We start from the raw sequence: 144,179 nt of genomic DNA on the forward strand, positions 1-144,179 counted from the left end.
CTGAACTGTGAACCCAAACTCCACATGAGGCCTGGGTAGGGTTCCCAGACCTCCTACTGCTTAGCTCTGACACTCTAGCCACAGATCAGCTGGCTATCAGGGGAACCTAACAAGAGGGAGAGTAAGAGGAAGACTCAGGCAATATTATTGGCATCACACAGGAAGTTACATCATCATACCAGTGATGTTCAGTTGACACTCTGGTATTTGGGAAAAAACTCTATGGTAGAAGCTTTCGTTATCATAGGGTTTCCCCCCAAGTACCAGAATGTCATAACAATGTTGCAGCATGCTGAAGTCCCTTCCTGTCTGACATCAGCGACATCAGCCGTGTGAGAGCTACCCCTGCTGGTGAGTTCCCTGCCCAGGGCCTCCAGCCTGCAGCCTTTCCAGGTCCTGAGGGGAGGGAGAGGCCATCTGCAGAGTTCTTCCACCCCAACCCCCCCAATCTAGCACCCATTGTATTCCTGAATGCAATGGGCTTGGCCCCTAGTATAAAAGGTATAATGCTCTTTAGGCTTGCACAGGTGCTGGTGTAATTTAATTTTGTAGCACTGGAAAAAATAGCTCACCTCAGATCTCAGTGCATGTTATTTAACGTGAGATATTAACCTGAGCATTAATTGTATTCCATTGATACCTTTACATGGATGAATAAGAGGTCCCTCTCCCCTATTTACAATCTTCTGGTAAACTTTCTGATTGTTCAGTGAATGGGAAGAAGTAGAACTTGGGAAAGTGCCCCACCCACCCCATGCTGCCAGAGTGATGTAATCATGAAAGTGCCATACAAGGACTGGGTGGGACACAGCTGCCATCCATCACCTTCTTTGGACCATTGACTGGCATGTTTTCATTTTTTTAAGCCAGGTTTTAGGCCTTTTCAGTTCAGGGATATAAGGGAAAATGTTTAATCTATGCAGTAGAAAATTCCTATTTCTTCTTCCCTTTGGTGTAGCTTAACTTTCAAGATGTGTACTTTTTAAAGATGTGTACTGTCTCCTTGCAACTTATTTGTATTGTGTATTGGGAGTTTTAATCATTGTGCAACATTTAGAAGGCAGTGTAAGTTTGTTTCTTTGGATGCTCATCTGTATTTGATATTTTCACTTTTGTACTGTTGGTTGTTTTAAATTCAAAACAAGTCTGGGGGGGGGGACAGATCCTGAGTGCCAAGATCAACCCTTCCTGTGTAAAAAGGTACCAAGGAAGCATACTGGAAGCCCAGATCCCTAATCCCAGGTTTTTAGGGGCAGCACACACTTGGGGAATCCATTCTCTGTATTACTACTTCACATATTACAAATCTGGTATTTGGCTTGGATGCTGTGGAGACTTGGGGAGGGGGAAGGGGCTTGTCATGTCTAAAATATCTGAATAAAAGTGACTGGGTTATAAGTAATTAATTTTTGATTAGTCTAGTTTTTAGTACGACGAGTGGGTGTTAGGATTCAGTAACAGTCTTCATGGTCACAAAAATAATGGAGACTAGTCTTTTGCCACAGCTAGGGTCAAACTATGATGGTCACCTGAGGCCATCAACATCACTCGAGAGGAGAATTTAGCTGTTTAAAAATTGCCACAAAAGCCTGATCCTGATTGGTGTGGCAACAGGCAAGCTTATTTTCTCCCTTTCAAATGCTGAAACAGCTGGCTAGGGTCTTCACAGCTATTCTTAAATGTCTCAATTCTCCTCTAAGTCAACGTGTTTAGGAAGTTCATCCCATTTAATGGTAGTCTGCATGGGGCTTTTTACCCACTCCCAGATTGACTAAATCCCTGCAGTCGACATTGAATTGGATTCCCATTATGATTTTGGGCACTTTAAATTTTCCCTCTGCAACATGCATGATTAATTCATGGTTACCCACATTTCCCTCACGATATCCTGGAGTGAATATAAGCCTCAGTATTTCAATAACTGTCATGAGTATATGTGCAGATTTTTGCTTTTTTTCAAATTAACTCACTGTTACATGCCTTGGAGCAAAACAATCTTCCGTGATAGGCCAGGGCATCAGTTCAAAGACTCCCAGGTTCCTGGTTGCAAGGCTTGTCTTAAAGGGACTGTGCTCCCTAACTTCTCTCAGCAGAGATTTGCCTCTTGGATTTATTCCCCCTCCCCCCACTGTCTCCAATCCTCTCTCCCCTCCCTTCAAGAAAAGAAAGAGGCTCCTGCTGCAATTGGCAGCCCTCCCTGTTCTGAACTTCCCCAATCAAATGCAGAACACTTTCTGTTTCAATTGGGGGGAGGGGGGATTGAGGAAGACCCGAGTCCAAATCAATCTGAATTCAGCAGGATTCACAACACTAAAAACAAAGTAAGTACAGAATCAGCCTTAGACTGGTTTAATTAGGATTTGTTTCTGAGTAAAAATTGGACTTCGATATAGTCCTGCTCATGCTTCCCCAACAGTAAGTTTCAGGGAGATAAATGAATTCCCACTGAAATCAATAGGAGATAAACATACATAGAAAAGGAATCCAAATCTTTATTCATCTGACTGTGAGCCCTTGATAGTTCTGCTAACTAAGGTCAAATGTTACAAACTAGAGTAGATGAATACCATTTTTTAATTTCTCTGTCAAGGATTCATGACTGGGGAGGAGGTCAAGCAAGAACTCTTTCCATTGGAAATTCTTCTTGAACTTTAATTGAACAGATACGGAAGCCATGTACCCTCGGAGCACCAAAGTCCATGGGGTGTATTATCTTCTTCCCTCTTTCTGGATTCAGCTTGGCTGTGGTCTGAAAAGAGCCCTGAGCCAATCCTGGCATGAGCAAAGGGGTCATTTAAGGAAAGAGGAATCACACTGTTCCATCATGCATGAGCCTCTTGGTTGCAAGCAGCCTGATCATGAGACCCTGATGGGAGAAGATTCCTCTTCACTTCCGGCTACACAAGGTCTGAGGTTCAAGCATTCAAGATTTTGTTACCTTTGAAATTAATGAGAAGAGTCCTAGCTATTGAGGGGAGGGTGTTCATTTGATGGATTTGACTGACCTCTTGTGGCCAATATAGTTAAGTCACCTATAAATAATAGGTAACACAGGGCAATTTCACTCTCAAGATTTAAGTTATCATTCACTATCTGCCAACCTTTAAATGGGACCCAGGGATCTCCCAAAATTGAAGCTCATCTCCAGAATACAGAGATCAGTTCCCTTGGAAAAAATGACTGCTTTGGAGTGTGGATTCTGGGCATTGTTCCCCACTGAGGCCCCTGTCCTCCATCCCCAAATCTCCAGGAGTTTTCCTGTCTGGATCTGACACCAGCAACGCTATCCTCCCCTTCCCCAGGGGTGGCTCAGAGAAGATCTACCTGGTATTTATGATCTAGAATGTATAGCTTCTGTAGCGTGGAACAGAAAAGAAAACAGGAGGACTTAAAAGCAGAATAAGTACATTTAGCTTAAGCTTCATACGTATGAAAATAACAGAAGGGAAACTTTTAAACCAGGGGTCATCAACCCCCGGTCCATGGTGCGGTGTCGGGCCGCAAAGGCCACAGTACCGGGCCGCCGGCAGCCGCGCCTGGATCCCCCCCCCGCCCGCAGCGAGAAGGAAGGGAAGAGGCAGGCGCAGCCGCAGGTGACGCAAACGTGCATGCGAGCGGTTGCCGCGCATGCACGTTAGCGCCCCCTGGTGGCGAAAACGCACATGCGTGGCCACTGCGTGCATGTGCGCTAGCGCCACCTGGGCTGTTGGCTCTCCCTTCACCCCGGAGGTGGTCCCTGACCTGAGAAAGGTTGGGGATCGCTGTTTTAAACAATAACATCACCACACAAACCAAGCAGAAATCTACGCTTTAGGCTGCAGTCCTCTGAACATGTACAAGGGAGAATTCCCTGCTGAATACAGTGAGACTTTAAGCATGTGTAGAGACCGATCCAACTCAATAGGACTTACTGCCAAGGAAGTTACATGGGATTTATCCTGTGTGTGTGTGTGGAGTCAAAAATAAATGCCCCAGTTTGGAAAAATCACAGAAACTCTTCACATTTTCTTTTCCTGTTGAGCACACACAATATCTCAGAAACATTGTGAAATGACCGTGTAAAGCACTTCTGAGTCCATTGCCCAATGCTAACAGAGGAAATGCAAACAATGACATATTAACAGCATAACCACATAGGAGCTGTTTTTTTGCAAGCCAGACAGAAAAAGGGAGGGATGTGCAAGAGCATGGCAGTATCCCTGTACACTTTAGCTACAAACTCATGGATGCTATGGCATTACTGGACATTCAGGATTAACTGAAAAATTAACTGAAAAACTGAGGACCATTTTTACCATTAAAACCATCTTTCTATAATGTTTCCTATATGCAGGAGAGGAGAGATAGAAGAACACTGTTTTCCTCAATAGCTAAGAAACCAGCTAAATGGGCCCATAACTATGATTGTAAAAATATTACCTGTGGTGAAAGTGAGAAATATTCCCCCCTCCCCAATGCACACATACTCCCATGAAAGTGTTGTTAGGAAGTAAAACTCATAGTAAACAAATTGATCATTTGTAGATTCAGGGCGGATTCTTCATACAACGCACAATTTTGGAATTTACCCTCACAAGATATGATGACTACCAGCCCAATGGATTTTATGAATGATTTTTAAAAAATGCATGGATAGTATTATCAGTGATTTCTACCCATGACAAATAACTGAAATCTCTATGGCTAATGCAGTATGTCACTGAATATTAGATGCTCGGGAGGGGGGGGACAAGTGGGCTTTTCCTTCGTGTACTTCTTAGAAATGTCTGGTCAGCCATTGATGGAAACAAAATGCTAAAGTATATAGAGATCAATGTAATGCCATTTTTACGTTAACTCCTTGAATAGGAAATCTTTACACATATTGATCACAAGGTTATACCCTACCATTCTACTGCCTTTACTCCAGAAAAATTGATTTGCTATAAATGAGAAAGCTATTGAATATGTTTTACATAACACATTTCATTCATACCCTGCCTTTTTCCTCAGTGTGGAACAAAAGTGATTTACACCATTCTCCACACATAATACGGAGCCTCTTGTGGCACAGAGTGGTAAGCAGCAAAAATGCTGTCTGAAGCGATGTCCATGAGGTTGGGAGTTCGATCCCAGCAGCTGGCTCAAGGTTGACTGAGCCTTCCATCCTTCCAAGGTCGGTAAATGAGTCCCCAGCTTACTGGGGGGTAAAACGGTAATGACTGGGGAAGGCACTGGCAAGGCCACCCTGTACTGAAAATGCTGGAGGGCGTCACCCCAAAGGTCAGACATGACTTTACCTTTACTACACATAATGCATAAATGTCCCTAATTCACCACAGCCTCACCTGCAGTTTTTATTCTCTGTTTTCATTACATGGGCTGTTCAAACTGGGGTCAGATATTACCTTTGAAACATCTGTAATGTACATTTTTGTATAGAGTAAACTCTCATTAAGAATTTGGGGGAATTCTGGCAGAGAGACCAGCACATTCAGCCGTTACTTCTAGCCTCAACCAATCCTTAAACATAATTTTATGCTGAATAAGTCTGAACATGATTCACGGAAAGAATAGGGATAGATTTTAAGGCCATATCCCTTTGCTTGGCAAAACAGGGCAATCTAACTCCTTATTCTGATACTTATTCTGACCCATTACTGATACTCTGCATATCATATTTATTAACTGATATCAAACATTTATAAACTTAGCATAGGTTTTATTTTCTGCATTGATTTGGTTAGAGTTTCCAGGAGTAAAGGAGATTGTGAGACACTTAATGCTGAGACACAAATGTTGCAAATGCAAGTACTGCCAATTCTATGGGAAGTGACAGATCCTACTGAGGCCTCAGCTGAGAAAATGACAAACTCATCCTCAAAATCTATCAGCTGATCCAATGTAAAAATCTCCTTATCAGCCCAAACCTTGCACAGAAAGGTTTTCTTCCCAATTTTTAGATCTGAATGGATCAAAATTTAGAAAGTAAAAATGGATCAAATTGTGCCATTATACACCATTGTTTTCTGGTAGTAGAAACTACAGGAGAAATGTGATCCATGCTAGCATAAGGAGACCCTGATGCATTCCACTCGAGAGGGGCACCAGACAAGAGGCCTTCAAAACATAAGATTTTTACTTTTGTATTCTCACAGTTATTGTAATAACTCGTTACAGCGAGCACTCGAAAATCCTAATTATAATTTGGTCCGATTCAAGATCTTTCTAGACTCCTGTAGTAGTTTATTACTTGTAATGCTTCAGACAGCATTGGCCACCAGAGTTCATTTTAAACTTTTCACTGAACTGTATGCAGCCTGGGTTTTTTTCTTTTTCCTTTATAGTACTTGCTAATAATTGGGTTAGTAGAAGAATATCGATATCTATAAAAACAGGACAAGGTAAAAGCCATAATGGCCTGGAACATTCATTAAACAAACAGAAGTGACACAAAAAAACTGTGGGATGCATTACAGACATTTGTGAACAATATTTTAAAAATGTAAAGGCAGAAATCCTGCACCTTTATTAACTCTTACCAGAACAAAAGAGCCTCTTGTGGCGCAGAGTGGTAAGGTAGCTGTCTGAAAGCTTTGCCCATGAGGCTGGGAGTTCAATCCCAGCAGCCGGCTCAAGGTTGACTCAGCCTTCCATCCTTCCGAGGTCGGTGAAATGAGTACCCAGCTTGCTGGGGGGTAAAGATTAATGACTGGGGAAGGCACTGGCAAACCACACCGTATTGAGTCTGCCATGAAAACGCTAGAGGGCATCACCCCAAGGGTCAGACATGACTCGGTGCTCGCACAGGGGATACCTTTACCTTTTACCTTTTTTACCAGACCAAAAAGCCTCCAGAACACCCCAAAATAGGCAGGAACGGGCATTAAACAAACAAGAGTACTGCAAAAAATGGTGACATGAATTGAGAACAATATTTTAGAAATGAAAACGCGGAACTCTTACCCCTTTATTAACCTTTTCCAGTTCAAAATACTTCTTGAATACCCCAGAACGGGCATTAAACAAACAAGAGTATTGCAAAAAACAGTGGGATGCATTACAAACACTTGAGAACAATATTTTAGAAATGAAGGGGTGTTAACTCTCAATTTTTTAACGTGTTCTGGGCCAAAATGCCTCTGGAACACCCTGGAATGGGCTTAAACAAATATTTTGGAACTCTAAATGCAGACATAGTATATGCTTACTTGCAGTACCTCTTTCTGGGTTACCCCCCTACATGCCCAACACGTTTTGTGAAGCTTCACATTCCTGGGAGAGGCACTGTGAATTTGAAGCCTCTAGTTGGCCCAGGGTTTGTTCTGTCCACTTCTGAACCCATGAGCAACAACTACCCAGCACCTCTCCGGAAACCTCTGCTCAGTTTGGAATGGAGCCACTTAACTATGGAATACTTCTTCCCCTTCCCTCCATTCTGGGGGCATTTGGGACTGAAAAGGGTTGATCTGTGCACAATATTTCTGTGTTTTGATTTTTAAAATATTGTAATAGAGTGCTTTGAATGCATCCCACTGTTTTTGTTTTTGTTTTAGGTACTATGGTTTGTTTAATGCTCATTCTAGCCCGTTCTGGGGTATTCTGGAGGTATTTTAGCTCTGAACATGTTGATGTGCACAATATTTGAAGTTCCTAAATTGTATTTTGGCATGCCTTAAATACATCCCACTGCTTTTTGAGGTACTATTATTTGTTTAATGCCTGTTCCAGAGGCATTTTGGCCTGGAAAGGGTTACTCAGGGTGTGGGAGCTCCACTTTTTCATTTCAAAAATATTGTCCTTGTGGATCTGCAATGCATTCCCCTGTTTTTTGTGGTACTTGTTTGTTTAATGCCCGTTCCAGAGGCTTTTTGGCTTGGAAGGGGTTAATCAAGGGGTAAGAGTTCGCTTTTTCATCTCTAAAAAATATTGTTCTGAAGTGTCTGCAATGCATCTCACTGTTTTTTGTGGTAATTTTGTTTAATACCTGTTCCATCTGGGCCATTCTTTTATCCTGTCCCTACAAAAACAGCTACTTGTATGATACCATAAGTCTCATCTGTAGAAATTGCTCTCTGTGTTTCTAATCTATACTTTAAAAAATACAGTAGACATTTGTAAAAGTCAACAGTTTCCTAACTAAACCTTGGACATGATGAACTTTGACCTGAGTATCTACCCTAGACAACCACTTCCCCGATAACTCCTGGTGTCATTGTTCTTCATCCCAGTCAACTCACTGAACTATGTGCCTTTCATTTCTGAAAAATATTTTTTGAATGAATTATGATCTCTTGTCAGAACCCCTTTGGGGGTTGAACGACCCTTTCACAGGGGTTGTGGCAGAGCGAGCAGCTGGGGGGGGGGGCGCTGCCACTGTTGCCACTCCTCCTGAAGGCACCCTCCTATTTATATACAATGGATCTTCATGCCATAGGTCAGTTTCAGTTTAATTTCTGTGAAAGAACACTTGCATCATTTTATGGTTGGGGGTCACTACAACATAAGAAACTGTATTAAAGGGTCGTGGCATTAGGAAGGTTGAGAACCACTAGTCTAAAGCAAGGACTGTTTTTTGTTTTGCACTGCACCCTGTTACAATCTGCAGTACAAATCATGAACAATTATTTTTTTAAATCAGAGTCCAGTGGTACCTTTAAGACCAACAAAGATTTAAAGCTGCCACTGGACTCTGATTTTGTTTTGTCGTGCTACTTCAGACCAACACAGCTACCCACTTGAAATTATTTTTACCGGGCAACAAAGTGATTTATTGCTATGCTATTCGGTCTTAATCAAAGCCATGTAGGGGAAGGGAGTTCTTTGTCCCTGGGGATCACAGTGGCTCCGGAAACCTTGCTTTGAAAATTTCGGTGGGGTAACCGTGTTGGTCTGCAGCAGCACAACAAAGCTGAGTCCAGGGGCACCTTTAAAGCCAACAATATTTTATTGTTCAGCGGATAAGCTTTCCATGCCCTCCCACTTCTTCGGAGATCCGAGAAATTGCCGTCCCTCCGCCTGGCGCTCAGGATTCCCGAGGAAGCGCGCCTTGCACACGGAGGCTTCTACCTCGAATACAACGCCGTGGCTCTTGGGGGGCCTGACTGGGCTCAAAGTGTGCCCTACTTTTGCAAGGCTCTTTCCCGGCCGTGTGTGCGTGGAGGTCTACAAGCAACCTCGAAGAACAGAGCCCAAATCCAAGAGGCCTGGTCTGTTTGCGCTCAGCCTGGGTCCTCGTTCGCCTTCACAGGGTGATCCACAACTGCTACAACCCACAAGCCCCTCCCGGTCTGCCTCGTCCCCAGGGAAGAAGAAGAGGAGGAGGAGGAGCAGGAGGAGGCCTCCCTTTCCCGCCCACCCGGGAGGGGGACCAGGAGCTCCGTTGACGCCGCCCCTCGGTGCGTCTCCGGCCGCCGGAATAAAAGCGCCGCCGCCGGCTCTGGCTCTGTGTCGCTGCACGGGCCGCGCCGCCGCCATGGTGCTGCACCCGGTCATGAGGAAGCTGGCGGACAAGCGCGTGGTGCTGGCCAGCGGCTCTCCGCGCAGGCAGGAGATTCTCACCAATGCGGTGAGAGGGCAGAGAAGGGGGAAGGGGAGGAGAGCGGCCGCAAGGCCCTGTGCCAGGGAGGCGCCGGCCGAGGGACCCGCTTTGCTCTCCGGGCTCTGAGCAAATGTCGGTGGCGTTAAGGCTCCGGCCGGGGGAGGCTGCACCTGTGGAGTTTTTGCTTGCTTTGAATTTTCCCAACTCCGCCGGGGCGGGCGGGGGGAGCGGCCATCTGCTCCTGCCCGGCTGCGTGTGTGCTGCTGCATGTCAAAGCAAAACAAAACTTGGTGTATTTCGCTTTCAACCTAATACACGTTGGGTCAAGTCGGGCTTCCTTTGATTCTGGCCATAGAATAAAATACGTTGGAGGATGTGCAGATTCCGTTGCTTTAAGGGCTGAGTAATCCCAACTGGCATTTATCCGGCAACCAGAGGATTCGAACAAAGTTCGCATCCAGTGAGACTTTTAAAAACCAACCAAGTTTTATTCTAGGTATATCAGCGGCCATGTGTGTGCACCCTTCTTCAGATGCAGTGAAATAGACGTTACCTGTCCATATAGGTAGAAGGTGAGCAGCAAACTAGCATAAGCATAATCAGGGCTGCAGGATGACTTTTGTGGGCCCTAGGCACTTTTGTCTTTGCATCAAGGCTCTGTTAGGACATCAACTGTGGTTTTCTTTTTTGGATGTCCCTGGAATTATTTTAATGCAAATAACTGTGTTTGGTCATTTGTCTGACATACATTGTATTTGCATTCATGTATGGTCAAACCTCATGAGATATTTCTGTATGGAGTTCCCAGTGATTTGTTTGTTTAAACAGTTGGTTATACTATGCACAGGTTACTGAAACCAGAACTAGTAATGGTGGGAGTTACTGTGATAAGGTGGAGAAAAACTGCTTTGGGATCCCCATTAGGGAGACAGCTGGAGTATAAATGAAGCAAAGAAATTAAAATCCTAAACCCAATGGAAAATAAGCACCATGAAATCAGCTATATTTACTACCAAATAAGATCAGGATTGGGCTGCATATAATTCATTTGTTTATATTGGGCAAAATCTTGAAGAAGGGTGCAACTCTGTTTAGAATGGCATTGTTAATGCCTTTAGCAATGATGAGTCCACTGTAAGACTCAGTATTAGTTATTGTATTCTCTTAATTGCAAAATTCATAAGTGATGCTGTTCAGGAGTTCTGCTGTTGGCTGTAAAGATCATCCATCATATGGTCTGTCATTTGTAGAGACGTGTTTACCAACACGGTCTAAACTGCAGTTTCTATCATCCTGAATTAAGTTAGCAAAAATGAGTAGCTTGATAGGTATCTAAGAATCTAAAATCTCTCATTCATATTGTAATAGAATAACCCAACATGGGACTGGGAATGGGTCTCTCCAATAGAATCTTAAGTAGAAAGCCATTACTGAATTTCTCATTTTTCACAGGGCCTCCGATTTGAAGTTGTTCCTTCTTGGTTCAAAGAAACCCTTGAGAAGGCATCTTTTGCAGCTCCTTATGAATATGCTGTTGAAACTGCAAAGCAAAAAGCCCTCGAAGTGGCTAACAGAATGCACCTGGTAAGTCTCCATTGTTGAATTTAGTGCTTCCCAAACTAGGGTCTGGGTCTCAGGCTGATTATTGCATTCATGATGCTTTCCTGCCTAACTTACTATGTTGGGTAACAGCCAGTGAGGTACCAGACCTCTTTGCTGGGTGATCTTGAGTAGTTCACAAACTTTCAGCCTAAACTTCATCACAAGGAAGTTGTGGTAATAAATAGGGTATTCTGCCCAAAGCTCATTGGAGAAAGGATGGAATGCAAACATAATATAAATAGCATGAAGGCTGAAAGCACAGAGGTCAGAATGATGATAATGATAATTGTTGTTAGTCTTTTATTGTATGGTCTTGTGAATCTAACAGCAAAGATTCCCAGTAACGCCAAATCGGCAGGTTTCCAGGTTGGCACTTTCAGGAGGCTTTGCTCCAATGAGTAGAGCTTGTTGCAATGGGGCATGGCAGAAGAGGCAGTTGTGCAAGTATATAGGCCCTTGCCTTCAAGGATTATAGGTGGTAACTAGAAAACAGCATTATGGGAATGTTGGACACCCATTTCCCTATTCTGTGGTCTAATTCAGTGCCTCCTGTACCTGCTGCCCCCCCCCCCGAGATAGGGTACATGCCATGAAGGATCTACTAGTTTATAATCTCATTGGACTTTGAATGTATAATCAGCATTGAGCTACAGCTCAATATGTTTATAACCCAATTATGCTGTTAATTTTTAGGTGTCTACTTAAAATATCATGAACATTTACGAGTGTTATTTGTGAAACTGCCCTGAGACTGAACCTGTAAATCGTCGTCTTATATAAAGCAGTTAATCGGGAGGGGAACAATCAAGTAAAATTCTCTCTTTTTTCCAGAAACATCTTCGAACACCAGATGTTGTTATAGGAGCAGACACTATAGTCGTAAGTTATGATATAAACTGATGGCTGATGACTAACTTGGTGTAGTGGTTAAGAGCTGTAGCCTCTAATCTGGTGAGCCAGGTTTGATTCCCTGTTCCTCCACAGGCAGCCAGCTGGGTGACCTTGTGCAGTACTGATAGTGCTGTTCTCACCAATGCTGGACCATCTAGTTTGCCTTTACATGAACAAGCCTTTATATCAATAATAACTAGAGATGGGCACAAACCATAACGTTCCAGTTCACTTCAGAGTTTACAGTGTTCCCAAACCAACCCCCTGAACTCAAATGACCCAGAAGACCCCAAATGAACTGGCTGGGTTCAAGATAGCTCCCCCCCCCCAATTTTGATCTCACTAGACAAGTGCATACACCCCACTGTGAAGCTGAAAGAGAGCCATTTTGCTCGGGCCTGTCTGCTGCTCATTCGCTCTTGCATTTGACTGCTGTGATCCAGCCACTTTAGGGATCCATTTTGCTCTCCCCCATTTCTAAATTGTTCCCTGAGATGGCTTGTTGACACCTGTGCAGCTGAAATGGCTGCCCACCATTAAAATCTCCATTTTGCTTCCCTCTGTTTGGGGGGGGGGCAAAATAGAGAGTTTGAATGGCCCCAACCCAAACAAAGTTCTGGGAGATGTTCCGGGGAGGTGCCTCCTCTGTACTGGGGCTCAAGGGAGCACAAAGTTGCCAAAATCATGAGGAATTTAAGGTTGTGAACCAGTTAATGCCCACAGCAAATAATTCAGAATCAATGCTTGTTTATTTGTGACTTATCCCTAAACGTATCCAAGAGCAAGCTTTTGAATCTAGACTCTCTCATACATGAATATGTACACATACATGTGCACACAGAAGTTAATAACAGAAAAATAAGTAATTATATAAAGACTATGCCTGGTGGGAATTAGTCAGTAGTAGTACTAGATGGCAGAATTAGTTGCTATCTTTGTAAATTATGTGCTCCTTAACCTGGAATGTATTTTCCGACAGGACATTTCCAAGGAAGAATGGACACATATGAGTAGATAACTTTTAACCCTGCCAATTTTTACTTGGTTGGGGATTAAAATAATTTAAAATTGTGGGGGGAAAGAACTCTGCAGTGAAGTTATCACAAAGCAGTGAAAATTTACCCATTTTTCCTGTCCTACTTGCCCCTACATTGATATAACAAGATAAACATGGGGTTAGGAAATCCATCTAATTCTTCCCACAGAATTCCCAAGGATATTAACAGTTTGGTGTAGTGGTTAGGAGTGCGGACTTCTAATCTGGCATGCCAGGTTCGATTCTGCACTCCCCCATATGGAACCAGCTGGGTGACCTTGGGCTCCCCATGGCACTGATAAAGCTGTTCTGACCAATATCAGGGCTCTCTCAACCTCACCCACCTCACAGGGTGTCTGGTGTGGGGAGAGGAAAGGGAAGGCAACTGTAAGCCACTTTGAGTCTCCTTCAGGAGGAAAAGGCAGCATATATGATGCTAAAGAGATGAAGGAAAAAGCCTTATTTTTAAAAGTAAATATTTAATATTGAAATAACTGATAAACCCTTAATTTACACAATAAGTCTTAGAAGGGAAGCACTGTCAGCATTTCTTTATACACATATTTGGATGGTTAATGATCTAGGAATAAATTGGAATACACATCTCCATATCTTTTTGCTAGGTGTTAGGAGTCCCTAATGTAATACAACATGAAATCAAAATGTCCTGTAGGTAATAAATTATTCAGTAAAAATGAGATTTTATATGTGCATATGTTAAGATTCTGTTCTTGAGAAAGATCTTAATATTCGGTGCTATAGGATTTATCAAATGGGAAAGTCAATATGGTTATACATATGTAATTTTCTGCACATATGTCCACTAGCTGGAGTGAAGCAATTATGACAATGTTGTTTTTGTTCCAGACCATAGAAGAACAGATCTTGGAGAAACCAGTAGATAAGCAAGATGCATATAAGATGCTTTCAAGGTTTACATTTTTAAAAATAATGATTAAAATTCACTGTTTAGATCTAAAAGTCTAATCGTGTTCAATGTACTAGTTTCATTATGCAATTTAGATGTAAACATTATTGCCATTTAGACTCAGTTGTGCCCCTCTGTCAGTAACAATTAGACCAATTGTGCAGCAGCATCCTGCTTTGTATAAAGGTTGTGCCAAGAAGGGTTTGATTTTTAATTGTTTACAAGGTATATTTATACCTATTTCTGTTTCTTTGTCATGGAAATACTAAATTGTTTTAACATTTTATATAACTTTAACGTTTTGTATAACTATAATAATACATAGTCCATTTGGAAGGTATCAGTGTTCTAGCAGTATAGTTGCTCTGCTTTCTTGGAGAAAGAAATGTGCTTTAGTTTTTTATTACTCTAAAAGGAAGATCTACTGTTAGACCAGATGTATGCGATTATCCAACTGAATAGCTTGTTAATGTTGTAGCACCATTCAAAATAGACAAAACATGTTTCTTAAAATTTCATGTATTATATTAAAACTCTATTGATAAAATTGGCATTTATCACAACTTAAATAATTCATTTTCCCTTAATAGGCTAAGTGGGAAGGAACACAGTGTCTTCACAGGTGTTGCTATTGTTCACTGCAGCTGCAAAGGTAATTGTGGGAACAAATCTGCTGTTATTCATCTTAGATTTCTAGTCCATCATTTGAACAAATTAGTCAATCAAAACAAAATAGGAAAAAATATTTTGAATAAGACTAAGATCTAGAAATCCCATGCTCCTCATTCTAGGTGAATAAGACCACCAGCAATTTAGAACAAGGGTAAAATCCCATAGAGCCTCTTGTGGCGCAGAGTGGTAAGGCAGCCGTCTGAAAGCTTTGCCCATGAGGCTGGGAGTTCGATCCCAGCAGCCGGCTCAAGGTTGACTCAGCCTTCCATCCTTCCAAGGTCGGTGAAATGAGTACCCACCTTGCTGGGGGGTAAACGGTAATGACTGGGGAAGGCACTGGCAAACCACCCCATATTGAGTCTGCCATGAAAACGCTAGAGGGCGTCACCCCAAGGGTCAGACATGACTCGGTGCTTGCACAGGGGATACCTTTACCTTTACCTTTTATCAGGAAAAAACTTTTCACAGTCAGAGTAATTCAACAGTGGAATAGGCTGCCTAAGGAGGTGGTGAGTTCCCCCTCAATGGCAGTCTTCAAGCAAAGGTTGGATACACACTTTTCTTGGCTGCTTTAGGATGCTTTGGGCTGATCCTGCATTGAGCAGGGGGTTGGACTAGATGGCCTGTATGGCCCCTTCCAACTCTATGATTCTGTGATTCTATGATTCTAAGCTCTGACCATGAGGCTGGGAGTTCGATCCCAGCAGCCGGATCAAGGTTGACTCACTCTTCCATGCTTCTGAGGTCAGTAAAATGAGTACCCAGCTTGCTGGGGGGTAAACGGTAATGACTGGGGAAGGCACTGGCAAACCACCCCGTATTGAGTCTGCCATGAAAACGCTAGAGGGTGTCACCCTAAGGGTCAGACATGACCCGGTGCTTGCACAGGGGATACCTTTACCTTTAAAATCCCATTAACACAGGTGGAAAGCAACAACTGGGCTTCCCAATTAAACCTTTATGCTCCCTGAATTTACAAGCTCTATGTGGATTCTGGTTGCACAAATCATAGGTAGGGATGTGCACAGGAGAAAAAATGTGCACAGGAGAAATTTTGGATTCAAGGTTTCCTTATTTAGTGCAACTCGAATCAACTAAATCACTGATTCAGTATATCAATTTGAGTTGGGCCTATACAGAAATCTTGAACCGAATCAGCCAAAACAATGGCTGATCTCTGGGAATCTCTGTGGATCAGCTGTTAGGTGGGGTCTTTATATATCTTCTGCAGACCCGCTCCAAGGCTGCAAAGACTGAACTCTGCGGAGCCTGGGAGGGGTCTTCAGGAAACCATTTAAATACCCTGCCAAACAGCTGATCCTCTCCCCACCCCTTCCCAGGCTGCAGAGATTAGTCTGGGAGGGGGGCGCATTTAAGATCTTTCAGTGCCCATATCTTGAACTAGTTGAATCAAGCCCAAATCGATCAGAGCTTTGGTGATTCAGCTGGTTTGAAATGATGGGATGTTTGATTCAAGTACTTTTCAGGGCTATTTGAGCCAAATTGTCCATCCCTAATCAGAAGCCAAGTCTATTTGACTTTCCACAAATTCCAGAAAATTACATTCCCCCACAATATCTGCCTTCCAAATATTTGTTAATGATGAAGACATTCATGATTATGCAAAAGAACACAAAACAATACTATCAGAAATTATTTCTGGCAAGGTCACTTCAACCTTTATTTAACAGCATTACATGAACAGTTGATCCTGACAATTGTAATGGAGAAGAGCATTAAAAACGGAGTGACTGTGGGCAGTTTCCTTGGCAGCTAAAGTTTCCAGGGGCCAAAAGCTGGAGCCACTGAAGGATGCCTGTCAACATGGATTAGAATTCTCACTTTTGTCTGCTGTCAAACACTATCCTGACGGATGTGTCTTCTGGCTGTGTACTATACCAAGTCTTATTATTTAGAAATAGATTTTTTAAAATATCTGGTAAGACACATAATGAGAAATTCCAAATTTAAACTAAAGTGGGCTAGATAAAAGTTCCCACAAACAGAAGGAATTCATCAGCAAGGATTTTTTCCATATTTGCCCCCACTCACAAAAAGCCACTGCTGTGATTCAGCCTGCCCCCATGCCAAATATGTCATGCACCATGGAGAAGCGTAGCAAGGAGAAGAAAAAGAAGACCTGTAGCAAGAGCTTTTGCTCCATTCTCTGAGTTTGCTCTGCGCACACTAGGGTGTCTTTGTTGGGGGTAAATGTGTTTAGTTTCTTCTTGCGGCAGCTGCCAGTGCCACATACCTGGGTTTTGTGGAATTGTTTCGGGATAGAGAAGGCAGAGTAAATATCCACTGGCACAGACACCTTCTATCTGCAAGTGTTTAGCTCACAAATGCAGTGTCCTCAAATAAACCAGATAATAGTGTTTATATTTTTTATCTAGTAACACATCATGAACCCCAGTATCCAAGAAACCAGGAAGCTAGTTTATGTGCCCAGGTGGACTTTGGAATTGTGTTTCTGAAATAGCTATCTGTGCCATGAGATGAACCATTTTTGAAACTGTGGCTTGAAAGCTTATGATTTGATACAGGAAAAGGTGAAAAATCTGCCTGGGTCTGCCTTAGTGCAACTAAAGTAACTTTCTGCATGCTATCCAAATTCTACTTAAGACAATTCTAGGTCTTTTAATCTATTAAAAGCCCTTTGAATGGATTGCACACATTTTTCAGTTTGAAATTATACAGGCTGCTGGAAGAGTAAACTGCAAAATGAAATATGAGCTATAGCTGCATTGTTTGCTTCCATTTGTATACATTTCTGGTTTAAAGAGACTGAACAAGTGCATCAAAACCATCTTAATGAAAATATGGTGCCATTTGGAAATTAATGACATACAGTGTCAATTTGGGAAAAATTTGAATGAAAGAACAAAAGAAAGCGTGACTAGATTGAGCTAAAGTTGTGAATGAGCACAAAATGTCTAGCTGTACTGGGGTATCCAGCATGGTGCTTGTGTGTGACTTGGCACCCACTGAAACCTTTCCTGGCACCTGCAAAGAGTTTTTGATGTGGAACACATCTTCTAGCACAGCCCCTGACATGGATATAACTACGGATGTGACATGGGGGATGAATTGGGGGTAAGGAGTTTGTGTGTGTTTGTGTGTGTCTAAGAGGGACAGGGACCAGGGAGGAGGGGCAAGGGCAGGGGGAAAGGAGTTTGTGTATGTGTGTGTCAGAGAGGGGGAGGAAGGGACCAAGGAGCCCCTGAGCAGGTATGTGTTCCGCATACCTTGTGAGAGTCGGGCTGTCACTGATTTATTAGAAAGTGGGTGAGGCTTTTGCCCAGCAAGACTTTTGATTGGCCATCCAATCTTCGATTGGTTATTTAGATTTTTTTAATCCATTGCTTTGGCATGGCACAAGGATCTTCACAGTATGATTGAAGGTATGGCACAAGGATCTTCACAGTATGATTGAAGGTAATCTGTAGCAGTCATTTTGTGGCTGGCTCTGGCTCTTTCTGCAGCCATTTTGTAAATGTGCATACCATGCTGTCATTATTCCAAAGGTGCCTGCAGGCTCAAATGCGTTGAGGACCCTTGGACTATCCAGTGTCTGCACTGTTCATATGGCACAGAAATCAACGTGGCAACAGTCACCTTCAAATCTAGTCTTACTCTAAATACCATGGAAACAATACGTTAAAAACCTTAATTCAAAGAGACTTAACACTTTCTTTAAAGTTTTTCTCGTTCTATTGCATCTTTCATTCTGTAAGCCAAGTTACATTCTTTATTTTGAGACAAAATCCTCTTCTGCCTCCCTTCCAATCTGAAGATGTTTAAAGTGAAAGTAAAACTCCCACACTTGTACATTTATTTATTTTTATATTTAGTCTTATAGGTGGCCCCTCTTCAAGTTGTCTTGGGGATGGGCCAAACATGCTCATCCCAATCAAATAATATTTTGCTGAGGCGCCGAAATAAACAAAGAGCCCCTTTGCCACAGAGTTCCACTTCTTTTCAATGAATTATTTATCTAGAAAATTTACATGCTACCTCTTCAGAGATCTAAAATCAATAGAGAAAGCTGCGTGTGCAAGAGCTCCATATATTCAACACATCTGGGAGCTCTGGGTCTGAGAGACTTCATAGAATCAAATCTCACTGATTAGGTGATAGTGTATTGGTTTTGATGTATTTTTCTGCCTCCTGTATGCCTTACAGTACTTCATAAATAACAGGTGGGATTCTCAACATTTCTATATCTGAACTTTAATGTATTACAGTTGTAATAACGCATGAAAACTAGTATTTGCCATTTCTACTGTAGCACTCAACTGGACGGGGGGCTTTCCCTTGCTGCTTGCTCTGCAAAGGCCTCTCGCCACGTCGTAGCAAGAGGCCTTTGCGGGCCGAGCAGCTCCTCCAGGGAACGCCGGCCCACCAGCGTGGGCCTTTCCGTGGCCCCTTGCCCAGCCAGTGAGCAGGTGGCATGCCCGCGGGCAGCTCTTTCCCTGGCCCATTTTCAAAATGGGCTTTCCTACTAGTTTATAGATAATGCATCATAAGGAACATTTAAGTGACGTTATAATTTTAAGCAGAATGATACTACCCTTTTAATTACAGCCAGTGGCTTTAATAGAAAGGTGCTATTCTGTTTACAATGGATCTGTTTTGACTGCTTGTTGGACACCCTTCCTGAAGCTGGTTGGAGGGTGGTGCTAGGAAGAGGAGTAGATGTGGGATTACTGCTGTCCGTGGCAGCCACACATCCTCTAACACATAGCTGTGGACTCAGTATGGTGTCAAGCTTCTCTTGGGGTCTAAAGTTAAAGCTTATATCTTCGTGTCAGTTTTTTTTACTAAGATTTGCTTTTCTAGATACTCAACTAGAGACTGATGTGACAGATTTCTACGAAGAGACAAAAGTTAAATTTGCTGAACTCTCTGAGGAACTCTTGTGGGATTACATACACAGTGGGGAGCCAATGTAAGTATGGTAATAGGGTATACATGACTGGATTGAAGTGCTAAATGAAGCTACTAGCGCCCTACCTGTCCTCAGATTGCCTAGCCACAGTCATCTGTGCAACAGTGACCTCCAGACTGGACTTCTGTAACTTGCTCTACATGGGCATACTCTTGTCCTTGACCTGGAAATTGTAGCTTGTGCAAAATGCAGCTGCTAGGGTCCCCACAGGAACAGCTTGAAGGGCCCATATCCAGCCTGTGCTGAGGCTGTGACTGTTGCTGCACTGGAGGCTTTGTGCAGGGCTGCAGGCTGGAGTTTGAGCTGGGGCAAGTTGCCCGACCTCTTCCTGCTCCTACACAGGGGAGCATTTGGCCTGGTGCAACTCTTCTGGCCCAGATTTGTGCTACTGCATGGGAGCCAGGGCAGTGAAGTTGCTAGTGTAGAAATGGTCCCAGAAAGTCAAAGCTCTTTTCATCAGATATCAAGGGAAAGGAATCCATACCAATCCAGTCTCCTGCCCAGTGCAATCCTCAGTCTTGCATGGAACATATACTTTAGGAGGCTGATGTTTGTTCTAACTAACAAAGCAATTAAGTGCAGCAAATATCTGGTAGAAAGGGACATTCTTTTTCATTGGAATCAAAGGCATAGGGCCTCTCTTGTACACATTAAAAAGATCATCCCAGCAACCTCATGCCAGGAAAAGTCACAGCTTTAAAAAAGTTTCTTTTAATAAAAAACTTAGATGGTTCTCAAATGAGGCAAGAAAATATACAGTTAATAAAGGACTACATTGTATGGAAACTCATACATACACTTAAATAGTCTCACACTACTTGAGTTGCTGAATGGGAGTAAAATTCTGTATGAAAGCAGCCAAGGATTTCTTTATTCTCTAAAAATGAATTTGTAATTATCAGGATTTGTATTACTGTTCCTTCTCTATTTGTGTGTAGTGGCACAGTTTAAGGGACATTGTATTTAGAAAAGTTGTATGCTTTCATTTGCATAGCTAGTATAAGGAAGTGTAGTCATTAAATAGACTATTTTGAGTGTAGAAAACCAGGTTGGTGTAGTGGTTAGAGAATTGGACTAGGATGTGGGAGACCCATATTCAAATTCCTACTCTGCCAGTTACAAAAATTCAGCATAATCTGCTTCACAAGGTTGTAGTGAAGACAAAAGGGAAGAGAGGAGAACTATATAAGCAGCCTTGGGTCCCCCACAAAGGAAAGGGTATAAGTGAAGCAAATAAATATTCTGAATAGTGTCTAGTTTAATACCAATTTGGAAATTGGATCCATTAATTTCCTGTCTTAGCATGTACAAGTCCAGAATAATTTTTAAAATGACACTAGTTCTTTGAGTCCAAGAGAGCTTCTGTATATGTATACAACATGTATACTGAGGTATTTAAGTGTTTTGGCTTCTTTTTAATTACTATCTAAATATTTTTCTTACCTTCTTCTTAGGGACAAAGCTGGAGGATATGGGATCCAGGCTCTTGGGGGAATGTTAGTGGAATACGTGCATGGAGATTTCTTGAACGTGGTAGGATTTCCTCTGAATCGCTTCTGCAAAAAGTTAGCAGAATTATATTATCCACCCCCAAAGCACACCATCTACCATATAAAGCACGACTCTATCCCTTCAGTAGAGACCTTTGAGATTCAAAGTGATGGGGAAAGTGACTCTTCAGATAATATGTTGTGCAATGGCGCTAAGAAACAAAGCAGCAGCAGAGTTAACCACCCCTCAGGAAAATGTGTAAATGGCAGCAGTAATTGTAATGTGGTCGTGGACAGTCAGAATGATGTAAAGGAGAATACAACACAATTCCCACCTAAACTCTTGCAACTACTGGATGGTTTCAAGGCATCAAAGGTAACAGTGTTCATGGATTTGAATAAATATTTTTCAGCCAGTGAAATCATATTCTGATACATACAGTTCTTTGTAGCCCAAATACATTCAGATGGTGCAACAAACCTGTTTGTTTACAATAGGCACAAATCCTTCCTACTGCCATGCATGTAGCTCTTCTTCCTCTTTCCTTCCTTCATGTGTGGAGAGAGATCACAAGCTTCCTGTTTTTAGAATCCTCGAATGCTGTTTGCCAGGTTATCCAAATGCAGTCACCTAGGTAAAGTGAAACTTATTTTCCCTACACTGAGCATTAAAATACAGTTTAGAATCCTGATTTGTGGGGGAAAAACAAAACTCCATTTTTTTCAGGCACCCACAGTCATACATTACTGATATTGAAGTATGATCCAAGGCTTTGAAAGATCAAGCAGCCTTTAAATAATTTCTGTATGTGATATTGTAGGAAGTTGGCAGGTTTGTGCCTATCACAAGCAATCAGGTTTGTTCATAAGGTGTAAATGAAACCCTTGGGGAAGTCTCAAAAGTTGTTGCATCTCAAAAGCTGTTGTGCAAGAAAAAAAAAAGTCTGGCTCAATGTCACCTGTACAGTGATCTCTTTTGAGAGGAGGAAGACACTCTTGGTACCCTTGGGGCTCCTTTTCCCACAATGCCTGGGCGCAGGAAATGGATTACACTTTCAGTCTCTGGAGAGAGGAGGAGCCCGCCCTCAGTCTCCTCCTTGCTTCTGCCTGAGGGAGCAGTGGAGCTCCAGAGACTTTTCTTAAAGGAAAAGGACCTTGTTTTTCTCTTCCCATATGTGTATCTTTCTTCGTGCCTTTGCCTTTGTTTAAAAAAACAAACTTTCTTTGTTCTTCTGACCTTGTCTTCCTCAAGGATGTTTGCCTTTTGCCCACCACTTCAATCATGACAGTGTCTGCAGCTGAGTTGCAAGTTATTACAGTGCTCGAAACAATGTAATCCCAAGGACTTAACAGGGGTATTAGTTTCTTATCACACTATATATGCTAACGTCATTCAGTTCTCCTATCTGCATTCCTAGCAATCCCCCGGAAGGGTCATACATCGTCTTCATTTTATTTGATTTCTTATTTGGAATAATGGAATTGAATTGTAGATTGCAATGTAACATTGTAACGTAACGTAAAAAATCCAGTGGCACCTACAGCAGCTCAAGGCTGAAAGGACAACCTGCTCCACCAATCGTCAGCGAAAGGATAGAAAGAAGAAAGAATGTAACATAATGAATATTAAAATGTATTTCTCTGGTCTGGAGACAGGGGACATGACTCTTCACAGCCAGTCACCCCATTTCAAAAAAGAAGATGCTTGATAGGAGATGAAGTGTAATGACCAAGTCTCAGTTAATTACTCAGTAATCCACAATTAAGGATACATCTGTCAATTAAAACCTAATCTTGACATATCTATTTCCTTCATTGTTTTCTCCAGCCTTAAGCCCAAACCAATGATAGCTTTATAAACTTAGGTTGTTATCCCTGAATGGACCTTGAATTTGTTAAACATCTTCATTATGCTGTATACTAATTTACCACTCACACATGAAATATATATATGGCTTGGTAATTCCCATTTCATCGTATCCAAGGAAGCATGCATGTACAAAAAAGCTTATACCTTGAAATACACTTGGTGGCTTTTAAAGGTGTCATTAGACGCAGATGTAGTTCTATACATTAGTTTTCATGTGACTTCTGTATGCATAATTTCTGATCTGTTGTGATCAGCAAGGTATTTAAATGGATGACCTGACATGTAAAGTGGTTTAGTCTCACTGATGTCAGAGGAGCCGAACCAGCTAACAAAGACATTATGAGAGTCACAGTGCCATCCAAAGTTGGGTTATACGCTTAGAAGCCCATTGACTTCAATGGACTTGGAGGGGTATACTTCTGCTTAGGATGGCAGCTAGTGGCTTACCAATCACTTAAATTTTCAAAAAGATAATGAGGTGTTCTGGATTTTCTTTCAGTAATTAATGCCATTTCTTATCTACAGGCATTGTTTGTATCCAGTAAGCTGAAAATATTTGATCTTCTCAAAGAGAAGGGTGCCATGACCCCTGTGGACGTTGCAAACCAAGTGAAAGCTTCTTTGCGTGGCATGGAAAGGCTGCTGGATGCCTGTGCTGCTCTTGGCCTTTTGGAAAAAACTCGTCAAGGTGATCTTTCACTTTGAAGCAGTTGGGAGAGGAGGCCTGGGAAGGTCTTGACATGACACCATAAAACTGTCAGGTTGTTAACTAGAGCAGGGGTAGTCAACCTGTGGTCCTCCAGATGTCCATGGACTACAATTCCCATAAGCCCCTGCCAGCGTTTGCTGGCAGGGGCTCATGGGAATTGTAGTCCATGGACATCTGGAGGACCACAGGTTGACTACCCCTGAACTAGAGTATTGGCTTCCAGAATGGAAGAACAATGCAACCTAAGAAATCTCATTAGTTTAAAATACTCAGAAAGATACATCGCTTAGAAAGTAGCAAGTTATGGCTCAGGAAAAGGGAGAAAATGGAACTGGTGGTGGAAAGTGTCATCAAGTCACAGTTGATTTATGGTGACCCCATGAGGTTCTCAAGGCAGAAGGCATTCAGAGGTGGTTTGCTGGCCTCTACATCACAACCCTATTATTCCATGGAAGACTCCCACCCATTTACCAGCCAGGGCCAACTCCCTTAGCTTCTGAGTCCTTTTTAGTATTGCTGATGTGTTTGACTAACAGTGTATGAATCCTATTTACAAGTAGATACACACAGTATTTTTTAATGCTGTATGTGCAAGCTGGAGAGACAATGTGGTATAGTGGTTAAAGAACAGCAGCTTCTTATCTAGGGAATGGGGTTTGATTCCTCACTCTTCCACATGCAGCCTGCTGGGTGACCTTGGCCAGTTACAGTTCCCTGGGAGCTGTTCTTGCAGAGCAGTTTCTTAGAGCTCTCTCAGCCCCCTTCACAAGGTATGTGTTGTGGGGAGAGGAGGGGAAAGGTGTTTGTAAGATGCTTTGGGACTCTTTTGGGTGGTGAAAAATGGGGTATAAAAAACAGCTCTTCATCAGAGCTCACTGTCTTCAAAAGCATTGAGAAAAACCCTTTGTCTGAACTGGCAAATCATGGAAGCAGTTTTGGGTGGCACTTAAGTTTTCCAACTGCTGCAAGAACTGCTACTGATTACATCTTTCTCCTAGCTCATCCATTGTATGTATCCATACAGATACATACTTGGCAACAGGTGAAATTGCTGTTATAGGGAAATAGATACACGCTTATAGATACACGCTTGTAGGCTGAAAAGTCTTAGACATTTTGGTGCTTTTGGTGAAATACAGACATAGAGTTTCCATTAGTGCACCTGGGTTTTGTGATTTTCTGCTGGGCTCTGTGATGTACAAGACACCAAAGAGCCTTCCTTAACAATATCAACAGTAAATTGTTGCCAACCAGCACTCTGTTCTTGATGTCCCTTCATCTGGATATCAGGTCCCGTATTTTAAGGCTGGTACTAGTGTCCAGAACTGGCTTCCCACAGTGAGGGGCAACCTTAGCAAGAAGAGGCAAAGTGAGGTAGCTGACTCAGGTGGTGAGTTTGGGCTGCCAGGAAAAGTGGCAGAATTGGAGACCAATACTTGATCCATAAACACATCCAATCAGATATACTCTTCCATAAGCTTCATGCAAGTAAGGCTGCACAAGAGTAGTGAAGTGATGCCAATTTTTCCCCAGCCGCCAAAATATCTTGCCCAACACTCCAGTTAGTGTCCCCCTGGCACAGAAGGTACCTAAACTGAGCTTTGAGTACTGTAAAATAGTCTCAAGACTTTATTTCTTAAGAGTATTGCATCTTTCAGTGGGAAGTATATGTAAAAGCTTATTACAAGAAATAAGGATTCTATTAAATTCAGCACATATTTGTGGACTTCAGCCATGTTGTGAAGCTGCACCAATGTCATGCTCTTTAACTGGATGTTTCTAAAATTAAAATACTATTTTTACTTCTAAAGAAATCATTATTCATATTTCATATTTATTTTGTTACCTCAAAAGGATACAGCAATTCAGATTTGGCGAGCTTATATCTGGTGTCAGACAGTGAATCTTCACTTCATGACTTTGTTCTTCACTGTAATGACCGTCTGTGGCCTCTGTATACACATCTGGAATTGGCAGTCAAAGAGGGGACTTCCCAGAACCACTGCACATTTGGGGAGAAAGGAGGTGATTTGTTTCAGGTAGTGGAGATGATTCATTTTTTGCAAGGTGGGGGAGACCTTCAAAAACCACTTTACTTCAAGACTAAAGAAAAATCATTAGCCTGCTTTTGCCATAATCACACAAAATGCAGCAGTATTTATTTGTCATGATAAACCAGGAGCTTATCACCTAGGACTTCTAAGTCTGGGTTGGGACATACCTGGAGATTTTGGGGGTGGAGCCTGGAGAGGCCATGGTTTGGGGAAGGGAGGGACCTCAATCCAGGAGGAACTGACTTCATTCATCTGGAGATCAACTGTAACAGTAGGAGATCCCCAAGTATTACTTGGATGCTGGCAACCATATTACCACCACAGGCTCAGGAATTAGTTTTTAATTAGTACAAGCATGGGTCCTAAAAATCTTGTTTAGCTATAATCATTTGTGTACACTGATTTAGGATGCAGTCTTACAGTGCTAAGCAGTGCTGCACCCTTCTAAGTCCACTGAACTGAACTGGTTAAAGGGATAATTCTGCTTTGGATGTCACGACATGGATCGAATTGAACACTTTCCCAAGAACAACAAAATAATTCTGCATAGAAAACTGACATTCCAAGATGAAAAGTGGGCTTATGCCCTTCTTTCTCCATCTGGTAGTTGCTGTGGAGAGTTTGTTTTGTTTTGTTGCAAGGAGAAGCAACTTTTCTGTATACCTTGAGAATCTCTTGAATGAGGAAACTCCTGCAAATAAACTTGGTGCCATTAGGATAAGAATAATCCTGAGGATGGGATGGATTAAAAATACAGTAAAGGGAGATTATTCTTGTCTCAGAATAATTTGCCAGCATTAACAAAAGCCTGTTTAAGGTTTGTGATAATTGTATGGTTTAGTATAAATAGAAATCATGTTAAGAGAAATTATTTAAACACAAATTTAGTACTTGGTTAATTTTCCCATTTAAAATCTTTGTTTGGGTTTTGTTTTGTTTTGACAGGATTTCTACTATCAAAGTGCAGAGACGAAGCAGCGTTTTATGAGTGCCATGCACAGCATTGCCAAGATGACAGCAAGCGATGTAGCATCGGCTTTTGATCTTTCCCAGTTCAGAGTTGTATGTGATTTAGGAGGTAAGTAAGCCTTCTAAAGGAGCCTCTTGTGGCGCAGAGTGGTAAGGCAGCAGACATGCAGTCTGAAAGCTCTGCCCATGAGGCTGGGAGTTCAATCCCAGCAGCCGGCTCAAGGTTGACTCAGCCTTCCATCCTTCCGAGGTCGGTAAAATGAGTACCCAGCTTACTGGGGGATAAACGGTAATGACTGGGGAAGGCACTGGTAAACCACCCCGTATGGAGTCTTCCATGAAAACGCTAGAGGGCGTCACCCCAAGGATCAGACATGACCCAGTGCTTGCACAGGGGATACCTTTACCTTATACCTTCAAAAGCCCCCATTGTACATTGATAGAAAATATCATAATTACCATCAGGGATGAATCAGAGACTCCCAAAATAAATCTGTTTCTTCAGAGTGTAGTAACATTTCTCTTGTTGTAAGCTTTTGGGGGGCAATACAGTGTCATACAACTATGTCATCGATAAAGTTAGAACATTTCCTGGTGTTTGTACATGTACTCAAGAAGTTTTAACAGTGCAGGTCTAAGTTTAGAGAACATGACTTCATTGGACTCAGAAGGGTATAACTCTGCTTTGGCTTGAACTTAAACCATGTAACAATTTGCAGTAACTTTGGGTACGAAGGCTGAAGCTTTCAAGGGGTTTTGTATTCAAAAGACATCCATTGGCTCTTTCCATTAAAGGCGTATCGCTGTCTCCAAGGAGCACTTTTTCCATTGTAGCCTTGTAACAAATCAGCAAGGTGGGTCAAGCTGATTAATCATGACTAGCTTAACGTCATGCAATGAGCTTCATTCAATTTTAACTAGGCTTAAAGAAATTCCCACTGTATGACTATTTTGCAGGTTGCACTGGAGCTCTAGCCTATGAGCTGGTAAAGATCTACCCAGATATGACAGTTACTGTATTTGACCTTCCAGATTGCATTAAAAATGTCTCCAGCTTTCAGCCTTCAAGACAAAACACTGCTCAAGTATTTTTCTCATCAGGTAAACTTAACTGTGGAGTATGGACTTTGTTGTCATGCATGGATAAAGAAGGGTTAATCCTAAAGCAAACCTCCTTATGCTAAACCTTAATCTTGACTTTATCAAGGCACTTGTGAAACTTGTTTAGGGATGGGCACAAACTGCATTTTTGCAGTTCAGGTCATGGCTGAACCACCCACCAGTACACAGGCTTGTGAACTGAACTTGTTCATATAATTTGTGTGCCATTTAAAGTTTAAACCCTTGCTTTCGGATCTTCATGAACCACCACAAACTGCATAAAAATTCATGGAAGCTTGTGGAAATTCTTCAATACATGAACATCGCTTTACAAACCACAGCTGGGCCAAAATTTGTGGCAGACCTTAGTTCATGAGCCAGTTTCTGTCCATCCCTAAACTTGGTGTATTGTTGTTGTTAGGTGCGAAGTCATGTCTGACCCATCGCAACCCCATGGACAATGATCCTCCAGGCCTTCCTGTCCTCTATCATTCCCCAGAGTCCATTTAAGTTTGCATCAACTGCTTCAGTGACTCCATCCAGCCACCTCATTCTCTGTCGTCCCCTTCTTCTTTTGCCCTTGATCGCTCCCAGCATTAGGCTCTTCTCCAGGGAGTCCTTCTCATGAGGTGGCCAAAGTATTTGAGTTTCATCTTCAGGATCTGGCCTTGTAAGCAGCAGGCAGGGTTGATCTCTAGGACTGACTGGTTTGTTCGCCTTCTGTGTGTATGTATGTATATATGTTAACAGGCTGTTTCACATGTTGCTTTTACACATATTTGCTTATTTACTTTGTCTATATTTTGCTTCTTCCATCCTGGACCTGTAGACATTATATATAGGGATACCAAGTGGTCTCACATTCAGGCATGGAGCAGACCCAGACTGCTTAGTTTTAGCACAATAACTGCACCATGCTTCTTCTAGCTCTGGATTTATGTTGCCCATTTACCCAGGAAGGATCTTCCCAAACTGGATAAGTAGATAACAACATGACACATGAGGTTTAGTATGGATTGATGCATATTACAGCAGCAACAACAACGAATCCTAATTTCACATAGAAAGAAAGAAACCTTGGGGTCATGTTATTTAGCTCAATGTAAGCGTCAACTCAGCATGCAGCAGAGGAGGAGGAGGCAATTTTTTTCCTAGGGATTATTGTAAAAGGGACTGAAAATAAAATGGCCATATCCTAAAGTTCCTGTATAGTACAAGCAGGATATCTTAAAGGACTTGCAGGAAGCATTTCATTATTTCTCTTTCCCCACACTATTTCCTCATTCTTCCATGAAAGCCCCTATAGCTGCTCACTTTTTTCTGCTTCCTTTTTTCCCCCACCCACTAGCCAGCCTACATTTATCTGCCCACTTCAGCTTTTCCTTCTTTCCTCCTTTTGCCAGGTCCTCTCTGGAAAAACTGTGGCCAAGTTGCATGGTGCTTACTCAGGCTGCACCCAGTTGTGTGATGTTGGCCCAGTTGGGCCTACTTGAATAGTGGACTTGCAGGAACACCTCACTTTCCTGGTTCCCCCTTCCACACTATTTCCTTTAGCCCTTCTCCTGGCACTCAACATTTTCTCAACTTTACATGCTCACCAGTTTTTGTTTTATCTGATTCCCATCCTCACCTATATTACTGACTTCATTTATATGCCATATTTTGCCACAGTGGGCAGCTTAATATGATTCTCCTGTCCTCCACTTTATCCTCACAAGAACCCTCTGAGTAAGTTAGGCTAAAGTAGGTGTGACTGGCTCAAAGTCAGCCAGTGAGCTTCCACAGCAAAATGGGTATTTGAAACAATAACCATTTTATCACATTGGCAATGATGGGGTGTTTAGACATTAGCAAGCAGTTGTATCTGAGTGACTCATGCAACTGCATGGTCGCAAGTTGTCTGGTGATTGCTATCAGTCCTGGGCTCCATGAGTCTTCATTCACAGGCCAAAACAACCTTAAATAGGCTACTCCTTTATGCTGACAGAATCCAAAGCTTGAAGCCCAGCAATATTGGCTGCCTAACAACTCCCACAATGGCTACTGCAGGTGTATAATTCTTAATACTGCAGGCATTGCTTCTGTCATTTGAAGGATTTTGACTTGGGACTTTTCTCAGAAAAATAAGTATCCTAGCCATGGCCCCAGTCTCTGGATGTAAGTATCCACAGTTGGGGCTGTATTAAGATTTAGTTATATTTATACAAGTATAGAAGATTACAAGTATAGAAGAAAGTAAAGTCTGCCTATGGCTGTTAGCCATTATGTAGTGAAGCAAGATAAGCCTATGCCAGAGAACTCATATCAACTTAATTTCTATGGTCATTTCTGCCATTTATTGTTTTGTCTTTTCATATTTTAAACCATAAATCACTATGTATGTCTTGACTAGAAAGGTGATATATAAGGGCATTAAAAAAAACCTACTGTACATCTGCATATGTTGGGTGGCAACAGCAAGGGAAGATTGTTTCCCTCATTCTAGGCTTTGCATGCCTATAATAGAACTAGAAGCTGGACAAGATGGCCCTTTGTCTGATCCAGTAAGTTTTTTCCTGTGCTTTTCTGTGAATTTGTACACCAGCTCTTCTGAAATGTAGACTATTTAATTTGATGCAACTATACTATTATTATTTTTACCTTCTTAGCCATAGATAATAAAATGCTAAAATGAGTATTCTAACTTTGACTATTTCCATGTCTCATTTAATGCCAGTGGTGAAACCTTTATTTCTGCCCCAAGCAACAGCCTTGTTCCCTATACTGGGAACTTTGATTACCAAGTTGCTGCTAGGATACCCAGTGTGGATATAAAATGACTGATAGGAAAATTTAATCATGTATATCGGTACTAATTAAAAGGCATTTTCAAACAGGTGATTTTTTTAAAGATAAACTTCCAGAAGCAGAACTGTATATTCTTTCAAGAGTTCTACATGACTGGTGCGAAGAAAAGGTTCATACCCTTTTAAGTAAGCTGTCTGCTGTTTGCAAGCCAGGTAAGAGCTTTGGGTTTTCCTTCTCCACTATCTTGCTATGTATAATTCAGCACTTAAACAGTAGTTTACTAGCAGAACTGGAAGGTTTTGGTGCCATTAGCAGAAGCCAAAATTTAATTTCAAGGTGTTCTTCTGTTTCTCCACTTGTTATTGCCTTTTGTACCTATTTATGGAGATCCGTTCCTCAGAAAGATTCAGGCGGGTAGCAGTGCTGGTCTGAAGTAACGAAGGTTGAGACCAGTGGCACCTTTAAGACCAACAAAGTTTTATTCCGGGTATAAGCTTTCATGTATACTCACTGACTAAGTATGTGCATGCATACAAAAGTTTCTATCCAGAATAAAACTTTGGTCCTAAAGGTACCACAGGACTCACATTTGTTCTGTTCCTCAGAAACTCTGGATTGAATTAAGCATGACTAGAAGCAAAGGACAGCCTTGTGTTGAGATTTTGCTCTTATGTAATGCTGTTTTTCCCTTTTAAAAAATTCAAATATTGTAATGTCTTTTCCGGTGCTGGATAGAGAGTGTACAAAGCTAAAAACTAATATTAAAAATAAATACAAAGCCATAGAACGAAGTTTGAGTTCAGTAGCAGCTGGAAATCATCCAGTTTGCTGGATTATGAGGTCTCTCTTTCCCTAGTATGATGAAAACCCATTGTCTCCTAAAGTCATGTGGCTTTGAAGGCCCCGTTTTTAGTGCAGAATGAACCAAGTCATGACACTTTGGCCCATCAGGTGGGTGAAGCCTCATTCAAAGTGTACACTACTCCCCTATCCTTTCCTCTTCACCTCTTAATAATTGGGGGAGGGATAGGATTTTTAGCCGCCATGTTAGTAGATTGATGTTTTAATGGGAATTTTAATGGGATTAGTTGTTGTGACCCGCCTCGAGCCTATCGGGAGAGGCGGGAAATAAATCTAATAATAATAATAATAATAATTTTAAAAAAGGAAAAAGGTCCCCAATGGCCTTTGTTGCTGAAGCTAATTGGTTGGGGGAGAAAAGCTGCTTCTCTGAGACCTTTTCCACACCAGGAATTTGCCCTTCCTCATGACTTGTCCAGTGGCGAGGCAGATTTCTGGTTCCACTTGACATGGTGGCCAGGCCGGGGCTATCCCAGGCCTGGCTGGACTTAGGCCCTCATTTACCCTGTGGCAAGGAAACATGGATAATGCCACATTCTCTTTTTTTGTCCCGGGTGCCACAGGGTCTACTTTGGGCCATGGCCATGGGGAACGGAAGAGTCAGGACGTCCTGGCCCAGCTCCTCCCCACCTATGGCTGCAACCTTGATATCCCAGAAGAGACAAAAAATGCCCCAGGTGGCTTTGTTGCACTATGCAGCATGGTGGAGCTACCTGGGGCATTTTTTAAAAAATGTGACACAATACTCCATTTTAAAAAAATCAAAATCAGCTCCCACTGCCCTCCAGCACACCATCCAGCTGCCTTATTCAGAAGCACATATCCAGGTGGACCAGATGCGTTAAGGAAAATGCTGCTCCATCAGAACCTGGGAAGAGGCAGGCCACCCTGCCTCGTCCCAAACACCTGGTGGCAGCCCAGTGCAGAATGGGTTTGAGCGTGAATGGGGTGACATAGCTGTAGGAGTACAAGTGGGGAATTTTTACATGGTTGTGCAAGTGGAGAGGTGCAGTTGGTTTTGGTGATCCTTGTCCTTGCTCGGGGGGGGGGGTGGCTGCTTTATATGTAAAATGTGCTTCTCTTTGGGGGAAGATTTGCATTGAAGGTGTTATTGAGCTTTAATTCTACATTTTAAAAGGGTGCATTCTTTTTTCACATTGAAGTGTTCAGCTGTTTAAAATTGGAAAAATGACAATAAGTCAGCCTTTTTAAAGTGATGTTAGCACTGGACAGGGGTGTGCATCACAAGTCAGTAATGCTATATGTAGACAGCCTCAGCTCTCCAGCAAGCAATGCAAGTCTTGGAAGGGAAATTGAATGGTCCAAATGAGAAAATGTTATGACCAGAAAATGGTATTCCTCCATGAGACTGCTTACCTGAGGGACGATGTAACTGTTCCCTGCACTGTGCATTGTGCATTGGCATACTATGCTGAATATTACATATTCAAAGGTAGGACAAAATTGTTATGAGTAAGAACAGCAGCAAGGGTTTTAAAAACCTAGAAAAGACTCCCAAATAAAACACAAGTGTTGAGGAATAGTTAATCAGAAGACGATATTGCCTAACCAAAATATTAGTGAAACAAAAAGAGCCTGATATCTTATGGCAGATGGCTGGAAAGGAATGCTATGAATTGAAAGGCTCTCAAATTCCCTTGTTTTCAAGGGACAGTCTCCTGATATAATTTCTGGATTGAAAAACTGCAGGGAAAGAAGGAAGCTTTGAAAGGGAGGGACCCATTCTTTAAAATTAAAAAAATGACATTGTTTTGAAATTAGGAATGGGTAATGAAACAATTTATTTTTCCTTTTGGATATGCAGGAACTGCTTTGCTAGTAGCAGAAACTGTGCTGGATGAGACGCAAATAAGTCCTGTTCCGGCTGTTTTACAGTCTCTCACCATGAGCGAAGGCAAGCAAAGAAGCGGTTCAGAATACCAGCAGTTATTGGAAAAATATGGATTCACCAGTGTGCAGATTAAGATAACAGGAAATCTGTTAGATGTTATTCTGTGCTTCAAGAAAGCGTCTATCCAGTAGACTGAATGTGAGACAAGCAAATCCATCATCCTGAATTAATATACATTTTCCTACCTGTGTTCTGAATTTCTGTGGTGTGATACAGTATGGACTACATATTGAATTTATACTACTTCTGTTGATTAAAACAGCACTAAGAAATGACCAATTTTCTTTCTTTCTGGTAAATTAAGCAAACCTTATTGCATGTTCAGAGACCATTTCTGGCTGTGCATTGCTGACTCCTCATCCTTAGTTGTTTTCTTCAAAATTCAAGTTACAAAAAGTGAACAGAGAAACCAAAAGCATGCATTTTTAAGAACTTGTGACATCTGCCAAGATTGCAGATATGCAAATTCTTACTCATATTGTCTCCATATTGAAAAGGGAAGGAAAGAATCTATTGAATATCTAGGACAGTCTTCTATTTATTCCTTGCAGTAAAAAATGGTATACAGTTTGAATGGAAAAACTTGATCAAATCACTAAAAAAAAATTTTTTTTTAATTTTTTACAGTGATCTAAATGCTAGACTTTGGGAAGCTTCTTTTTTGTCCCTGATTTGAAAAATGGGTCCCAAGTGGCTTAAAAGGAACAATCCCTAAAGATAATGGGATTAAAACGCTTGTGTTCATCAGAAAACCAAGCACAAATTCTCACTCCATCATATGGTTCAATGTAAAAATTAAGTCTGCTCCTCGCAAGCCACCCTGTGCTTGCTGGAATTCTTTGTATACTTGAGTTTTGAAGCTGATGCTTAAAATTCAATATTGCAGTGAATGTGTCTTATTTAAGCTTAAACATATTAATATTCTAACAGGGTGTTCTCAGACACTAAGAAACATGTGGAGCCATTTCCATAACATTAGTGAGCCTGTGCACTGCCAAAATTCTATAGAGATTGCAAGGATTTGAATAGTCTTTAGGTCACCTGAATGATAAAACTTTATTTTCATCCATGCCTCACAAGGTCAAGAAGAATTGCAACATTTCACTTCATCCTTTAAATGAACAGCAGTAGAGAATTTCCTTACCCAGCATCCTTATCTCAGCAGCAGACAAAAGGGCTGCAGACATATTCAGTCTCTGAGCCATTTCTTTCTGCCTTTCCCCAACTATCCTATTTCCAGGTTTATTTGCCTATACCCTGATTCAGGACTGTTCTCCATGGACTATCACTTTTTTTGAGATTTTTTCCAGACAGATCTTGGCTAAAAAAAAATCCTCTTTTTATAAAAGGAAAAAAAAAAGAGGCATACTGATAGAAGAGTGAATACAGAAACTGATCTATAGGCCCCAGAGGTAAGGCAGAAAATGTTGCTGTGGAAGGCACATCTGTGGATAGTATGTGAGAAGGTGTTGTGATTGGTCTACAGCTCATATATCATAACGAGGTTTCTCCCTTCCAGTATGTAGAAGTGATATGTATGCAGGTCATTCATAGGCTTCTCAGGAGATTTTAAAACTGAGCATGTGGGATTTAAAAATATTTTTAAAAAATCCAGAACACCCATCTCTTTGACAGCATTCTACTTAGGTAGTGACTTGTTGCTTACATTAATTATTTGCTTTACAAAAAAATCTCGACTTGGTCCTATGAAGAAGTATATAGAAATGATCATAATTAATTCTAGCATTTATCCCTCACACAATAACCTCTACTTTAAAATGGCTGGATGGCTACTTTTTTACATGTGAGTGAAGGGTCTCCTTTGATCTGTGGTTTGACCCCCAGCAGTTTTGCCTGGACAGTCTTTGGCAGAACTCTTGCTCCTCTCAGCTTGCACAATGGAGAGGGGGGGGGCTACTTGGGGTCTTTGGAAAACATCTGGTCAGCTCTGTCAGCAGGGTTACAGTTTTACGCAGCTATGTTTGGCAGACTAAATGAAGTCTTGAAGCTATAAATATAAGGCATTCACAGTTCCTTCATTTTTAATGCAACAATTGGGGCAAAGGTTTCTTTCAACAGAGATGTATTACACTGTAACTATTTCCTTTCCTTTTCAGCTATGGAAATCAAATCTAATTTGAACTTTGGCCCTAGGGCGTCTGGCAAAAATATACCCAGTGGCACTATGTATTGGTAAGGGAGATGCAGAATAATCCACAACACTGAGGGGAGATGAGCCCTGAAAAGCTGCAAAACAGTGTCTGAGAGTGGGGAGAAGAATGGCATTTTAGTTTGCCAACCATTGTTTCATCTACTCACATGGAGAAGAGGAGGATTTAAACTGAAATGAGGATAAGGTGCAGGGGGCTAAGTGACTGGAAGGAAAGTGACAGCTGAAATGGGGAAGAAAAGCTAAGTGGGAGGGAAGGAATCAAAGGAAGCAGAGAGACCACTGCTATTGAAGGGTAAGGGGTATGGGGGAGGGGGAGTGGAGAGGGATCAGCATGGGTAACGAGAAGAAGAGTTGGCTCTTAAATGCCACCTTTCTCTACTCAAAGGAGTCTCAAAGTGACTTACAGTCGCCTTCCCTTTCCTCTCCCCACAACAGACACCCTGTGAGGTGGGTGAGGCTGAGAGAGCCCTGATATTATTGCTCAGAACAGCTTTATCAGTGCTGTCACCCAGCTGGTTGCATGTGGGTGAGTGCAGAATCAAACCCAGCTCTCCAGATTAGAAGTCCGCCCTCCTAACACTACTGAGAGGGGGGGGGGGTAGGATTTGGAAGATGAGTGAGCAAGGACTATACCAGCATGTATTACTAAGTGCCACAACATCTGTAGCTCTGTCCTGATTTATAACAGATGTTGAAAATTTGGTTGCTGTGGTGTGTAAACAGTATTTTGACCAGAGATTAATAATATCCTCTGCCACATTTTATAGAGGATTTATACACCAAGCTAGGATATATTGATTCAGGAATGTATGTTGCACAGACAAAGATAAACACTCTTGGAAATGAGTTCTGGAGATAAAAGAAGTAGTGAGTAATTTGCCCCAGGGTGCGCTAAAGAAAAATCTCACCACATTCCTAAAGCAAAAACCCCCCTGAGCTTTTTCCCCATATCAAAGAAGGGCACTACCTCCAAGTAAATAGGTTTATGTGGTGGGAGCAGTATCTAGTCTGAATGCTCTAATGATTATAGAAAAGGGATTAGAACATTCTGTTAACATCCTATGTCACTATAAATTTAAAGAAACATGCCTGGTGATATGCAATGTAGTCAGAGTCTGTAAAACTCTCAAATATTCTGTTAATGCAACCCTGACACAGCAGCTTTGCAGTGCCCTGAGCAATGCTGTCTGCAAGCTTTTTCCTACAAAGTTGGATACAGCTGTCATCAGTGTAACAGCTTTGGTGAACTGCTTGAAATGGAGGTTGACACGTCCAGGTACCGATACAGTCAATCCTATGTCTTGATGCAGCATTTAGTTCTATGTAATTTGTGGACTAAAGAACTGCACAAAGAAACCATAAATCATGTAGTATAACCTCCAATTTAGCTGTGATTTATTTATTCATATACTGCCCCCCCCGAGGCTCAGGGTGATTTGCATAAAACGGAACAATACATAATAATGCAGCAATCTATTCCACTTAATATTTCTAGTAAGGGTATGGAGGAGGAGTGTCCCTCCAACTGGCTTGCCTGTCTGTACAACGGCCAGCCAGTCGCCTTCCATCCCCCACCCTTGGCCACTCCCCCCTCCTTCCACTTCCCTCTGAGGCTTGGAGGTTGCAGATCCCTAAAACGTGACAGCTGCCCTTGTGAGTTCCCTGCCCAGGGACCTCCAGTCCCTGGGTGTTGGAGCTCCCCAGGAGGGCACCTCACCCCTAGATGACTAAGCCACCTGGCCGCAGCCTCAGCCAGGGACATGCCACCCTAACTGCTGCCTGTAGCTTTTCCAGTTCCTGGGGGGGAGGCCATCTGCAGAATTCTTCCACCCCCCCCCCCCAATCTAGCACCCTTTGTATTTCTGAATGCAATGGGCTTGGCTCCTGGTAACAAATATATAACATATAATAGAATAGTAGAACAATGGTGAGAACATTAAATCAACTATAGCATACCAACAGCCCCCTGGGTTGGATGAATCAGCAGTGGTTTCCATAGGAGGGAAGTTCAGGGGCCAATGGGAAGTGATTGGTTCAGGTCGACCTCAACCAAATGCCTCGCAGAGGAGCTCCCTTTTGCAGGCCCTGCAGAACTGTTCAACTTCCATTAGGGCCCTGATAAATTAATGGCAGTATTGCCTATTTTAAATCTAGTGTAGTCCTTAAATGCATGTTCACACAGAGGGAAATGAGAAGAATGGGTTCCCTTCCCCCACAAAGTCTTTCCTTCCTTTCATCTTACTGACATTTACTCTTTGAGACAGGTGTGTGTCTGTGTCTCAACACTATTTCCTCTTTCTCTTCTGCCAATAACCATATTCTCAACTTTCCCAGCTTCCTTCTCACACCTCTGCCCCTCATCTTCAGCTATATTTATTTCATTTATATTTCATATTTCTCCACGGTTGGTACCCAAAATAGCTTACATCATTCTCTCCACTTCATCTTCTACAGCAATGCTGAGTAGGCTAGGCTAAAAAATGTGAGTAGCCTGAAGTCAACTTCACTCAGTCAGCTTCCATGGCAGAGTGGGTATTTGGATCATAGTCTGATAGAATCATAGCACTGAAAGTGTACCAAGAGGCCATCTAGTCCAACCCCCTGCTCAATGCAGGATCAGCCTAAAGCAGCCGCTCACTGAAGACCACCAGTGAGGGGGAGCTCACCACCTCCTTAGGCAATTTATTGCACTGCTGGACTACTCTGAAAAGTCCCCCCCCCAGTATCTAGCCCATACAGTTCTACATGCAGTTTCGTCTCTATCATGAAGTAGGTTAACATTAGCAAGCAGCCAGAAGTGAGTGAGTCATGCAAGTTGCACGGTACCAAGTCACCTAGTAATTGCTGGAGGCCTGACCCCAATGAGTCACAATTGCTTGGTAATCCAGGAGTGGTGCTAGGTCCTTAGAAGTGCCCAAGTTCCTTTCAATTTCCTCATCTTTGCTTTACGGTGAAATATGTAGCTTAATGCTACTTCTTACTGAATTAAAATTTAGAACATAGACCAACAATGACCCCAGTCTAATCAGTACAACAGTAACAGGCTTGTGGTTCAACACGAATACCTGGTAGGGTTAATTGGCAGTGGGATTTATTATTTATTCAGATTTTTATACCGCCCTTCCATACGGCTCTGGGCAGTTTACATAGAATGTTGTAAAAAATAATTACATAGAACATTATAACAGTCTGTCAGATGATTTGCTTCAGGGTTCCCAAATGCTTAGCCATGGGCATCATAGCACCAGCCAGTACCCTGGCACTACTAACCTCTCAAAGCAGCAAAGGTGGCCCCAGGCTCAAAAAGGTTGAGGATCCCTGATTTACACTTTCAGCAAAATTTGATAGTAAAGTGGATCCACTAATAACAAATGCTAGTGAGATACCACTTCTTAATCTCCCAAGTTATTTAAAAAAACAACAACACCCTACCTAATTACACACAAAAATCTCTACTATGTCAACGAAAGTGGTTCCAGATAAGCCAGTTTCTGCCTGCATTCAATTTCTTCTTGCAGGGTGCTTTTTATCCAAGTATGGTATTAATGACATACAACCTCTCCCCTACTGTATTATGTTGCATTTTTATCCCACTTTCTGACCATAATGTAATTGGCTTACATTACAAAAATCCACTCCCTTTCCCAAACATTTCCTCACTTGGGCAGATTACTCTGCCACAAAAGTTATCCCAGGAGTCAAGCAACCTCACCAGCTCCACAAAATCCAAATTCTCTCTTTTTCTGAGCACTTCTTTGGTGCAGCTTGACATCGAACTGAGTATGTTCACTGAGAAGGTAACTGGGTTTATGAATTTATGTAAAATACAGCCCTATACCTGCTTTCCAGAGGACCAAAATACACAATACAAAAACCACACATCAGGAGACAGATTTCTGTGGCCTGAGTAGACAGATCTCCTGCACCTTTAATAAGTTTGATGGCTCAGGCTGACACTGGGCTGTGCAGGGCCAGATCCCAGTCAAAACCATCCTTTTCCAACGTTTCTAACATGGATGAGCCCCTGAAATAATTGTTCAGAGTTCGAGGAGCCCTGGAAGTTATGTCAGCCGCTCACAACCAGATATCACAACCTTAGCCTTTCTATTGCTCCTTCCCTCCACCTTTACGACTAGTATGGCAGTTCTGCCTCAGTAGGGGTTGAGAAGACAACCCAGACCTCCCCCCTCTCCCAATACTGCCAATTCAGAGGACCCGTGGAGCCCCTTTCAGAACTGGATTCCTGGTTGGGACTCCCTGCTCTAAACGCTCAGAGGAGGAGTCCGCATACTCTGCGGGTGTCAAGGAAGCGCCTCTGGCCACGCTGCTCCCCGCAGCCCGCCGAGGGAGACGCCAATCAGCAGCGCTGCCCCCGCCGAGGTCCCTTCTCGCTTCGGCGGGTCCCCTGACCGGCCTGGCGGCCGAGGGCTGCCGAGCCCGCCCCTCCCCCGCAGAGCCCGCCTCATGGCGCCTGGTCTGCCAATGGCGGCTGATGGGCGGGCGGAGCCTGGCGGACCGGCCATTTAGCCCCGGCTCCGAAAGCGGGCCTTCCTTTTTGCGTGCGTGGAGCCGCTAGGACAGCCTCTTCCTCGCCGCTTCCACGCTGTGATGGCAGACCAGGCAATCTCCTTCGCCAAGGACTTCCTGGCGGGCGGCGTGGCCGCGGCTATCAGCAAGACGGCGGTGGCGCCTATCGAGCGAGTCAAGCTGCTGCTCCAGGTCGGGCCGCGAGACGCGTAGGCGCCTGGGAAGCGCGGGCGGCGGGGGTCGGAGCAGGGAGGGGGCTGTGACGCAGACGCCCTGCCTGGGGACCTGAAGGCGCGCGGATCTCCCGCAGCGAGAACCACGGGGCGGTAGGATGCTCATGCGCTGTCTCCATTTAAAAAAAAAAATGCCGGTCACGTGGGCCCTGCGCGCGCCGGTGGGACGGCTGTGAGGACGGGTCAGTTCTAGGGCGCCTGTGTGTGGGGGGGGGGGAGCGGAAGCGAACGGAGCGGGATTCCGTTTGCCTGCACGTGACACCACACACACGAGTGCGCTTTGTGTGTTCTTTCTTCTCACCACGTCTCCTTTTTACTGTATGAGAGGGAGAAAGGAGGCAGCGGCCATCTTCGTCAGCGGTAGACGCGCAGCCAATTGCCAGTCTCAAAAAGAAGGGCTTGTCTGGGAGCGGGAGCGCTGGAGTCGGATTGGTGGGGTGCGGCCGAGCACCGCCCGTCGAGAGGGCGGGGCATTGACGTCACCCGTCCTGCTGTTGGACTCGGCCGCGTCTCCATTGGCCAATGCGAAAGTGGCTTTGCCCGCCTGCCTGCTGGGGAGAGGAGGGGTCCGCCTTCCTTCAGTGGGTCTCTTCTGTGGTGGTTTTAAGGGCCCTTTAAAAGCCTGCGTCTGCAGGGGAAAATAGGAGGCATCTATCAATTCACAGTCTTGCTACGCTGCCTTCAAAGGAAAGAAGGGATAAGACCGTTTATCTTTTCCCAGTTTAAATGGAGCTTACTCCAGTGTATATAAAGTCTAGGAATATGACAATATGATCCATTAATAATCTTCAGACACATTTATTTTTATTCTGATTACTCTGGTGTCAGCAGGCAGTGTTAAGGTGCCTTGGGGCCATAGAGTATAAGTAACCTAAATGAATGGGCTAATCTAAAAAGAATTAAAATTTCCTTCTAAGATAATATATCTTCTGTTTATTTTATTCATTTCCTACTTATTTATTTAAAACAATAAAAATGTAGGCATTCTCATTCCATAACTACCACTTACTGGTAGATTCAGGTGGCTAGCCGTGTTGATCTGAAATAGCAAAACAAAAATGGAGTCTTTTATTATCTGCATATGCCAACTTAAAGCTAAACACAGTCTTTACAAATGCATTATTAGAATCTTAGCTGTATTTATTGTTCAGTCATTTTGAATCTAATTAGTCCTTCCTGGCAACTAACACACACACTGAGTCTCTCTGACTATGTCATGCTTGAAGTTGTTTCAGTGTATCTAAGAAATGTGCATTTATACATGCTACGTTTCTCAGTTCTTGCTTATACCAAAAATTGAACTTTGTTGGTGTAGGAAGTGCCACTAGTCTCAAACTCAGTTCTCACATCTGTTTGTTAACTTATGTATTTGTATTTTGACAACTAGTTTGAGAGGGACATAAATTATTGCTATTCACAGACCTTACCAACCACTTTATTCCCATCTCAGGTATAATCTCCCAGTTACTTATGCATCTTGACTGTAACTAGCCCTTTCTGGCAAGTACACATACACACACACCTATATTGAGGACATCTTGTTTCACTGTATCTGAAGAAGTGTACACACATACAAGAGCTTATGCCTTAAACAGAACTTATTGGGCTTAAAGATGCTGCTAGACTCAAAGTTTGTTCTGCTGCTTCAGATCAATATGGCTACCCACATGAATTTATGTTGAAAGAAGCAAGAGTTGTAGCGATATTTAAAGGGCTTTAGTAACATAGTTGCATAATTATTCTTCAGTTGATATATTTAGGCAGTCTTTTGCATTTGCTTGTGATGAAGTGTTTTCCTTAACTTTTGCAATGCAATCTTTAAAATGTACATTTGTGTTGGAAAATGGAATTAGTCAATACTGCTTCTGAATATTATTGGAATCTATATCCCCCATCTTCAGAGTAATCATGAAAACCTCATTTCTTACAGGTACAACATGCAAGTAAACAGATTGCTGCTGATAAACAGTACAAAGGAATCATTGATTGTGTAGTTCGTATTCCAAAAGAGCAAGGAGCATTATCCTTTTGGCGTGGAAACCTTGCCAATGTCATCAGATACTTCCCCACTCAGGCACTCAACTTTGCCTTCAAGGATAAATATAAGCAGGTATTCTTGGGAGGAGTAGACAAACACACACAGTTCTGGAGGTATTTTGCTGGTAATCTGGCTTCTGGAGGTGCAGCTGGAGCTACATCTCTCTGCTTTGTCTACCCACTGGATTTTGCAAGAACGCGTCTGGCAGCTGATGTTGGAAAGGCTGGCGCTGATAGGGAATTCACCGGTTTGGGCAATTGTCTGGTGAAAATTTTCAGGTCTGATGGCCTACGTGGTTTATATCAAGGGTTCAATGTCTCTGTCCAAGGTATAATCATCTACAGAGCTGCCTACTTCGGAATTTATGACACAGCAAAAGGTAAATGTATATATTTAAAAATATTTATGTTGCCTTTCCACTCAGTTCAGGGTCCCAAGGAGACTAACATTCCATAAAGTTGAAAACAGTGTTTATATGTAAATCATTTAAAACAAAACAAATGCATATTTACTTTTTACTTAAAATAAAATAATAGCCACCTTTCTTCCTTATGGAGTTCAAGGCAGCTTGCAATATTAATAAATTACGTATTAAAAAAACAACATTTAAAACCACAGTTTAGGACTACTTTAAGCAAATGTAGTCCTAAATAAAACTGGCTTCAGCTGCCTCTTAAAGTCCCGGAATACCTGGCCATATTGATCCATGCACCAGTCACCTCAAGATTAGATTACTGTAACTCACTTTACGTGGGTTTACCATTGACCCTAATCCAGAGGTTACAGCTGGTCCAAAACACTGTTGGATGGATCCTCACTAGAATACTGTGGAGGGCCCATATTAGACTGCTGTTGCAGCAGCTACCTTGGCTCCCAGTGGAAGGAGAAGAGTTGGTTCTTATATGCCGCTTTTCTCTACCCGAAGGAGGTGCAAAGTGGTTTACAGTCGTCTTCCCTTTCCTCTCCCCACAACAGACACCCTGTGAAGTGGGTGAGGCTGAGAGAGACCTGATATCACTGCCCAATCAGAACAGTGCCATGGCAAGCCCAGCTGGCTGCATGTGGGGGAGTGCAGAATCGAACCCGGCAATCCTAACCACTACACCAAACTGGCTCTTTGGTTTTGACATTCAGAACCATGTGTGGTCTGGGCCCAGTGTAAATATACCGACCAAGCCAGCAAGAACAGGCTCACAGCTAGGGTAATTAATATTGCCTCATTAACATTTTAATCATTTTTATAATTTTAACTGTATTATGCATGTATAGAGATAGATGTTGTCAACTCCTGAGATGCCAGGTGCAATAGGGGAAGTCTAGAAATATAATTAATAAATTATTGAAAGTGAAGGGTCCCAGTATACTTCCTTGGGGATTCTGTAATCATAATCATGAAGCTGTCACTGAAAAAGCCCTTGTTAGTGTACCCATCAAATGAATTTTTTTGATAAGACAGTAGTAAATTCCTAGGCAGGAATATATGGGAGTGGATCAGTAGCCAGTGTAATTGGTCCCAATCGCAGGCCCCAACCAGCAGTCTGGCCACAGCTTTCTGCAGTAGTTGCATCTTCTGAAAAATTCTTCAGGTGTAGCTTCAAGTAGAATGCATTGCATTTCAATATTCCTGTCTGGATGTAACTGTCTGGATGGATCACTGAGGCTATATCATACTGACCCAGGACACACCAGCTGAAACTGGGTAAAATTGCTCTGAACCACCAAACCACTGTTTTCAGGAGAACTAATCAATGAGAGAACAAACAAAACCAAAATCTTCATACAATGACAAAAAAAACTATAGCAGAGGGAGACATACAGATCTAGTGTTGGGTTTTTCAAATTATTGGTATCACAATGTAGAAGTCCCTTTTTAGTGTTTCTTCCTGTTGAGCCTCAGATGGTAGGGGTACCCAAAGCTGGGCTTCCAAGATAACTAGAATTGGTTGAAATAAGTGGTCCTTAAATAAGTGGAAATTTATCTTGATCAGTTCAGGTCGTGTGCATTCGGATGCTTATAGAAGTACTATATAATTATCTTCTCTGTTGTGTACATTAGAAACAAAATAATGACTACAGTCCTGTACTTAGAAGTAAAACCCATAAATTCTTGAGAGCTGCTTCTTAAACATACATAGGATCAGGCTATAAAATTGACTACTTCACATGTGCTGTATTACTTCTATGTCAGTGATTATTTGTGATTACAAATATGTAAAGCAGTCATTAGTATTTTAGACTTGCCTGCAGTTGACTTCTGTCATAAAAAATGGTAGTAGGTGTTCAGCACTCTGGGTTAGGTTGCTAAGAATAACATTATTAGAGCCAATGTTAGTGTAGAGCTTTAGCCTAGGATTTGGGAGGTCCAAGTTCAACTCCCCACTCTAGTCATGAAAGTTTACTGGGGGGGACCTTGGAGTACCCATCCTAACCTGTCTCAAAGGGTGGCTGTAATGATGAGGAAGGGTGAGCAGTGATGTAAGCCACATTCTTCCCAGTGTGGAATCAAAAGCAGTCTACAACTAACTACATAAATAAAATCAGTTTTTCTCAATGCCAAATCACCAGTGAAGCTACCTTGCTTTAATTTACTATTAGGTTAACTAAAACAAATGGTGTATTTTTAGGAAAGCAATAGATGTAGACATCTAGTGCATTATTTCATGACTTCTTATTCAAGTGCAAGGGATAGGTATTTTTACGTTACGAAGCAGCAGCTGACAACCATTATTTTCCAAATCTGTTCTCTTTCATCCTAGGTATGCTTCCGGATCCTCAGAACACGCATATTGTGGTGAGCTGGATGATTGCACAAACAGTAACTGCAGTAGCTGGTGTGGTCTCTTATCCCTTTGACACAGTGCGTCGTCGCATGATGATGCAGTCAGGGCGCAAAGCAGGTAACCAGTGCTTTTTTTCCTTATAGAAACAGGAAGTTAAATTCTTCTTGTTGGAAGTTTGAAATGTCTTAACTTGATAAAATCAGTTGGAAAATGACATTCAAAGGTTAAAAGATATATGTAGCTTTTAGTCTGTTCATAAATTTTTGTAGGTATTTAGCAGTAAGTTTGCTTTATGGAAAAATTCATGCCTATGACACTAGGAGAGTCTCAAAGTGTCTTACAATTACCTTCCTCTCCTCTTACCACAACAGACACCCTGTGAGGTAGGTGAGGCTGAGAGCACTTGGAGAGGCTGTTCTGGGAGACAGCTTCTAACAGGGCTGTGTCGAGTCCAAGGTCACCCGGCTAGCTGCATATGGAGGAGTGGGGAATCAAACCTGGCTTGCCAGATTAAAAGCTGCTGCTTTTACCCCAAGTTGGTGCAGCTATCACGATCAACTGTAATGTAAAGTACTGTGGGATGTCTTGATCAGCTGTAATGTAGGGCTCGACCCTTTAAATGCCCTATGGCTGTCATAGTAGGCTGTGAAGTGTCAGCATGCTCTCTTTAAGTACCCCCACCCCCAACTTTGCCTGGGAAGGTGAGGAGCATGCATTTTGAATATTCCAAAGCCTCCAGGTATGGGCAGGACTCTGTCTCGTGGCTTTGGAACATTAAAACAAGTCGTTGGAAGTATACACACTCAGTTATATTGTATAGCTGATGACATAGGTTCCTTAACTTCATATGTAGCTACTTTGTAGTTAATGAGCTCAAACATTTTTTCACTAGTTCTGTAATTATATTTCTTCACACAGAAATTTAATCTAGTGATCCTGTTGTTCTTGAAACAAAATGCTTCAGGTGAACTGAGCTTGGTTTATTTTCCCCACAGCTGACATCATGTACTCTGGAACAATTGACTGTTGGAGGAAGATAGCAAGAGATGAAGGTGGAAAAGCTTTCTTCAAGGGTGCATGGTCTAATGTTCTTCGGGGCATGGGAGGAGCTTTTGTTCTTGTTTTGTATGATGAATTCAAGAAAGTAATCTAACTCTCTAGAATTGTGAGTTTAAATTGAACAGATCATGTAGTGTAACTTGCCATTATGGACCATTTGACTTTCAGAAATTCCCGTGCACAATCTATTTATCGGGGCTAGGTCATGTTTCTAAGTAGTGCTTAGAAACTATCTTCAGTGAACTGATGTACTTTGGATGACTGAAGCATCACAATAGACAATTCAGTTCACTGATTGTCTATTTTTGGTGTTTATTATAGTGGAGAGAGCTGATCTGTGTTCGTCTGTAGATCAGCTTGAAATTACAAGTCTTATTTTACAGGACCATAAAATCATGTTTGGAGAAACTGCTCATGTAACAAATCATGTTTTTCCTCACTTGTAAGCACTATGTACTGTTGGCACAGCTGAACATCTAGCATTTGTGTTCTTTTACGTTTGAGGCAATCTGTGAAACAATAAATGTATTTAACCCTGTTCCTTGTGTTGAATTCACTGTTATACTCATTGCTAGAAACCTACATTTAAAGAAAGAAAAAACCTTCATTTTCATTTTAAAATTAGACTTATTTGGATGGCTTATTATCTAGGCTTTAAAATTATGGGCAAAATGCAGCTTGAGCAGTACCTTAGCATCTTGTCAACATGTATATAACAATTTGCTTTAGAAATAAATAGCACTTTTATAAATGGGTATATGATAGGATAATTTCACAAGCAATCTTAATATAGGTATGTGCAGTATATTATAGCAATCTGTTGATCTCTTCCACTGGAAAATAAGCATTAAGGATGTGATACATTCCATTGAATATATGATGTAATGCTAGCAAGTGTAAAGTTGCAGTAGGATGTAATAGGATGAAGAATACTAGTAATCAAAAGAAATTAGATTGGATGTTAGTACTGCTCCTAAAATGAAACCTGCATGTTTTACAGTTTCTGAGTGCATTTCTGAGTGAACTGTAAAAGTAGGAAATAAAGACTTTCTTGGGGAAATTGAATATACCCTAACAGGCTTATATTTTTCCTCTTGTGATCCTTAACCTGCAATGTATATACTGGAAGAAAGTACTTTTATGATTTGATTTAGTAGAATAGTGGAACAAAAGGTCTCATTATCACTGAGGAAGTAATTTAGTACTTAAAGGAAAATCCAGGAGTTCAAGAACTGAAGGGTAATTATACTTACATGGAAATGAGTTCTACTTAACTGGCAGTACTGATTAGGGTATTCATCCTTCGTCTTTTATACTAGGGGCTCATGGCAATTGTAATCCATGGGCACCTGGAGAGCCACAGTTTGGCTAGAAGAAGAAGAGTTCTTATATTAAGAACTTCAGAGTTCCATGTATTATTTATATGTTTGATGTAAACTGTCCTGAGCCTCCGGGGAGGGCGGTATAGAAATATAATAAATAAATAAATAAAATATGCCCCTTTTCTCTACCCGAAGGAGTCTCAAAGCGGTTTACACTTGTCTTCCCTTTCCTCTCCCCACAACAGACACACTGTGAGGTGGGTGAGGCTGAGACAGCCCTGATACCACTGCTCAGTCAGAGCACCTTAATCAGTGCCGTGGCAAGCCCGAGGTCACCCAGCTGGCTGGATGTGGGGGAGTGCAGAATCGAACCCGGCTCGCCAGATTAGAAGTCTGCATTCATAGCCACTACGCCAAACTGGCTAACCCTGGTTATAGTTATAATAAAAGCTGATGAGTTCATACAGTAATAAAAATGAATGGTCTCAGATAAATTTGGAGTGTTGAAGAGATGGGACTTGCAGGAATCTATTTGGCATTAGAAACCAACGGTAATGACTGGGGAAGGCACTGGCAAACCACCCCGTATTGAGTGCCATGAAAACGCTAGAGGGCATCACCCCAAGGGACATGACTCAGTGCTTGCACAGAGGATACCTTTACCTTTATGACACATTTATGTTACTATAAAGTGAAAGCTGTTGTAACCTCAGAAGTTTTGGCTTGTGCCTGCAGCTACTTTTACAAGAACTGCAGTTATAAATGAGTTTTCACTCACAAATTGCATAATAATAATTTGTATGTTGGACAATGAAGAAAGATGACAGGAAGAAAGTTGATTCATTTGAAATGTGGTAGAGGAGTCTTATGGATACTGTGGAGGGCCCAAAAGACAAGAAGGTTCTAAATAAAAGCACACCTGAACTCTCCTAGGAGCGAAACTGAGGCTATTGCACTTGAGTCACATAAGAAGATTAGAGTCACTGCAGGAAAAGTTGAAGGCAGCAGGAAAAGGGGAAGATCAAACATGAGCTGGATTGTCTTAGTGAAGGAAGACAAGGCCCTCAGTTTGCTAGAGCTAAGCCAAGGATGTTAATAGGATGTTTTGGAGGTCACCACAGAGTTGCCAACTCACCAGAAGTCAGAAGCTACTTGGTTGCACTTAGCACACAGTCTTAATCTGCATCATGGCAGAAGCTTACTTTTGAAGAACTTAAGGATATTTATGTGAAATTAGCTGGGTCATTTTTATATTTAGGTATTTGCTACTTATTGCCTACAGCTTCTGGTAGCGTATGCTAGAAATAGTTAACTTGTGTAGACTAGTTGTGTGATAGTAAAATTGCCTTAATATATGTCATAATCCACCCTGAGCTAACAAAGGATGAGTGGTAAAAGAAATTAATAAAATCACCATGACTGCTCTCTGCAATTAGAAATAGGCAGCCTGACCGTTGTGGGACACTGTTTCATAACTGGGATGTGAATTACCAATTAGTATACTATAAGAGAAAAATGAGCCTCTTGTGGCGCAGAGTGGTAAGGCAGCTGACATGGTGTCTGAAAGCTCTGCCCATGAGGCTGGGAGTTCAATCCCAGTAGCCGGCTCAAGGTTGACTCAGCCTTCCATCCTTCCAAGGTCGGTGAAATGAGTACCCACCTTGCTGGGGGGTAAACGGTAATGACTGGGGAAGGCACTGGCAAACCACCCCGTATTGAGTCTGCCATGAAAACGCTAGAGGGCGTCACCCCAAGGGTCAGACATGACTTGGTGCTTGCACAGGGGATACCTTTACCTTTTACCTTTTAAGAGAAAAATAAGCACCACTTCAAAGATGGTATTTTAATTTTTTTCAGTAGATGATTGTTTAGTATAAACATTGTTTTTTAATAAGTTCTGACAAAGCAGTACTAGACATTCCATATGTTTGAAATCTGCTGTGCACCTTTTAAAATGAAACTTAGAGGGGCAATCTAGGACATTCCCTGTGGTGTTGCTAGGTATTCTTAAGCCTTCTGTGAGTATTCTGAGTGTTGCAGGCCAAGAGTACTGGCAGAAGGGCTGGTAGCACAGGAGCAGAACATTGAGGGAGGGAGTAGATGTAGGTAGTGGGGTGTACTATACTCGGAGCTGAATCACTCTGACTATGTCATGGTAATTTTCCTGGGAGAAATTCCATTAAGCACGTATGCGAGCAGAGGCAGACAGGTGATAAATTAACACTTGTCAGGAGACGTATTAATGAATATACTATCTCAGAGAGCATATTTAGAAAATGTATAACTCTTGATTTACACAATGAGTAGGATGAAAGTGTTAGGAGGGGAAGTGCTAAACTAAAATAAGCCGCCCTCCAGCAAAATTTTAATTTCTTAGGCAGTATCTCAAGTATCTGTAAAAGATGCCAGAAAGATACCCCTCTGCTCACTTCTATTACCCTTACACTCATGCAATAAGAGCACAACAGGATAGTCTAGGCCAGCCTTTCTTAACCTCTTTACTGTTGAGAAACTCATGAAACATGCTTCAGGTTTTGAGAAATACCAGAAGTGGTGTGATTGTGCAGAATATGGTTGGGAAGCATGGCTGTGTACATGCCCACCAAATGGTGAGTGATATGCCCCTCCCATTCCTACCTCCTCCAGGCCCACCACTGGCCACGAGGGGGGGTGATGATATTGTCGTATCACCAGATAAATGTGTAACAAATTAAAAATGTATATAAAAAATAACCCCCACCCATTCAAGAAACCCTTCCAGGACCATCAGGAAACCCCAGGGTTTCACAAAGCCCTAGCTGAGAAGTCCTGGTCTAGGCCTTTATCTAATGGACAGGATTCAAGCAGCTCCTTTTTCCAACAGTTGCTTGCAGATGGTGTCTAATGATGCCTAACAGCAGTGAATTGTTGACAGTGGCTGGTTGCTTGCTGTCTGAAGAAGGAACTTTATTTTTTAAAGCTATCAGTAACTTCTTCAATGACTGTTATTTTTTCATCAGGCTCATGTACTGTTGGTATTGGGTCCACCAATTCTTTCTTTAAAAAAAAGAAGAGAAATTAAATTTCTGAGCTTTTCTGTTTCAGGTGAGAATTGTGTAAAGTTGGGATATGATTCTTTTTGCAAATCCACTTAGATGAAGAATGGTATAACTTTATGGACATACCCAGTAATTAACAGCAATGAAACACCAATATATTTAACATTTTCCAAAATACAGAAGAGTATGTTAAGTTGGACAATTCTTTTAACAGCTTTCCAAAAGTTGATAGGTTGCATTTAATATATTTCTGATTTTAGTATAGTTCTAGAATTCAACTGCCAGTTCAGTAATTACATCCATGGCAAGTCCAGTTTCAGGCGGGGCTTCATATGGCTTCATATTTCCTGAAGCCATTATCACTGAAATTGTGTTGATTAAAACAACAATTCAATAAATGTTTCTCTAGAGATATTGAAGACCAGTTAAGTTTGGCCCACTCACTGCCAGCCTAATCCTTCATGATTATTGTATGATTACAAAATATGTATGCTATCCTAACTGCTGCGAGGAAGAATGGGATATTATATATATATATATATATATATATATATATATATATATATGCATGCATGCATGCATACATACTAGTCTGAAAGCCTGTTGCATCCAGGAATGCAATGTGCGCTAGCAGAGGGTGCCCCCAGAAAGGGCCGCCACTGCCCGACCTACCATTGTGGCTTGCAGCGGGTCCAATGGTTTACCAGGCGGGCAGTGGGGCATGCAGCAGTTGACCAGGGCATCGTGCTGCCGACTGGAGTGACAGCCCTGTACTTGTCTTGGCTGGAACGCAGTGGCTGAGCCAGTAGCCCCACTGCTGGGTGGCGCAACAGCTGCACTGCCTGTTGGCCCGCCGTGGCTGCTGGAGGCCAGGTTGATCAGTGGTGAAGGAGTAGTGCCACAGGAGCATCCTTCTTGTCGGCCAGGCAGCGTCTGACCATGAGGCTGGCTGAGCACTTCGCGGCCGGCTTCTGCAGGCCAGCGCTCTAGGGGCCGAGCCAATCTGGGCGCACCCAACTTTTCTCGGCATGCCCGGATTGGCCTGTGCAGACAGAAGCACAGGCCGGACACCTGGATGTGTCCCGGACAGTGCTCCGCCCATAGTCGCTTTTCATAAATATTAAAGCCACTAATGGTAAGGACTTAATATTTAATGAGGGAAGGTATTTAAATTAAATATAGGAAAGATTTACAAATGTCTGTTGGGGCACCATCATAGAAATATGTTAGGTAAAATTGCATCATACATTTATACAAACACATGCAGTTGCTAGCAACTGAATGTACAGAATTGCAGGACCAGCTATTGAACAGTATTTGGTGCTTACCTGTTGGAAACACTCAGATGAAACTTACCTAAAATTAATTTGAATATTAAAAAGCCATTCATCTTTATCTTCTTAAATCTTTGGCAGAATGTGGTATTAAACACATTTTAAAGCTTACCTCCATATTCTTGCTATACTGTTGGAAAAGGTCTTTCGGTTGCGGAACTGGAAGTGTTAGTTTGTGCCATATACGATATCTGTAGGAAGAAAACTGAGGCATATTTGTTGTCCTGATGGAAGTATTCAGTCACCCTCTCACAGGTGGAGACTCACACTTCTGAGGACTATGTGCAAACTGAGCTTATTTTTAATTATTTTAAATATGTTATATTTTTATATGCATATGCACAGAGTTTAAATCAAGTGAGTCAAATACCAAAAACCCTTTAAATGTGAACAGAAAGAACACGCTACATGTTATCTGAAATCCACAAATACCAGAATCTTTGGATTTAAATTAAAGATATACTTTAGTGCAGTTTTTAATAAATTGTGTATATCTTGTATACTGGAACAGTGGTCCCCAACCTTTTTATCCCCAGGGACTGGTCAATGCTTGACAATTTTACTGAGGCCTGGGGGGGGGTAGTCCTTTGCCGAGGGATATTGCTGCCTGAGCCCCTGCTTCACTTGCTTTCCCACCGGCACCTCTGACTTCCTGCCGCCCACTGGGGGGCGCTGCCAACAGCAGCTGCACAGTGCCACGCCGAGGGGGAGCCCCAGCCATGGTGGCCACTGGAGAGCACCAAAGGTGAGCCGGCAGCAGAGTGCCAGGGCAGCCTCCAAGGCAGCAGCCGGGGAGGAGGATCAGGAGGAGCCGTGGCCCGGTGCCAACTGATCCTCGGACCGGTACCAGTCCCTGGGTTGGGGACCACAGTAATGGAACATATAGTTTCCCTTTTTATTTTAAGAGGTACTGATGCTTAGCAATTTTAAGACATCCATTCCCTATCCTCAGTTACTTATCTGCATGGTACTGGTGGTCACCACAGGGTGGTGACTGTGGTTATATGCTTTGGAGTTTGAATTTCTTGGATACCTCAACCCTTCCTCCTTTATATTACTTAGAAATAAAGACTAATGTGAAACCCATCCAGGGTTCCTCTTAATATTTACGAAACCATCCAGGAGGTGGAACGAGTCTGGGGTGTCTGAGTTGGAATAGGGCCAATCAGGGTACGGCCAGCTTTGCTGATTGGCATGGCTTCTACAGCTCCTGCCCTCCATGCCTGGCCGCTCGCCACTCTGCAAGCCTCAACGCAGATGTGGCTGCCTACTGAGGCCAGTGCGTCTGTGGCACTCACCCCTTCCACACAGTGGCCTGCAGTGCCGGAACACAGATGCCTCTCACCGCGACAATGAAGGGCCGACTGAGGAGGCCCCACTGAGGACGCTGTACTGCCACCACATACGACCCACCCGCCACCACTGGCGAGGAGGGGATGGCAGCAGCAGCCGTGCCATGACAGCAAGTCCTCCTATGAGGTGCCGCTGATGCACACCGTGCCCAGCTCTGAGGGGAGCGAGGTGCCCGCCTACAGAATGCCCCAGAAGGAACTGCACCACCTGCCCACAAACACAACATCCTGTAGGGAACTGCGCCACCAGGCTGCCTCCACCCCATGCTGCGCTCACAAAGCATGATGAGCAGGAGGTGGACCTGCGCTCACCGTGTCAAGGTCCGTGCTGCCAGACCACCACCACCACCACCACCACCACCACCATGTGTGTGACGGGCCCGCCACCAACTTCAGGTATGCCCGCCACTGCCCAGGGTCCGCCTGCGGCTGCTACCACTATAACCGAAGCAATCCCACCTTACAAACATCGCCCCTGCGAGGTCACTGAGGAGCTGGGAGAATACTCCACAGCTCCAGCCACCTCCCTCCCTCCCAACCCCCCCCCCCCGGACTCCCTGCCACTATCAGGGGACTAGTTACATATATAATACACAAACCCCAAAAGGAGGTTATTTACATTTGTACTCTCAAATATTTGACATATGTATGCATGTATAAAATAAGAACCTAAATGCCACCTTGTGGATCAGATCCAAAGTCCATCTAGTCCAGTACCCTGTTCTCTCAGCCATCACCCAAATGCTTCTGGGAAGCTCAAAATTTGAAATGATTGCTTTGCTTTAAAAGTAATCAGTGTTATGTCCTAGTAAAATACATCCCGTTTTGGATTAAGAAGAATGAAGTTTGTCCTCTATATTGGAAGAGGCTATTGATTTTGAGATTTGCTTTAAAACTTGCTTACATAATATAGGTTAACAGTATTTGATGTTACTACAGGCGTACATCAGCCAATTATGTTAACTTTTAAATCTGTTTTTTAGATCTGAGTATAAATCTCGTAAGAAACACCAACCTGACGTAAATAGTCAACTAAAAGCATTGCCTTTTGTCACTTGTGTGAAATAACAGATTGTAGAATTACCTTTTACAGAGAAAAGCCAGGATCAAGATCATTAGGATGGTTCCAACTGCTATAAGTACTAAATTAATTGTTGGAAATAGATTTGGTTGGCTTAGAAAATCTGAAAGAGATACATACTCTTTAGTATTCTGTTTTTCAGCTGGGGAATAGACAATATTGCTTTGTCCAATGTTGCTCTGGCTGTCTTATCATCAAAATTACACCTTACCTTACAAAATATTTTCTAAATCAACTGGAAGCTTCTAATAATTTACATGCTCAAAGCTAGAGAGTGAAGTTCTGTCATACGTTCATGCAGTTCAGTAGTGCTTGCTTTACCTAAATATCTCACAATGGAGGCAAATTGTGAATGCAGGAGACCTCTTTTTCTAATAATGCATGTATATCCATACCTCAAAAGACTGAGGAGGAAGAGAAATCACCATTTGTTGATGCAGGAAGTATTAATGGCAGTATATGTTGGTGAATGACAGATCATCTGATTTTATTGTGCTACTTCAGACCAAAATGACTACCCATTTGTATCTATCTGAGCTCCGTGAGTATTCCAAGTGCATCTTACTGCCCCTTAGAAGTGGCCCTTCGTTTTTCCTTGAAACTAAGAAAGATTTCTTAAAGTGATAGAAATTGTAACAAGGGAAATAATTTCCTTACCTAATATAATTGGTTCACTCCATTCACTATAGACTGTAAAATCAAAACTTCTTTTAAATGAACGGATCATCACAACATGTCTTTGATCCACATCAAAGCTTTTGTAATTGTCATGTATCTGAAAGCAAAAGAGTTGCCCAATTTATTCCATTGCAGTTCAGTGTTCAAGGTTTTTTGTTTTTTTTTACTGTATGGGTTTGAATTTATACATGCCTCCCTTTCATAATATAAAATCTAATGTCTGAATTCTATGGCTAAGAAATGGGATCCAGAATGACTCTGGGCAGAAGGGTCTCAGTTTGAGGCAGCTCTCCAGATATTGGGCTCACCAGGGGAAGGCTTTGTCTCCACTTAACAGTCACCCTATTTCTCACATGTAATAGGACTGCTATTTTAACCTGTTAGAATTTAAGACAGGTGAAGTAATTGTACCTCCACCAACAGGGATCTCACAAGAGTTTATACGTTTCTATGGATAAAACGTAACCAAGCATACCTGGAAAATAACACTCTTCCCTTCACTCACCCTTCGTTCAACACAACGATAAGAATCTTAGTTGCTGAAATGCTAACAGCAATAAATATTAATTACAGTACTGTTATTGACAAAATTACACTAGCCTACTGGTTTCAATAGCTTTAGATTGGTGTAACTGGCTAGGACTGTATTGTCAACTGGCTGTCCTATGTAACTTACTCAGAAATAGATCTAAGCCAATAGAAATAAGCTAATAGAATTGGATTCTAAGTAAACAAGTTCAAGATGAGAACATGGATTTTACAGTTATGTTGTTACAAGGTTAGAAGAAATTAATTAACACTGTGCATCTTCAGTCAATGAAACAGGTTATGGTGCATCCACTTCTAAAGGATCCTTCGACCCAAGAGATCTCGATAATTATTAACTAGTCTCAAGTTCCAGTGGCTTGAGAGAGCCAGTTTGGTGTAGTGGTTAGGAGTGCGGACTTCTAATCTGGCATGCCAGGTTTGATTCTGCGCTCCCCCACATGCAGCCAGCTGGGTGACCTTGGGCTCACCACAGCACTGATAAAACTGTTCTGTCCGGGCAGTGATATCAGCGCTCTCTCAGCCTCACCCACCCCACAGGGTGTCTGTTGTGGGGAGAGGAATGGGAAAGCGACTGTAAGCCGCTTTGAGCCTCCTTCGGGTAGGGAAAAGCGGCATATAAGAACCAATTCTTCTTTTTCTTCTTCTTCCTAGAGATGGCAAATTTTTAGATCCTTTCCAATCTGGATTCAGGCCATGTTATAGCACAGCTTTGCTCACCCTGGTAGATTACTTGTTCTGGAAGATGGATGGAATGTGATTCTGCTGATTCTCCTGGACCTCTCAGCAGCTTTAATGCCATCAGTCATGGTATCCTTCTGGCCCACCTATCTGGAATGCCTATTGGAAGGCATCATTCTTTAGTGAGTCCAGTCTGACCTGGAGGATAGTTTCAGAAGGTGGTGCTGCAGTCCACCCTTTGACCTATAAGGTGCCACAAGGTTTTGTCACCAAAAGCTGATGACACTCAGCTCTATCTTGCACTTCTAGTTGATCCCAAGGAAGCTTCAGAGACCCTGAACCTGTGCCTGGAGGCAATTTTGGAATGGATACAGGCTAATAAACTAATCCCAAAAAGATGGAAGTGCTATTGTTGAGTGGAATATCTGACCCAGGATTTAAGCTGTCACCGATTCTGGATGTGGTTTCACTCCCCTTAAAGCAGTGGTCCCCAACCTACGGGCCACGGCCCGGTGCCGGGCCGCAGCTCCCTCTCCCCGCCCCCCCCCCGCAGTAAAAAACTTCCCAGGCCGCAAGCTTGCGGCCCGGGAAGCTTCTTACTGCGGGAGGGCGGGGAGAGGGAATCAGAGCCGGGCCGCGCATCGCGCATTTGCGGCCCATGCAGGCACGGCCCGCTTGTGCGGCCCGATGCGCGGGTGTGGCCCGCGTGGGTGCGGCCCAATGCCCTGCCGGTCCCCAGCCTCAGAAAGGTTGGGGACCACTGCCTTAAAGAACAAGTCTGTAGGGTGCTCTTGGACCCAGGACTGCTGCTTGATAAGGACATGGCTGCACTGGCAAACTGTCTTTTACCAGCTGTGCCTTTTCTTTTGCCCATCCTGAATCTACTAATTATTCTAGCTGAAAACTGCCTTGTCACTTTCATAATATGTTAATTGCTGAGGCATTCCCTCCTCTTGCTGCTGTTTGTCCCTGGGCAAAAAAGATCTGGCCACTGTAGTGCATGCCCTAGTTACATCTAGATCAGATAACTGTAGTACACTCTACATGTGACTGCCCTTGAAAGGTGTTTGGAAACTTCAGTGGGTCCAGAATGCTGCAGCCAGAATGTTGACTGGAGTGCGTCTTATTAGGGACGATATCACTCCAGTCTTGGCCCACTAGCTTCCAATTTGTTTTCAGGTACAATTCAAGGTACCTGGATATCAATTGCCTTGATATTCAAAGCTCTATATGGTTTGGGACCAAAATACTGAAGAACCACTTTATGAACCTGCCCGAACATGGCGGTCATTAAGGTCCTGCTCCAAATGCTCCCACATTCTGAGATTAGGCGGGTGGCAATCCAGAAGAGGGCTGTTTTAGAAGTGGCACCAAAGTTATGGAACTATCCAGTGTGATTCGTCTCTCCCTTCTGTTGTCAACTTCCACCAGCAGATGAATATTTTTTGTTTTGTTTTGTTTTGTTTTGTTTGGGATTCCCTTCTTGATACCTCATTCCTAACCAATGTGTTATGTTTTTTATGTATTTTAACTGTTTCTGTGCACAGAGAATAAGAGTTTTTGAAACTTTTTAAAGTTGTTTTGAGATATGCTTGGGATGAGGGGTTATTTTATAAAGTATTTTATCATGTATGTTTTAGAAATTAGCTGCCTTGGCAGCCCTTGTAGGAGCAGAAAAGTGAGATATAAATTTTGTACATAAATCAAAGATGAGCTCCTGTGGCACTGATCACTTTGCCAGGAGTTGAGTATCTTTCCAAGCAGTGATGAGTGGGATTCCATTGCTTCTTCCATGTGCTTCTCCAATGCATTCTAACTGAATAAAATGAGCTCAAAGCACTTTAAAGGGTTTCTAAGTAGGACATCTTGCCCTTTTTCACTTCAACTGTCCTCCTTTAGTCTCTGGTGTTAGTGGATTCATACGACCCAGCCCATGAATACTGGAAAAAGCAAGTCTTGGGGACATGAAAGATTCATGTTTAGCTAGAAAAAAAAATCAGAAGCTGTGGCAATAGAGGAGCATTTTTGTCAGTTTTCATGAAATTATATTTATAGACATGTTCTTTTAAAAAGTTGTAAATCCATTCATACATTGGGTTGGATCCTATGGTCCTTGAACAGAGTGATACTCTCTGTTTACTTCGCCTCGCCCTTTGCACCCCCCAAGAGTACTATGCAGTACTGCGGGCTGCATCCTGAGCAAGCAGTCTGAAAAACCTCCAGACACCCCTCCTGGGCAAGCACAATCCACTCAAGGCTTCCAACTCATCATACTCCAAGCACATTTTGGCACTAATGTTTTATTACTATACCATAGTTGGAAGAAGGCAGGGTCGTGATGGTGAAATATTAATTATTTAGGTGATTGACTTTTTGCAGCTAATTTCATTTTCACTTTAATATTTTTCTTTGCAGTACATTATTTGTGTACTTCCATCCATTTAGATATGTACCCGTTTGAGATAATTTTGAAATTTCTGGAAAGTTTCCCCCATAATTTGACCTTTAAAAAAAAAATCTTCCCTTTAGATCATTTAGCCTTTATTTGGAAATACAGTAGTATTTTAGAATTCTGCAGTTTAAAATATTCGCTGCTTGTCTAACATTCAGTGTCCCTGTGTATACTCTGTTGATAAGGCAAAAGATACTTACAGATTCAGTGGTATTTTCGGTTTCATCCTAAAACACAAAGCAAAAAGCCCCACATGTTTTTTCTTCCCCATAGATTGTACATAATTACATACATTTTGTATGCTTTACCTGGCACAAAGGCAGAAGGTGCCAGAAATTAACTGATATCATCTGTATTAACTTGAACACATATTCCAGTTAATGTTCTCTCTAATTATTTACTCTGCTGAGCAGGACAAATCATATTTTGAGCAGAATAAAATAGGCTGTAATCTTAAAACGGGCCATGGACAGTGCAAGACCCTGCAAGGCTCCAGATTGCTGCTGAGTGGGGCTGTTAATGAGTGACCTGTCGTGTGCACAGTTTAGAGGGGACACTGATCCCAGTACTAACTTTCCCCTGGCTTTTGCTGTTTCTTCAAATGCATAACCTCATATAGAAGACTGGCTGCAGGCATCTTCTCTTTGGTTGCTTATGTCCCTTTAAAAATTACAAGGCATAAGATTAAAAATTACAAGGCAAAAATTACAAGGCATATATAGGGGTATATGTATAGGGGAAGGGGCAGCATGGCATGGTGAAATCTTGGAAGCTAAGTAGGGTCAGTACTTGGAAGAGACACCACATAAGAAAAACCACGTTGGATCAGGCTCACCCAGTCTAACAGTCACACAGTGGCCAAACCCAAGGTGTCATCAGGAGGTCCACCAGTGGGACCAGAACTCCAGAATCCCTCCTACTGTGCCCCCCAAGCGCCAAGAATATAGAGTATCACTGCCCCAGACATAGTGGTACATCTATGCCTTGTGACTAAAAGCTGTTTGTGCTTTTAGCTGCCACCACTTTGGGTGAAGAAGCCTTCCTTTTATCTATTGTAAACCTACAGCTCAACAGTTTCATTGAGTGCCCATGAGTTCTTGTATTGTGAGAAAAGCAGAAAAGTGCTTCTTTATCTTTTGTATCCCATGCATAATTTTGTAAACCTCCGTCATGTTACCTCTCAACCCTTGTTTCCCCATGCTAAAGAGCTCTAATCTCTTTAGCTTTTCTTTATAGGAAAATTGTTCCATCCGCTTAATGATTTTAATTGCCCCAAGGAAGACTCTGGAGAGGAAGGCAGTGAGGAGTCATCTCAGTTTCTCATTTGCCTTGAAAGCTCCTCACTGAATGCACCTTATATATACACTGGGGGGAAGGGTAAATGTTCTGTTTTTCTTGATGATAATAGTGGTCCCTTGAGACAGGGTGGAATACAAATTAAATATGTATATATTACATGAAATGGCATGAAAGTTTTTTCAGCTTCATGTTTCGTTTGAACAAAAGTTGGACAGACTGAATTGGGCCATTGAGTGTGTTGGGGGGTGGGACTATTGGTCTGTGGGAGTTATGAGTACTGTGTGGACTTCGTTGTATTTTATGCCTGCTGTTGTAAACCACTGCAAGCCTGTTGGATGGAGAATGGCAGTCAATAAATATAAAAAAATATAAATAAAACTGTACCAAATAAAAATATCACTGTGCTCCAGTTCTCATTGGGAGGGGCATCACCACTGGGTGGGTCTACAAAGGATAGACATCCAGCATGAATATTTTTACAGATACTGCAGCATATAGACATACCAAGGCACAAATGGGGCAGTGATATATGCATGTGAATGTAACCCATGCAAAGCAACCTTGCCTAAGAAGACAGAGGATGGCCCTTTCTATCTGTCTCTTGATAAGAAAGTGTATTCAAATAATATTTTCCTTTGCTGGCTTTAGAGCAATGTCTTGACTGGCAATAATAATACAATCAAGAGATATGAGTTATATCCAGGGAGGTCACTGAGGCTCAATGTGATTTTTAACCAGAACCAGCAATATTTAGTCCTTGAAAGAAAATATGATTTGTTGAATAACTTGACTTCTTACCTTTATTTCATAACAAAGGCAGCAGCATTTCTCATTAGTGATAGGAGGCGTCCACTGTACTATGCACTTCGATGACAGCTTAGAGCAATTTTGGGTAATAGTTTGTGGAGGACCTATCCTTTCTGGAATGAAAACCACTGTTACCATAGAGAAGCAGAGAAATGTGACATTTCACTGACATCTAAGTGGTGCATCTTATATCCCTGTTCTCCAAGCAGACAAGTGCCATATACTTTGCTGGCAAGAGGCCTCAGTAAAGATCCACCCTTAAACACCTTAAGATTTCTATTATGTTTAAAGACTAAAACAACGCCCTTCGCCTTTTAAATCTTACCATGGTGGCAAAGCTTGAGAAGCGCATCATAATAACGAATCTGTGATTTTTGGCTTGATCCATTCACATAGATATAGTAAATGTCTTCAGTAGATTCAAAAGTAATTTTAGGAACGTGGCATGCAATATGTCTTCCCAGGACATTACTTATGTAATGTGGACACTCTCTCTTTTTCCCGTCTATGCCAGAGGATACCTCACGGTACTTCAGGTAAAGAAAATACTGGACATCTTCTGGAGCATTTCTGCCAGCGTTCCAAGTACAGTTCAAAGAAGAAACGTTGTAAAGCACGCAGGAGAAATTTTCAACTGATGTTCCATCCATTTCTGGAAAGGAGTGGAAGTTAATACCATGTAGCATTTCTATAATGTATTTCAATTAGGATAAATATTTCCATTAGGATAAATCAAATAAATAAACAAATAAGTGAATAAATAAAGCATTTCATATGTATATTATCTCCTATATGTGTGCAAACCTCCCAAACTTCAGAAACAGGATGGGGATTTGGCAGCAGTGAGGAGGGGAAAAGGCAAGACGAGGCGGTAGAAAAAGCAGGAAGGCTTTTCAGTGTGGAGGGGTGAAAAAGCGCAATTTGGAACTCTATGCAGCAATTCCCTTGGAGTTGTTGCAACCCAATTTCTTTGTATATGACTGAGTTTTGATGAAATAAGCATACATCATCTTTTAAAATTAGTACTTGTACTTCTCCCACTGCCATTATTCGCTTGTCCAAATATCACCTGAATAGCAGTGTCTCAAGCATTGTAGACTCTCCGTTAAGACATTACCATGGAACTTAGTTATCACCTTAGTAAGACATCTGCATCACTACAAAAGGCAGTGTTACTGTTCCACACACTTCCATAGCTACAGTTTCTTAGTGCTCTACTGCTTCGTGTATGCTGGGTCACTGGGAATGCATGAAATATAGAGCACAAAGAATTCACCACAAACTAAAAATCCAAATAAACAAGAGATCCTAAATTTTAACATGGTACTACCATGGACATTTTAAAACACGGGCTGGATAGCTATCTGACGGAGAGGCTGATTCTGTGAAGATTCAAGGGGATGGCAGGTTACAGTGGATGAGCGATAGGGATGTGAGTGTCCTGCATAGTGCAAGGGGTTGGACTAGATGACCCAGGAGGTCCCTTCCAACTCTATGATTCTATGATTCTATACCAAATGCAAAGAAGGACCAAGGGCTCGTCCTGCCATTCCTCAAAATCCAAATGAACCATTCAGTATTTTTAACCATTGCCACTATTTCTCTCAACTGCTTAACCAATTTTATAAATATAAAACTGGGTCAATTAATTACAGATCCCCAGAACATCATTTTAATCCAAAACCATTAAACAGAACTTTCAAACAGGCTTTAATGTGAGGTTTAGGACCACAAGGATCACTGAGACTAACCCAGTTCCCTCCTTCTTGTGACTATTCCCTATACGAGTTCCTGGAAAATGTATTGTATATGGAATATTGGCTGAATTACCTTCAGGAGGAAAGTAGATGCTATCTGAAAGATTCTGATTCAGATACTCTATTTTGGCTATAAATGTAGCACCCTTATGAAGTTGCACACTGTCAAAATAGCACATTGTTTCTTCTTTCTGAAAAAGAAAATTCAATTTAATACTTATAGGTTGTGTTCTAGAGACATCAGTATATTATGGCTATGTTACTTGAGGAGGTAATGCTTAAACTGCTCTGCTCTGCAGGTATGAAACTCCTGGGTGTCCCAGGCCCCCGGGATTTCTGCCTGGCCTCAACCAAGGCCAGGGCCTTTTTGGCCCTGGCCCCTGCTTGGTGGAGTGAGCTCCCGGAAGAGCTGAGGGCCCTGACGGAGCTATCAACGTTCTGCAGGGCTGTAAGATGAAGCTCTCCCACCAGGCCTTTAGTTGAGGCCGGGGGTGGTGGTGTAGAATCCTGGAGTTGATTGAACAATCTGTGGGTCCCCCCCTATGACATCTGTTCTTCCATCATATGCTGTTAATAGCATGATACGGGTAGTGGGATGGGAATTGGGGAGTTGCTTTTGGTTTCTTGTCTGCCATCTGCCTTGTTTTGTCATAGGTGGGGTTTGATTGTTATGTTTTTAATTGGGGAATGTTGATTTTAGTGGGGGTTTTTGTATCTATTATTATAAAGGCTTCTTAAATGAACAGTGCAAACAAATAGAAGAAAACAATAGAATAGGGAGGACCAGAGATCTCTTTAAAAAAAAACTTGGAGATATGAAGAGAATATTTCATGCAAAGATGGGTATGATAAAGGACCAAAATGGTAGGGACCTAACAGAAGCAGAAGAGATTTAAAAAAATATGGAAAAATTATCCAGAAAAATTATACACAAGTGAGCGTAACATCCCTGATAACCACGAGGGGGTAGTCACTGACCTGGAGCCAGACATCCTGGAATGTGAGGTAAAATGGGCCTTAGGAAGTCTGAGTAACAATAAAGCTAGTGGAGGTGACAGCATTCCAGTTGAACTATTCAAAATCTTAATAGACGATAAAGTAAAAGTGCCAGAATATGCCAGAAAATTTGGAAAACTCAACAGTGGCCTTAGGATTGGAAAAGGTCAGTTTACATTCCAATCCCAAAGAAGGGCAACAGCAAAGAATGTTCAAACTACCACACCATTGTACTCATTTCTCATGCTAGCAAAGTTATGCTCAAAATCCTACAAGCTAGGTTCCAGCAATATGTAGGCCGAGAACTTCCAGAAATACAAGCAGGATTTCAAAGAGGCAGAGGAACTAGAGATCAAATTGCCAACATATGCTGGATCATAGAGAAAGCTAGGGAGTTTCAGAAGAACATTTACTTCTGCTTCATTGACTATGCTAAAGCCTTTGATTGTGTGTGTGTGTGTGTGTGTATATATATATATATATATATATGAGATATTTCAGTCTTTTCTGTAAACTTAGGGGAGTCACCTAAGTTTGCAGAAAAATCTATTTAGTGCAAGTGGGGTCCTAATCGACAGATTTTAATATCTTCAGATGGGGGCCACATTTGTGAAATAGTACATAGATGTATACTTACGATACCATAGTTACAATTAAAGGGAGGTGTGTCAACAGAACATTCTCTCATTGTGACATTAGAATCCCAAGTCATTTCCATATTTTCCAGATCTACCTTCCAGTTTAAAACCACTGAAGATGGCTTCTTAACTAAAAGTGTAAATAGACCAAAGCAAACCATATTTTTAAAAAAAATTCATCTGACCTTGACTTTTTAACTGCATCCAAATGACACTGAAATAAATGGGCAACATTATAACAAAATCTTTTTTTGTGAATTCGCCCACTTGAGGTAATTTAGTGAGTTACCCACAAAACTAAGGTGACCAGATTTCAACATTGGTAAAGTGGGTCACCATTGACCAGGGGGGGGGGGGTTCTTTATTAAAATTTGGTCTATATGGAGCAACAAAAATTTTCATAGAATGCATAGAAAGCAAAAATAGTATTGTAATTTATATTTTTTAATTTCAACATAGGTATAATTTGCCAGGTGCCCCAAGATGTCCCTCCAAAAATGGGACAATCTGGTTGCCTTACACAAACCATTTATTTATAATTTTAAAAGTTAAGTGTGCTAGCAAATGCTCTTGAAGTACTAACACTAGTTGCAACCTTTTTATACAGATCTTTAAAAATAATTATTTGCATGACCAGGTGTACATGCAGAGATCTTTGTTGTGAATATAGATAAATCAGAGGATGCAGCCATTCCAACATTGTTGTTATTGTTGTTATGTGCGAAGTCGTGTCCGACCCATCGCAACCCCATGGACAATGATCCTCCAGGCCTTCCTGTCCTCTACCATTCCCCGGAGTCCATTTAAGTTTGCAACATTATTCAGATTCATTTAATTCAAAAGAATTCACTTGACTTCAAGCAGCTCATAAATAACAAAAGAATTTCCCAATCCCACAGCCATGAATGTCTCTAAGCCTAGTTGCTCATAAAAAGCAAGTGAGAGAGAGTGATTAAGAATGTGTTAAAACACATGTATTTCTAGGCCCATTCCCTGATCAGTAATGTTCCTGAAGACTATGTTTTGTGGCTTACACATTACTGGTAGAAGATTAACTACATTACTAAACTCACCCGTCTTATCCAGTCTGCAGCGGTAGAGTGTCTGTTTGTTTTCCTTTACACTCCTAGGGTCTGATCCTGCAAGGGACAATGGGTCATTTGGCCAGCACTATTAATAGTTCGCATGGAGTGTCCTGTTCAAGGTGATGGTGCTCCTCACTGCTTTTTCTGGAACATGGTAGGTGCTTACTTGAATTTGTGAGCTTGGGGTTACTTCGTTTATCTCAATCTGCTTAATATACACTTTTCCTGTGGTTGAGACATTGCTAAAGCCTGTGGAATGAATGAGAGCTTTCCCTTGACTTTTATTTGCAAATATAACATTATGGCATTATTGAGGCAGTACTAATCTTCTGCATGAACATAGGATTTCAATGAAGACTCATTCTGTAATGCCACCCGTTCCACCCAATTTTGCCCCTTATACTCGTTGTGTAACATCTGTATGATAGATCACCAATGCAGTCTTGAAGCAACACTAACTCAGATCCACTCTGCCAAATCATCCTTGTGTTGTATTCGGGCAAGCAATTTGGTAATGTTTCTATGTTCACCTCTCTGGTTTCACTCAGATGGTGCTGTGAATCTTACAGTCGATATGTGAAGTTTATTGGTTTTATTGAGTTTTTAAACTGTGCAAAACTGCCCCGAGATGGTAGGTCTGAGACAGGCAGTATATAAATTACTTAATTAATTAATTAAAATGCAATACATGTACTTACCCTGCACACTTAGTAAAGTAACATAAAATATGGAGTGCAAAAATATGAGCCAGGTCACATCAGCAAATCCCAGAGAGGTTACCATTCTTTATACATAAAAAGAATAAATCCTAAAAAGAAAGAAAGATGTAGTTTCAGTACTGCCTTTTCCCAAGTCAGTCATTGACCAAGTCAGTTATTGATTCTGCTATAATTTTACCAAGTCAGTGGTTGATTCCAACATAAAATTCTTGATGATCATGAAAGGCCTGGGGAAGGATTAGGTTCTGAAGCCAAGGAGAAGCTGGTAATCAGGATAAAGGTATTTTATAAAGAGTTGAAATCAGTGAATGAATTTTTGAAATTTGGCAAGAGGCAGTGAAATGAAAGCAAACTAGGATTAGACAGCAAGAATGTTTTAACTACAGAGTCTGTTCTGCCGCCCCCCCTTCTCCCCAAACCAGCCCATATTTCCCTTGGATTAGCTGAATGGAGAGTTTCCTTACCTCCAGCTTTTGTCAGGACTCATGAAAAACTATGGTGTTTAAGGGAAGCTGTGAACATTGCAGCAGGGTTTTCTCCTGAAAAAAAAACAGTATACACACATTATTCTGTTGCACCAGTCATTTATAAACTTCCTTCTGGTACTTTCATTTCCATTCCAGTGAAAAGGGAACTAGAAAGAAGCAGAGCCTTTCAAGAGTACAAGGAAAGAGTTCCTTTTTTTCCTCCTCTGGGTATTTTCTAACTGCATACATTATCAATGTAAGGGTGAATCAACACTAACTGCCATATATAAATCAACTCCATCAATATTTCCCCTCAGACATGTCCTCATCAGCCAAGTTGGGTGGCCTAGTGTGGATCTTATACAGAGCAAGATTTAGGAGAGACCATGGTGCACAGCTTTTGCAATCAGCTCTCCTTCCTGCTTTTCCATATCACAAGAACTGCCATCATTAACTGCAGAAAGTTTTATAATGGAGCTCAGACCACATCTGCTTCTCTAGACAGGAGAAGATGGAATCTAAACCATGATAATCTGGCTTTGCTAGGTTCCTACCAGGATAACAGCTCAAGCTTCTTTCTCTATTGTCTTCTGAAAAAATAAAAGAGAATCTGGTATGAGAGAGGGAGAAGAGACTAAATGATTTTTTGGGGGGGAGGGGGTCAGTGAAGGAAATTCACTTATGTTTGCAAATGGAGGCAGAGAGAGAGAGAGAGAGAGAGAGAGAGAGAGAGAGAGAGTTTAAACATACTGCATCTTCTCCCCTTGACATGGTAATGATCACGGCAATGTGCCTGCAGAAGGACAAGTGTTTGGTCTGTCGGGAATTCAGCCATTGGAGAGGATAATATCAAGGCAAGTCACAGTTATGTCCCTACCCTCATGAACTATGGAGACAGATGTGCACTACAGAGAACCGAACACTTTATTTGTACTCTCCTTCTGGCAAGCAGGCTAGGTATCTCCTGCAGAGCACAGAGTCAAATGCCTTCATATCCTTAATGGTTGGGCAGGCCTAATCAGAGATCTGTGATGAAGGAGGATCTGTGAATGATCCCTCTCTTTTCCAGTAACTCTTGTCTTTTCATAACATGCCCAAAATACAATAGCCTCAGTTTAGTCATTCTAACTTCTGTGGAGACGTCATGCCTGATTTGACCTAGAACCCATTTAGTATCTGTAAAGCTCTCCCCCAACACTACATTTCAAAGGAGTGAGCTTTCACACCCATACATAGTAATAGGGAATAGAGACAGGCACAAGTCAACCCATGGGTCTCCGTGAACCCACAGAATGGAGTAGTTTGTAGGTTCACAAACCAGGGCTCGTATGTCCATGCCCCCAACAACCATGCATGACAACATACGGGTCTTACCCCTCTGTGCATGTTTGCAGGCTTTTTTTGGAGCTAGAGTTCCTTCCCTCAGTGCACACATGTGAAGCACGTGAAAATCTTTCTTTTGGCATAGAGAGGGGCATCGGAGGGTTATCTTTTGGTTTCCATAGTACTCCAATGATTACCTGTTTAGCTTGACTGGCATCCTTGTAAGCCAAGAGGAGAGCTCCCTTTGGTTTCAACAGGAATGCCTTGGCCACATGACAGCTCATTGCATTCTTTTGCTCTCATTGGGAGTATGTGAAAGAGAGAGGGAGACACATGTAGCTATTCGGAGGGAGAGAATTTGGTGGGATAGGTGAAGGGTTTAGAGAGAAGGAACACCTTCCATGTTACCTATGGGTCTTCATAGCTCATTTCTCCCCTACTCTTTCCCACTCCTCCCTTCCCTTTTCATTTGGTGCTGTTTTCAATCCAGAACTGTAAAAGAGCATTGATGCTTAAATCTTAGCTGTAATATATAATGCTTATTATAAATGGTTTTACAATTTAAATTTTATTGCTATTTATAATTGATTTGAATTGATGGTTCTTGATGTAGACTGCCCTGAGACAACTGGTTTGAAAAGGTGCATTATATAAATTAAACCATAAATTAATTACGTTTTTACCCCCAGAAATGTTCCTATTGTGTTATGGGAGTAGTGGCATTACAGGCTAGGAATCTTCTCATGGTATAATGTTCAAATGGAATCATCACATAATATATATATTATGTATATATATTTTACAAAATACACAATGTATTTTAGGATAATCTGGTACCACTGAAAACAACTCACTCTCCCCCTTGGCTTACTCCTTCTGTAATTATATTTAAAGAAATGAAACTTCATCTTATTCTCACCACACCATGTTGCAAAATTGGTGAAGAAAACCAAACCAACCTCTTCCTCTTCTGAAGAAGGAGAACTCAAACTGTGGATGTGACTCAGATACCAGAAGTCTGTTGATTGAAAACATTAATATCTCTCATGATTAGGTTATACAGCGCAGGCATCTAATACATGACCATAGATGACTCATATCAAAAGAACCCCTGTTTAAGGCATATTAGTCCCCATACTTGTAAAGCATTTTAAAGCAACTAGAAAACATGAATTCAGTTTTATAAAAAAAAAGAGAGAGAGGCAAAGCCCGTTGCACCCAGGAATACAATGGGCACTAGCAATTTGAGCTGATTGGCTCTCATTGGCAGAGTGTAATTTGAACTGATTGGCCCTTGTTGGTATAATGCTTTGTCTCTATTGATGTTTATGTTCTGCTGGATTTTAATAATCTATTCATTTTATATCAAACTAGCCAAAAAGCTCATTGCATGCCAAATTGCAATGGGCGCTAGCGGCCCCTGGGAGTGAGAGTGAGCATAGGAGGGGAGGTGACGTACTTGGACAGCTGAAAGGGAGGTGCAGTCTCGGAGGCCGTAGAGGTTGGGCAGGCAACGGGATTGCTGGAGCATCAATGGTGGCCAGGAAGCCTCTGTGCTCGAGGCCAGTTGAGCGCCTTGATGGCGGGTAGGCTGCTGGCAAGTGGTTGGAGTGCCAGCAGCTGGCCGGAGGCTCGCAGGGTGCCCTGGACATGGCAGTGAGTTTACTGTACCATGACACAAGAAAGTTGTATTATATCGAATAAGGCCATTGGTCCACAAAGGTCAGTACTGTTAACTCAAGCTATCAGCAGTTCTTCATGGATGATGCCAGGAACTGAACCTGCTTGCCAAGATGTACTACCACTGAGTCCTGAGCCCTCCCTTCTTTTTAGTGGTTGCCTAGAAAATATATTTTTACCTGGACTTCTAAGGATCGAACTAGACAACAATTTATAAAATCTTTACACACTGCCCCCCCAGACCATTTTCTGAGTTGGGAAAATGGTTGGAGATGACTAAGGCCTTCCCTTGGAAAGCCCAGGACCATTAGAGGAAAGAAATTAATCGTGAGTATATTTTGATACCACTGTAATATATTTTTTGGGGGGGGGAGGAGGCGAATATTAGGGCATCCCTACCATTGATCAAGACTCTTTCCTTATCAACTTTAACTCCCAGTTCATCAATTCCAGTGTCAAGATGTGAATCACATAGGTGTCATGTAGATATATGACGCAACAGCTTAAAGGTCAGACCAATTTTACAGTCCCTATTGAAGACTTTCTTATATATATAAGGGGAACAATGGACATGGCAGGAGAATCTTGACTGACTGTAAACAAATTCCAAGACCCTGAGGTTGGAAATGGCCTCTTAAAAACTAATGGTTTGTGAATGAATTGAAGTACTAACAGAGTGGACTGGAGTCTGATAGGTGCTCTGCAAAAATTAAGATTTGAGGTTTTAATGAGCTAACAAGATGAAAGGATTTATGAGCCAATTAAAAATAATACATTTCTCTGTAGCAAATGAGAGTGAAATACAATGAAGCCCTTTTTGAAAGTGTAGCTGTGGAATTAGTTGGAAGAATAACAGGTAAAAGAAGGAAGTGTGCTTTGCTGGAAAAATAAGACTTCCTAGTTCAATATAAAATATTGTATCAGAAAATCAACTGCTTGTGTTTCTATAGGAGATAGGACAGAAGGTGGAGGTGTTGGTGTTGGTGGTGGGGCAGGTGGCGGAAAGGCTTGTGTTTACAAGACAGAGCAGAAAGTCTCATGGCTCAGCGCTTAACACCCACTCAGGCTAGTTGTCCCACCTCTGAGTGCTTGACCAGCAGCCAACCAATCACCTTCTGTACCCCACCCCTTACCACCCCCTCCTCCTTCTACTACCCTCTGAGGCTTGGAGGCTGCAGATCCCTGCCGTGCGAGAGCTGCCCCTACCAGTGAGTTTCATCACAGCTGCCTGCAGCCTTTCCAGGTCCTGGGGTGAGGGGAAGGCCTTCCGCACAATTCTTCCGCCCCACCTCTCTGATCTAGTGTCCGTTGTATTCCTGAATGCAACAGGCTTGGCCCCTAGTAATACCATAAAATCAACCTTTTAAATGGCTGTGATAACTGTTTTATCCAAGTATCACCAGAAATGACTAGTCTAACAATTCTCAAGAAAGCTCCTTCCAAAGAACTAAAGTCTCCATTGCACAAGCTGAAACCATCCCAGCCTTCCTAGCTATTGGTGCTATTAGCAGTCCCTATTGTGGCAAGTGAGGAAAATCCCTCCAGGAAGCACTCATCTCTCTAGGAACTTTATCCCAAATGGATGCAAAATAAACAAGTTATATTTAGAAATAGATTTCCCCATGAAACCAACTGAAGTGAAATCAAAAGATAAGCACTAAAGATATATAATAACAAAAACAGAATAAAAAGAAAATAAATTTATGCACAGGCCTAGGATTTTTGTGCATAGTTATTAAAGAAAGTAAAGAGAAGGTAAAGAACAGTTAACAAGGGTAAAAAGGAGTTAAAATTATTCTGTTATTTTAAAATGTGTGTCCATCATTTTATATGCAAATATTTAATAATAGTTTGCCAACTATCCCTTCAGTTCAACTTTAAATAGGAAAACACTCAGGAAAAAATGTTCTCCCCTATTTTTCTGGTTCTTCCTCTCTTCATATCTTTATTATGGTCTCCAAGATACACAATTAGATTGGACAGAAATGTACTATTAACAGCTGCATAGTCAACAGCTAACAGATCAAGTGAATCTGAAACTATAATGCAGTGCAGAATTCACAAGCACTTTGATCAGCCACCACAGGAGGGCACAGATGTTCAGTCTACAAAGCTTTCCTACTCAATGAGTCACTGCCATCTGCTGTTGACAATGCATGAACCAGAAGGCAAGAACATAAAACACACAGACACACAAATCCAGATGATAATGAAAAATCGTACTTAAAGGCATATCTTCTAAACTTGTTTATACTTAACATCAGTATTCCATTACTGCCACCTGCTGGATATGACCACTGTAATTTACTAATTTCATCAAAGTTGGTTATTGATATGTATATCCACTACTCACATCATACTCAGTAGCCACTGTCACCAAGTACTTCTATGTTTCCTACAGGCACTGACTCCACTTGACTTCAGTAAAAGTTAGCTAATCTTTGCTCAGGGCAAGAACTGGGGAAAAAGAGAAGCCACAATCCTAACCATTAGTGGCTTCTAATATTTCTAAAGAGCCACTACGGTCGGAGTGCTGTCCGGGACATGTCCGATGTCTGGCCTGCGCTTCTGTCTGCATGGGCCAATCTTTGTACAGCCAGCAAAGCTGGTTGCTCCCGGATTGGGCTGGCCCCTGGAGTGCTTGCCTCCAGAAGCCAGCCATGAGGCACTCATGCAGCATCATGCCCAGATGCTGGCTGGCTGGCTGTGCTCTGCTGCTGGATAGCGCTGTCCCACTTCTCTGCTAATAATGTGGAGCTTGGCGTCCAAACAGTGCTACCTACTAGCTCTTATGGGAGAAAAAAAATCCTCAGGTTTCCAGATGTCCCTATCTGCCTCTGAAGAAAAGAAGTCTAATGCAAGACTCCCATCATCATCACCTTGCTTATCTATTTGCAGCTGTTAATCCCTTTCTCGCAACTTAGGGTCGAAGGGGATGCAATAGCATCTGTGGGTCCAACATATGGACAATGCTGCCATTTTAAAGTGATTCTAAAATGCTGTGGATGCCCAATTCTGAATGGACTTACAACAGATGAGGCTGAAGGGCTCTTGCCCCCATCTTTCCCATGCCTTTTCAAGTGTCAGCCCTGAGGGTAGGGGTGGAATAAGAGTGCAACTTGAGGGTCCAATCCTAAACAAGCCCCCGTGGCATTTTAAATCACTTCAAAATGGTGGCAATGTCCACATGTGAGTCCCATGAACACCATAATATCTAGCTTTGCCCTAACACAAAGAATTAAAATTTGAAAGACAGAATTCACCAGTAGCCTCTCTTTCTCAAGCCCCTCCTTCCCCTCATAATTTTCCCCATAAGTAGCACTACCAGTTTCATTTCCCTTCACATATCTAAAAAAGTAAACCGTGAGCCATGGAAGCTCATATTCAAATAAACATTGCTAATTTTTGAGGGAGGATAGATCACAGCCAGGTCCACCAGTAATCTCAGAGAGCCAGTTTGGTGTAGTGGTTAGGAGTGCGGACTTCTAATCTGGCATGCTGGGTTCGATTCTGTGCTCCCCCACATGCAACCAGCTGGGTGGCCTTGGGCTTGCCATGGCACTGATAAAACTGTTCTGATAGAGCAGTGATATCAGGGCTCTCTCAACTTCATGTTGTGGGGAGATGAAAGGGAAGGTGACTGTAAGGCATCTTCCCTTTCTCTCCCCATAGCAGACTCCCCATGAGGGAGGTGGGGTAGAGAGCCTCACATGGAAGCTGGTAACCCTAAGAGGAAGTATCTCTGTGCACAGCAGTCTTGACCTTAGTAAGGTTTTTTATACTGTTTTTTTATTTGCCAAGACAAGGTTGAAAAAGTCACTTCAATTCCCATGTCTCTCCAGCCATTTACTTGTTCACTGTTTACAGTTTCTTTATTCTTTATTTAGATCTTCCTGCACTTTCCAGACTCACAGGACTGATGCTGGTCTGTCTGTCTGTGCCCCCAAAAACAAACAGTTGCTAGGAAGGGCTGGCCATACCACATAGCCCAGGAGGGACACACCTGCACCACTCCCTCCCAACTGCAGGCAAAAATGGCTCCTTTGAAGGCTGGACTCTGAGGCATTGTAGGATTTTGAAGTCCCACCTCCAAACCTCCAGGAATATTTCCAACCCAGGGGTAGCCAACCTCCAGATGGGGCCTGGAGAGCTCCTGGAATTACAGTGCATCTGCAGAGTATAAAGATCAGTTCCCCAGGCAGAAAGGGCTACTTTGGACAGGGTTGTGGTGGAGAAGAAACATTTAAGGCCTCCCACACATGTTATTGTTGAATTTAAAGACTTGAGGCCCACTGCACAGGGTTGTTGTGCAGATGAAACAGGAGACAACAGCATCCAGTTTCATCTGCAGAATAATGCTGTGCAGTAGGCCTCAAATCTGCAGAGAATTGTGAAAAAGAAATACAAATTTCTTGGCTGTGTCTAACCACCAGCCAGAGTAGTATTTTAAGTGAGAAGGTGCTTTTCTGTGGCCTCACTGTCAGCCAACTGTTTGGCAGAAGGAGAAATCACCCCCCCCCCCAAAGGAATGCTCGCAGACTCCCCTGCGTTGCTCTCAGAAACGCCTCCCTCCCCTCAGTCAGGGGCCGTTAGAGCCTCCTTTGCAGCAGGTCTGAAGGGAGGGAGAGGGAACACACTCACGAACCTCCTACCAGCTCTGTCAGTATTCTGAGGCAAGTTAAAGTTGGACATGACAGTTAGGACAGCCTTCGGGCTAAAAGGGCTGGCGCAGCCTGCCTAAGCCTCTGTTCTCATCCCCCTGGGCAGTCCTACTGACCTCCTCTCCCTGTGGTGGTCAGGAGCAGACTGGCAGTGATGTCTCCAGATTGCCCCTGGGTAGGCGGGCCCTGTCAGAACTTTGGCCCAATGATTGGGCCTCCTGACTGGCTTCGCGCCCCCCGACTGGCTAGAACTCTTGTCTGTCCTGGTGACGGCCCAATTGAAAGGCACTTCGCGACTTCTGATTGGGCCCTCATCTGGACCGGCACCACCCACTCTCCGCCCACTTAGCCGCTAACCAAATATGATACTGCTCATCGAGCAGTTTCAGATGCTTTTTGCCACTATTGCCAACAAAAAACCCTGGAAATCATGAAACATAGCAGGCTTGAGGCAGATAAAAGGTTGGTTGTAGGGTTGCCAATTTATACACGGGGCTTGGGGATTTCCATAAATTACAAGTGATTGCTAGAAAGTGAATATATGGGGGATACCAGGAAGAGGAAATAATATGGGTAAAAGGGTAAAGGTAAAGGTATCCCCTGTGCAAGCACCGAGTCATGTCTGACTCTTGGGGTGACGCCCTCTAGCGTTTTCTTGGCAGACTCAATACAGGGTGGTTTTGCCATTTCCTTCCCCAGTCATTACTGTTTTACCCCCCAGCAAGTGGGTACTCATTTTACCAACCTCAGAAGGATGGAAGGCTGAGTCAACCTTGAGCCGGCTGCTGGGATCAAACTTCCAGCCTCATGGTCAGAGCTTCAGACAGCATGTCGGCTGCTTTACCACTCTGCTCCACAAGAGGAAAGTGATACAGTGGAAAATGAAGTACCCCCAATGTCCTTGTCAGCCCCCCCCCATGATCCCATGAACCAAAAGTATGTATCCATTACTTTAATAAAAGTTGCTGCATTAGATTTTCATGCCCTTTAGGTATAAAAGAAAATAGTTGCCTCTGTTTCTTCAAAATATTCCATTTATTTTTCAATGCCATCTATTTCAGCTTTATTTTAGATTTGTTTTAATTGCATTACATTTAAGGACCATACTGATTTGGTCTCTGTTTATATGTAACTTGGTCTGAATGACTGTAATAAAGTTTGACTGACTGACCATCTATTTCAGCTGTTTCTCCAGCAAGGATTCTAAGAGGCTTCAGCAAGAATTTACAATATACTAATACCAATAAATTAATTATAACTTTTCTAATTTTGCAGCCATAGAACAACACACAAAACAACCTCCGACTTCCTAGACCTTTAAAAATAGGATCTGGAAGTTCTGCCAGATGGAATGTTGAACATCTGAAACTATTTTGGCACATAAAGTCTCTTAAAGACCACCCTGAGATATTCCTTTGAAAGGCTAAGCACTTATGTTTCCATGCTACTGACCTTTATTATAATACTATATGAATGGGTCAGCATTTACTTCTCTTGCCCTCAGATGTCACCACAGCTTGCAAGATTCTTTTGGGCTTCTGCTTGGTGGTAGCAGTGGCCAGGAAAAGCAGGTTGCATCTCCATACAGTCAACCTTTTGTGAACATCCAGACCTCCACCGGCTGCTTTCCTTCCAGGAAAGGAAGAAGCAGCTCACTCAGAGGCCATTTGTTATCTGTCTGTGCCCACTGGGTAAGCAAGAATTTCAGTTGCCTCCCCCCCCCCCATTTCTGCCTGAAAGGGAGCACAATTCATGAGAATTTAATCTCAGTGAATGTGTAGGGAGAAATACAGCCAGAATTATTTCTTCATCTGAAACAAAGGAAAGGAATAAAGAAGCTGTAATTATAATACAGATACAAGAAAAATATTAAAGGATAAAATGACCTAGATAAAAAATGACTTTCCTGATCCTACTTAGGAGTTTCTTGGCTCAGGGAAAACGTGCTGGGGACTCAAAGTTATAATGTATAACATGGGTGGGCGGGCAATAATCTAGTAGCTTTCCTCCTGCCCATCACTTCTCTGTTGCAAACTGTACCATTTCCAAACTAATTTGCACAGGAATAGAGGTGGATGGGTTTTGATGACACAAGAAAATCCACTCTGTACCAGCACATGACAGGGAGAGTGGGGCCTGAGTTATGACCTCACCAATGCCAAGGTGAGGTCCATGGGCAGCAGGCCAATAGTTCAACCCAAAGAAGAATGGTTCTAAATCCATTGGATTTGGAGGAGTCTAACTGAGTAGAACTGCACTACAGGAGAGCCAAGGATATAAAACACAAGGAGTCAGAGCTGTAGGAAAGCCATACCAACAGCCTATTGGCCTGTTGGTCCTCTCAATGTGCATGCAAAGAGTAGCAGGACACATGGATTGAAGTCTGTGCATAGGCACATTCAGGTGAGCAGCCGTGTTGGTCTGAAGCAGCAGAACAGTTTGAGTCTGGTGACACCTGTAAGAGCAACAAAATTTTATTCAAGGCATAAGCTTTTATATGCAAGCACACTTCTCCAGATACATTGAAACAGGCGTCACAGGAAACAGGTCTGTATCTGAAGTGCACACAAAAGCTTATGCCTTGAATACCCAGAATAAAACTTTGTTGCTCTTAAAAGTGTCACTGGACTCAAACTTTGTTCTACGTCCCAACAATACGCTGGCCCAAAATGCAGCATAATGGCCATTGGAACTTGTCCTATCAAGAAAACATAATTGAAGAATATGTGCAGCTTAGCTAAAACAGCACTGATATAGAGAGATAAGATAGAGTCATATGGGCCCAGAGTTTGCCACAATTTCTGGTCAGCATTATAAGAGAAGATTATAAAGAAATGAAAATATTAAACTTGTACAACTACCTCAACATTGGGGATTTCCGAATGCCAGAAAATTTATGAAGAAATTCCTGGAAATTTAAATTTGATAACGCAAGTAATCCAAACTACCTTAAGAACTTTAAAAGCTCTGAAATGAGACCTTTGTGCACTTCTCTGTAAAAGGGGAGGGCAGCATATAAATATAATGAATGAATGAATGAATGAACGAATGAATGAACGAACGAAGGATGTGAAATTTCAACATTAACTAGAAAGTGTCAGTTCAGACACACAGAGCCTCCGGTGGATTCCTAGTAAGGTTTTAAAACAATATTTAACTACGGCTGTTTTGCAGAACTCTTATAGTTTAATTTTAATTTTCAGTTTTAATCAACAGTGCTCTAATTCTCTAGAATGAACCCAGTGTTCCTGAAACCGTTTTTGCCTGGTATGAATTGATAAAAACAGGCGAGAAACGGAACCATGAAAACCGTCTGAACTACAAGACTTTTAGATAAAGCTTAGTGAGTCCTGATGAATAGCTGTTTCCTTTGGTTCTGGCAGAAGCTGAGGTGGGGTAGGCCACTTATCCTAGGAATCTCAACAACAGGATTTTAAGGCAATACATCAGGCTTCAACAGTTGCCAGATGAAAGTTTTCAGAATTGACGTTACCTCTGCCTAAGGCTGAATCTGTAATCTTTTATGTAACAAGGTTTGTCTAGCTTTGTGTGTGTGTGTGTGTGTGGGGGGGGGGGATAAAGACCAAGGAAAAAGAAAAGTTCCATCTCCTCATCTCAAGAAGATTTCCTTCCTAGTGCTAGCAAATAAATCCTCAATATTATTTTTTATCACTTTGGTTTTTTTTTAATTTGACAAAGTTGAATATAAATCATTGTGAAGAGGTAGAAACATTTGCCCCAACCATCCCTTCAGGACATTTTCTTACATTTGTATTTGATTCTCCTCCACTCCAAGAAAACAAAATAAATAGCTGCTACATTATGGAAAACATCTTGCTTCAACCAAGGGGATACGTTTTGCCAACAATTTTTTTCTATAGTTAGAAAAACTAATAACATTGTGGAAGAATTAGAGTCCAACGCATAACATTATATTATGTATGCTAATTTGACAGACCACAACATGAAGTCTGGTTATGTTGGGGAAAGGACATGTTTCTGTACTGTCTGGCTGATCCCCTTTTGCTATTGCTGTGCTAGTGCCATATCTGTCAGGGAGTAAGGGAGCAGAGATTATTTACTTTGTGTCATCATCAGCATCATCACCACTGCCTTGTTCCATGGCAAATCTCTCCCCTCTGCCTCCCCAAAAAGGCAAACTCAAAATTCTGGCTAGCAACAGTGTAGTTTATCAAGGAGAGTACAAAATGGCATCACAAGACTTCTGTGTTGTTGAAGACAAAGACAAAAGGAAACACAAAGCAATTATAGAGTCAAATTCTCCTACCCCCGTAAAGGTAAAGGTAAAGGTATCCCCTGTGCAAGCACCGAGTCATGTCTGACCCTTGGGGTGACGCCCTCCAGCGTTTTCATGGCAGACTCAATACGGGGTGGTTTGCCAGTGCCTTCCCCAGTCATTACCGTTTACCCCCCAGCAAGCTGGGTACTCATTTTACCGACCTCGGAAGGATGGAAGGCTGAGTCAACCTTGAGCCGGCTGCTGGGATTGAACTCCCAACCTCATGGGCAGAGCTTTCAGACGGCTGCCTTACCACTCTGCGCCACAAGAGGCTCATAATATCCTACCCCCGTACATAATTCAAATTCACACAGAGCACTAATCAAAAGTTAGTTTAGTTTACAGTAGAAACCTCCAGGCGGAAAGCTAACGGCCATAACAACTGGGCACACGATAGGGAGCATAGGAACAAAAGGGTGTGTGTGTGGAGAGGGGGTGAGCATGGCAACTTCAGGACAATTCCCCATGGGCAGTTGTGGGACCATAGCCAGTGGTTACCTGACAACTAACACTGTGGGATGAGCACAAGTTAAATTATACCCATGGTAACAATTCATCTGTTTGGCAATAGCCTTTGTGTGCATGTTTCTGTCTGCTTGTGCTTGCTCGAGAACAGTAGGATACACAACATAGGAGCAGCTGCAGAAAAGGGAAATGGCAAAGAGTCCATGTCAAAGAGACAAAGAGAGTCCATGTCAAAATGGCAAAGAGACAAAGAGTCCATGTCCAGCAAAATTACCACTCCCTAATGAGTAGTGGAATTCATGGCACTGCATTCGGGAACTGAGTAGACAATGCTAATAGAGTTGTTCAGGGCCTACCCGTAATTGTGACATCAGCGAGAGTGATGCTTTGGGCAGTGTTTCTTCCTTGGTTTAGTATGGTAACAGGGGAAAAAGGAAAAGATTCTGTTTAAAAATGTTACAAAGCAAACAGACATTTCCCTTCCCTTCAGGTGGCAAAGTCTCCAGGCAAGCTGACCCAAGCTGATGTTGATCTAATGTCTTAGATTAGAACATTCACTCTGTTGACTAGCAAGGCTGTGAATTCTAAGCTAAGAGACAACAGGCAGGATCCCTTTGGCTGTGCCAGTGGTTCATGTCTCTGGCAAACTCAGGCTTCCAAGATACTCTCAAAAAGTGGTGGGGTTGAGTCTCAGATCAATTGACTGCCCATGTGTTCCAGTCCTGGTCCCCCCACCTCAATAAGTCTTCCACAGACCTCTGGTATTGACTGAACTCACATGGATATTTATAGGCACTCACAGATTCCGTCTTTTCTATCTTTTCCTCTTTGATTCAATAGAGAAATATTATAAAATTCCCTCCAATGAAAAAGAGGCACTGCTCTCAAAAGCCTGTTAATTGAACCCATTGTCCCTTTTCACTGCTATTTTTAAAAGGGACTTTTAGGGATTGATGTTAGGGATAGCATGGCAGAAGCAAATGCAAAGATGAAGAAGAAACAAAAGCACCCTTCGAAAAGATGAGAAGAGTCAGAGTTCAGTGAACCTTCCTGAAGTTGCAACTTCTCCATTGTTGCCTTTGAATCTTGTGTGGAAACAGAGGCAGGCTGTTCAGTATCTTTACAGCATGTGGAGGGGATACTTATGAATTGAGATGAGTGCTCTTGATCAGTAATTCATCCTCCCCGTTTCATCTGATTGCTTGTTTCTTTTTGCTTCCTGTTCATAACCCACATCATACAGTCATACCTAATTTAACTCACACGTGACCCCTCCCACACATTCTGAGGAAAGTAACAAGCAAGCAATCTGACTAATTCTACATTGTATTTAAATTGAAAAGCTTGGATTTAGGCAAATTTAATCTAATGGTTTAAAAACTGAATCTCCTAATCTAATGTAATTCCCTTCCCCTGAACCTCCCTTTATTTCATGTCCAGGACATAACGTCACAAACTCTGCTGTACAAGATCAGTTCTCTGTATTCCCAAAGCTTACTCTCCTGTCCATTTCTGGATACATGAACACCTGTTATGGTATGGATCCTTAAGGTGTGTTATGTTCAAAAATCTTAATGGGAAAGAAGGTGACTATCATACCAGTTGTCATACCTTGGAGCAATGTCTAGAAATCTCAAGGAACATTCTGGACATTGAGCAAATAATACCAGCTCAGCTCCACAAGATGGTATTGCTTGAGACAACAAGAATCCGATGAAGATACATCTGCAAGTCCCAGTAATGTGGCTAGATCCCAAATTGCAGAACACCATCTACCAGTCATCTATCTGACTGTGACAGTTAATAAATAAATAATAAAAATAGCCATCTACTGTGAACATCTCAGGGAGCACCTTTGTTTTATCAATCTTTTTTTTTTGCCAAATTCCAGATTTCATGTAGATCAATTTATCTTGCTTAATTCTCTTGAGATAACTATTTCTATTTCTATTTCTATTTTCATCTTCTGGAGATTTTCTGAATGATTACAGTGCATACATGAACTTATCAGAAATCACTGTTTTCTTGGTTTCTTTCTCTAACTTCTTATGCAAAAGAAATTGGTGTGAATCAGTTATGAAGTTTCCTGGTTGCCTTGGACAAGTCAATGGCCAGGTATCTCACCAGTCCACTAAGCAAAGTCTGTAGCCTTCCTTCTGCATAAACAGTCTTTCTCCGATTTAGTGGCACTTCTTCCAACAGAAATGCCACTGAAGCCGGATAAAAGGTCTTTAGACTGGATGAACCTCCTCTAGACTAAGCTGTCTACTGAGGTTGGCTATGAGTATAAGAGGTCTTAAAATCAGTTGGATTTCTAAATTCAGCAAATAGGGCTTTGATTAATTAATTTGTAGGAGCTAATTTTAAGTTATGAGCAATAGCTTTTGTTTAGAAAATCCTTCAGTGTTTTCCCCTCTCCTGTATTATACACCTGAGAAGATAGACACAGGCTAAATGGGGGAAAAAACACCCCGGCATTCCTACTCTGTATGATGATTCTGTGCTTTCAGGCTCCAGGATGTTTGTTTCTCATGAGTTAATTCAGAAAACAAATAGGCTTGCTGTTTTCATACCACAACCCTACCTGCCCCCCAACTTAATCTATTTAAAATTGTTTTCCTCATTTTTCAGATGCACATAGCCATTAATTAACTGGAAAAGGGCTGAAATTCTGGTGGGACATGCGAGGAGCAGAGTGGCTTGGACAGTTGGTATGCTTGATTCTGGGTTTCCATTAATTGCTATTTGATTCTTCCTACTTTTACAGCTACTGATTAAATGGCTATTTATCTGACTGGCAAAGATCCTGGCAGACTGCTTTGCTGGTAAACAAACCAAGCCTTAATTAGATACTTGGATCAATTCTAGCCAGTGGTTACAATATTGTGTATGGTCTCACTTGACATCTATGGCACCTAGTTTCAACGGACTTGGGAGTATTATGCATGGCAGGAAACCTTGCAAAAAGTCTGCTCAGAGAGATGTCTTTTAAAAATTTGTGCGTGTGGCATGGTTTTTGCCAGGGAAAACCCACCATAATATTTTTGATTCTGGATGGCACTCCCTCCTCACAGCAGTGACTGCATCTTTTCCATGCAATATTTAAAACTAGCTTTACAATGACTTTTCTTTTAGTGTGTTTTGGGCCTGCTCCCCCATGCCACCATATACCAATGGATGAAGGGACAGCCTCTAGTTCCTCATCCACCAAAATGGAGGTCAGGTGATATGGTGGTCAGGTGATTATGGCCTGCCAATTAACATCTGGCACAATGGAGGAAATCCCCCCCCTACTTAGGATTTGCCATCTTAAGTCTTGCAAATGCATAATCATATGCAGAAAAATGATTTTCTGCATATGATTATACAACATAGTATAAACCTGACCATTTAAAAAAAGGACAATAATAGCTCCTGGTCTAAGCTCAGCAAGGTCTGCAGGGCCACTCAGCTCAGCTGGCTCCTGGACCATGTTCCCTCTACATTCCTCCTCATATATAGCATTTTCCTAACCTTCTCCTTAAGTATAGGCCATGTTATATCATTCCCTTTTTTAAACAAAATCTTCCAGATATCCTTTCTTTATCTGTTTACTTTATTGGATTCCAAATATTCATTTTTCATGTGTCATTCTGAATCAATGTGTGTGTGTCTGCACGCACATGTCTGTGTATGACACACACCAGGTCTTTTCTCTTCCAGAGTACTTACCCCAGAGTTTTGGGGGATCATATGAAGTACAATTCTATTAATTATAAGAATTTCTCACCAGAATGGAAAATTAGCAAATTTCCATCCTGCACATGTGCAGTAGCACAGTGAATATGCACACAGATCTCTTAGTTCCCACAGATAAATATATTATTGCAATGCCTCTTCCTTCTTGCACGGCTTAAATCTGATTCCTGACTCCTTTGGACATCATAGGGTTAGCAGAATGTACACCTATGTACCGCTAGGGTACTGTGTTTTTTTTTAAAGGGGACACCTTTAGCCATTCTTTCCCTACAGTTTATCTACACATATGAAGGGCTCTATTGATGGCAGCCAGCTGTTACCTCACATCATTGCTGCTGCCTTCTTCCAAATTAAGGACTCTTTCTTCAACTGTTATGGTAATTCTGTTGGTAGAAGAGCCACTTCAGTTAGAGGAAGGCTTCAAATTTTTCTTAGTGGAGTGGTTGGATGAGAACCAACCTGCCATTCAGTGAGTTTTATCACATGTTTTGAATTTTTTGTAAGCAACAGACTATTATTTCTTAACTTTTATTGTAAAGAACTTCTGTAAAACTATGCACAACTTCATACTCTGTACTGCTCAATTCTAAATATAGTTATCACATTTTTATCCCTCTCTTCTACCACTAGGCTGAGTATAATACTCAAGGGTTTGCTCTATTCTATCAACATAACAACCTTGAGTGGGAAGTTAGGCAGAGAGAGAGAGAGAGAGAGAGAGAGAGAGAGAGAGAGAGAGATTGCAAGTGGAGATCTGAACATGGGTTTCCTCAGCCCTGCTCCACCACTTTAACTACTATCATGGTTTTCTGCTCCTGTCATCACATTGACATGAGTAAAGGACTACGGGGATAGTTACAAGCGCTGCACAAAATGATAGAATAGCTGCCCCTCATATTTGTGGCCCATCTCTCTTTGTAAATTGGAAACCTGACATGCAGAACTTATAAAATACATAAGAACTGAAGCTGGAATATTCTGCATGCAACAGGGCTGTTTCCTATAGTCATTTCCTCTAGATTTTTTTTGATGCAAAGTGAAGATATGAAGTAGTTAAAGTTAGTTGTAGAAAAGTAGTGCTGTGGTTTACACAGATGAAAATTTGATTATAGACAGCACTACCAGATATGGCATTGGAAATTCAAGCCTATGTTATAGCCCTTCTCTGGAGCAACCTGTTGACATCTCAATCATCAGCGCAGTGTAAGTTGAAGACTGGGTTTTTAGCATAAATGCTGAGATTAAGGACTCTCTAAAAGTTTTATGTATTGCTTGCATAAAGTATAATTATAAGTAAATTCATCCAGTATTGTGAATTTCAGTCTATTTTTCTAAGTATGAGCTTAAACTGTTTGTATAATGTGGATCATAAACTATATATATTTTGTACTATTAGATATCATACATTAATGCAATAATTTTCAGCATAAGGGGAAGGTGTAAACCACTCAAATTATACGGTATATATTACAACTTTCTAAAGAGATTCTGAGTAGAACAAAGGTGTGAAATTTTGACTGCAACATAACAGATCTGTAATATGAAACTTAGATTTGACTAAAATAGCATTACAGTCCAATCAAGAATCAGTTCAGTCTATGTTTGATTTGAATGGATTTAGAGTAGAGTAACTCTGCATAGGATTGTACTGCAAGTCAAATTTAAATGTATTCTTATGTGTTTGGGTTTTTTCCATTTTCAAAAACCTAAACCAACATTGATGATCATCATTACTAATAACTAATGATCATCACTAATAAAACACATAAAATTGCAAGGTTTTGCATCCTTTGTGTTTTTTAACTATGATAATAACTGTAATACAATGTTATACCTATCTACCTACTTGAACAATTGATCAGTCAGGAGATTTTGTGGGCAGTATTTTAACAGAAAAACAAGATGAACAACTGGACTATATCCTACACATTTTGTGGTTTCTGGCCCTATAAATCCCATTCAAAACAATTGCAGTCCCTTTAAACAGGATTTGCAGAAAGCCTGAAAAACAGCTCAGTTATAGGCAGCAGCATTCTCCCTGCCACTCAGCTATTTCATGCTGTCTTGTGTGGTCTCTTTAAAATTTAAAGGAACTACATAAGACAGCATGACAAACAGCTCTCCACCACGTAGTACGAATGTGCATTCAGATCTTCCCAAGCCCAAAATAGACCTGAAAAATATATTTCAGTATCCCAAAAGTTTCCACGATTCTTTTGAAAACTGGGGAAAAATCCCCAAAAATCCAAGTTATTTTTGGGCAGTGTCCTTAAAGTTTAATGGGACTGCATAAACAGCCTCAAACAGATGAGTGTCAGGGAGTGTCTCCCTACTACTCAGCTGTTTTTACAGTATTCATCCATGAACCACCATGAACTGCTGTTAGAGTCCATGGAAGTTCATGGACACTCCTGAAAGTAAACCCATTACAAACTTCTGTTTGTGCATCATGAGCAGGGCAAATTCATGATGAATTTTGCCTTGTGGTTCAGTTTGTGCTCATCCCTAATTACCACTGCTTTCCAAACTATAGATATCAGATTCTGTGGAGAAAATGCCTGCTCTGGAGGGGGCCTGGCCCCTCCTCACTCCCCTCCCAGCCGCTGCCACTCAGGGCAGCATCCTGGGCTTCCCAGCTCCAGCGCAGCGTGTGTGCACGCACTACGCCGGGGCATTGACGTACGCCAGGGAGTCCCACCCCTGTGCATACACAGGGAACAGCAGGGCATCCTGCCTTGCTGCAACAACACGGCGGTTGCCCCGTGTAGCAGCCACCGTGCATAATAGGTCCTTGTGGGTCATCCACTAATGGAAAAGTCACTTAAACTGAAGGAAGGCTTCAAACCTTTCTCATTGGAGTGGTAAATTAGGGGTAGGATCCACTCGTATGTAATCCTTAGGCATATTAATGTTTTTCTGAATGGTCACTGATGGAGGCAATTCCTGTTTACTTTCTGTCACTATTTCTATTAATTCATGTCCAGAATTTCACTCAGTAGTTGGTTAGTTGTCATGGGCATCATGACTGGAAAGGTTTGATGAATCCATGAATCTAATACTAGGTTCTTCTTTGTGTTCTACTGATGTTTTTGAGTTCTGAAAACACTGAAGTTATCAATCAGCGTGGAGATTTATGAGATATAAACAGACAGAAAATATGGAAAATAATACTTAAAACAAAACATCTTTTTCATTAAAATCAGATCTGGCAGATGACAGTGGCACTCCTACAATAAAATATTCAATCATGAATTTAAATAATGAGCAGATCACTGTCTCATGGAATGCTCCAGAAAACTTTCCTGACAGAAACATGACCATGTTTTATCGGTAAGTACTGATATAAACCTCCCCCCTGGTAACATTTTCATTAATCAAAATAAGCTTTCTCAACTAGTGGGAACATGAGACTGTATATTGAGCAGGAAGGAGAGTCGGGAGTGCACACTATCAATGAGACTTCCTATTGAGCAATGAGTCAATGGCAAGAGAGAAAACAGAGGAAGGGAAACCATGCCAGTGAGAAAATAAACTGAAAAACATCTCACCCTAACAATCCAGTGCAAAAATAAAACAACAGTGTACTTTTTCTTTTAAAAATACTGTCACGTTGGGATCTTATTTGAATTGACCAGATTATACATAGGGATGGACATCCATTGGGAAAATATGATTCAGTTCATGGAGTATCCAGGAACTGAACCACATACTATCACAAAAGATTTCATATGAACTGGTTCAGTTGCAAAGTTCATGATGTGGTGGAACATCCCTGCAGCAGGCTAGAGAGGATCTTTAGCTGTCTCTGAGTTACATCCCCCCCAAAGGTGCCCCCAAGAAAGTGCTTTCTGGGGAAATGACAGGAGGAGGTTCAGGAGATCTGGGAGTGTGTAGAAAGGCCCCTCAGTGTGCTAGAGACACCAAACTCACAGCAGATCTCCAGCTACTGTTCCTCTATCTCTCTTCCAAGTTTGGTGAGATTAGATTTACAGGGTCTGGGTTACAGTCCCCCAAAGACATGCCCCGATCCCCCTTTGTTTCCAATGGAAGGGGGGAATAACCAAACAAAACATAACCAAAGTCCCCAAGAATCTCTGCACTAGAAAATGAAGGTAGGAAGCATTTTTGCCATCCCAACAGAACCAGTGCAATATGCCCTGAGACCACCTGAAACCCAAATAAAAACCAGCATGCAATGATGTGTGTAAGAGTGGTGGCTCAAAGCCTCCCTGAGACAATCCAAGACCCAAACCTGAAAGCATACAATGACTCATGTAGCCCCCCCCCTGAAATGTACATATAGACAAGGTGGCTCAAAACCTTTAGTCCAATTTACAGTTTAAAAAGCATGCAATGACATATGTAGATGAGAGTGGCTCACAACCCTGTGATATACATAGATGTGAAGGCCTGAAGGCACAAATGGTGCATTGATGATGTAGACATGGTGGCTCGAAGCTGAGTCCAACACAGGATAGCCAAAGACCAAAAAATGCAACACTGTATATACACATGGTGGCTCAAAGTCCTAAGACATATGTAGATGTTGTAGCTTTGAGACATATGTAGATGTAGTGTCTCAAGGCCAACCCTGACACCCAAACCTCAAAGCGTGCAATGGCATTTGTAGACATGGTGGTTTGAAGTCCTGAGTCCAACTCTGACACCTAAAAACAAAACGGTGCAATGACACAGAATTGCCTGGGAGAGTTCAGTCCCTCTCCCTCCCTCCCCTTGGCTGTAAAATGGAAGGAAAACAAGCCTGGGATCCTTCAAATGCCAACTCTGACTGTTTCCATATATTTCTGAATATCCGAACTTGAAGAGCTGGAACTTTTTACTACCCGAAGAAGTCACGGCTTACAATCCCTAAATATCCAAAAGCAACAATAATGTGATATTTTTATTAGGACCAATGACTACATAATAATGTAAGCCAGTATTATTAGTATTAATTTGATGTATATACTGCCTTCCTGCAAAGCCAGCTCAGGGTGGTGTGCAACAATAGACAAAAACAATAAAGGTAAAGGTAAAGGTATCCCCTGTGCAAGCACCGAATCATGTCTGACTCTTGGGGTGACGCCCTCTAGTGTTTTCATGGCAGACTCAATACAGGGTGGTTTGCCAGTGCCTTCCCCAGTCATTACCGTTTACCCCCCAGCAAGCTGGGTACTCATTTTATCGACCTTGAAAGGATGGAAGTCTGAGTCAACCCTGAGCCGGCTGCTGGGATCAAACTCCCAGCCTCATGGGCAGAGCTTTCAGACTGCATGACTGCTGCCTTACCACTATGCGTCACAAGAGGCTCAGAGTGCAAAAACAATAGTATGAGTTAAAATTAATACAAAAACAATAGTATGAGTTAAAATTAATAACATTTTAAAACCATTTAAAATCACATCTATAACTAGAAGCAGCGGTTTTAGGTAGTATTTCTAGCATAACCTTGATTCAGTGGGCCCATGACCAGGTAAAGATATTTTCATGGTGTGTGTGTGTGGTTTTTTTTAAATAGGGGGGCCCATCTCAAGGGTATTATCTTACTGTTGCTTCCTAAAGTTCGTGTTCATACACAACCCCGTTGGTGCTCAAAACTTTAGGGAACAAGTATTCAAGAAATATTTTCCAGCTAAATACTATTGGTAGTGATACAGACAGGTAATAGCATGTCATTTAAAAAGATCACCACCTTGGGAATGCTGCTAGACATCTCAATTTTTAAAAGAAGGGCTCCCCCCCTACACCTTATTTAGTGTTACTATTTAAATTATAGATTTGATAAGGAGTGGAAACAATGCCCTCAATATATACTTGATCAAGAATATAATACTGGATGTCAGTTCAAGCCTGGAGTGGGAGATTTGCATATTTTCATCAACGATTCAGCTGGGAAAGGACCAAATTACAATGATGAAGAAAGCATCAAAACATTCTGTAAGTGAACCCGTATCAGTGTCAAAAGCTTCTATTACCATCCATCTAATATTCAATTAGTCTTTCCAGAGTCTATCATCCCTTCACCATAAGGATAAAAAACAATTAATTTTTATTTATTTAATCTATTTTGAGATTTATATCCCACCACTCCTAAACAGCTCATGGTGGGACACAATACATAACAAAATCCCCAATAAACCTCCATTGCTAAACCCCAGTACAGCCAATCCATAGCATAGCAGCGGTGATAAAACTTCTTCCCGCAACCCTCCACCCGGCCCCAAGATATTAATGCCTCAAGGATAGATCAGATGTTAAAGTCAGCTGGGGAAGGGTGAGAACTTCCTGGCCCCGACCTCAACCAAAGACCTAGCAAAAGAGCTCCATCTTATAGACCAGTGGTCCCCAACCCACGGGCCGTGGCCCGGTGTCGGGCCACGAAGGCCTCGGCGCTGGGCCGCGGCTCCCTCTTCCCGCCCCTCCACAGCGAGAAGCTTGCCAGGTTGCGAGCAAATCGGCCACCAAAGCAGCCGATTAGCTTGCGGCCTGGCAATCTTCTTGCTTTGGAAGGGGGCGCGAAGAGAAGCTTGCCGGGCCGCAAGCTAATCGGCTGCTTTGGCGGCCGATTTCCTTGCCGCCTAGAGGGGCAGGGAGAGGGAACCGTGGCCACCGGCATGCCGGCATTGCAATTGCGCACATGCGGACTTGCCGCGCATGCGCACCTGCGGACTTGCTGCGCATGCGCACCTGTGGACTTGCCGCGCATGCGCTCCTGCGGACTTGCCGCGCATGAGCACCTGTGTCCGTCGGGGGCGCCAACGCGCACCTGCGTCTGGCAGGGGTGCAAACGCGCACACGCGGCAAGTCCATGCATGAACGCATGCGCAGCACTGCCACACAGGCACGTTTGCTCCGGGGCTGCTGCACGTGCGCGGGGCCCCAGGTCGCCCTCTCCCCGCACCCCGGCGCAGCGGTCCGCAGCCTGACAAAGGTTGTGGACCGCTATTATAAACCATGCAAAGACCATGCAAAAGCTCCATCAGGGTCTCCAACTTTCCTGGAAGCACATTCTTCCAGGCTGGGGCCAGGACTGAAAAGCCCAGGTGCACTTCTCTTGGCCATTTGCCTTCTTATGCCCTTCAAGGAGACAAATGGAGACAAATGGTATCTGATGTATGTGAGACCCAGGCCACATATAGCCTTAAAGGTTAATACTAAAACTTTGGTCATTTACATTTTAAAATATACTACTGCTATTTAGGAGCATAGAACAATGTTATACGGAGCTGTAGTAGACAGGAAATGAAACTTCCTGAAGAGCTAATTTTTTCTGGGGACTTCTATAATAAGAACTAGTTTCAAAGTCTATTCCTAAGAATGGGCCTTGAAAGGGTCCCCTCCCCTGTCCCACAGCCAGGCAGCTTAAGGTGGCAGCTCGCAGCCAGATCCAGTGGAGCGGGTGGGGGCTGGGCAGCTCGTTAGCAGGGCCGGGACAGAGCTCCTTAGCAATCAGCTAGTGAGCTCCTTAGCAGTCCTTAATGAGTAGTCAGCAGGCCGTGAGGCCCTTGGCAGCAGGCCCAGCCTTGCAGGCCAAGAGGCCCTTGTTAGTAGGCCCTCCACCATGATCCTTTGCCCAGGGCCTCTCCCCTTACGTGCTGCTGGCTCCAGGCATTGAGGCATCTGAGAGCAAAGAGGCTAGAATCCAGGGACGGAGGGCGGGAGCTGCAAGGGCAGGACCAATCAGGGCAAAGCTGGCTGCACCCTGATTGGCCCTATTCCAACTTGGACAGCCGGACATGTCCCCCCCCAGGCTGGTTCAGAAATATATAGAGGAACAACAATGGATAAGGATTTGAGGAAGATATGCTATGAGAATTAGCTTTCTTGTACACCATTAAAGGTAATCTTAATCTGTATCTGTATCCATATCTAGCTTTCTTGTAAAACTACCTTCCATAACTTCTGTTTATCTTCACAATGTGCATAACTTGTATTCATTTTATCTTCTCCAGTTAAGCCTAAACCACCTGAAAATGTCACTTACCATTGGGAATATGATAAAGTAACTGTACAATGTAGCCCACCTGGGCCTCCAGATTGCTTTGGGTTGGAATTACAGTACAAAAGCATATTGGACCAAGAATGGAAGGTAAGTAGATATTCTCTCCTGCAGGGGGCAAATGTCTTTTGTTGCCCAGAAGTCAAGGGTTTATTGCTAGGATTTTCCATCTGGTTTCACATTAACAAGCACTTTATAACTCTCATGAGGAATGACTGTTCTTATGATGACAACAGCCTGTAACAAAAGTCTTCTTAATTGCCATCATTCTATTACAAAATGTTCTCCAGCTGTGGCATTTAATGTTTTTCTGCCAGCTGTGCCTATTACAAGTTATGTCATCCTAGTTGCACTATAATGAAGCAGGGATGGGATCACTTGTCTCAGCTTGCCCTCTGATATTTTGTGAGTCTGGATGTTACAGCCATCACTTTTGTCCTGTTGTTTAGATGACAACATTCAGTCTGAGAATCTGCATGAGAGACACCACACATGGGCAAAGCACTAAGCCATCCAGGGTTTCATGTGCTCTGGCATCTTCCCCGCTTATGCACCAGCCACTTACTGTTTATCATTAGCAAGCAAACATAATTTCTCATTGGGTTAAGGTGACCAGATTGTCCCACTTTTGGAGGGACATCTGCGGGTACCTGGCAAATTGTACTTATGTTGAAATTAAAATATATTTATTACAATACTATTTTTGCATTTGCATTCTATGAATTCTATGAAACTTTTTGTTGCTCCATATAGACCAAATTTTAAATCAAGACCCCCCCCCCGGTCAATGGTGTCCTGCTTTACCAATGTTAAATCTGGTCACCTTACATTGGGTTGCAGTCTGCTAGTGGCATACTAATAGTACCCACAAAGGGGCTGCCACATGGAGAGCCAGCATGCTGTAGTGGTTAAGTGCAGCAACCTCTAGTACAGAGAACTGGGCTTGATTCCCCACTCTTTCTCCACATGCAGGCAGCTGGGTGACCTTCAGCTAGTCACAATACTCCCAGAGCAGTTCTGTCAGAGCTCTCTTAGCCTCACTTTCCTCATAGGGTGTCTGTTGTGGGGACAGGAAGGGAAGACAATTGTAAGCTGCTTTGAGACTCCTTCGGGTAGTGAAAAGTGGGGTATAAAACCCAACTCTCCTTCTCCTTAAACATATGACACTTTCTTATTGTGAATCAGAAAACTGACCCACCCTGCTCAGTGTTGTCTACTCTGATTGGGGGTAGCCTTCAGGATTCAAGTTCTCAGATGTCTTTCTGAACACCTGCAATTTGAGCCCTTTAAACTAGACATGCTAGAGACTGAATCTGGGACCTTCTGCATGCAAAGCAGATTTAGAGTCATGATCTCCCCACAATACAGTTTTAAAATAAGATACAGGTTGCTCATTTGAAGTACTTTCCTCAATTCTCCCTCCCAGTGAGTATTTTTATTTATTGGCATTTTATTATTATTCCTTTTCAGCCTCACCATTCTAATTGTGGCTGAGTGAGTCTTGCTGTGAAAGGCAGAGTTCTTTATTTACTGACCTTATCCAAACTTTTGTTATGAAAGGAAGATTGGTAATAGACAGTGCTAAGCTGGCAGCTTTCTCATCTTTATCTAAACCTCACTCTTGGTACTGTGGCTTCAGCCATCTATCATCCTTTTCTTTTTCCAGGAAGGATAGTTCTTGAATTAATGATGGCTCAGTTTCTAAACCTAAGTCTTTTGCTGTCTAACCATTGTTGCTGCTGTGATTCTATTAGGATAAGCAGAAATGGAAATAATGTACACACGTATTAACAACTACGCTTGTGATTCAGTCCAGAGAAGAGACGTATTGTAAGGTTGAAGTCCATGGGCTTGATCCAGAAAAGTGCTATGTATTTCGAGTCAGGCTGGAAGCGAAAAATTGCAACAAGGTTCCTTATTTCAGTGAATGGGGATCTGAAACATTTTGGAAGAATGGCACATCAATAGGTAAAAGAAATATGATGATGATTTTAGTCTTCTTGAAGGTATCTTATATTTTAAGATGCAGATCTCCTGATTTATATTGCTTGGCATTTATTTTGTGTTCACAGTGTATTATGACCAGCCCTGATCACTGAAGTTGCTTGCTTGGTTCAGTTCATACATGGAAAGTTCTTGTGATTTGGGAATTCTTCTCCAGTTGCATGAAATTTTTGAAGAAGTGGGAAGCTCTCTCCTATTTAGTTGGCCACAGAAGGAGAAGCTTAAGTGGGTGGGTAACCTTGTGTTCTTGAGCAGGAAAAACAAGTAGTATTTAAAAAGTTGACTGTTGCATGGTATGAGCCTCTTGTGGTGCAGAGTGGTAAGGCAGCAGACATGCAGTCTGAAGCTCTGCCCATGAGGCTGGGAGTTCAATCCCAGCAGCCAGCTCAAGGTTGACTCAGCCTTCCATCCTTCCGAGGTCGGTAAAATGAGTACCCAGCTTGCTGTGGGGTAAACGGTAATGACTGGGGAAGGCACTGGCAAACCACCCTGTATTGAATCTGCCATGAAAACACTGGAGGGCGTCACCCCAAGAGTCAGACATGACCCGGTGCTTGCACAGGGGATACCTTTACCTTTATGCTCCAATATTTAAAACCCATAAAAGAATATCTATTTAGAATCATAGAATCATAGAGTTGGAAGGGATCTCATGGGTCATCTAGTCCAACCCCTTGCATTATGCAGGCCACTCACATCCCTGCAGGACACTCACATCCCCTATTTGGCACACATAAAACATCTTTGGAACACAGAAAACATCTAAGTGCATACACCAATAATTGGTGTACATATTTGGTGCACATAAAACATCTAAATGCATACACCAATAATGGCAAGTAATGTTTTTGACCTTGACCTTAATGCGTTTTGATCAAATATATTTTCATCAGAGGTCAATTGTACAGACGCATACAAATATAATTAACAACTTTTTTACAATTTTCAAGAGTGGGGTGAAAAAATGTATTAAGTCTGTTCTGGCTAGTTCTGGTCCTGCAAGGTGTTCATACTAGCAGAATCCTCAGCCAGCAAATATTTCTTGTTCCTCCTCTGGATACTGGAGAATCCTACTGTGTGCTTCTCTGAGGACAGGTCCAAAATGAGAGTGGCCCTCTTTCAGGATGATGAATTTAAGCTGCTTCAAAACTAATATTGGCCTTGCATGAGTTTGTTTCTCAGTCCAAGTGCTCATTAAAAAACCTGCTTTGCCTGTCCTCCTCTCAGGAGACAGACTACCCATGGCTCAGTACCTAAAAAGGGAAAACACCACAAAGCAAGAGAGCAGAACTCCTCTATCCTGAATCCCCATATAATGTATAAACAGAAATTAGTGGACAAATTTAAGAGATGGAGCACACTTTATGTTGACATGGAGATGCTACCAAAATCAGCATTCCACACATTAAATTGATCCCCTTGCCTACCATAAACGCTACATAGGAGGAGGAGGAGGAGGAGGAGGAGGAGGAGGAGGAGGAGGAGGAGGAGGAGGAGGAAGAAGAAGAAGAAGAAGAAGAAGAGTTGGTTCTTATATGCATCTTTTCTCTACTCGAAGGAGTCTCAAATAGACCTTAGATCAGACTAGTATCTTGAAAGACTTTGTGCCTTTTCTGTGGCAACAAGGAACATGGAACTCTAGTGTAGGATTTCACCATGGTCCCAAACCATATGGTATTTACAAATGCTACAGCCATGAGAATTCTTCACAAAAAGAAAACTGCATCAAAGCAAATTTAGCATATGCTCTAGCCCATGGCTTGGGAAAAACCAGAAACATTAATATTTTTTTCAGATTCATTTTATTAAGGGATATCTCTGGTCAAAGTAACTGATTCTATTCAATGCACCCGTTATCGGGTATAAACAGCTTTAGAAAGCATCACAAGTTTTCCTTGTCAAATGATATTTTTTCTGTTATAAATGCTAATATAAGGCATTTTTTAAACCTGCCAGGCTAGAAAGGATAAGTGTGAAACCAAAACCAGTTCTTATGCTTCCAGTTAATTTAAGGATGCTTCTGTTCAACAACATAAAATCATTTGTGAAGCTTAAAAGAATGATGGTTTAATTTTTTCAGGACAGCTGAGCAATATCTTTTCCCCAAAAAAATCAGTTTGTGAAAATGTGTTTAACAGAAATGGATGTTTTTGCTTTTCAATACAGTTGGAAATTTTTTCAACTTTTTAATGTGATTACTTCCAGATTCCTGTAATACAGATCCAGAGTCAAACATTATGATACTTTTGATTTCGATCATGGCTACAGTCCTGGTATTGTTTGCTCTTCTGATGCTTGTTTGCAGAATGCAAAGGCAAGTGCTGTTTTTGCCTGCTCTGTGTTTCCACATGGAGGACTCATCCAGCTGCTATGTCATGCTGTCCTCTGGTTATTTTGCTTTGAGATGCCTCTCCTGATCTTTTCCCACACCCACATGGGAGAGCCCTTGCCCCACTACCCCCCCCCCCGACTTTGCCCCTAGAATTGTGTCCGCATGCAATATCCGAGGCATAGAAAGTAAAAACTTCCTCCTGTTTTTTTCACTTATCAGTCATCTTCCATTGCCATTGTGTCACATTTGAGCTTTCCCCTTCCAAGTCTAAAATCATTTTTAAGTACCACAATCATGTTATAACGCAAAACCATAACCACACAAACATGGAGATACAGAAAGGTGGCCTGTTTTATTGTGCCATTCCCCACACAGACATACACAGATTGTCCCTGATCTCACTAAAACCAAGTATGAAGTTAAATCCTAAAGAAAAAAAAGAAAGAATGAAAGGTGCCGGCCGAACATGGTGGCAGGTGGTTTTTTGTTTGTTTGGGTTTTTGGTTTTTTTTTTGCTATTTCATTATATTGGAATTGTGTAGAAATGCGATTGGGTGGGGGGTAGGAACAATGGCTGGGAATGCCCGATTGGGGATGGCCTGATTCCCCCCCCCCTTTTACATGGCCCAGCCCCACCATATGCCCTGTTGGATCCTGCATCAAAAGAATGGAATGCAGATTTCCGAGCATTCCCTTGATGTGGGCCAATTGACGTGACAAGCTGGGACAGGCCTGGGACCACCCCTGAAGAGGCCTGATTCCATGTGGAATTGGGGAAAAACCATGAACACAAACAGATAGAAATCAGAGCCTAACTGGTCATGTGGGGACAGTCTAACTAGTAAAATGTTCATCATGATGTGCTGCATATGCGCTCAGAAAGGCATGCCATTCCTGTGGGTGGAGCTTGGGATACCCACTGTCAGAAGTAGAAGGCAGATTTTAGTCTCTCTGCAACATTGCTAACAAGTTCAATGTTGTCCTTTTATTTTCTATTATTATTTCTACCTTTCCATTTTGTATTAAAGTAAGGAGTGAGATAAAAGCAGCTGTGACTATATGGAGAACATATGAAGAGTTCACGTTGAGTGTTGGTATTCAAAGTGTAGTCTGTTTACTCCTATTGGTCACACTAAAGCATGAGAGAGTTTGTGCCAGGTGAGAGGGAACATCAGGAACTACTTTTTATATAAGATGAGAGAGAAAGTTTTGCCAGGATGAACTGAGGAGATTTGGCTTCAAATTCCCACTTTGCCATAATGTTCATTAGGTGACCTTGGACTAGCCACTGTCCTAGCCTGACCTACTTCACAAGGTTACTGAGCTTTAAATGGACCATGAATGGTGACTTGAGGTCCTTGGAAAAGGGGAAAAAGAAACAAATGTGGGTACTGGTTCCCGACATAAAAATAACTATTGAGATAGGCAAAAGCTGGAGGTGGGGAAAGTGGAATCAGGCAGTGTGGGTAGCTGGGGAAGGTTTAGAGGAAGTCCTGTGGCAAACGAGTCATGGGCAGAGTACTTAAAATTTACCCAGAGGCAGGAAGTTTATATAAGAGCTTTTAAACAAGCAGTACCTGAAGTAGGAGATTGTATATCATTGTTGAGTATTGGATTAAAGTGACCATATGTTTAGTTTGTGATCTGGAGAGGAATTGGTGGGCAAAGAGTCTAGTTCACTTTACAAGTTGGCTGCCAGAGTTATCAACACGAATCCAGAGTCTAGACAGGTCTATAGTCTGAAAGTTTAAGCTGAGAGAGCAACCAGTACAAGTGGCAGTGCTGAGCTGATCAGATGCTCACTTTTGTACCTGGTCCATGCCTCAGCCCTTTCCCTTCATCTCATCTGTTCCTGAGATGCTTCAGGACACTATGGGGGGGAACTAGTCACAAGTGTTTCAAATTCTGACACTTCCATACCTGAGGGCCCTGCTTGCTCAGAGTCTCTTCAGGAAGGCCCTAAGAATAAGATTCCAGTCTCACAGGAGGTGTCTGCCATAGAGGGGACTGGAGATGGGTTGTCCAAGGATGACTTCTCCTCCCATGCTGCACCAGAGTGGTCCCTGACACTTTGAAAGGCGATTCAGTGTAAAGTCTTACTCAAAATTTAAATTTATAATTGTTTTTAGGTGTTTTATGTATTAGGGGTTTTATGGGGTTTTTACATGTTGTGACCTGCTGCGAGCCTCAGATTAGTGGCGGCCTAGAAATCCAATAATAATAATAATAATAATAATAATAATAATAATAATAATAATAATAATAATAATAATAATAATAATAATAATTTCCTCAAGATTAGCTAGAAACCCTAAAGCTGAAGGAGGCCACCCTGTGTTCCATATCCCATTGTCCAGGGCTGCTGTAGCATGCATGCCCAGACCCAAAGCTGTCACCACAAACCTACCACAGGAGAGACATTAGGCAGCTGGACTGGAAGCACCATTGGGCCTCCAAGTTCTAACATGTTGGGGATGCTAGCTTTGTGACAATAGATGTCAGGCTGGCACAGCAACTATTACAAGACCTGGAAGCTTCATCAGACCATAGGTATAGGGAGTAAAGCTATTCGGAGCTGCAGTGAGGTATTTAACCCTCTGAACTCCCAGGCTGGCTATCAAAGAGTACAGAGAGAATGCAGGGGTGATTAGGAGGAAGAAGGGTGATTGTACATGTGACTTCTCTCCCTTATTAAGTAGAGAGTCAAGCAAGAGGGGGGGGGCTTCAGAAATGGCCAAGCATCAGTGTCCCTCACACTTACCTGCTGTGCTTGTTATTATTAGAATAAATATATTTAAATAAAAATTGCAAATTGGTAAGTTAAAGATAGAATATTTTTCATTTGAAATCTGTTTTTGGAACATATGTTTCTTGGTTTTCTTTTTTGTTCATTTTTTTTCCTCCTAATTTTTATATAGAATTAGAAAGAGCATAATGCCCGTTATACCGGACCCAAAACATATGTATTCGAACTTGTTCAGTGATCACAACGGAAACTTCCAGGTAAGGTATCACAGCTTTTCTTTACTTTTCTTCCCAAAGATTTTTATATTCTCCATCCCTCAAAAACTTTGTTTTGATCAATCTGAAATACATATTTGTACTAATACGCTAACCTGCTGGTTTTGAAACTAACACAAATCTAGAATGCTGGATGTATCTTACTACAATGGAGGAATCTTCTGTTCTTATTGCGTGTTGAAATTGGATGTGCTGTGTGGGATTACAGTTACTTTCCTTTATAACTAAATATCAAACCACACATTACTGTATATAGCTGTGACTATGTTGTTAGATATCTTTATCCCTTGCTATGTCTCATAACAGTTTGGGAAGGGGCGACTATTATCAGAAGAGGGTCATGGTGGGTCCATTCTGCTGCTGTTGAAATTGTACATTTGCATAAGTGGCTATCCATGGTTAGCAACCAGAAGTCACTGTACACAATCTTATATGTCTAATTTTACTTAGTGGCATCTTGTCTTCTTTTGTATTGCGTCTCAAGCTAGAAAACTATGACTTTCTGCTACCTCAAAATAGAAAGAGTTACTGGTTTAAAAGGGTAGATTCAAATGGGTAGCCGTGTTGGTCTGAAGTAGCACAACAAAATCAGAGTCCAGCAGCACCTTTAAGACCAACAAAGATTTATTCAAGGAATGAGCTTTTGAGTGCAAGCAGAGTGCTATGATTTTATTGGCTTAAAAGGAGTTTAGGCAATGCAATGATATCCACATTTCAATGTTTCAGGACTGGATTAGCACAACTGAAAATGTGTTGGTTCATGCAAAGGTAGAAGATGAGACAAAGGCATGTGTCATTGAAGAACAAGAATATGAGAACAAACAGGCAGAAAAAGTAGACGCCCAAGAGAATCTTCCTTGACACACTAAGGATAAATGTATGTATGTTTGTGGGTAGAGGGATTTCTATCAAAAATGGATGTTTCCATGTACTGGTGTTATTATTGGAGATCAGCTCATAAACACAGGCAGCAGAGATGTCCTGTTGTGCAGAGGGTTGGACCAGGTGACCCTGGAGGTTCCTTCCAACTCCATGATTCTCTGTTTCTAAGACTTCATGACGGAGTGAAAATCTCTGTGGAAACACTAAGTGGTTACCACCAGACTAGAACAGCTGTAAAGTTGATGCTGTTATACTTGGTGGAAGGATTTGAAACAACACGTTTCTATAATAATATAGTTCATTGAGCTGTTGGCATTTATTAGAGAAGGATAGCAATTGTAATTTGTATGCTGATCTTAAAATGTGTAATTTGGAACAAAAAGCCCAGTCCATAAATTCAGTGTGAAAATGAATAGAGAAGCTGTGTGAGGCAAGCCTTTCCCCTCCACCAAACAGATAACCTCCATGTGAACTGGTCCCTGGATCCACAATCGAAAAAACAAAGTAAGTGCAGAATCAACTCAGGTGTTCATCCATAAATTAAGCTGGAACCATCCAATTCAGCACCGTTTCTTTTGGAAGTATGAATATGGGCACAAGATACATTTTACAGTCATTGTGTTTCTAAATATATATTGGTTTTGTAGATTCTAGGATAGAAATCAAGAACAACAAATTCTTGGAAGAAGTCTAGCACATGACGGAATCTGCAATAATTGGATCATCACGTACCAAAACAAGAAGAGAACATTGTTCTGATTTGCAGTCATTGGTTTTTTGCCATTTCTCTTTTTTCTTTATCTCTATCCATTCCACATTCAGTTTCCTTGGGGTAGGTTTTGTCACTTCCGAATTCAGTAACAAGAAGATGGCAAATTTTAAACAGACAATAAATAAATTTTAAACAAACAATAAATTTTAAACAGACAATAAATAAATGTTGAATAATACTTGCACAAACAATTGCAAATGCTACAATAAAATAGCTAGAGAAGAAAGCTTGCTCATTCTTTCAAATGGAGACAGTATTGAGTCACTGCCTGGTCTCATAACAGTTTGGGAAGGGGCGACTATTTTGCTATCAACCCTCATGAAATTGAGAACCTTGTTTTTCCATGGTTCTTCATGCTGCAGTGAGAGTCCTAAACTCAGACACTGGAAAGTATGGAGGCTCCATGCATTCTGATGAACAGACATAGACTATAGAGATGTTACCACTGCAGTATTTCATTCACCTTGAAAAAGTTCACGAATCAGACTCTATTTATTCTTTCCCTGGCAGCAAAGGACCATTTTTTGCCCGATCCTGAACTTTTTTCTTTTTAGACCTGTGTGAGCAAAAGCTAATAAAGTGGCCAGGAAGTCAGTGATTTTGTTGGGAGGGGGATGATTTCCCACCCTGGGATTACGTTTCATTACCCATCCCTTTACAGAATCGACGAGGTTCACTTGTCCAAGAGTGGCTGTGACCTTTGGCTGGTAGACGTCAGGGACGGGCTGTTAAGAGTTTTTTCTGAGGGTTGGCGGGGACAGGCATAGTTCACCTGTTCAGTGACGGTTATGCTTGGTAGGGAGTCCATTGGCAGGGGGACACCAATGGAGGCGGACACCCTTTGGGTCCCTTGTAGCCGTTTCCCTGGAGATTCCGTGGCGGAAGGTGTCCTATCCTCTCATCTGGGAGCGAGGCGTGGAGCCGGAGCGCCGCGGTTCTTGTCATGCAGCCAGACAGCTGATAGGGTCAGGCTTCCTTACCAACATAGGGCCAACCCTCCGTTGGGGTTGTTTGTTTGCTAATAAACAGCTGCGGCCAATTTATTTGCCAAGAAACTGGAGTCGCGTTGTCACTGGGGATGGTCACCGCCTGCAAGTCAACTGTAGAGTTCTTACTCCATAGCTTGGAAGTAGCTGAATTAGAAATGGAGATTAATATGTAGAGTGGAAACTAAATGGAGTTAGAATGAATACTTAACTTGGCATGGTCACTCTCCCTATACAGTCAGAAAATACAGATTCCCAATAAACTGAGGTGGTTAAGTCCCTCACCTTTTCCTAACAATCATTGAATTTATCCTTTTGGAAAGTCAGTCTCAGAAGACTTTTCTCATTCCACCTGAGCTGCTAAGGCCAGTTATGGTAGCATATTCTCCTTGAGAGGATTATGAAATTCTTCAATCAGCCTCATAACAGTCTATCAAGCCAGAATCACAGTCAAAATTGGTCTGTTGACTGCTATATAGCCATTTTGGAGCTGTGCCTGCACATAAAATGGGACTCTTGATCTAGAGCAGGATCAAGGCCTTGCAATGTTCCATGCGACGTTATGGTCTACTGATTCACAGAAAATGATAATTCATTTCTGTAGAATTGTATATCAGTCGAAATTTCTGTTGTGGTTTTATCACATGCAAATATCAGAGTATAGCTGAAGTAGTTGTGTGCATTTCTTAGTATGTAAATGAGATTGCAATGTGTCTATCGCATAAGACATCCACATATTTCCACCTATCATTAAAGCCCCCCTTCTGCTCTAAAGAATTTCAGTCCTGCTTTCTGTTTTGTGGCATATGCAGTCAGGCATTTTTTTATGCACATGGAACAAGTCTGGTTCCTTTTCATTCAGTCTGGGTTAAGATGTCCATATACCCATTCATGCAGCTATCCCATGTTTATCAGCTTTCATAAAGCCCAGAGAGGCTGCATATGACATTTATGAGCAGCTGCTAGAAAACTGGCTACAAAGAGAAAAGAACTGTAAGAACATAAGAGGGGTCCTTCAGTACCACCTAGGAAGCCTAGTGCATAGCATCCCCCCTTTTAAAAGTCTTTCCATAGAAAGGGTAGTGAATGTCATCCTTTCCCCCATGTTGTAACTTGCTATTCACTACTCATCTCTCACCTAACCAAAGGCCGATCATGCTAGTCGTGACTATTATCTTGGAAGTATTGCATTTCCTTAAATAAAACAAAATTGCACTTGGAATAAAATATTCTGAAAATTCACACCATCTCCAGTCCATGTCTAATCATTTGCATATCTAAGGAATAAGGTTCAAAACTGCAATCCAGGAAGACTGTGGAACAACAAGGTCCTTTGCTTTGTTCTCCAATGCCTCATACTATCAACCTATTCATTTTTTTGGGGGGTAAACTTCATGAAATCCCAGAGGTTCAAGGCAAGCAGTCAACAATTAGCACTTTGAAATGATCATTTAATCCTAAAAAACTTTATCAAGAGTCAAAGTATGGGTCAGCTATGAAAGCGAAATACAGGCCCATACAAGGAGAGAGGCTAATATTACCACTCTCCATTATCACTGGCTCCCCAGAGCCTCAGTAACAGTGCTGGCCAATGTTTGGTATCAGCTAAATATGTCAAGAGCAACCAACGTTTCCTTACATAAACTGACAACATTCTTATCTATTAGATTAAATCAGCCTTTCTCAACTTCTTTATTGTTGAGAAACCCCTGAAACAGTCTTCAAGCTTCAAGAAACCCCCAAAGTGGTGCGACTGTGTAGAATATGGATTGGAAGCACAACTGTGTATATGTCCAACTGGGGCCCCTCCCCTTCTCACTCTCTCCAGTCCTATCATTGGCCATGGGGGGGGGGACATGACCATATAGAGTCAAATCACCTAAGAAATGTTTGACAAATTTAAATATATATATATAAAATAACCCTCACCTATTCAGGGAACCCTTCCAGGGCTGTCAAGAAAACCTAGGGTTTCAAAAAAAAAAAAAAAGAAAAAGCACACCCTGATTGAGAAAGCTTGGATTAAATGATACAGTATCATATATGAAGCATATCTGAGGCTGTTCAAGATAAATTACAACTTTTTAAAAAATAAAGGAATCATAGAGTTGGAAGGGGCTATACGGACCATATAGCCCAATCTCCCGCTCAATGAAGGATCAGCCTAAAGCATTCAGGATAAATATCTGTCCAGCTGCTGCTTGAAGACTGTCAGTGAGGGGAAGCTCACCATCTCCTTAGGCAGACAATTCCACTGCTGAACTATTCTGACTGTAAATTTCCCCCCTGATATCTAGCCGATGTCTTTCTCTACATAGTTTAAACCTATTACTGTGGGTCCTATCCTCTGTTGCCAACAGGAACCTTTTCCTGCCGTTCTCCAAGTGATAACCTTTCAAATACTTAAAGACAGCGATCATGTCCCCTCTTAACCTCCTGCAGCCTGAACATTCCCAGGTCCCTCAGCCTTTCTTCATAGGGCTTGGGCCTGGATCATGCTTGTCATTCTCCTCTGAACACTCTCAATTTTGTCCATGTCCTTTTTTAAATGAGGGGGGGAAGCTGTTCTTGTGGCATTCTGGCGAGTGAGGCTGGGCTCCTGGCACATGACGCCTTTTATGGCACTCCAAGCCTACGCCTCCTCACCCCACGTCCCCTACTCCAAACAGATCCCAGCTGGGGCATTACAGGGCTGCATCCACTGGCCACCACTGATGCAAAATTAGGATGTGGTGGTATTGTGTCTTCCTTGGGGGGGCATCCGATGTTCTTACAGCACTGGCCTCAACCATAAACCTGGCAAAAGAGCTCCATCTTGAAGAACCTGCAGAATGTTGGAAACTCCTGCAAGGCCCGCAGCTCTTCTGGGAGCTCATTCTACCAGGTAGGAGCTAGGACTGAAAAGGCCCCAGCCCTGGTCAAAGCCAGGCGAGCTTCTCTGGGGCCAGTAATGACCAGCAAGTTGGTACCCGCAGAGCGCAAGACCCTGCGGGTGGCATAGGGCGACAGGCGATCCCTCATATATGTGGATCCCAGACTGCATAGGGCCTTAAAGGCCAGAACCAGAACCTTGAACCTGATCTGGGCCACAACTGGCAACCAATGCAGCTGCTTCAGCACCAGCTGGATATCGACCCTCCAAGGTGTACCTATGAGGACCTTAGCAGCTGCATTTTTTACCAGCTACAATTTCCAGGTCAGAGACAAGAGCAGGCCCGCATAGAGCGAGTTACAGAAGTCTATTCTGGAGGTGACAAACTCCTGGATCTGTCTATCACATGTGAATCTTTCAAAGAGTTTAGGGTGGCATACATGGTCCTTCCTTTCTTATTTTAGCTTCACAACAACGCTGTGAAATAGGTTAGACTGAAACCACTATATCATACTATCTCTCAATAATCTAGAAATCTTGTAGGCACAAAAAATATTTCTGCAAGCCAGGACTTCCCTCCCATTTTACTTTATTAGAGATCAAAGCTTTGTGCATGCAAAACAAAATGTGTGCTGGAGCCTATGAATCATGTGAGTTCTGAAATTAATGAGAGTCATGACGTAATTAAGAGATATGCATAATTTCCTTACATGAATTTCCATTAACATTGAATAACTTTCAATCAACAGAAGTAACTTTGAGCAAATATGCTTAGGATTGAGTTGCTAATAGAGCAATTACTGAAATGGAATATCATTGACTGTCAAAAACTACAAGTATCAAATGTTTAGTGAATGTTTGCCAAATGTTCATATGGCATCTGGTGAACATTCAACATCAAACTGCACAAACAGAGAAAGAGAGCAAATTTTCATTACCGTTTTAGTTGCCAGCAATGTAAGTTCCATGTTGGATCCCAGACTAAATTACCTTTTATATTTGATGTGTGTGTTATCTTTTTGTTTCACTCTTCTCTTCACCATTTATCCTGGCAGCTCATGCTAGTGAAGGATATATTACACACACATAAAGGCCAACCTAAGTACTAGCAATGAGTTCCATGTGATTGTAGGATCTGCCCAGGGGATATTTGGGAGGAAACAAGCTTTGATGTTTTGAATACATAATCTCGGACCACATGGACACTTGCCCCTAGAAAACATTATATGAAGACCTCTTTTGATCTCACAGTAAAAATTGTTATAATTGCTTAATGCATTTCTGAAAGATTGTAGAAATAAAAATAAATGGAAACATACAATGCATGATTTTGTTTAGAAATTTTATATTGCAATTGATTTGTGCTTGGGTAATCCTGTATGGTTTTGCCTATTGGGTTACACGTTCATGTTCTATATTTTTGTTGCTGGCATTTTCTATGCCCTGCTATCAGCACTATGTAACATGTCAAAGTCGTGCTATACTCCTAAACCTTTTAATTGGAAGCAACTTTGAACACCCCAGGCTGGACTTCCTAATAAAGATATTTAGGAGCAGATAGATGAGATTCCTAGATTAGATGAGATTGGTTCATTTCTGTCAATAAACCAGCAAGGCAAGGGAGCAGGGGCTGGTTTATTGATAGAAATACTACAAATGACACAATGATTTATTGTGGTTTATTGATACAAAAACTACAAATGACACAAACCTCCTGGTACACTATGAGGACCTGAATCCCAAAGGGAAAAATGTTAGCAATCAGGGTGATTTTGCATAGGGAACACAGCTCTGGCTATATGCCATGGTCCCGATCCAAATTGGGGCCTTACACACGAGCTACTCAAAAGCAATACATGTCACAACCTTCATACATTGATGAGTCGGGTTTGATCTTGAGTATCTTTTGTACCTGATTGCTTGAAACTCAACATCAAGAAAACGAAGATCATGGCATCCGGCTCTCTCAATTCCTGGCAAATAGATGGGGAAGAAATGGAGATAGTGACAGATTTTATTTTCCTGGGCTCCAAGATTACTGCAAATGGGGACTGCAGCAAAGAAATTAAAAGACGCTTGCTCCTGGGGAGGAAAGCTATGGCAAATCTAGACAGCATCCTAAAAAGCAGAGACATCACCCTGCCAACAAAAGTGTGTTTAGTCAAGGCTATGGTCTTCCCAGTTGCAATGTATGGCTGTGAAAGTTGGACCATAAGGAAGGCCAAGCATCAAAGAATTGAGGCTTTTGAACTCTGGTGCTGACTCTTGTGAGTCCCTTGGACTGCAAGGCGAACAAACCGGTCAGTCCTAGAGGTGATCAGCCCTGACTGCTCCTTAGAAGGCCAGATCCTGAAGATGAAACTCAAATACTTTGGCCACCTCATGAGAAGCAAGGACTCCCTGGAGAAGAGCCTAATTCTGGGAGCGATTGAGGGCAAAAGAAGAAGGGGATGACAGAGAATGAGGTGGCTGGATGGAGTCACTGAAGCAGTAGGTGCAAACTTAAATGGACTCTGGGGAATGGTAAAGGACAGGAAGGCCTGGAGGATCATTGTTCATGGGGTTGCGATGGGTCGGACACGACTTCACACCTAACAACAACAATAAAAACAATCTTTTGTATGCATCCTATCATGCATTCTTTGAAGATAAATAAATATATCTGACTACAAGATTTAGGAGAGAGGAGGCAACATGGTATAGCCTGATCTCATCTGTTACAGAAGCAAAGTAGAGTCGGTACTTGAAAGGGAGACCACTAAAGAAGACTGCCAAGGAAAGCAATGCCAAGCCACTTCTGCTTCTCTTGCTTTGAAAGCCACTTGCAAGGACTGTCATAAGTTGTCTGTGACTTGATGGCACTACACACGCACACACACGCACACACATTTAGCTGTGACATAGATTGATAGATCGATAGATACATACATACATACATACATACATACATACATACATACATACATACATAAGGTAAAGGTAAAGGTATCCCCTGTGCAAGCACCGAGTCATGTCTGACCCTTGGGGTGACGCCCTCCAGCGTTTTCATGGCAGACTCAATACGGGGTGGTTTGCCAGTGCCTTCCCCAGTCATTACCGTTTACCCCCCAGCAAGCTGGGTACTCATTTTACCGACCTCGGAAGGATGGAAGGCTGAGTCAACCTTGAGCCGGCTGCTGGGATTGAACTCCCAGCCTCATGGGCAAAGCTTTCAGGCGGCTGCCTTACCACTCTGCGCCACAAGAGGCTCTGTACATACATACATACATACATATTTATTTCGGTCAACGACCAGTACAAAATATAAAACAGTAAAACAATATATATGATTGATTAAAAGTTCCCAAATACTTCATGTATTCAATAAATCCATCCTAACCCTTATACATAGCGAGGCACTTCTACATTTAATTGCTAGTTTTGCATGTTTGGCAATAATATGGGATAATTTCTTATTTTTATCTGAAAGGAGTTCCAATAATTTTCCTTGTCTTGAAGTAGAAGAAGAAGAAGAGTTGGTTCTTATATGCCGCTTTTCCCTACCCGAAGGAGGCTCAAAGCGGCTTACATTCACCTTCCCATTCCTCTCCCCACAACAGACACCCTGTGGGGTGGGTGAGGCTGAGAGAGCGCTGATATCACTGCTCGGTCAGAACAGTTTTATCAGTGCCGTGGCGAGCCCAAGGTCACCCAGTTGGTTGCATGTGGGGGAGTGCAGAATCGAACCTGGCATGCCAGATTAGAAGTCCGCACTCCTAACCACTACACCAAACTGGCTCTCAGTAGCCCTTAAGTCAGTAAAGATGGAATACAGTAATTCCTGAGGCAATTGATTATAAATAGGTAAAGCTTGATGAAGACCAGTGTTGGCTAAAATGCAATAAGGGATGCTAGTATGCAAATGGAACATTTTTTTTACGTGTTCTGCATAATATTTACTGAGCTTCTTGATTAGCAAGTTGGCTTCAGGTCAAGCTGCATGTTAGTATACTGAGGGTTGTGGGGGCGGGTTGTGGCAAAGGGGCTTTTGTTTTACATTTATTTATTTATTTATTTATTTATTCATTCATTCATTCATTCATTCATTTATTTATCTATCATACTTATGTACTACCCTCCCCGGAGGCTCAGGGCGGTTTACATGACTTTTCACCCAGAAAGAAATAAACAAGGCCTACTGAACAGTGGTTGAGCAACCTTTATCTCAGCCTTCACAGTCTAGAAGCTGTGGTTCCCTTCCACCCGCCCAAGAGGCTAGAGTAGAACAGAACGACTGCCAATTATGTTGGGTTGAAAAATGTGCACTGAACAAATGATAAACATAACAAAACTTCTTTTGTGCACATGAAGCCATGTAATTAAATGAATTTGCACAGTAAATGCAATTGAAAATCACAGCAGCAAACTGCAACAAATGCTTGTGATGGATGATGTGATTTAAAAAAATACGAACTAAATAAGTGGTCTGTGTAGTAGAAGGGCGCTCCAGGCTACTCATGTTTATTAGGCTCAGCTCAGTCTCTATCTTTTTAACAGAAAAACTCAGAAACATTAAGGAGGATCCAGTTGCTATTACTAACCCGGGTACTGGAATACTTGGCTATATTATTAGGTACTCTACATTTCCTCAAGCAATGAAAAATCCCAGGGATAGCATTACCCAGCATGGTTTGCTCTGAACAAAAGAGTTAAGCCCTTTCCAGGCTTTTTGTCTGCATATATTGAAAACCAATGAGCACTTATCAGGAGCGTATCATCCCTAATACATTGATTGCTATTTTGTCTGTACAGAACCCTATATGTATGCAAAATATATGTGGCCACCGTATGCCCCTGTTCAGACAACATGACAACTACACATGTTAGGTACGGTTGACAGAATATATGGATACAGAAGTACCTGCAGATTTTGGAGTAAGAGCCTGAGGAGGAATGGTTTAGGATGGGGTAGGACTTCAATGGGATATAATGCCATAGAGTCATTTTCTGCTTCTCAGCAGTGTGTGTGTGCCTTAGATCCTCCACACACTTTGTTGAGCTCCCTTCTCTCATGAAACACTGACTGTTTTGCTTCATCCATGAATCTTTCATTTAGACTGGTAATTATCACCCTTTGCTAAGATGTCTCTCCCCCTTCCTCCCTTCGTTTCTTTTAGCTAGCTCTCGCTGTGTGCTTATTGTGTACATTTTATCTTGTTCTTTCTCTTTTTAATTTCAAGTTGAACATCTGCCTTCTTGAGTTATTTTAAAGAAAAAGAATCCCAATAAACAGGTGGAGAATCACAGTTGTCCCCCATCACCTTAAAGCTAATTCCCCAACTAATTAATAGACTGCCTCTTTAGTGTTGCATTATGTGATATGACAGACAACACTAAGAAAATGATGCACTAAGTGCTAAAACAATAGCAGCAATGAGTGAAGAGTTTAAAATCCTTACTAGGTTGACAGAACTAGGGCTCCTGGCTGTTCCAAGCCCTGTGATTGGCCCGGTACAGCTGGATGGATTGATATACTGGCTATGGTCTGGAGGGAAGACAATTCAGTCTGAGATTGATATGAGAGAGGTCTTATTCTGACCAAACGTAGCTTAAAAAATGCCTCTGAGGAGAAATTCTAGTGAAAGAGCAGTATTTTCTATTGAGAGTGAATCCACAGTGTCTGGATGACTAGAACAGTTATTTGGCAGTGAGAATTTAGAAGTCAGCTGTTTACTCCCAAATTAGGCCAAAGAGTAAGGTGAATTCATCTAAGGAAGAGAAGGTAGAACCCTGCCTAAATAGATAAGGGAAATCAGAGGTGCATTTCCTAAAATATGTGTGTGTGTGTGTGTGTGAGAGAGAGAGAGCTTCAGGCATCTCAGAAGGCATTGGAAGACTTGTGCATTCAGAAAGGGAAAAAGTGGTGTTAGAAGCTAATAGTACTCACTTTCTTGGAGCAAAGAGAAGATAAGAAGATTTTTTTAAATGTGTTTTAGCAATAAGCACAGTAAAGAAACCTCTCTATTAAAAAGAATTCTTACAACTGAAAGAAAAACATGAGAATGTCTGAAAAAATCCTGTAACTAAGAACTAGAAACTGTGAACTAACTGATCTGTATAAAGATTCCTCATTCCATTTACCATTTCAGTTGTTTATTGGTAAAAAAGATGCCCCAATGCAATTCTGACCAAGAATTTTTTGTTAAGAAAAGATGGCACTACACATTCCTAAAATATTCCACAGCTGAATAAAGTCAAAAAGATGTAGAAGAGACAGGGTGGGATAGTAAGATTCATATATTAACAAAGGAAACCATGTAACTGTGCTAACCTAGGCTCATTATGCACATGTAGGATACTACACTTTCAATGTGCTCTTTTGGGTGGATTTTCCTGTGCAGCGGTGGTCCCCAACCACCAGGCCGCGAAGGCCCTGGCACTGGGCTGTGGCTCCCTGTGGCTTGGCCGTGCATGCATGTTTGCACCATGCACGGCTGCAAATGTGCACGCTCAGCACTCCCGCGCATGCGCAACCCGGCCACACGTGCGTGGCATGTGTGGCCGGGCAATTGCCCTCCCTGTCGCCGCCGGTCCTCAGCCTGGAAAAGGTTGCGGACCACTGATGAGCAGAACAGGACAATCGACTTCCAAAGTGCACTGAAAGTGCATTATCGAGTGTGTGTGGAATAGGTCCTAGTCTCTGAGGGAAAGGGAACATTTTCCACAGTGGGGAAGTGTGTAGAGGCAACTATTATAGGTAGATCCAACACAGAAGAGGGAGAGGAATGGCCAAATGTGGCTCTCAAGATGTCCGTGAACTACAATTCCTAGGAGCCCCTGCTAGCATGTGGCAGGGGTTCATGGAAATTATAGTCCATGGACACCTAGAGAGCCAGTTAGGACACCCCTGCAGTAGAGTGAAGTTGGGGAAGATTTTCCATATGGTATCTAGGTTTTTTGATTATCATAATGCCATGTCTTTATTTATTTATTTATTTATCATATTTATATACCACCATATAGCCATGCCAATAATCTCTATATCTAAACTGCAGTAATTTTTGTAGCAAAGCTGGACATGCTAGTTGTTCAGGAAAATAAATCCTTTTCCCAGTCATTCAGAAATAAATTTTGCTAATGGGTTTTCTCATATAATTGCTGCCTGGTGTTTGGGAATGGGAGAGGTTTCCTCAGGGTATTATGCCCTTACAGTTCACCTTCCAAAGCAGCCATCTTCTCCAGGAGAACTGATCTTGGTCACCTGGTAATAGTGGGATTTTTCCAGGCCCCACCAGGCAACTGTTTGACAGTAATTTTTTTTTATGAACTCCTCTCAGACTCTGTTAGCTAATGTTAAAAACAACAACAAAGCATGATTGACTTTCTAGAAATGGGGCAGTGATTCTGCTTCAGGGATGGGGACAGAATATACACCCCCTACTTTTGAAGATCAGGAACTCATAAAGCCTCCTGGTTTACACTACAGACATGAAAAATGTTAGAATTGCCGCAACTCATCTAACTTTGTGATCACCTCAGAGCTATTGAAAAAAGACATTCACTTATTGCAAACTTTTCAGCACATGAAAATGCTCAGGGTTGGGAGGGGTAGAGGATCAGGATCAGGCTCTCATGGCATTTTAAAATGTTTAAAATCACGTTGGTGTTCCATAGTTCACACCTGTGAACACCATCATGTCTACTTTGGCTCTATACATAGACATTTGAGTACTGAGACAAGGGGCTGAAACTGCTTTATCAACTTCCTTCTGATTGCCTTTGATAAAGTCATCAATTAAGCCACAGTCCTCTTCAGATCTGCAAATCATCAAAATATTATCAGGTGGATCGGCAGCCTTCTGAAGAAAGAGGGAAATGAAAGCACCTCACATTTAACAGCATATGCAAGAGAAAAAATAGAGCATGTAAATTTCCCAGTGAAAATACACTTAAAGCAAAATGAAACTTCTGTAGAGGAGCTCTGCACTGAACAATAAGTCAGACACAAGTTTATAGCAGGACCTTTTCAAGCTCATAATGATTTCAGTGACCCTTCCAGCTAATGGCAGTTTTTAACCAGCTCTTCCTGGAGCTGCTATGGGAGAGAAGGCACTCTCAAAGATGAAGGTTTATTTGGCCTCCACTCCCATTACTAAGACTCAGTCCAAACATTATCAGAAAGCAAGTTACATGATATGCCAAGCTCTATGCTCCCCCTCCCCAAGTGACAAGGGCTCCTGGGATTTTGTTCTCCTAGTCCACTCCCATCTGGTGACCCAGTCTGCAAGACATGTTGGTTGTGATTCTTTCATTCTAAGGTGCTGATCTTTATGGTCCAATCAGAGAAGCAGGAATGGGTTTGCCCTTTTGGGAGGAAGGGCTGTGGCTCAAGTCCATTCTGTACAGTGCTAATGTAGCTGAAGTCTAACTGCTGTGTAACACTATTTTTTTAACATTATGCACGATGTCGTACACAATCTGCAACACTCCTGCAACACTCCCACAAAAAGCGCTTTGATGTAGTGCTTTTCGGGGAATCGTAAAAAGTGGATGCCCCCTAAAAAAAACTGCTTCACTCCTGAGAACAACCTGCAACACATCCGAAAAAGACATGTGCATTCTCAATATTTCAGTAGAAAGAATGTTCCTCCCTAGCTCTCGTCCCCGAGCTTCCGGAGACGCGATCGCCATTCCCCCCCCCCCTTAAACCAGCAAAAGTAATGAATAAGCGAGGCTTCTTTGGCTGAAGTCCCTCCACAAGCAATTAAGAAGTGCTTAACAGTAAAACAAAGCTCCCTTCTGCAATTGTCTTTAAAGTTTCCGAGCACAATACAGCCCCTTGGTCGACACTGCCTGTAACTTCAGCCAGAAATTGCACCCATGGGGGGGGGGTTACTTGAAGAGCATGTAAATGATTAAGCGCCAGCTCCTACGCCAGCAAAAAGTCCTTCTGAGACATCGAATGAACAAATATTCGTTGCTACTGGTGTTTTCGGGTTTTTAAAAAACAGTTTTTAAAGGGAAGGGGGCTTTTTGGGAGCATGAACACAATATTTCATTAGCTGTTCTGTTTGATTGCCGGCAGGGGTCAGGAAGAAGCACAGAAAAATATCACCTCCTTTGTTGCGATTCCACTGGAAACTTGTGGGTAACGAAAACAGCGCTAGTGGGAGAGCCCTTTTTCCAGTAGGAACGGCTGTGTGCGTTATCAAGTCCTGCCATTATTAATTGTAGCGCTTTACAATACCGCTTATATTTGGCTACATAGGCGGTTGTGGGGAATGGCCCTCAGTGTTAAAGCATTTACTTTATGCACAGAAGCTCCTAGCTTAGTCCCTAGCATCTCCAGCTAAAAGGACCAGGTGGCAGTGATGGGAAAGATCTCTTCCTGAGATCTTGCAGAGCCAATGCCAGTCAGAGCACACAATATTGACCTTGATAGACCACTGGTCTGAAGTAAGTATAAGGCCGCTTTATGAGTTAACATCCCCACTTTAACTATAATATTTATTACTGGGCCAGAGAGTTAGCTCTAGGACTTCTTTCTACTGTCTTTAATTTCTCAATATATAAAAGCTAGCAACACCAGAGTCTCTAAACAATACTAAACCATTTAATTAAAAACTATTTAGATGACAACCCAGTTTGAGATGGTGCTGGGGGAGTTGATATGATCCAATTCAAGGTATAGTTTAATTTCAGAGAAAAATAAAAGAAATCTCAGGAGGTTCTAGTGGTCACCATATGTTCCCCAGACTCTTCTATTCTCCACCCTCCTGGCTTGTTTTTCATGCAAAGGGCAAGCTATTTTTCTGTATGAGACTTACCATTACCTATGTTCTTCATTTCATAAGAAGGAAATGCCACTGGTGTCTCAAGTTTTGCCTGATGACACATGGTTTAGCAAGCTTGTTTTTTTTCCTACAGCACTAATTGCAACAATGAAACGCCAAGTGGAAACTGCACTCCCTAACAGTCGAACTGATGTTATCCTCAACAATATTCTATAAAATAAAATAAAAGAGACATCTCTCTGGCCTCCCCTCCCATTATCAAGAATAAGCTCAAACTTTATATAGAAACAGGTCACATAGATGAGAGGAAGGGCCAGTGAACAAAAAGTGGCAGAAAGAGAGCAGTCATTCTACTATTTGAGGGTTTCTCATTTAAGTCACTTGGACAGTTAGCTGTGTAGCAAGCCTCGGAAAACAAAGACTATGTTTAGAGATACTTATGACTTAGTGGCCTTGACCCAGCAGTATGATCTTTACGGCACACATTTTTAAAGCTAAAGAAGAAATAGAGAGCTGGATTCCATCTTCCCTTCCCTATTTCTCTTTGAAACAGATGTTATCAGTCAACAAAGGGTTAGATGTTTGAAAACAAATTGAAACAATACTGACCTGGAGAGACCAATGGGCTGATTCAGTATATAGGCAGGTTCATGAAAACTAAAGCCTACCACTGGTTCATTTGATCCTTGACCATCTTGGCCTATTAAACTTCCCAGAGAAATACCAGCCCATGTTAAACAGATGGAAAAATGCCCTTGGCATTGAAAAAGGCTGTTGTAAAATTCCATTAAAATATCTTTATTTATTGGATTACTTGATGGGAAAATCTCCCTGACCTCCTGGAATTTTCATTTTCATAGATCTTGTTTTGTTATGGGCTACCTTCTGGAAGGCACTATCCTACAGTTATCCTACACTATCCTACAGCATCTGTGTGCTTGAGGACGGATCCCGAAAGGTGATAATACGAGCATAATGTTCAACCTCATGGTATTTGGATTTTGGCATCAAGGTTCTATCCTGTCTACCAAAGTAATTAATATATCTACAATAAATGTGAAGATTTGGAGGAAGGTGTCACCAATATACTGATAATATGCAAATCCATCTCTCTTGTTTGTTACTCGAGGGATGCTTTATAAGCCGTGAGCCAATGTTGTCAGTCAATGAAGGGTTAGATGTGGGAAAACAAGTAGAAACCTAATCCAAATAAGAAGGAACAATTGTAGACTAGGGAAAAAACATCCAACCTATCCTGGTTGGGGAAGCACTCTTTATGAAACAGCATACTCTTTTTGACTGAAGGATGCTTCTTGTCCATTTATCCATGGACAAATAAGTTAAAGAGGCTGTCTAGAGTGCCTTCTAACATTTTTTCTGTCTTCTAGCAATCTGAATAGGTTTGCCAGAAGTAGGTATTCCTGTGGGGAAATGGGCTCAACCACTGCCATGCAAGTTTTGATAATATATATATTGGATTACTACAATATGTCCTAAGCATGGCTGTCCTTGAAGACTGTCTGGAAACTTCAACTGGTACGAAATTCAGTAGACTGAATATTAATTTATGTCCAAGACCTTGCTGAATGCTCAGGCTTCTCTTCCCCTCCCCAGGCAAATGCAAAGTGCTAGTTTTAACCTTTAGATCCCTAAATAGCTTTGGCCCTGGATACCTGAAAGACTGGCGTCAGCATAAGAACCTTCCCAGACAGCAGAATCTTGTTGAAGGAGCCTATGCTGCCACATGTAAGATGAGAGAATTGGGGAGTGGGGTGATCACCTCTACCCTATGGATTTATGGCTGCTATTCTTCTTCATGCTCTTCTGTGGAACTGCAAAGACTAATTTATCTATGGAAGACTTAAAATTGACTGACATTTTTAATGTTTTGATGTCATTTACACTGCTGTAAGACGAGGGTCGTCAACCCCTGGTCTGCGGCCCACTAGTGGGCCACGAAGGCCTCGGTGATGGGCTGCCACGCCTGCCTCTCCCCCCCCACCCGCAGAGAGAAGCTCACCAGGCCGCGAGAGAAGCGGCCGCCAAAGCAGCCGCTTCACTCGTGGCCCGGCTAGTTTTCTGCTGTGAGAGCTGGGGGGGGAAGACACAGGCGCGGTCGCTGGCATGCCGGCGGGCACAAACGTGCATCTGCGGAGCTTCCGCGTATGCACGTTAGCGCCCCCTGGTGGTGAAAACACGCATGCACGGAGCTGTCCGCACATGCATGTTTTCACCACCAGGGGACACTAACGCGCATGCACGGCGCTCGGGCCGCCGGCTCTTCACCAGAGGCAGTTCTCAACCTTAAAAAGGGGGTCTGGGATTATTAAATTATAAATTATTTTTGTTATAGATGCACTTTTAAGGTTTAATCTGTTCTTTGCCTTTCTATTGTTCAATTTTTATACTGAGATTATTTGACCACTGAGAAGGCCATGTTAGGCATCATGGGACCTGAATGGGAAGCCATGTACAATGGAGGCTTGAGGAACCAGAGGAATTAAATGTGACTATGAAAAAACAGGCTGGATCCCACCCATTAGTCATGCTTCTGGTTCATACATTTTTAGGGTGTAGTTTTTATTTGTTGCAAGCTGCTTTGTGAATTCTTAAACAGAAAAGCAATAAAAAGATATCCCAAATAAATATATTTTGTCCACAATAAATACTTGTTGAGGTCCCTTTAGATTTATTGAAACTTGCAGAATTTCAAGGCACAAGGTGTAGGCAGGTAGAGTATGAGCAGAAGAAGCCCCTGGATAATTGGCACAGAACCTCAAAGCTCCAATTGCAGAGGAAAAAACATTGGGCAAAGTCCAGCATTAGACACATTAGACACATGCCTGCAGGCATGCACCCTCTGTGATCAATTTCATCCACACTTTGGCACTGATACAGAAGGAAACAAGTACCAAATTGGGTAGAGTTGAACTTACTCAAAAGGAGCAGGTTCATAGCTTGGGGATGATATTGGACTCTGGCCTTCTGTCCTGTTGGATGCGATGACAGCAGTGGCCAGGAGTCCCTTCTATCAGTTGTGGCTGGAGAGACAGCTGTAACTTTCCTGGAGGGAAAATATCTTGTCATGTTAGTGCATGTCCTGGTAACAGCAAGATTATAATATTACAATGAACTATGTGGGGTTTCCCTAGAATAGTGTCTAGAAGCTACAACAGGTATAAAATGATGTGACCAGAATGCTGACTGAAGTCCGACTAGCTTCCAGACCACTCCAGTCTTGTTCTACCCACTCTGGTTCCCAGTTTGCTTCCAGATCCTATGCACAGTGCTGGTAGCTACATTTAAAGCCCTATATGTCTTGGAACTATATGACTCCCCCGTCGGAAGCTACAAAGGGATGTCTCAGTCATGTTGTTTTTCCAGAGAGATTCAATTGTCCCCCTCTATCAGACTTTTCTGTTTTGTTTGGCAATCCTCACTGACCCTCCTTCTTGTTTATGTGGCTCATTAAATTTCTTTTTAACAGCTTACATTTCTGTGTATATCTCCATTTACAGCTTGAGAAACAATTCTGGTGTTGTAGTTCAGGCTTTTTCTCAAGCAGGGGTTCATGATACCCTGGGGCTTCTTAATGGCTCTGGAAGGGTTTCCTGAATGGGTAGGAGTTAATTCATTTTAATACATTTTTCAAATTTGTTAAACATTGGTTGGGTGATATGACTGCAAATGGTCATGTCAACCCACCCAAGGGCCAATGATGGGCCTGGAGGGTGTGGGAAGGAGAGGGGCCCAGGGTGGGTGTGTACACAGCTATGCTTCCCAACCACATTCTGTATGATCACACCACTTCTGGGGTATCTAAAAAGCCTGAAGAACGTTTCAGGGATTCCTCAATGGTAAAAAGTTGAGAAAGGCTGTTGTAGTTACACTAAACAAAGCAATAAACTGATTGAGGGAATACTGCCTGATCAAGAACAAATATTATAAATATTACACAGGGGAGGATGCAGCATCACTCACCCACAACCGTTACCCACAGTGTACTCCTGTGAAGCATAAGCAAAAAGAATCAGGATAGTGTTGGAAGAAGCTTTGTAGAAATCCTTAAAGAACATTTATTCATAAATTCACCTTTTTCCTAACTTGCAGAGGGTACTGCTTGCTAATAGCCAGGAGGTGGCAGCAGAACTCTTTCTCCTTTTTCATGGCGTACCTTCATTGGCCCTAACAGCGCAAGGGGAGAAAAGCAGGGGAAGGCAATAGTCCCAGCTGAATTTGGTACTAATTGGAAGGAGATCAAAACATTATAGTCACTCCCTAAAGACTATGTTTAATTAAAATGTTCATAGTTCCCAGGATTATTTTTGCTCCATATGTAAGACTTTGGGGTTCTCATTGGAATGCCAGCCTCCAGGTGAGACCTGGGGAGCCCCTGGAATTACAGCTCATTGCCAGATGTTCACATACCTGATGGTTTGGCTCCCACTCTGCCTACCAGACCTAAGAAGAATATGAAGCGCTGTTTAAATTTTGTTTTTTTTAAATACCCTGCTTTTCACTACTCTCGGGAGTTCTAAAATGGCATACAAACATTCTTCCCTTCTTCTTCTCACAATAGACCCCATGTTAGGTTGTTGGGGCTGAGAGAGATTTAAGAGAACTGCTATGTGAGAACAGCTCCAAGAGGACTGTGACTGGCCCAAGGTCACCCAGCTGGCTTCATGTGAAGGAGTGGGAAATCAAACTCAGTACTCCAGATTAGAGTCACATTCTTAACCACACCACACTGGCCCTCAATGCATGAGCAGCTTAAACCTTTTAAAAGATAACTTTTCATATATTCAATAAAATCAGAGACCAGTAGCACCTTTAAGACCAACAAAGATTTATCCAGGGTGTGAGCTTTTGAGTGCAAGCACCCTTCGTCAGACTATGATCTTCTTACATGACAGGGACTATACAGCAAAAATCAATTCTGTTACATCCGTGTCACAACCAAATACAGCCAATGATAATCCTTTTATATTATTTTCATATATTCAGACAATGTAGTACAGGGCAGCCAGCAGCACTGCACATGTGCACATTCTTACACAGCCTAATGGTAGTCCAAGATTCCTCACTGACCCACAGATAAGCCATTGCTGCTCTCCACTAAGTAGCTGGCGATTATGCATTAAAACTGTTGTTTCCAATGGAAGTCATACTGTTGGATGCTCATTGTTCTTGTTATTGCTGAGGTTATTTTACAGATGTCTGTGTTTGCCCCATCTCATTTAATCTGATTAGATTCAACTATCCATGACTTGGGGCAGAATTAGAGCCCATTCCGCACCAGGATCAATATGGCAAATTGATTACGGAAAGAAAAAACGGAATTTAAAATAGTGGAATTTGGCGTAACGCATACCTGCCTTTGTAGTGGAATCCAGTTGTGTTTCAATCATTTCCCACAGGTTTCCGGTCTCGTCAAAGATCGCTAGAAAGGAAGTGATTTTTTCCTTGTTTTGTCCCGCCCCTGGCCGTCAATCAAACGAGCAGCCAATGGGTGGTTGTTACCATGCTCCGGAAAAGCCCCTTTCCCTTTAAGAACAGGTTAAAAGAAAAAAGAAAAACACACGTTGCAACGAATATGCCTTGATTCCTTGGTTCCTTGCTTCCTCCTAACATAGAGACCCATATAGCTGGCAGCTGGTGTGTGAGCTGCCGGTTCATCGTTGCCACGCTCCCCCGAGTGGAAAAAAAAATCCCCCTCCCCCCGTGCGCTGAGGGCCCTGTGGGATTTACCAGCTTTCCGCAGGGCCTGCAAGATGGAGCTCTTCCGCCAGGTTTTTGGTTGAGGCTGGGGTCAGTGAATGAGTGCCAGCATTCCCCCCCCCCTCTGGACCTAGTAAGTTAGATCTCCTCCCCACCCTCCCTGCCGCTCTGATAGCAGGGGATAGGAATAATGAGAGCTTCCGCCATGTTGGGATTGTTTTTAAAGTCTTTTAATGGGTATTTTAATGAGGATAAGACTATTGTGACCCGCCACGAGCCTACGGGGAGTGGCGGGAAATAAATCTAATTAATATTAATAATAATAAAATAGCGGCATGTAACCCAAACACAAATGCACAATAATATATCGCAGCTTACTAGCCCTCCTCACCTTCCAGCTATCTTGCCCTTTCTAGCCGCCTTTTTGCGCATTGAACACTCCTCAGTAGTGCTTGGGAAAGGCAGAAGAGAGAGCAATGCACCTTTGACATGCCTCGCATTGGCCTGTCAATCACTGTAAGCAGCCAATCCCCTCCCGGCATATCTGGTTGGTGTTTAAAGGTCCCATGATGGCCATATATTTTAAAAAAACAACTAGTACTTAATCCTTGCAATGCACATGCACAGAATCATAGAGACATAGCATTTTGTAAATGTATCCCAAAACTCCATGCAGGTCAATGTTGTTCCCAGGTGTGCCCAGGAGCACAGGAGAGGGAGGTGGGTGTGCGGGCGGGATCTAGCTGGCCAGACTATAGCACGTTTCACCCTCCAAACATTCTTTCATCAGGTTGCCTGCCGGTTGTTCACCGGTTGAAGGCACATTTTAGGGTGGTGAATCCACTTCTTGGGATTCCTGGTCAGGGGTTAAAATGGAGGAAATTGTGAGCCAGCCTCTGGAGGTAGGCGACATAATGTGGAGGGGCCATAACATGACACCTTCCTTTGGAGCCTGTACCACTACATTCCTTGCATGCGGAAAAGTCCTATGTCTTCCTTCCAGTAACTTAGGAATCTTGAGAAAGGAAACTTCTTGCATTAGAACAATACTCCTTGAAGGCTGGCAATACTTTTGGAGTTGTCTAGCAACAGCCACTGAAGGCATCTGTTGTTGTTTTTTAAGTTACAAGCACTTCTTTTATCATTTGGGAGTGTTTTAATCGCTCATTTTTTAAAGACCTCATTTTTTTCTGCAAACTGGGCTTTTCTCGTGTTTGTAAACTGATCTGTTTTCTCTGTCTTATTAGATTTAAATAGGGCTATGTTGACAAATAGATATATTGACAAGTGGGAGACACTCAAAAATTTGCAGGAAGCATCTCTGTTTTTCCTTTTTCATTGAAAACCTTTTTCAATATTTCCTTTTTCATTGAAAACCTGTAGCTTTTCTTCATTTCCTACTTCCTTTCCCCCCTTTAGCTTACCATCTTTCCCTCCTCTGGCAATATCGACCTGGCAAAACTTTAGCCCAGGTGTGTGGTGCCAGTCACCAGGTAAGTAATCCAGTGGAAATTAACAAGGGGCACCTCACATTGTTCTGTATGCCTCTCTCAATCCTCGTTATTCTCTTTTCCAAAAAGCTCCCATTGCTTCTCTTCTTGTTCTGTTTCCTTCTCTCCTTCCTTCAAATCAACAAGTTTCTTTAATCTGCTCACATATTCACCAATAGTTATTATTGGCACCTTTCTCCTCAGTTGGAACCCAAAGCATCTTACTGCATTCTCCTCTCCTCCATTTTATCCTCACAACAACACTATGAGGTAGTTTAGGCTGAGAATGTATAACTGGACCAAATTCATTCAGTGAACTCTAACTACTACATCAAACTGGCTTTTATGGAGTGGCTGCTAAACAGTATCAAGCAGCTAGTCACAATGAGTCTTCCCTCAAACAGTTCTGGAAAGAGACCTGCCCCATCCATGTTCTTTTTACTGACAGAAACCATAGCTTGAAGGCTGGCAATACTGTCATGGTTGCCTAGCAATCCCCACAGTGACCACTGCAAAGAGCATTCATTTCTTAAAGATATGTGTGCTGCTTCTATTATTTTGAGGAGTTTTAACTCCAAATTTTATTGTTTTCTTTTTCTTTTCTTTAAACCCAGGTCTTTTCAAATATTTGGAGAAAGTTCAATTTTTTCTGTTCATGTCTCTAGTCTCTGGATTTAAGTAAAAGAATATTTGGCCATGTTGCGAATTCATTTTATTGATAAGAGAGAACCTGCAAGGACAGGTTCCTCTTTACCATCTGTAAAAGACCTCATAGCCTGTCTCCGTTTCTTGACTCCTTCTTTTCTTTCCTCGAACCAGCCACCCTACCTTTATATCCCGTCCCCATCTTGCATTTTCCCTCCTACCCTGCCCTAGCACCTTCTGACTGGGAAAACTTTGTCCGAGTTGTGGGGTGCTGGTCACCAGCCAGGGGCCTGTTGTGCAGTGAGAACCAACCATCCTACTTATTAACAGATTTGCAATTTGGCCATCTATAAAGCAATGAGGAGCCTATGCACATCAATGCCACTGACTGCACCAGCTATAGTGAATTTTGTCTATTTCATCCATTAAAATTAAGTGCTTCCTTTAAAATATTTTGCAGAAATAGGGCCATAGTGTTATACAGCTGGTAAGATCAAACCCTTACACCCCAAAGAGCTTACATGATTAATTCCCCATTGAGCTATATTTAGATCTCCACAGCTCCTTATAATTCCTACCATTAGCAGTGAAAAGCGTAAGTGGAGTAACAACAAGGCTGTTCATTTTCCCACTCTATTCCCCACTTTGTCTATTGCCCACCCTACTGAATTCTTTTCCCTTCTCCTTTTGATCTGCACATTCTACAAGTAATGGCTACTCTAGCAATGGAGTTAATAGCATAGAAGGGGTACTGTTAGAAGGGGAAAAAATTAGAAGGTAATGGTGATGGAGGAAGCTTAGCAGCACTATAAACCATGATTAATTATTTGGCTGTCAGACGAAGAAGTCAAGGAAACACATATGCTAAATAGTTTGTTGTTCAAAAACTGGAATATTAGTCTGGGGTCAATTATGTGTTTTTATTTTAAATACCTGTCAAGTTAAAGGCCCTTCATGAAAAGGAAGCTTTCTTTCTGCAAGTCCCAAAATAATGTTAAAACCAGGTATTCAGTGTTAAAACAAGTTCAAAATCAATGCATTCCTGAAATAGATGGTGAGAGGGGAGGTGCTTTGGTTTGTTTCTCAAGCAGCCTGCTGCAGATATTGCAGGTTTTTAAAAAGAGGGCTGCTGTTAGAAACTGAAGGATTGTCTAAACAGTGCTAATTAGGAGGACTCTAGACTACTCATAAGCTAACATGTTGCAGAGCAGATTCACTCAGTGCTGAAGTTATTTGGCTGATTTCCACTCACTGATTCACTCAACCCTTCCGAAGTATAAAATAAATAGATTATCTCATTTGTCTTCTGTAAGGACACTACCAGGGCCTTGATATGTTGCACCAATGGTGACCATTTTGCCTATGTAGATACAAATTGTTTACACATGGGGTTTCTATGCCTCAATGATTCTTGGTGTGGTGCCTATGGGTACTTAAGGCACCCATTAATGTGTTTCCTGTTGCTCACTTGCTTATTCCCCAAAGCCAAGAGCCAGTCTAGCTTTCCTTCACTTCTGGAGGATTGGGTATCTGTGCTTTGCATCAGAAACCCCGGCTTTTAATTGATACCTTTTAATGTTTTATTTTTATTATTTCTATTTTAAGCCACATGGGCCAGGTTCCTAGAGAGGCAGCATAATTTTTTTTCTTCTAAATATATAAGTTTAAAAAAACCTCAAAGAGCACATGCTACATGCACATTTGGATGGGATTTGGATGTGAGATGCACATTTGGATGTGAGGTGGGATCTGGGGATCCCTTGGAATTATAGCTCATCTCCAGACTAAAGAGATCAATTTACTTGGAGAAAATGGCAGATTCCATAGCATTATGCTCTACTGAAGTCCTCCTTATCCCAAATCCTGCTCGCTATTGGCTCCACCCTTAAAATCTCCAGGTATTTACCAACCCAGAGCTGGCAATCCTGGATCTATAGAATGTGCAGAAGTTGGGTTTGGTCTAGCTGACATATTCCCCTTGTCAACTATCTTATCTCATTTGGAAAAATTGCATTAAGAACACTGAATTAGCTGTTAATCACAGCAGCCAGCTAGATAACCATGGAAGGTCTTCAAGGCAGGGCTTGCTTCTGAGCTTTGTTCCCAAGCAACTAATATTCAGATGTATGCTGTCTCTGGACCTGGGAGTTCTATATTTAATTTTATTGGAAAACAGTCTTGGCAATGGCTAAACAAATTAAATAAATTCTTGGTCAGAAGACCACTGAATGATACTGAGAATAATTAAAGACCTCTCTCATTTGCCATTTGAGGATGCAGACTACTAGCAGCAGTTCTGCTTAGAAAAGTATTGATTTAGATAAGTATCATATATGAATTACACTCCAGACCAGGATTATTAATGAAGAATGAATTAAGAGCACCATGTACACTTCTGCCAAAGTCTACATAAGAATCTAATGACCCAAACAAGGTAAGATAAAATCAAGTCTGCTCTCCTCTTCCTTTTCCCAGTTTGCTCTCTAGCTTATGTTTTAAGGGGCCAGTAACACTAATAGTTTGCAATATATCTTTCAAACATAAATACAGAATTCTAACTAGGTGTCACATGCATTAATTGCAAGATTGCAGCCAAACTATTTTGTCCCATTATATTTCCCTAAAGGATACTAGGATATTTCATAATATTGCCCCCTTAGGAAGTTCTGGGATGATGCCAAGAATCCTTTCAGTCTCCATCCTTATTATGTTGTCCTTTGTTATTAGAGTTTATGGGGCCATTTTGATTGTTTTACATTTAATATGTTGTACTTGTCATGACTTTTGGGTTGCATCATTTTTGTTGCCATTTGTCACAAAAATATATTGTACAATGCACTGGCCTTAATGAGACAAACTCAGCACGAGGGAAAAAAACGATGTGAATAAAGACTCACGGGTTCCTTTCTCAAAAGAAACACATTCGAAGCTTACATTCAAATGAGCATAAATTTGAAAGAAAGAAGCACATCAGTGTGTTCTAATCTAATTGATCCAGACAGCCTTTGAAATTTGTCTCTTTTCTGCTTGTTACTACATGGTTTTCAGGGTATAGGAGTCAAAGGCCCCTTAAAATATTGTTGATCTCTAAGGTGTTGGTAGACTTCAATTTACCTGTAGTTGAAGGCAAATGTAGTTGCCTTCCACAATTATTTGTTACTCTTTCCATTGAATTGCTTAACTCAAGAAAACAGACTAATTAAGCTACACAGTGGGTAACTTACCAAGAACAACCTTTTGAGATGTGGTTCAGGAAGCCATTTTTCTAATGGGTATTTTTTTCTAATGGGTATTTTCTAATACCCATAGATATACATGAGAATGGAAGATTACATGATATTCTCTATAAGCATGAAGAAGTGGTGAAGGGAAATCATAATCCATGGGGCAAGGTCATTCCCCTCTCTAAGCCAAACTGGAATCAATTAGAACATGTTAATGGTGGCCACATGCTTAGATGGGAATTCCATGAGCAGTCCATCAGATGTACAGAATATACAGATCAAGCATAGACTATTCTGCCCATTGTTCCAAACAATATGTTTGGGTTTTAGTGTGTGGGACCAGTGGTTCAATCATGATACTCTCTGTGTGTAGTGAATAATACATGCACAGGGCTTCAGTCTCACAAGACCAGAATTTATTGCCATGCAGGTCTATACAAATAAAAACAGAGCCAGAGCACTTAGTACACATGTATGTTTATTTTAAGTCTTAGTATTTGGAATTTTTTAAAAATAGATGTGCCTGGTATAAATTATCCACAAATTGTATATGTATATAAGAATATCCTGCTTCAGAATGATTTTGCTCCATCTGTACCTTATAAAACATTATTTCAATTGAAAGAAAGAATAAAAATTCTACTCTTGAATATAAAGATCAGGAAAGTAATTCACAATGGGCAGCGGAGACTCACCTCGGCTGCCTTTTGGCGGCGTGGAGGGCGGCGGGGAAGACGCGGCCTGAACGGCTGGCCGCAGCGTGTGCCGGGCGCGCCCGGCGGCGGTGCGCACGGCATGCAGGAGGCGGGGCTTCAGCAGCGCTGATAAATAGCGCCACGCGCTGGGCCCCAGCCTCTTTGCTTGCGCGCCGGACAGCGGCACCCTCCCTCCCTCCCTGTTTGTTTTATAAGTTGTTAATGTTGTTGTTTTTGTCACAGCGAATTTTGACATGAACAGAGCCTGTTTATTCAGAGCCGGTGTACGATCGGACTCCCAGGGGAGTGGGGCCTTCTTAAGAAGGTGGTGTTTGAGCAGGAGGCCCACCCAGCGGGGGGGGCATACTTGCTCATGGCGACCAGATGGACCTAAGCGGGCAACCAAGGAGGTTTGCGCCCTTTGGACCCTGATATATGGGCCATCTCCCACAGTTAGACTTCAAGAGCACAGGAGGCCGTGTTTTCCCAGCGGGGAAGGGCGATGGATCCTGAACGCTCTTGGACTTGGGTATTCCAGCCAGTGGGCTGGATAGGCCAGGCTCCGTTTCATGTCATGCCAACCCATGTTTTGGGGGGGTCAAATAAAGCTGTGGCCATATTTAATGCCATACCAGGTGTCGTGTCTTCACTGCCAGTACTGGCCTCCTACCTGCCAATAGACTGTTTGGTTAAGCACATTTTGGAATTTGGAAAAATATTAAATTTTTAAAAGCATTAAGCTTTGTGATAAACAAAAGAGAATTGTTTTAAAGCTTAAGTAAAATGGAATTAGAGGCCAAATATGTGATTCATAGTGGAGACACAAGATTCCAGACCGTGATGCTTTTACTTGCTTAAGTTACAGTTTAATTATCAAATTTGGATAGACAAGCAACTTGTGGTTTTTCCAGCTCACAGACAAGCAAACATTTTCACATTAATTACAGTGCAATCCTAAACAGAAATACACCTTTCCAAATGCACTGATGTCAATAGGCAGAAGGGTTGAACTGTATTTAGAATAGCAGTCCTATTTGAAATTATGCTGTTCCTATGTCAAATGGTCTCGTGAACATTTTTTGGAGGAAATAAGCCATTATTATATCAAGCCATTTTGAAGAAAAAGAATCCTGTGAAGTAGGCTGTCATAAACAGATTCTCTGCACTAAGTACATATTTAGATGCCTGCTAAACAAATATCTGAATACAACCAATGATTCAAACACTTATTTTTTTGAAAAATGTTTTAATATCATTTTATAAAGTTATAATTATATCTGTTTATCTTCTTTCTGAAGCTTCCATTCTATGTTTGGAAACAGAGGCCAATGTACTCATTTACCATTACCATTTACCATATACATTTTGGAGTCATTCCTCAAAACCTCACTTTTTCAGCTATAATATTTCAGCTCCCTTTGCATAGTTTCCATTTAAATATGACTGTTATCCATCTCCCAAGAAATGAAAACATGTTATGTTTTGATTACCACCTTGAACACTTTGTGGGCTACATGCATTCGTTAGAAATGTTTTAAAGAAATAAGTAAAATGTGTATTCATGCGATGAGAATGGTGTCTTGTATACCATGGTGAATTCTAAGGATTATTCAAATGATACTCCTATGTTCCCGATGATACTCATAAATTCCATGTGACACATTCTTTAAGCTACTTATTAAGTAGCTTAAGATTTGATCTTTATTACATTTAATGTCTTTGGAGTCCACTGACTTTTGGGATTCATTCCTTGAAACCTAGAGTTGTCCCTCGGACTTTTTTTTTTTGGGGGGGGGGTCAACCTACAACAATTTGTTGTGAACTGGGCAGCCCAGGCCAGCCCATTCTTGTCTGATCACAGAAGCTAATCAGGGTCAGTCCTGGTCAGTGTTTGATGGGAAGCCCAAGGTCACTATGCAGGATCAGGCAATGGTAAATCACTTCTGTACAGCCTTTGCCTTCAAAACCCTAAAGGGTCACCACAAGTCAGTTGTACCTTGACGATGGGCAACTGCAGAAATTTAGCTACATCCATATAATTTTCTTTAAGTTCATCTTCTAGAAATATCCCCAAGAAATGAATGGCATCTCCCTATTTAAATATAAAACACATGCAGCTGGAAAATGGGCAGGTACTTTGATAGGCTCCCAGCATAAAAGGATACCTTATTTTTGATGGATTAGTTACCATCACACAAAAGTCAATTCCTGCCTTGCAGTCTTATTATTGCCTTGAAGCATTTGTATTTTGGACCACAGAATTTTCACCCTCACAAGCAAACTGTCATTGTCTTGTTTTGTCTCTCTTGTTATGAACTCCTGTCTAGGATAATATGTGCATTAAATTATGCACCCAATATCATTTTTATTCACTAACAGAATTACGCTATAACTTTAATGACAATATTAAATAAAGAAGACAATGCAGATCCCTGCTGTAGCTCACTAGACACTTCACCTCATCTTAATAAATACTACATTATCAAGCTCTTTGAACAACATTCTAACCACAGGAAAATGCACATCCAAACCAAACTGAATTCATTAGCAGGCATCAGTTCCTGGAGACATCATTTTAATGTCCTTAGCTCAGTCCAAACACATTCATCCTTCTCATTTATCCTCAAATGCCTAGTCTCCCCAAAACACATGCATTTATTTAAATCTTAAGGCTACAGTCCTGTACACAATTATTTAGAGAGAAATCCTATTGAATTCAAGCGGACTTACCTTTCGGTAAGCACGTACAGGATCAGACTGCAATCTGAAGCACACTGACTTAGACATGAGTCCCTTGAAACATACTTTCAAGTAAGGGAGGGCTAGGACTGTACTGTCAGATAAGCTATGTGTTTTTGAAGTCCCAATGCTGGCATCAAAAGAATGTGCTTTTCAAGTAATTTGGTGATGCTCTACTCATAAATTTACCTCTGGAAAACTGGGGGTAACAAATTACATGGATTACTGGAAGTTCCTGGGCCTAAGAAGCAGCTGCAAGACCAGGATCTGGATCAGGACAGCACTAGGAAAGGAGAGGTTGCCTCCCCCATTTCCTGATCAGATATGGTTCCACTCAGCCTGATTAAGGGAAGAAAGACAAGCACAGTGCAGGTACCTTCTTTTTTCCTTCTATGGAGGCCTAAAGCAGCCAAGAGGTTATCCCAGTTAGGGAAATGATACAGAGGAAGGAGAAGAGAATTGTGATGTATGGGTATGTGTAGGGTTTTCCTTGATGGTTCCTCCATCCACATATGAGTTCTGCTTAGCTTCTAGGATCTGCCAACATCAGGTTATACCATGCTGCCTTCTCTTCCAAAAAATACTGTAGAGGAAAAGAGTTAATACCCACTCCTCAGTCCTTTGGCCACTGTTTAGGTCCAAATTACATGCCAGGAATTACAGCCACAGAATGGCAAACAAGTCTGTCACAAGGTCCACACATTTATATAGTCATGATGATGCTTTAGAAAGCAAAATTGTGAACCCAAAAGTTACAGCAGCATAAAATCCAAGTGAATTTGGATTTGGACAATTTTACAATGATATGGGCTTTAAACTGATGCTTGAAAAATCTGTCGGACATTCTTGTATTGTTGAAGTAGGTAGCCACTGGCTGTCAGCAAGCTTTTGAGCTCAAAGATTATTTGCAAATTCTGTTCTGCATAACCCCATTACTGGAACATGCCCTGTCAAAAATCTATAATGACTTCAGCACACTTAGAGTCGGGCACTGGTTACGGATTCTGCTCCAAATTGAAACCTCTTCACTCCAGCCATAACATTTACTAGCTCCTATCATGTGAGACTCTATCACTACATTTCGAGGATTATCCCCACTGATCACTGCCAAATATTTTACTGCTGACATAACTTCTGGCTGGCACCTCTTCTGCAGCTGTAACATATAAGTCAACTACTGCCCCAGTGTTGTCAGAAAGACCACATAAATGTCAAAAGAACATAAAGTTCAATTTTGTTTTCAAGAAATGAAAACAAATGGATTATAAAATGGCCAATATATATCAATAGCCTAAATGTTAACAACAAAATCAGAAATGGGAAGGAGAATGAAATGCAGTATTTCAGAGTTTTGAAACGTCTTTCCCTTAAGACAGCAATAAATTTTAGTTCTTTGTTAAAGAAGGAGCACCAAAATAGTAAAGCATTGTATTGCATAATTATCATTAACAATTGCAGCATAAACCTACGCACACTTATTGGGTGTAAACACAATGAAACAATGTTGCAGACCCGTGTATGCTAGATACCTTAACTGAACAATCGCAGGTCTGATAATTTGGTTTAGTTTTCCAATTTGCAAAAGATGTACAAGTTTAGTTTTCTCAGCTATGTTATCACTGTCACATCCTCAGGGAAAAGACAACACTGAGTAGATGCCCAGAAAAGCTCTAAACAAGTTGGTCTAATTAATCACAATTTGATAAATGTATTATATTTCTCTGGGAAATTCTTCTAAACTCAGAGAAATACCCACCTAAACCAATAAGAACAAGAAATCCTGACTGGGTGGTAGATCCATAATAAAAATCCATAGAGATGTCCTGCAAAGGGGTAGCAGGAGTCTCCAGGGACCGCAGCAGCATTCATGGTTTTCCTCCCACCCATTTAGCCATGGTGCAAACAGAGCACTCCTGGATGTAGTTCTCCATTTCCTTATGTAGGGTGGGCTACCAGTAACTTGTACAGACCAAATGGAGGGTTTTTACAAAACCCAAATGTCCTGCTGCCTGGGAATCATGGCACAGTCTTAGGACTTCAGGACAGGCAACCATGGGAATGTAAAGCTTAGTCTCCTTGAAAAAGAGCCCCTATTGTTCTTCAACACCCACCCAGAGTGTGTGAAACTCCTCCCCCACCCCCAGGCACTTTTGGAGTCAACAAGTGAGAGGCATGGACAAGGAAGCCTGCCCAACTTTGGCAGCCTGGTTGCGTGTAACTGCTACAAGGCCCAGGTGGGTGAGCAACAACACTGAGTCCGTCACTGGCTCCGCTCTGCTTTCATGCTGTGGGAGGCATGATAGGGCATCAGCCATTTAGTTCTGCTCGCCTAGCAGATGTTTGAGGGTGAACGAAAATCAGGAGAAAAACTCCGCCCACCTGATCTGCTTGGGGGTTAGTTTTCACGGATGCCAGAGAAGTTGAAGATTCTTGTCATCCGGCCACACCTCGAATGGAGTTGGGGACCTCTACAGCCATTGCTGCCAGACCATTAGGGCCAGCTTGATCACGTTAGGTGTACTCCTGGCTGCATTGAACAGGGATCTTAGACATTTTGAATGGATCACTTCCAAAGGCTTATAGGTGTTAGAAATAAAAAAATTGAGATCCATATGTCATCTTGGCAAGTACTTTTGTGGAGTTTAGTTTTAGAGCTGCAGGGATGAATGTTGCATCATCCTTCATAAAATACCTTAGAATGGCATGAGCACTTCTCAGTGGATAAGGCTACAGACTGGAAATGAGTAGTAGAGTTATCATCATATGAGATGGTCACTCCCAAATCTTTAAAATTTTTAACTTGTTCAATGCAGTGTCCATGAATTTTCCAAGTACATTTAAAAAATATGTTATGGAAACATATGATTTGGTTTTAGAAAAATTAATTATCAGTGATTCCTCTGGACACTGAGTAGTAAATATTTTCCCTTATACATTGTCACGCTATGAAATGCCAAAAAAGGTAAAGAATGAATAAATGAATGAAGATTTTAAGGACCCAGTGACAATGGTATAAATAAATAATAAAATAACATATTTATAAATAAGCACAGTGTTTTTAAAAGGGTCTCGCCATTTGATGTTCATTTAAGTTCATGTTATTGCATCCAGCCTCATGGGAGGTTTATCTTCTCTTTGACATCATTTAATTACCTTACCTGACGTTCCAGGACCATGGAGACCATCAATTTCATCTGCCACACTAATGCAAAATTTATTTATTTTATTTATTTATTTAGATTTATATACCGCCCTCCCCGAAGGCTTATGAAATCATCCATAAGGTAAGGAATTTAAGCTTCATCACTACAAAGAGAAGGAACTTCAGCACATCTGCTGTTCAATTGCTAAACAGATCAGAGGCTTGGCTCACATGTGACTGTGGACCTCAAATACAGTATGTTCCCCTATTCACTACACCATCCTCAAGCATCTTAGTTCAGACACTTCAAAACCTTCCCATCAAAGTGTCAGTAGACAGACAGTTGTATCTGACCCACATTGGCAAAGGCACTGGCAAACCACCCTGTATTGAGTCTGCCATGAAAAAGCTCGAGGGTGTCCCCCAAGGGTCAGACATGACTCGGTGCTTGCACAGGGGATACCTTTACCTTTTTAGTGGAGAAAGTAGTTTACTCAAATTGCTGGCTTTCAAAATTGCTGTGCCAGGTCAGGCATTATTTCATCCATACCAAAACATCCATCAGTTGCAAAGTGAGTGCACTCTAATCCATGGAAGGTTGTATAGTATCTGATTCCAGCCGGAAACTATCCAAATGCCTCCCATTTCTACCTTTACAGGATTAACATCATTTATACCCTGCTTTTCTCCCCAATGATGATCCAAAGTGTCTTACCATATTCTCCCCTCATTCAGTTCACGGCTTGACATGGCCATTGCATGGATATCTGTCGCCATTAGTGCTCCAAATCTAGCAAGGGAGACTGAAATGTCCAAGTCTATTACAAACCAATGAACCTTCTGAAACAAAATGGGGTCAGCAGTGGGGATTTACTGTGAAGAGCAGAAGAGAATCATCAACCAATTTACCGATGACTTTGTTCCCAGCCCCTGCCATCTCTCTTTTCAAAAAAAGCAAAGACCACATTATCCTTGTTCTCCAGCAGTGGATTTGACATCTCCTGCACCAGGACTGACTGATGATGAGCCATGTCGTTAACACAGTGCCTTTTGTTGCGATAAATGGCTCGTGGCAGGGAGGCTTGTGGAGGGTGACAGATCCCTTTGCAGCCTGTACAACAAGAAGGCAGGTGCTTGGCTTTTGAAGTTGCCTGTCAATGAAATCATTCAGAAAGGGGTAAAACAAAATGTTTACAGATGGGCCGGAAAAGGAGAAACAAATAAGTCTAAGGATTGAGCGAACATAGATTAATTTTTTTTGAAAAAGAGTTTTATACCTCAGGAAGTCATCAGACTGTCAAAGCATCTGTTCAGGGCCAATCAGTCTTTCTCTCTTATATTACCAGCTGCATCGTTAAAGTGAGCCTGACGGTGCAAAGGGCAGCCCAATCTACAATCCAATTAAGCTCGAAATACTTACCTTTCATCCAGGTTAATCCTTTTGATATCAATGCTTTGGCTTGCAAGTTTGAAAGTGAAAAGGTCAGGTTTATTACACAACAGTTGCATGTCAGTGGTCCCTGAAAACTGCTCGCAATGCATGTGACATTTTAATGAATCTTCCTGGACAAATTAGCTGCGACCCTTGATTCCATTTCTTGTAATCCTTATATAATGAAGAAAAGATGGGGACCCACATGTAGATGTTTTCCACACATGATGCTGTAAAGCACATTTGAACCTCCTTCATGCCATTTGTATAATTTGTAGATACGATTAGCAGCAGACAGCAGACAGAAAAGGACCAAATGTGCACCCTAAGCCAAGGCACATTGGCATCACAGTCCATTCTAAGGAAAAGCCAAATGAAATCTCATGCTAACACCCAAAGATACATAACCAGAAACTAGGCCCTCGTGTGCTAGTCAGGTGGCAGGTGCTTTCCAGCCTGAGACCACTGTTTGATGTGAGCCTAGCACAAATTTTTCACCTGTCAAACCTGTTTCTTTTCACTCGATTCCTATAGAGAGACAATTCACATAATCAGAGGACCAATGCGGTACTGTGGTGAGAGAACTGGACTAGTGATGTTCAGTCCCGACTCAGCCACTAAACAGGGGGTCAAATGACACAACACAATACAATTTTTACTTCGTTGCGTTTGGTCCCCCCAACTCAATTTGCTTTTAGCTCAGTAACACAGCAGCTGCAGGGAACATCACTATTAAAGCCTACAGGAAATGATTTTCCTTGGGACAGTGGCATGGGGGGGGGGAGTGGGCTCCTGCCTCCTTCCATGCATTTTTATTGTGTCTGAATAGCCTCAGTGTGGAGTTCTTTGCATTACTTTTGAGCTTCACATGGAGTATTCTCAGCATGTGCAGCTCCAAAGCTAGGCAAAAACTCCCGCCGAGTCCTTTCAACCCAGACAAAATGTATAGGGGGAAACAGGCGCCCCTCCTCCCTCCATGCCAGTGTCCTGAATCAAGTCAGCCGGCTTTAAAAGGGACATTCCCTGCAGCTGCTGTTTGACTGGAGTGAAGACAAGGTGAGTCTGGGGAATCTAACCCAATTCATTAAACATGTGTTGTGCAGTGTGGCTTTTGTAAGAACTAAGAAAGAATGGTAACAAGCTAGCAGATATTTTCCATCCTCAAGTAAAGTGCTTTGGATTGGTTTGTTCAATTTATTGTATTTACTGTTTGCAATCAGCAGTGTTAGCATAAGATAGGGGCCATATTTTGGAAGACTAAAGGGTGGATCTCTTCCACTAACCCCCAATAACTTCCTGTAAGAAGTCATGGAATATTCAGGATGGTCTACTACAGGAACTAGTTACTGGTTACCACAGGCACTACCCCACACTCATACAATCTCCCATCTTACCCTACTCTTTTCCCTCATTTATCCAGCAAACAGGTTGGATCAGTTTTCCCTTATAGCGTCTGGGCTGTCAATCAACCATTTCTAAAGTTGGAAGCTGACATATACAAAGCTGTGACTTGTTTAACTCCTCTTTACATGGTGATACAGCTATAGTGCTAGGCCAACATATCCCAGGGGCTCAAGGTAAGCAGATCAGTTCACAAAATCAACAAAACGGCTGGCTTGGATAAAGTAGTTTTGGTTGTAGTCCCAGTTCAAATAAATCCCTCCCATCTACAGTGAATTTTGTTTACCCTTTGATTTGGGGCACTTTAAATCTTCCCTTTGCAACATGCATGATTTATTCGTATTGACTCTACCTTGCCCTGGCGATATCCTGGAGTGGATATAAGCCCCGATATTTAAAAAACGCCATAATTAAATGCATTGAAGTCTCCTTTATGCAAATTAAGTTACTACTCTGTGCCTCGCAGCAAAGCAGTCTTCCCTGATTGGCCAGGACATCAGTTCAAAGAGTTCCTGGTTCCTGGTTGCAAAGTTTGTATTAAAGTGACTGCAACTCCAGAAGCTCTAACTTCTGTTAGATTTGCCTCTTGGATTTATTTTCCCCACCTCTGCTGTTTCCAATCCTCTACCCCCCCCCCCCTCCAGGCCATTTAAGAAAAGAAATAGACTCCTGCTGCATTTCGCACCTCTCCCCATCTGAGCTTCCCTAATGTTCTGCATGAACACTTTTCTGCTTCAATTGGGGGGGGGGGGGGGGAAGAGGAAGATCCGAGTTCAAATCAATCTGAATTCAGCAGGATCTACAATGGAAAAAACAAAGTGAGTGCAGAAACAGCCTTGGACAGGCTCATCAGAAGGCAATTGATGATATTTGGGTTTGGAGACCAAGTTGTATGAGAAAAGGTTGAGGGAGCTTGGTCTGTTTAGCCTGGAGAGAAGACGACTAAGGGGTGATATGATAACCATCTTCAAATACTTGAATGTCGTAGAGAAGATGGAGCAGAGTTGTTTGCTGTTGCCCCAGAAGGTCGGACCAGAACCAATGGGTTGAAATTAATTCAAAAGAACTTTTGGCTTAACATCCAGAAGAAGTTCCTGACAGTTAGAGTGGTTCTTCAGTGGAACAGACTTCCTCTGGAGGTGGTGAGTTCTCCATCTTTGGAAGTGTTTAAGCAGAGGCTAGATAGTCATCTGACAGAAATGCTGATTTTATAAATTTAGGCAGATTGTGAGTAGGTGGGCAGGAAGGGATGTGCCAGTGTTTGTTTCTTGTGACCCTTCCTTTACTTGGATTTTAGTAAAGCTTTTGACAAGGTTCCCCATGATGTTCTGATGGATAAGTTGAAGGACTGCAATCTGGATTTTCAGATCGTTAGGTGGATAGGGAATTGGTTAGAGAACCGTACTCAAAGAGTTGTTGTCAATGGTGTTTCATCAGACTGGAGAGAGGTGAGTAGCGGGGTACCTCAGGGTTCGGTGCTCGGCCCGGTACTTTTTAACATATTTATTAATGATCTAGATGAGGGGGTGGAGGGACTACTCATCAAGTTTGCAGATGACACCAAATTGGGAGGACTGGCAAATACTCCGGAAGATAGAGACAGAGTTCAACGAGATCTGAACACAATGGAAAAATGGGCAAATGAGAACAAGATGCAATTTAATAAAGATAAGTGTAAAGTTCTGCATCTGGGTCAGAAAAATGAAAAGCATGCCTACTGGATGGGGGATACGCTTCTAGGTAGCACTGTGTGTGAACGAGACCTTGGGGTACTTGTGGATTGTAAACTGAACATGAGCAGGCAGTGTGATGCAGCGGTAAAAAAGGCAAATGCCATTTTGGGCTGTATCAACAGAGCCATCACATCAAAATCACAAGATGTCATAGTCCCATTGTATACGGCACTGGTCAGACCACACCTGGAGTACTGTGTGCAGTTCTGGAGGCCTCACTTCAAGAAGGACATCGATAAAATTGAAAGGGTACAGAGGAGAGCGACGAAGATGATCTGGGGCCAAGGGACCAAGCCCTATGAAGATAGGTTGAGGGACTTGGGAATGTTCAGCCTGGAGAAAAGGAGGTTGAGAGGGGACATGATAGCCCTCTTTAAGTATTTGAAAGGTTGTCACTTGGAGGAGGGCAGGATGCTGTTTCTGCTGGCTGCAGAGGAAAGGACACGCAGTAATGGGTTTAAACTTCAAGTACAACGATATAGGCTAGATATCAGGAAAAAGTTTTTCTCAGTCAGAGTAGTTCAGCAGTGGAATAGGCTGCCTAAGGAGGTGGTGAGCTCCCCCTCACTGGCAGTCTTCAAGCAAAGGTTGGATACACACTTTTCTTGGATGCTTTAGGATGCTTAGGGCTAATCCTGCGTTGAGCAGGGGGTTGGACTAGATGGCCTGTATGGCCCCTTCCAACTCTATGATTCTATGATTCTATGATTCTATGATTCTATGATTCTATGATTCCTTGCTTACCCAGGGAATTGTTGATCGCCACTGTGCGATGGCAGATGAATTTCCTCCAGGCCCCATTATGCACGGCCACCAAAACAGCAATTTTGGGTCACATGGAAAACGCGAAGGGGGAAGAAGCGAAGCAAACCGGTTATGCACGGGGTGGGGCGCTATCCCCCCCGTGCAAAATGGGCCCAGGCCAGGCTGGGTTCTAGAGATTTTTTGGGAGGGATTGGGGCATGAAATTGGTAGCTGTGAGTTGTGATAATCTATGATACTATGATATTCCCACTTCCAAAGTTTGAAGTTTTTGTAGTTTTGTAGTTAAGGGGGAGTACCCTCAGCTGCAGTTGTCATCAGTTGCAGATGCTTGAAGAAACAGGTGCTTACTTTTTTGTACTCAACTACTTACCAGCAACAGGTGCTTACCTTTCTGCACTCAGCTAGAAATAGTTGTAGTAAGTTCAAAAGTTTGTGCAATGTTTTAGGTCAGTTTACTTGGTCCCAATAAAAGGTATTAAATGGATTTCATTCTTCGTTTTGGCAAGAAACCCTTTATCCTATGGTCTGAGCATTTCCAAGGAGAAAACTTTGAAGCAAAATTATTCCTTTCCTTAATTCTCCAAGGTAGCTATGCAGAACAGCTTAATAAATGCCCAATCACAGAAATAATTTATTCCAAAGGAAAAAAGGGAGCTTGTAATATGTAGAAGATATGGTTGGAATTTGGGCTAAATTCAGTCCTAATTAAGGAGTCAGTGGATTCAAGTAAGGCAGAAAGCAAACAAATAAAAGCATAAATACATTACGCAAGACAAATGAATTTCCTAGAATAATCTAAAACATGCTGTGGATGGTGGCTTACTCACTCACTCACACATACATACACACACACAAACACACATACATACATACATATTTATATGCCACACCTCTTGGCAAACCGGGATAGGCACAGGGGCTCAGCTATCCTCCTAATTCCTCCAGAGTGGACTGGGACAGAACACAGAGCAAATGTCTGAATAACTCTTGATATATTATTTGAATCCTGGAGTCTAGTTATCCCATTGATTTAGTTCCAGCAGAGACCAAGGGAGTTCACCTTCTTGCTTAGCACCAGATGGACTTTTAGGAAGTTAACTAGAGGTGCTGAGGTTAGCTAGCAAAGGTTACTGTGTTCAGCCAAACTTTCCAGACATTTGGGTGTCTGTTATGGATCTTTGATTACCTGCCTCATGTCCTGTTTGGCAGTAGTAATCAGGCAATCAATGTACTGCTGAGCTTTATGGCTGTTCATGACCTATTCATGCTTCTTTATCATGAACAGGCTGCACTCTAGACTTCTAAATATGCAGCAATGTCGGGCAGTGCGGGGAGGGAATAAAAGCCAATTTTCAGCCGATTCCCTCAATTGAGAGTCAGCTTTGGATATCCCACCTGAGATGGCTTGCCAATAGTGGCAGGAAATGAATGAATGAAAGAATGGGTGAATAAGTAATATCCCACCCAGAAGGGGGGGGGGGGTTAACAACAAAAGGGCAGCCTGAAATTGAGTAGCAGTTTCTTGAATAGTTGAGTGCCAAAGTGAACAGAACAAGTGATCAGCTCATCTCACATGACAGTAAAAAAATGATACCTACTGCCTGTCAAAAGGGGCATGTGCTGTTGCTGAACATGCTTGCTGCAAAATTCACTGGCCTCTAGCTCCATAGAGTCAACATTATTATTGAGCATTCCACCCTCCCACTAGATGTGGTTCGTGTAGTGATCTTCTTGTTACATATTAGTTTGAACCTACATGCCTTCTTGGGTTACCAAAAGCCAGCCCCTGCCTACTTTGAAGTGAGTTTAAATTGCCTATAAGATGGTGATGTTTTCTGTGATGCATATGAAGTTTGGAAGGAAATTTGAGAGTACAGCTGTGGAGAATTTCACCCCAACTGGACAAGGGAGGAAAGTTACAGTAAGAGGCATCTTTCCCATTGAAACTGATATCAACTTTAATAAAGAAAATGGTCATGCATAACAATTATAATAACTAATAAACATTTACAAATATTTAATATATTCAGAAAGTTTATGTGCTACTTTCCCAGAGACTGTCATTTAAAACAAACTGCAAAGGAATCAAAACAGAACTTGTATATCCCTTGTGTTGTATAAAAGTGGTTCTCTACTTGAACACAATACTGTTGTTTTGTCAAGACACCAATATAGCACCTTGTTTAGCCTAAACTAATTTTTTTTTCGTAGGCTCTGAAATTCTCCCCACTGTAAACTGTACTGACATTGTCTTTTTGCTTTCAAAGCCCTGGTTATCTCATAGTTAAATCCCCAAGATATTTCATTTAGTACACCAATTCAGTTATCTAGATTGCTGCACAAAAGCAACAATTCTATTAGACCAGTTTCCTGTTCTGTAAATGTTTGCACAGCAAATTGAGGAAAATAGCTCTGCTTATGTCACCCAATGGAATGGGAAGGCGACTGTAAGCCGCTTTGAGCCTCCTTCGGGTAGGGAAAAGCGGCATATAAGAACCAACTCTTCTTCTTCTTCTTCCAGAGATCCCTCACTGTAGACTGCAATCAGGATTCCCACCTTCTGCAGTCAACAGAATGAGTACTGCTTTTCCATTCAACACAAGCACATTTGCGTTTCTTGGGATTTGGTTTCCACTGGTGTTACAATAATAATAAATCTTGGCATGAGGGAGCATAGATATCGATCCTACAACTAGGGTTTCCAACTCCAGTTTAGGAAATTCCCAGAAGGTGGACCTTGGTCAGGGCAGGGTTTGGGGAGGGGAAGGTCCGATTTAGGTATCTGCAGATAGGGGCATTCTTAGGAATTAGATATATAATTTGATGATGCAAAATACACACACACACTTGAAAAAATATGCATGAGCACTGATGGAAGCAAGGAAACAGTGCAAGGGAATCATAACAGTGCTCTAAGGAGAAAATGCTACAGGACATTTGAAGGACCGTATCTATTGGTGACTGACTAATGTAAGAATGATGCCACACTTTTAACCATGTATTTATTTTATTTTATTTTAGTTGATTTCTATATAATATTTTAATCTCTATATAATATTTTATTATAGATACACATTCCACATTATAGTTGATTATTTTTTTCTTGAAAGTCCCTCTTAATTTGGTATTAAAACAGCAACAGGAACTAAATTTCAAACATTATTGGTACTAACAGGGCTGAATTTGTTATTAGTTTCCATGCTTATTACATTAAAAAAATAATGAGAAGGTTACTATAATACACCAGATAAAATATTTTAAAACTTGCTATAATATACGAGCAGAATTACATAGTGATAATTAGAATTTAGCACAACATAATATTCACAATTTAAATGATTGAGAGACTATCCCATGCAAGATGATATACACTGGTACCAAACCCGTACACTGATTATTCTGTTTAGGTTCCCTCCAATAACGTTGTAATTTGAAGAAGATTTAAATAAAAAACTGGAACAGGTGCATGGCCTCTACATCTCAAAATAAGGTTTAGGACATCACATACCATACACATTGACATTCAGGGGAATCTGCCTTCCAAGAAGACATGCTATTTCCTGGTCCAAAGCCCAGCTCATGTGTCAAGTGCTCTAAAGTGGGTTGCCTCCAGGACAAATGCACAGGCAGTAACTGGGGCAAACTGCACCCCAAAACAATCTTTGACCAACCTTTGACCCACAAACCTACCACACTCCTTACTGGAAGACCTGCAATGGTGCCCAGTCTGAGCTTGGAGAGGAGATAACTGAGAGGGGATCTGATAACCATCTTCAAGTATTTAAAAGGCTACCATGTAGAGGATGGAGCAGAGTTGTTCTCTCTTGCCCCGGAGCAATGGACCAGAACCAATGGGATAAAATTAATTCAAAAGAAATTCCATCTAAACATCTGGAAGAAGTTCCTGATGGTTAGAGCAGTTTCTCAGTGGAACAGGCTTCCTTGGGAGGTGGTGGTTTCTCCATCTTTGGAAATTTTAAAACAGTGGCTGGATAGCCATCTGACAGAGAGGCTGATTCTGTGAAGGCTTAAGGGGGTGGCAGGTTACAGTGGTTGAGCGATAGGGTTGTGAGTGTCCTGCATGGTACAGGAGGTTGGATTAGATGACCCATGAGGTCCCTTCCAACTATGGTATTCTATGATGTTATTTTTGTGAGCCCAAGGGAAGCTTGATGTTGTTGTTAATTCCTACTTACATTGGAAACAGCTAGAAATTGAGAAGGGTTTCCAAAAGATCGGGGGCCAGGTTTCTAAAGCAATGATTCTCCATGTGTTGCCCACTACTGTGTTTCCTGGTGTGCTCATCATCCAAAGTATCTTCCTCCGGGTGCTGCCAGGCAGCCAGTCATAGGTTTCCTTTAACACAGTGGAACAGAAGATATTTCAGAAGATACCAGGAGACTTTACATTTTGATCTGTTCAGAAAAAAGCTGTCACCATCACAGGAAAATGCTTGCCTTAGAAATTACTAAAATTTTGTGGAACTTACCAACATTTAGTCTTCAGACCCTATGGCAGCCATTTTGTGACTGAGCACGCCCATGACAAAAGCAATTTTACAGTTGTTCTCAAATTTTCAGTAGTGCCCACAACCTCAACATAGTTAGGGAGCCCTGGCCTCAAAAAGAGAGCCAGTGATTCCACAGGGTTTGAGCATAAGTAGCTATTTGAATTCTGATCTATTCAAATTAAAAATTAATTGAGAAGATTATAGCTCAGAGGTATAGCACCTATTTCGAATGCAGAAAACTCCAGGTTTAATTCTTAGCATCTCTTTATAGGATCCCAAGTAGAAGGTCAGAAACAGGCAGTGTTGCTACTGATGAGGAAAGATGATGCTGAGTAGATTGATGGTTTGGTCTAGGCACCTTCATTTGTTCCTAGGCTGCCTTTCCCAACTTTGTCTACTATTGTTAGTTGACACTGACTCAACTTATTAATGGATGTATCTGGTTTTATTGTTGTTGCATGCCGACCTGCAGATCAGTCCAACCATATCATTCTAAATTGGAATAACAAATTCATTAATTAACCTTTCCCTCCCATCTGGGACTCTCAGCAGCTGAAATAACAATTGTTTGCTTGGCTCATCTTGAGTTGCTTGTCAGAAACCAAAGCTTTCATGGGGGGGGGGGGTATTTGTTTTCTTTCTTGACTGTAAAAATATGCTGCAGAAAAGATCTCTATATGAATAGTAGCAAAACTCACAAAAGTGTTTACATACATGCTAGCATAGATATATAGCAATCCAAATTTACATTTAACACATAATACTGAAGTGGCTGTATAAATATTTTCTGATGAAAAGAAAATCCTGTTTATTAAAATCTACACTCCATTGAACTGAACATGGAAAAGCAAGGATATAAGCCCGACTACCAAATGTAGATTAGAGTGATCGTATTTCCAATAGACATTTATGGTTCTGAAAGTTGGATGATGAAAAAAAATCAGACAAGAGAAGAATTTATTTGTTTGAACTCTGGTGTTGGAGAAGGTTCTGTGGGTTCCATGGATGGCAAAAGTCACAAACAAGCAAAGCCTGATATATCACTGGTAGGTAAAATCACGAAACTCCAGCTCACTTACTTTGGCCATATCATACGATCCAACTCATTGGAAAAAGAAATTATGCTAGGATTAGTCAGTGTAAAAAGGAAACCAAGCTGACAAAGAACGCAATGGTTACCTGCGATCAAAATGGACACAAGCCAGAACATTATACAACTAAAAGAAGCAGTGAAAGATCAGAAATCATGGCAGCAGTTGTGTCATAGGATCAAGAGTCGGACTTGACTGAATTACTAACATAATCACACTACATCCGTAATAATGATGCTATTAGGAAATTTATCTTTCGGCCATCAGATAACCCCATTTGATTATAAAGAAGGATAATTTTGATAATCTTTCTGTCTATCTGTTAAATGAAAAAATGCACGAAGTCCAGAATGAAGATGTGAATAATATGTTTAGAATGGCAATGCCAATCTAGAAGAACTCTCACTGCAGTCAACACCAACATACATTTTCAATAAAGGTACAAGTTCTGTAAATCTTAGGTATCTCCCTCACAAATCCCCAAGGAGGTTTGCACTATGACCACATATCTGCAGGGTCAACTCAGCTGATATACTCTTGTGCAGCAACATTGCCCATCTGAGCAGAGCCTTCTGAAGGTGCCCTGTGAAATTAGGTAGGATGATCATTAGTAAACTAGCATGCCTGCTGAGGCCTGGAACATTCTGTTGTGTTTAGAATTCTACAAAGCATGTCAAACATGTAAAAGGGGGGGATTTTTTATAAAGGGAATAAGTTTATAGCTAATGCCTATGACCCATGGGGTTGCGATGGGTCGGACACGACTTCGCACCTAACAACAACAACAAATGAAAATGTAGGCAATTTTCATTGCTTTGTTCCTTTCTATTTCATACGTATTTTATTTCATTCTCTAATCTTGTAAATCAAGGTTTTCTTTTGGGGTTTTTTACACTGTTGGCTGTATACATGATACTGTTCTTAGTGCGTTCTTTTCAGATGTGTCATAATTTGAGTCTCAGTTTTTTCCATAATTAGATTATTTGAGCAGGGTCTGGATGAGTGGTATGCAATTCCAAATAAGTAAATAAATAAATAAATAAATAAATATAATATAATATATTATTTAGATTTATAGCCCGCCACTCCCAATGGCTTGTGGTGGGTTACAACATGTATACAAACCCCAATAAAATATCCCAATAAAATTCTTCTAAAACCAACTAGAATGGTCCCAAAATGTCCCGAAGCGGCAGACTAAATCTAAACAAACTCACCTACTATCCACCGGGGGGGGGGGGCGCATGGGGACGATGACCATAAACCTGCCAAGAGTAACCCGGGGGGGGGGGGGTTCCAGCTCTTTCTTAGTGTGCCAGCATCAACCATAGACCTGGTGGTAGATTACAGGCCCTAAGGAATGCTGAAAGCTCCCGCAGGGTCCATAGCTCTTCTGGGAGCTCATTCCACCAGGTAGGTGCCAGGACTGAAAAGGCCCTGGCCCTGGCCCTGGTCAAAGCCAGACGTGCTTCTCAGAGGCCATGTATGACCAACAAATTCAAATCCGCAGAGTCCCTCAAGTATGTAGGTCCCAGACCACACAGGGACTTAAAGGATACTACCAGAACCTTGAACCGGATCCAGGCAGCAATCAGTAACCAATACAGCTGCCTCAGCTCAGGCTGGATGTGGGCCCTCCAATATGTCCCTGTCAGGACCCTAGTAGCTGCATTTTGCACCAGCTGTAATTTCTGGACCAAGCCCAAGGGCAGGCCCACGTAGAGCGAATTCTGGAGGTGACTATCACATGGATCTCTGTGGCCAGATGTTCAGGGGACAGGTAGGGCGCTAGTAGCCAAGCCTGGCAAAGATGGAAAAATGCCTGGCTGGCTATCTTCTTGACCTGAGCCTCCAAAGTTAATGAAGAATCGAAGGTCACTCCCAAATTCCTGGCCTGGGACACGATGACCAGTTGCATCCCTGCCAGGGTTGGTGAACATGCTTCCTGAGCCCCCCCCCCCCCCCAGCCATAGGACCTCCATCTTGGAGGGTATAGTCCGGGCGGCCATCCATCAGGAGGTACAGCTGGGTGTCGTCTGCATACTGATGACAACCCAAGCCGTAACTCCACACCAGCTGTATGTGACACTGACAAATAGAAAGGCTGAGAATAATTTTTAAATGTGAAGGAATCAAGAGAAGAGAGCAATCCTGACAGTGTAGCTTATTTTCCAAACGCTGGTCCATGCATTTCAGCTGCAAGGTCAAAAGGAAGCTGGGCTCCCATGACAGCCGGAAGCACTCTTTTGGGTATTTCCTCTTTCTTCACTCTTTTTGACTGTAAACCTAATCTTATTCCTTGTTCTGAAAGACCCTCTTCTAGCTCGGGGAGGGGGCGAGGAAGAAGGTTGAATGTAATTAATTTTTTATG

General features: G+C 42.0%; 4 protein-coding genes and 1 long non-coding RNA gene across 11 annotated transcripts; 4 read left to right on the forward strand and 1 right to left on the reverse strand.

The window, feature by feature from the left end:
- Positions 1-9,359: 9,359 nt before the first annotated feature.
- Positions 9,360-33,628, forward strand: ASMTL (acetylserotonin O-methyltransferase like). 3 transcript variants are annotated; one of them, XM_077343349.1, is made up of 13 exons: positions 9,360-9,547; positions 10,973-11,104; positions 11,954-12,001; positions 13,917-13,981; positions 14,568-14,629; positions 19,492-19,600; positions 21,055-21,466; positions 23,486-23,648; positions 25,524-25,708; positions 26,669-26,801; positions 27,650-27,793; positions 30,670-30,792; positions 33,267-33,628. In XM_077343349.1, the coding sequence occupies exons 1-13, from the start codon at positions 9,455-9,457 to the stop codon at positions 33,482-33,484; spliced, it is 1,887 nt and encodes a 628-aa protein (XP_077199464.1). In that variant the 5' UTR covers positions 9,360-9,454; the 3' UTR covers positions 33,485-33,628. The 3 variants fall into 3 exon arrangements, with proteins under 3 accessions (XP_077199464.1, XP_077199465.1, XP_077199466.1); XM_077343350.1 differs by having other exon boundaries at positions 30,685-30,792; XM_077343351.1 differs by lacking the exon at positions 27,650-27,793.
- Positions 14,636-18,558, forward strand: LOC143840177 (uncharacterized). Its single transcript, XR_013232056.1, has 2 exons — positions 14,636-18,053; positions 18,088-18,558. It is a non-coding gene; the product is annotated as an uncharacterized LOC143840177 (long non-coding RNA).
- Positions 33,629-40,028: 6,400 nt separating the features above from the next.
- Positions 40,029-46,701, forward strand: SLC25A6 (solute carrier family 25 member 6). The gene is made up of 4 exons (XM_077343359.1): positions 40,029-40,245; positions 42,217-42,703; positions 45,081-45,221; positions 46,100-46,701. Exons 1-4 carry the CDS (start codon positions 40,135-40,137, stop codon positions 46,255-46,257), a joined length of 897 nt encoding a protein of 298 aa, XP_077199474.1. The 5' UTR covers positions 40,029-40,134; the 3' UTR covers positions 46,258-46,701.
- Positions 46,702-49,313: 2,612 nt separating this feature from the next.
- On the reverse strand, positions 49,314-66,555 carry LOC143840174 (granulocyte-macrophage colony-stimulating factor receptor subunit alpha-like). Of its 2 annotated transcripts, none has more exons than XM_077343352.1 (12): positions 66,413-66,555; positions 65,928-66,037; positions 65,218-65,283; positions 64,144-64,274; positions 62,584-62,701; positions 61,079-61,405; positions 60,745-60,866; positions 58,848-58,874; positions 54,948-55,065; positions 54,294-54,393; positions 51,970-52,048; positions 49,314-50,521 (listed from the first exon to the last, which is right to left on the reverse strand). In XM_077343352.1, exons 2-12 carry the CDS (start codon positions 66,010-66,012, stop codon positions 50,432-50,434), a joined length of 1,263 nt encoding a protein of 420 aa, XP_077199467.1. In that variant the 5' UTR covers positions 66,013-66,037; positions 66,413-66,555; the 3' UTR covers positions 49,314-50,431. The 2 variants fall into 2 exon arrangements, with proteins under 2 accessions (XP_077199467.1, XP_077199468.1); XM_077343353.1 differs by having other exon boundaries at positions 65,218-65,478; positions 66,413-66,427.
- On the forward strand, positions 65,241-101,820 carry CRLF2 (cytokine receptor like factor 2). 4 transcript variants are annotated; one of them, XM_077343357.1, is made up of 10 exons: positions 65,262-65,383; positions 81,476-81,555; positions 85,786-85,912; positions 88,359-88,519; positions 90,535-90,671; positions 92,393-92,549; positions 94,791-94,899; positions 97,836-97,920; positions 98,665-98,815; positions 99,468-101,820. In XM_077343357.1, exons 3-9 carry the CDS (start codon positions 85,830-85,832, stop codon positions 98,797-98,799), a joined length of 867 nt encoding a protein of 288 aa, XP_077199472.1. In that variant the 5' UTR covers positions 65,262-65,383; positions 81,476-81,555; positions 85,786-85,829; the 3' UTR covers positions 98,800-98,815; positions 99,468-101,820. The 4 variants fall into 4 exon arrangements, with proteins under 4 accessions (XP_077199470.1, XP_077199472.1, XP_077199473.1 ...); XM_077343355.1 differs by lacking the exon at positions 81,476-81,555 and having other exon boundaries at positions 65,241-65,383; XM_077343358.1 differs by lacking the exons at positions 65,262-65,383; positions 81,476-81,555 and adding an exon at positions 67,226-67,269.
- Positions 101,821-144,179: the final 42,359 nt, after the last annotated feature.

The sequence above is a fragment of the Paroedura picta genome, chromosome 6 (genome assembly GCF_049243985.1).
Source record: "Paroedura picta isolate Pp20150507F chromosome 6, Ppicta_v3.0, whole genome shotgun sequence".
Classification (NCBI taxonomy): domain Eukaryota; kingdom Metazoa; phylum Chordata; class Lepidosauria; order Squamata; family Gekkonidae; genus Paroedura; species Paroedura picta.

Bases quoted from the DNA above. Each gene is read 5' to 3' on its own strand.
- LOC143840174 (XM_077343352.1), bottom strand. From the start codon at position 66,012: ATGGTAACCTCTCTGGGATTTGCTGATGTGACCTGGCTCATATTTTTG. The intron at 55,066-58,847 runs GTAAGTATCTTT...TTTTGCTTTCAG, and splicing joins CCGAAAATACCACTGAATCT to ATACATGACAATTACAAAAG. The intron at 52,049-54,293 runs GTAATTCTACAA...TTCTTCCTACAG, and splicing joins CTGGCTTTTCTCTGTAAAAG to ATATCGTATATGGCACAAAC.
- SLC25A6 (XM_077343359.1), top strand. From the start codon at position 40,135: ATGGCAGACCAGGCAATCTCCTTCGCCAAGGACTTCCTGGCGGGCGGC. The intron at 40,246-42,216 runs GTCGGGCCGCGA...CATTTCTTACAG, and splicing joins GAGTCAAGCTGCTGCTCCAG to GTACAACATGCAAGTAAACA. The intron at 45,222-46,099 runs GTAACCAGTGCT...TTTTCCCCACAG, and splicing joins GCAGTCAGGGCGCAAAGCAG to CTGACATCATGTACTCTGGA.
- CRLF2 (XM_077343354.1), top strand. From the start codon at position 83,710: ATGGCATTGGAAATTCAAGCCTATGTTATAGCCCTTCTCTGGAGCAAC. The intron at 83,786-85,785 runs GTAAGTTGAAGA...CATTAAAATCAG, and splicing joins ATCTCAATCATCAGCGCAGT to ATCTGGCAGATGACAGTGGC. The intron at 94,900-97,835 runs GCAAGTGCTGTT...ATTTTTATATAG, and splicing joins CTTGTTTGCAGAATGCAAAG to AATTAGAAAGAGCATAATGC.
- ASMTL (XM_077343349.1), top strand. From the start codon at position 9,455: ATGGTGCTGCACCCGGTCATGAGGAAGCTGGCGGACAAGCGCGTGGTG. The intron at 9,548-10,972 runs GTGAGAGGGCAG...CATTTTTCACAG, and splicing joins AGGAGATTCTCACCAATGCG to GGCCTCCGATTTGAAGTTGT. The intron at 14,630-19,491 runs GTAATTGTGGGA...TTGCTTTTCTAG, and splicing joins TGTTCACTGCAGCTGCAAAG to ATACTCAACTAGAGACTGAT.